General features: G+C 45.0%; 1 protein-coding gene across 4 annotated transcripts; it reads left to right on the plus strand.

Moving 5' to 3' along the window:
• Positions 1 to 43139: 43139 nt before the first annotated feature.
• Positions 43140 to 102441, plus strand: ZBTB5 (zinc finger and BTB domain containing 5). Of its 4 annotated transcripts, none has more exons than XM_068271304.1 (3): positions 43140 to 43339; positions 94233 to 94320; positions 100038 to 102441. In XM_068271304.1, exons 1-3 carry the CDS (start codon positions 43231 to 43233, stop codon positions 102073 to 102075), a joined length of 2235 nt encoding a protein of 744 aa, XP_068127405.1. In that variant the 5' UTR covers positions 43140 to 43230; the 3' UTR covers positions 102076 to 102441. The 4 variants fall into 4 exon arrangements, with proteins under 4 accessions (XP_068127405.1, XP_068127408.1, XP_068127406.1 ...); XM_068271307.1 differs by having other exon boundaries at positions 43252 to 43436; XM_068271305.1 differs by lacking the exon at positions 94233 to 94320 and having other exon boundaries at positions 43252 to 43436.
• The last annotated feature ends 3958 nt before the right edge of the window (positions 102442 to 106399 follow it).

The following is a 106399-nucleotide window of genomic DNA, read 5'->3' on the forward strand; positions in this document are numbered from 1 at the left end:
ATGTATGAAAAAGGGGCTCAAGGTAATTTGGGCACCCAATTTCGCCTAGAAGAAGATATTCTACATTTTTAAAATGTAAATTAACATAGTAGAGTACCAGTAAATAATACCAATATTTTACTACAACTACTATTAACACACAGAACCCTCCGTTAACAATGCCTAAGATTAACTGCCCCCAGTTGTCTGAACTGCCCCCCCCCCCCCAGTATGCTCCTGGTGACATGGGTACATTTGTGCTTGGCACACGCCCATGCATTTGCAGAATAAGCCAACCCATCAGAGGTCAGTGATCCTTCAGCGGCTGCAAGCAGACCCAGGAGAAGACCAGAGCTGCAGCGAGGGACACAAGTGACATCTAAGGGCTGGAAGAAGTCCCAAGTAAGTAAAGCTAGTTTTTATCCATTGCCTCAGATATCCTTTAAAAACACCTCCAGTGATCTGTTGCCTGCGCATACACCGCACACAGTTTTCCGATAGATTTCAGCATCAAATGTATCGGAAATCGGCCTAGTGCCACCACCTCCTGTCTGACCACCCCCAAGTCTAAAAATGTCCCCCCGATGCCTGTTCTACCTAAAATCTCACCTGTCCACCAGCACAATTCCTGGCCTCCTCCACCCTGTTTTCCGTCATTGTGATAGCCTACCACATGGCCTTTACCACATAGCACCAGATGGCCTTTACCACATAGCACCATTTGTAATAAACTGGCTTTTATTCATGACATGTTTATCTCCAACACTCTCACCTTTCTGGGGCTCACTGAGACATGGCTAACTCCATCAGACATGGTGTCTCCAGCTGCTCTATCATATGGTGGTCTAAAATTTAGTCATGCCCCTAGACCTGGCCACAAACATGGAGGCGGGGTGGGGATCCTCCTCTCTGAACACTGTTCCTTTAAACCACTCACACCACTGCCCGCACTCTCACTTTCATCCTTTGAAGTTCATGCTGTCCGTCTCTATTCTCCATACCACATCCAGACTGCTGTTATCTACCGCCCGCCCGGTCCAGCCTCTACTTTCATTGATCACTTTTCAGCATGGCTTCTACAGTTCATCTCCACTGATATACCCTCTATCATCATTGGAGATTTTAATATACCCATCGATACTAATTGCCTTACTGCCACCAAACTGCTCTCTCTCACCTCCTCGTTTGACCTCGCCCAATGGTCCTCCACTTCCACCTACAAAGACGACCACACTCTTGACCTTGTCTTTACCCGCCTCTGTTCTATTTCAAGCTTCCATAACACTCCGCTTTCCCTCTCAGACCACAACCTTCTTACCGTCTCAATCAATTCTTCTCTACCGTCAACTCCTCCAACACTACACCATACAGTCACATGCAGGAATTACCGCAACCTGGATCTGAATTCCCTGACAGAGGCCTTGCAACCTCTAAGTACTCTGTCTTCCTACACTGACCCTGAGGCAGCATCCAGTTACTTATTTAGTGTAGCCTCCTCTGCCATGAATTCAGCTGCTCACCACCACCTGCCCCCGCCAAACTAACCAGCAGCCCTGGCTCACTGAACAAATCAAACAGCTGAAAAGGCGCTCCAGGGTGGCAGAAAGGTGCTGGAGAAAGAGTACTGCTGTAGAGGACTTTAATCACTATAAACAAACTATGCAGGAGCTCAGGGATGCCCTCACCTCCGCTAAGCAGTCTCATATAGTTACATAGTTATTTTGGTTGAAAAAAGACATACGTCCATCGAGTTCAACCAGTACAAAGTACAACTCCAGCCCGTCCCCCACATACCCCTGTTGATCCAGAGGAAGGCGAAAAAACCCCCACAAGGCATGGTCCAATTAGCCCCAAAAGGGAAAAATTCCTTCCTGACTCCAGATGGCAATCAGATAAAATCCCTGGATCAACATCATTAGGCATAACCTAGTAATTGTAGCCATGGATGTCTTTCAACGCAAGGAAAGCATCTAAGCCCCCTTTAAATGCAGGTTTAGAGTTTGCCATAACGACTTCCTGTGGCAATGCATTCCACATCTTAATCACTCTTACTGTAAAGAACCCTTTCCTAAATAAATGGCTAAAACGTTTTTCCTCCATGCGCAGCTCATGTCCTCTAGTCCTTTGAGAAGGCCTAGGGACAAAAAGCTCATCCGCCAAGCTATTATATTGCCCTCTGATGTATTTATACATGTTAATTAGATCTCCTCTAAGGCGTCTTTTCTCTAGACTAAATAAACCCAGTTTATCTAACCTTTCTTGGTAAGCGAGACCTTCTATCCCACGTATCAATTTTGTAGCTCGTCTCTGCACCTGCTCTAAAACTGCAATATCTTTTTTGTAATGTGGTGCCCAGAACTGAATTCCATATTCCGGATGTGGCCTTACTAGAGAGTTAAACAGGGGCAATATTATGCTAGCATCTCGAGTTTTTATTTCCCTTTTAATGCATCCCAAAATTTTGTTCGCTTTAGCTGCAGCGGCTTGGCATTGAGTTCGATTATTTAACTTGTTGTCGATGAGTACTCCTAAGTCCTTCTCCAAGTTTGATGTTCCCAACTGTATCCCATTTATTTTGTATGGTGCTAGACCATTGGTACGACCAAAATGCATGACTTTACATTTGTCAACATTGAATTTCATCTGCCATGTATGTGCCCATATAGCCATCCTATCCAGATCCTGTTGCAATATGACACTATCTTCCTGAGAGTTGATGATTGTGCACAATTTTGTATCATCTGCAAAAATAGCAACATTGCTCACTACTGCATCTACTAGGTCATTAATAAATAAATTGAAGAGCACTGGACCCAGTACAGACCCCTGTGGGACCCCACTGCTAACAGTCTCCCATTTTGAGTACGATCCATTGACCACAACTCTTTGTTTTCTGTCCATTAGCCAGTTCCCTATCCATGCACACAAACTCTTCCCCAGTCCTTGCATCCTCAACTTTTGCACCAGACTTCTGTGGGGAACAGTGTTGAAGGCCTTTGCAAAGTCCAAGTATATCACATCTACAGCATTCCCAATATCCATATTAGCATTCACTACCTCATAAAAGCTGAGCATGTTAGTCAAACAGGACCTGTCTTTAGTAAACCCATGTTGATGCTGAGAAATAAGATTATTTTCTACTATGAAGTCATGTATAGTATCTCTTAGTAACCCCTCAAATAGTTTGCATACAACTGATGTTAAGCTTACAGGTCTATAATTTCCTGGATCAGATTTTTTGCCCTTCTTAAATAATGGGAAAACGTGGGCTGTACGCCAATCCACTGGGACTCTGCTAGTTGCAAGAGAGTCACAAAAGATAAGATAAAGGGGCTTAGCTATAACTGAACTTAATTCTCTTAGGACCCGAGGATGCATGCCATCCGGGCCAGGTGCCTTGTAAATTTTTAATTTATTTAGTCTTGCCCTTACTTCTTCCTGCGTTAAGTATTTAATATTACAGTTAGAAGATTGAGACTCTTCTGCCTCTGTAATTTGCAACAGTGCTGTTTCCTTTGTGAAGACAGAAGCAAAGAAAGCATTTAATAACTCTGCCTTACCTTGGTCATCCACCATTGAGTTCCCACCCTCATCCTTTAGGATTCCTATACAGTCAACCTTTCTTTTTTTAGAGTTGATGTACTTGTAAAACTTTTTTGGGTTAGAATTGATATCCCTAGCGATTTGATTTTCAGCTTCGATCTTTGCCAGCCTAATTTCTTTTTTACAATTTTTATTGCACTCCTTATAATTGCTTAGTGCAGCCTCAGTCCCTTCCTGTTTTAGGACCTTATAGGCATTCTTTTTCCTCTTCATTTTATCCCTAACCTTTCTATTCATCCATAGAGGCCTTTTTTTATTCCTAGACATTTTGTTTCCATATGGGATATACATACTACAATATTGATTGAGAATACGTTTAAAAGCTTGCCATTTCCCTTCAGTGTCCTTCCCTTGTAGTACATTATCCCAGTTCACCAAACTTAGTGCCTGCCTAATTTGATTGAACTTTGCTTTTCTAAAATTCATAGTTTTAGTGGTCCCGCTGCCCCGTGGCCTATCAGTCACCAGATCAAATGTTATCATGTTGTGATCACTATTTCCCAAATGTTCTTGAACCTGCACATTTGATACATTATCTGGTCTATTAGAAATGATCAGATCCAGTAACGCATTCCCCCTAGTTGGTTCCGTTACCATTTGAGTCAAGTAATTGTCCTGTAGTGCTGCCAGAAATCTGCTGCTTTTACCAGAATGGGTAGTCTCAATACTCCAGTCAATGTCTGGAAAGTTGAAGTCGCCCATAATTATGACCTCATTTTTACTTGCAGCTTTTTCAGTCTGCTGTAGTAATCGCAGTTCTGGAGCTTCATTAATAAGAGGTGGTCTGTAGCATACCCCAATAAGCAATTGGCAACTTTTATTTCCAGCATGAATATTTACCCAAACGGACTCCACATCTCCGCAATCTTCCTCCATCTCATCGTTGAGGACAGCTGTAAAAGAATTCTTAACAAAGAGACAAACCCCTCCACCTTTTTTCCCTGTTCTATCCCTCCTAAACACATTGTATCCTTTTAAATTAGCTATCCAGTCATGGCTTTCATCCATCCATGTCTCGGTTATTCCCACAATGTCATAGCCTTTGTCATTCAGAATGAACTCTACTTCGTCTATTTTATTTGCAAGGCTCCGAGCATTGGTTACCATGCACTCCTCGCTCATTTCCTCACAGTCCCACAACCCAAAACAATTGTTCAACACCTTTAACTCCCTACTTCGTCCCCCACCTCCTCCCCCTACCACATGTCTGTCAGCTGACGACTTTGCATCATACTTTACAAGCAAGATTGATGCAATACGTAATAGCTTCAACACGCAACCATTTTTACCAGCTCAACCATCACCTATAAATTCCTTCTGTCCGCCAGCACCCTCACTCACTACTAACTGCCTTCCCCCCGCTCCACAAGACCACTCTCCCACTCTAACATCTTTCACCACACTCACTGAACAGTGTCTTTCCTCACTAATCTCCAAAGCGCATCTCACTACCTGTGCCCTGGATCCCATTCCCTCTCATCTAATCCCCCATCGTTCCTCCTCCTTTAATCCCGCTCTAACAACTCTATTCAACCTTTCTATCTCCACTGGCACTTTCCCTTCCTTATTCAAACAAGCTATCATCACACCACTTATCAAAAAACCCTCTCTTGATCCAACTTCTCTATCCAATTACGGTCCTGTCTCACTCCTCCCCCTTGCTTCTAAACTGCTGGAACGTCATATCCATTCAGAATTGTGTGCCTTTCTCTCTACCAACTCCTTACTTGACCCCTTTCAATCTGGATTCCGCACACACCATTCCACTGATACTGTCCTCACGAAAGTTGCTAATGACCTACTGGTAGCTAAATCCAAAGGCCAGTTCTCCATTCTAATACTCCTTGACCTTTCCTCTGCCTTTGACATGGTTTATCATGCTCTGCTTCTGCAGATACTGTTATCTTTAGGAATCAAGGGACAAGCAAATTCCTGGATCTCCTCTTATCTCTCTGGACGTTCTTACACTGTGTCCTTCTCTAACATCAATTCCTCCCCACACCCACTGTCTGTTGGTGTACCTCAAGGCTCTGTTCTTGGGCCACTTCTTTTCTCAATCTACACTTGTGGCCTGGGACAACGAATTAATTCTTTTGGCTTCCAGTATCACCTCTATGCGGATGACACCCAAATCTATCTCTCAGCTCCTGATCTGTCATCACTACTATCTAGAGTCCCCGACTGTCTACGTGCCGTTTCTGCATTCATGTCCTCCCGCTTCCTCAAACTCAACACGCCTAAAGCGGAAATTGTGATTTTTCCACCATCACTGTCTACACCCCCACCAATTGCAACCATAACTGTAGACAACACCCCAATAACCTCAACCACTAAGGCCCGCTGCTTGGGGGTTATACTTGACTCAGAGCTCTCCTTTAAACCTCACATTGCCTCATTAACCACCGCCTGCTATTTCCAGCTCAAAAATATATTTTGTATCCGTCCCTTCCTCACACAAGAGGCCACCAAAATGCTTGTTCATTCCTTAATCATCTCCCGCCTAGACTACTGCAACACCCTGCTCTGTGGTCTACCAAAAAATAGGCTAGCACCTCTCCAATCCCTTCTAAACTCAGCGGCCCGCCTCATTCACCTTCCACACGCTCTTCCGACGCAGCCCCACTGTGCCGTTCTCTCCACTGGTTACCCATTATTTAGAGGATCCAGTTAAAACTCCTGTGGATACAAAATATAGGTAAAAGGCTGCGCATCCCTGACCCAATACTATACAATTGAATGGTTAATCGCTGTGGCGCACACCGCCCCCCCTGGACTAAAATGTACGCCCGCATCCAAACAATGCAATACTGGTCTATGGAGAAATTTTAGCTTCCATCATAGTTTTGCATGCAAAAATATAGATATACTGGACATCTGCACCAACGTTGAGGTAAATCTCCAGAGCAGATGTCCTAACACTAAACTGACCTAAGTTAAAAGCAAATGTCTTTACCCTGGCAGCAGCTACGCTAAAATGTGTAACTTACATTCAATACAGACAGCAGAAAACAAAGCAAGCGCTCACCAATATGGGCCGCATCTGAATGACTCACCACCTCATATGCACCGCTTAAATAGCTCAAATACACACTCAGCAATCAGACAGATGCAAAACATATGCAAAACTAAACTAAATACTTACCATGCAAAACAGGATAGCACAATGGGTGCTGCTAGCCTGGTAGTTACAGAACTGTGGATACAAAATATAGGTAAAAGGCTGCACATCCCTGACCCAATACTATACAATTGAATGGTTAATCGCTGTGGCGCACACCGCTCCCCCTGGACTAAAATGTACGCCCGCATCCAAACAATGCAATACTGGTCTATGGAGAAATTTTAGCTTCCATCATAGTTTTGCATGCAAAAATATAGATATACTGGACATCTGCACCAACGTTGAGGTAAATCTCCAGAGCAGATGTCCTAACACTAAACTGACCTAAGTTAAAAGCAAATGTCTTTACCCTGGCAGCAGCTACGCTAAAATGTGTAACTTACATTCAATACAGACAGCAGAAAACAAAGCAAGCGCTCACCAATATGGGCCGCATCTGAATGACTCACCACCTCATATGCACCGCTTAAATAGCTCAAATACACACTCAGCAATCAGACAGATGCAAAACATATGCAAAACTAAACTAAATACTTACCATGCAAGACAGGATAGCACAATGGGTGCTGCTAGCCTGGTAGTTACAGAACTGTGGATACAAAATATAGGTAAAAGGCTGCGCATCCCTGACCCAATACTATACAATTGAATGGTTAATCGCTGTGGCGCACACCGCCCCCCCTGGACTAAAATGTACGCCCGCATCCAAACAATGCAATACTGGTCTATTGAGAAATTTTAGCTTCCATCATAGTTTTGCATGCAAAAATATAGATATACTGGACATCTGCACCAACGTTGAGGTAAATCTCCAGAGCAGATGTCCTAACACTAAACTGACCTAAGTTAAAAGCAAATGTCTTTATCCTGGCAGCAGCTACGCTAAAATGTGTAACTTACATTCAATACAGACAGCAGAAAACAAAGCAAGCGCTCACCAATATGGGCCACATCTGAATGACTCACCACCTCATATGCACCGCTTAAATAGCTCAAATACACACTCAGCAATCAGACAGATGCAAAACATATGCAAAACTAAACTAAATACTTACCATGCAAAACAGGATAGCACAATGGGCTCTATTCATAAAACCTTACCGCAAGTTTTCCGCTCAAAACAGCGGATTTTCCCGTCCATTTAGCAAAGTGGGCATTCATAAAAGCTGTTCCCGCATGAAAATCTACAATCCCCCAGCAGAGCGAGAAATTTCCGCCTTCTCCAGTGTTTTTCTAGATTAATCTAGAAAAAAGTAACAAAATGGCCATTCATAAAGATTAGAGGAAGCGGTATGTGGACGGGAAATACCGCTTCCTCTGATTTTGCGGATTACATACAAGTGAATGGGACAGACCTCCCAGAGAGAGCAGTGCACGGAGGGACTCTGCCGGCTGAAGTGTTTCCGCATGCCTTCCGACAGCTTACCGCCAGCTTTCAGCGGGAGATCTCCGCTCTTGCATCGCAGCTTTCAAGATTTCTTTGAATGACCACCCAGAAGTGTAAAATACCGCTGCGGTATTTTCCCTCCAGGAGTTTTTTCGCCACATCTTTTTTATGAATAGAGCCCAATGGGTGCTGCTAGCCTGGTAGTTACAGAACTGTGGATACAAAATATAGGTAAAAGGCTGCACATCCCTGACCCAATACTATACAATTGAATAGGTTAATCGCTGTGGCGCACACCGCCCCCCCCTGGACTAAAATGTACGCCCGCATCCAAACAATGCAATACTGGTCTATGGAGAAATTTTAGCTTCCATCATAGTTTTGCATGCAAAAATATAGATATACTGGACATCTGCACCAACGTTGAGGTAAATCTCCAGAGCAGATGTCCTAACACTAAACTGACCTAAGTTAAAAGCAAATGTCTTTACCCTGGCAGCAGCTACGCTAAAATGTGTAACTTACATTTAATACAGACAGCAGAAAACAAAGCAAGCGCTCACCAATATGAGCCGCATCTGAATGACTCACCACCTCATATGCACCGCTTAAATAGCTCAAATACACACTCAGCAATCAGACAGATGCAAAACATATGCAAAACTAAACTAAATACTTACCATGCAAAACAGGATAGCACAATGGGTGCTGCTAGCCTGGTAGTTACAGAACTGTGGATACAAAATATAGGTAAAAGGCTGCGCATCCCTGACCCAATACTATACAATTGAATGGTTAATCGCTGTGGCGCACACCGCCCCCCCCTGGACTAAAATGTACGCCCGCATTCAAACAATGCAATACTGGTCTATGGAGAAATTTTAGCTTCCATCATAGTTTTGCATGCAAAAATATAGATATACTGGACATCTGCACCAACGTTGAGGTAAATCTCCAGAGCAGATGTCCTAACACTAAACTGACCTAAGTTAAAAGCAAATGTCTTTACCCTGGCAGCAGCTACGCTAAAATGTGTAACTTACATTCAATACAGACAGCAGAAAACAAAGCAAGCGCTCACCAATATGGGCCGCATCTGAATGACTCACCACCTCATATGCACCGCTTAAATAGCTCAAATACACACTCAGCAATCAGACAGATGCAAAACATATGCAAAACTAAACTAAATACTTACCATGCAAAACAGGATAGCACAATGGGTGCTGCTAGCCTGGTAGTTACAGAACTGTGGATACAAAATATAGGTAAAAGGCTGCACATCCCTGACCCAATACTATACAATTGAATGGTTAATCGCTGTGGCGCACACCGCTCCCCCTGGACTAAAATGTACGCCCGCATCCAAACAATGCAATACTGGTCTATGGAGAAATTTTAGCTTCCATCATAGTTTTGCATGCAAAAATATAGATATACTGGACATCTGCACCAACGTTGAGGTAAATCTCCAGAGCAGATGTCCTAACACTAAACTGACCTAAGTTAAAAGCAAATGTCTTTATCCTGGCAGCAGCTACGCTAAAATGTGTAACTTACATTCAATACAGACAGCAGAAAACAAAGCAAGCGCTCACCAATATGGGCCGCATCTGAATGACTCACCACCTCATATGCACCGCTTAAATAGCTCAAATACACACTCAGCAATCAGACAGATGCAAAACATATGCAAAACTAAACTAAATACTTACCATGCAAAACAGGATAGCACAATGGGTGCTGCTAGCCTGGTAGTTACAGAACTGTGGATACAAAATATAGGTAAAAGGCTGCGCATCCCTGACCCAATACTATACAATTGAATGGTTAATCGCTGTGGCGCACACCGCCCCCCCCCTGGACTAAAATGTACGCCCGCATCCAAACAATGCAATACTGGTCTATGGAGAAATTTTAGCTTCCATCATAGTTTTGCATGCAAAAATATAGATATACTGGACATCTGCACCATTGTTTGGATGCGGGCGTACATTTTAGTCCAGGGGGAGCGGTGTGCGCCACAGCGATTAACCATTCAATTGTATAGTATTGGGTCAGGGATGTGCAGCCTTTTACCTATATTTTGTATCCACAGTTCTGTAACTACCAGGCTAGCAGCACCCATTGGGCTCTATTCATAAAACCTTACCGCAAGTTTTCCGCTCAAAACAGCGGATTTTCCCGTCCATTTAGCAAAGTGGGCATTCATAAAAGCTGTTCCCGCATGAAAATCTACAATCCCCCAGCAGAGCGAGAAATTTCCGCCTTCTCCAGTGTTTTTCTAGATTTATCTAGAAAAAAGTAACAAAATGGCCATTCATAAAGATTAGAGGAAGCGGTATGTGGACGGGAAATACCGCTTCCTCTGATTTTGCGGATTACATACAAGTGAATGGGACAGACCTCCCAGAGAGAGCAGTGCACGGAGGGACTCTGCCGGCTGAAGTGTTTCCGCATGCCTTCCGACAGCTTACCGCCAGCTTTCAGCGGGAGATCTCCGCTCTTGCATCGCAGCTATTAAGATTTCTTTGAATGACCACCCAGAAGTGTAAAATACCGCTGCGGTATTTTCCCTCCAGGAGTTTTCTCGCAACAACTTTTTTATGAATAGAGCCCTTTGTGCTATCCTGTTTTGCATGGTAAGTATTTAGTTTAGTTTTGCATATGTTTTGCATCTGTCTGATTGCTGAGTGTGTATTTGAGCTATTTAAGCGGTGCATATGAGGTGGTGAGTCATTCAGATGCGGCCCATATTGGTGAGCGCTTGCTTTGTTTTCTGCTGTCTGTATTGAATGTAAGTTACACATTTTAGCGTAGCTGCTGCCAGGGTAAAGACATTTGCTTTTAACTTAGGTCAGTTTAGTGTTAGGACATCTGCTCTGGAGATTTACCTCAACGTTGGTGCAGATGTCCAGTATATCTATATTTTTGCATGCAAAATTATGATGGAAGCTAAAATTTCTCCATAGACCAGTATTGCATTGTTTGGATGCGGGCGTACATTTTAGTCCAGGGGGGCGGTGTGCACCACAGCGATTAACCATTCAATTGTATAGTATTGGGTCAGGGATGCGCAGCCTTTTACCTATATTTTGTATCCACAGTTCTGTAACTACCAGGCTAGCAGCACCCATTGTGCTATCCTGTTTTGCATAGTAAGTATTTAGTTTAGTTTTGCATATGTTTTGCATCTGTCTGATTGCTGAGTGTGTATTTGAGCTATTTAAGCGGTGCATATGAGGTGGTGAGTCATTCAGATGCGGCCCATATTGGTGAGCGCTTGCTTTGTTTTCTGCTGTCTGTATTGAATGAAAGTTACACATTTTAGCGTAGCTGCTGCCAGGGTAAAGACATTTGCTTTTAACTTAGGTCAGTTTAGTGTTAGGACATCTGCTCTGGAGATTTACCTCAACGTTGGTGCAGATGTCCAGTATATCTATATTTTTGCATGCAAAACTATGATGGAAGCTAAAATTTCTCCATAGACCAGTATTGCATTGTTTGGATGCGGGCATACATTTTAGTCCAGGGGGGGCGGTGTGCGCCACAGCGATTAACCATTCAATTGTATAGTATTGGGTCAGGGATGCGCAGCCTTTTACCTATATTTTGTATCCACAGTTCTGTAACTACCAGGCTAGCAGCACCCATTGTGCTATCCTGTCTTGCATGGTAAGTATTTAGTTTAGTTTTGCATATGTTTTGCATCTGTCTGATTGCTGAGTGTGTATTTGAGCTATTTAAGCGGTGCATATGAGGTGGTGAGTCATTCAGATGCGGCCCATATTGGTGAGCGCTTGCTTTGTTTTCTGCTGTCTGTATTGAATGAAAGTTACACATTTTAGCGTAGCTGCTGCCAGGGTAAAGACATTTGCTTTTAACTTAGGTCAGTTTAGTGTTAGGACATCTGCTCTGGAGATTTACCTCAACGTTGGTGCAGATGTCCAGTATATCTATATTTTTGCATGCAAAACTATGATGGAAGCTAAAATTTCTCCATAGACCAGTATTGCATTGTTTGGATGCGGGCATACATTTTAGTCCAGGGGGGGCGGTGTGCGCCACAGCGATTAACCATTCAATTGTATAGTATTGGGTCAGGGATGCGCAGCCTTTTACCTATATTTTGTATCCACAGTTCTGTAACTACCAGGCTAGCAGCACCCATTGTGCTATCCTGTCTTGCATGGTAAGTATTTAGTTTAGTTTTGCATATGTTTTGCATCTGTCTGATTGCTGAGTGTGTATTTGAGCTATTTAAGCGGTGCATATGAGGTGGTGAGTCATTCAGATGCGGCCCATATTGGTGAGCGCTTGCTTTGTTTTCTGCTGTCTGTATTGAATGAAAGTTACACATTTTAGCGTAGCTGCTGCCAGGGTAAAGACATTTGCTTTTAACTTAGGTCAGTTTAGTGTTAGGACATCTGCTCTGGAGATTTACCTCAACGTTGGTGCAGATGTCCAGTATATCTATATTTTTGCATGCAAAACTATGATGGAAGCTAAAATTTCTCCATAGACCAGTATTGCATTGTTTGGATGCGGGCATACATTTTAGTCCAGGGGGGGCGGTGTGCGCCACAGCGATTAACCATTCAATTGTATAGTATTGGGTCAGGGATGCGCAGCCTTTTACCTATATTTTGTATCCACAGTTCTGTAACTACCAGGCTAGCAGCACCCATTGTGCTATCCTGTTTTGCATGGTAAGTATTTAGTTTAGTTTTGCATATGTTTTGCATCTGTCTGATTGCTGAGTGTGTATTTGAGCTATTTAAGCGGTGCATATGAGGTGGTGAGTCATTCAGATGCGGCCCATATTGGTGAGCGCTTGCTTTGTTTTCTGCTGTCAGTTAAAACTCCTGACTCTAACATACAAAGCCCTCCACGAGTTGTCTCCTCCATACATCTCCTCACTAATCTCAAGATATTGTCCCTCCCGCAACCTCCGCTCCTCCCAAGAAATTCTCCTGGCCTCTAAGCTGATCACCTCCTCTCATGCTCGCATCCAAGACTTTACACGAGCATCATCTCTTATCTGGAACTCTCTTCCACAGCCTGTACGTCATGCTCCAAACCTGGACATCTTCAAACGCACTCTTAAAACACACCTTTTCAGACAAGCTTATAACATTCTATAGCCCTTATTTACTTATATGTCACAATGTAATCAGAGGCAAGGTCACTGCCTCATCCATCCTCCATCCCCTTAACTAGTGTGTCCCCCACTACCCATAAGATTGTAAGCTTGCAAGGGCAGGGTCATCCTCCTAATGTTTACTGTTTTTGTAAAAATATTTGTGCTGCTTGGAATTCTACTGTACATTTGTTAGTTGTATCTATGTTCCACTTGTCGTCTTATTGTGCTTTGTAAAGCGCTGCGGAATATGTTGGCGCTATATAAATAATAAAAAAATAATAATAATAATAGATGCTTGTGTGTGAGCCACTCACAATAATCATTGTGTACTAAAGGGAAAGGATGGCTCCGCTCCTTAAAGTAAACATTTAAGTGTAAACAAAGTCAAGAGTCAAAACTCACCTTTTCACTCTGGCCTACTCCCCTTCACAAGTGCTCTAAACCCGCAGCTGAACTCTGGTCCCCTACCTTTCATGTCCCTACCTCTCCCTCTAGATTGTAAGCATTTGGGCAGGGTCCTCCTCCTTTTGTGTCCTCCCTGATCATGCACCTCCATTACTGTGCACCCATGCTATGCATTTGAGTGAACTCAAATTGCCTAATCTCCATGCTCCATCCAGTGACTGACTAAGCATTACCTTGTACTCATACTGTGCTGCCAGATCTGGTTTTTCTTGTATTCCTGTATTGTCATATTGCTGTATGTCACCCCTAAATATTGTTTAAATTAGCTAGCCATGACTGGATAGCTAATTTAAAAGGATACAATGTGTTTAGGAGGGATAGAACAGGGAAAAAAGGTGGAGGGGTTTGTCTCTTTGTTAAGAATTCTTTTACAGCTGTCCTCAACGATGAGATGGAAGAAGATTGCGAAGATGTGGAGTCCGTTTGGGTAAATATTCATGGTGGAAATAAAAGTTGCCAATTGCTTATTGGGGTATGCTACAGACCACCTCATATTAATGAAGCTGCAGAACTGCGATTACTACAGCAGATTGAAAAAGCTGCAAGTAAAAATGAGGTCATAATTATGGGCGACTTCAACTTTCCAGACATTGACTGGGGTATTGAGGCTACCCATTCTGGTAAAAGCAGCAGATTTCTGGCAGCACTACAGGACAATTACTTGACTCAAATGGTAACGGAACCAACTAGGGGGAATGCGTTACTGGATCTGATCATTTCTAATAGACCAGATAATGTATCAAATGTGCAGGTTCAAGAACATTTGGGAAATAGTGATCACAACATGATAACGTTTGATCTGGTGACTGATAGGCCACGGGGCAGCGGGACCACTAAAACTATGAATTTTAGAAAAGCAAAGTTCAATCAAATTAGGCAGGCACTAAGTTCGGTGAACTGGGATAATGTACTACAAGGGAAGGACACTGAAGGGAAATGGCAAGCTTTTAACTTTTTCTCAATCAATATTGTTGTATGTATATCCCATATGGAAACAAAATGTCTAGGAATAAAAAAAAAGGCCTCTATGGATGAATAGAAAGGTTAGGGATAAAATGAAGAGGAAAAGGAATGCCTATAAGGTCCTAAAACAGGAGGGGACTGAGGCTGCACTAAGCAATTATAAGGAGTGCAATAAAAATTGTAAAACAGAAATTAGGCTGGCAAAGATCGAAGCTGAAAATCAAATCGCTAGGGATATCAAATCTAACCCAAAAAAGTTTTACAAGTACATCAACTCTTAAAAAAGAAAGGTTGACTGTATAGAACTCCTAAAGGATGAGGGTGGGAACTCAATGGTGGATGACCAAGGTAAGGCAGAGTTATTAAATGCTTTCTTTGCTTCTGTCTTCACAAAGGAAACAGCACTGTTAACGCAGGAAGAAGTGAAGGCAAGACTAAATAAATTAAAAATAGACAAGGCACCTGGCCCGGATGGCATGCATCCTCGGGTCCTAAGGGAATTAAGTTCAGTTATAGCTAAACCCCTTTATCTTATCTTTTGTGACTCTCTTGCAACTGGCAGAGTCCCAGGGGATTGGCGTACAGCCCACATTTTCCCATTATTTAAGAAGGGCAAAAAGTCAGATCCAGGAAATTATAGACCTGTAAGCTTAACATCAGTTGTATGCAAACTATTTGAGGGGTTACTAAGAGATACTATACATGACTTCATAGTAGAAAATAATCTTATTTCTCAGCATCAACATGGGTTTACTAAAGACAGGTCCTGTTTGACTAACATGCTCAGCTTTTATGAGGTAGTGAATGCTAATATGGATATTGGGAATGCTGTAGATGTGATATACTTGGACTTTGCAAAGGCCTTCGACACTGTTCCCCAAAGAAGTCTGGTGCAAAAGTTGAGGATGCAAGGACTGGGGAAGAGTTTGTGTGCATGGATAGGGAACTGGCTAATGGACAGAAAACAAAGAGTTGTGGTCAATGGATCATACTCAAAATGGGAGACTGTTAGCAGTGGGGTCCCACAGGGGTCTGCACTGGGTCCAGTGCTCTTCAATTTATTTATTAATGACCTAGTAGATGCAGTAGTGAGCAATGTTGCTATTTTTGCAGATGATACAAAATTGTGCAGAATCATCAACTCTCAGGAAAATAGTGTCATATTGCAACAGGATCTGGATAGGATGGCTATATGGGCACATACATGGCAGATGAAATTCAATGTTGACAAATGTAAAGTCATGCATTTTGGTCGTACCAATGGTCTAGCACCATACAAAATAAATGGGATACAGTTGGGGACATCAAACTTGGAGAAGGACTTAGGAGTACTCATCGACAAAAAAGTTAAATAATCGAACTCAATGCCAAGCCGCTGCAGCTAAAGCGAACAAAATTTTGGGATGCATTAAAAGGGAAATAAAAACTCGAGATGCTAGCATAATATTGCCCCTGTTTAACTCTCTAGTAAGGCCACATCTGGAATATGGAATTCAGTTCTGGGCACCACATTACAAAAAAGATATTGCAGTTTTAGAGCAGGTGCAGAGACGAGCAACAAAATTGATACGTGGTATAAGGGAGAGACAGACTGGCACCAGATGTGGGTGGGTGGGTGCTGGGTTCACCGGATTGCGTACTCCATAATCAACGTGCTCTCCAGAGCATACACTTGAGCAATTGACAATGAAGAGAAAATGGAGGCACAGTTGAAAAAATAGAAATACTTTTTAATCCACGGTGTGCTGACACGCGGGGTACAGTGGGGGTGAGGGGATGCCTGACAGCTGTTTCGCTAAAAAAGCTTCCTCAGAGGCAAAGATGCCTCTGAGGAAGCTTTTTTAGCGAAACAGCTGTCAGGCATCCCCTCACCCCCACTGTACCACGCGTGTCAGCACACCGTGGATTAAAAGGTATTTCTATTTTTTCAACTGTGCCTCCATTTTCTCTTCATTGTCAAAAAATTGATACGTGGGATGGAAGGTCTCGCTTACCAAGAAAGGTTAGATAAACTGGGTTTATTTAGTCTAGAGAAAAGACGCCTTAGAGGAGATCTAATTAACATGTATAAATACATCAGAGGGCAATATAATAGCTTGGTGGATGAGCTTTTTGTCCCTAGGCCTTCTCAAAGGACTAGAGGACATGATCTGCGCATGGAGGAAAAACGTTTTAGCCATTTATTTAGGAAAGGGTTCTTTACAGTAAGAGTGATTAAGATGTGGAATGCATTGCCACAGGAAGTCGTTATGGCAAACTCTATACCTGCATTTAAAGGGGGCTTAGATGCTTTCCTTGCGTTGAAAGACATCCATGGCTACAATTACTAGGTTATGCCTAATGATGTTGATCCAGGGATTTTATCTGATTGCCATCTGGAGTCGGGAAGGAATTTTTCCCTTTTGGGGCTAATTGGACCATGCCTTGTGGGGTTTTTTTCGCCTTCCTCTGGATCAACAGGGATATGTGAGGGAGCAGGCGGGTGTTGTACTTTGTACTGGTTGAACTCGATGGACGTATGTCTTTTTTTAACCAAAATAACTATGTAACTATGTAACTAAACTAATGTCCAGCGCTGCGTAATATGTTGGCGCTTTTTAAATACAATAATTAAATAAATAAATAAGAGATAGACAATTGTATCTATCATCCTACTTCAAAAAAAATTACTTTGAGATATCCCACAGTTTTATGTTATGTTTAAAAAACTTAGAAAGCATTTTATTGTTTTGTCTGAGCTCAATGAAACCTTCTGTCCCTGTGTCTCAGAGTGCTCAAATATTTGTACTACAGCCTACACCTTTTATTTATCCTCTCCTGGCAGAGAACTGGGTATTATTTTACAGCTGTAATTCCTTATCAGTGAAGGACACTATAGTCTGACTGGGTCCTGACTAGAGAAAAACTGCCAGTGTGTACCTCTGTGTGCTCCCAATACAGTTTGATTGCTGAGCCATTTGTGTGCTGTCTCCAATTTTGGTTGCATAGTTGAATAACGCAAAAAAAGCATCACAGCATATTTATTTGTCTGCTTGGCACTGTACATGTCACTTAAAGCGGAACTGAAGATGCAATAAAAACAAACACTTTCACTTACCTGGGGCTTCCCCTACCCCCTGCAGCCGTCCTCTCCCATGCCGGTCCTCTATGATTCTCCGTTCTTTCGCCAGGGTGCAGTTTTGTTATCACCGACTCGTAAGTAGACAGCAACTGCGCCCGCACACCCTTGGGCCACACATATCCTTCTTCGTGTTCCCGTCTGCTGCAGGATGGTAATGTGAAGAAGGATTTGAGCGGCCCGGGTGTGCAGGCGCAGTTGGCGTCGACTACAAGTCAGCAGTAATGAAACTGCACCGCGGCGGGAGAGTGGAGGATCATAGAAGACCGACGCGGGACAGGACAGCTGCAGGGGGCTTGGGGAAGCCCCAGGTAAGTGAAACTGTTTTTTATCGCATCTTCAGTTCCGCTTTAAGCTTCCCTTTAAGGCTCCAGAGACATCCGGTCCTAAAAAGGTTAATGTGGAAGATATTTTACTTTATTAAATATGAAAGCCGCAGTGTACCTATGTGCAGTCAGCAAAAGTCATTTTTATTATTATCATATTGTATTTATATAGCACTGATATCTTCTGCAGTGCTTTACAGCATTCATAGTCTTCACACTGAAAGTACATACACATGCTCAGTAGTAGGGGTTAATTGTTTTTTGGGGTTAAATGTATGTTTATGAATTTTTTTACTTCAGTAAATTATATAAGCATTCAAAAACTGTATATTTTGTATGATTAGGTCATCTTTTGTATTATAGTGAATTTGTTTGGAAATCAGAAACAAATAAGTGTTTTATTACACAAACAAAAACAGGATACTTGATGCTTGGGCATGTTTTTTTTTTGTATGTATATGTGCACGGTGATGGATTTAGGAAGGAAATCGTTAAATTTATGGTGGGAGAAGAAAATGCTATATTTGTTATGTGAAGGGAGAGGGGGCAAATGGTTATACTTGTTATTGAGGCTAGGGAAGAAATAGCTATACTTATGATGAAAAGAAAATGTGTCTGAATGGGTTTCCTCCAGGCACTCCAGTTTCCTCCCACATCTCCAAAACATACAGATAAGTTAATTGGCTTCCCCCTAAATTGGTCCTAGACTACAATACATACACTACACAATACATACATAGACAAATGACTATGGTAGGGATTAGAGTGTGAGCCCATCTGAGGGACAATTAAATGACAATACAATATACTCTGTACAGCTCTGCGAAAGATGTCAACGCTATATAAATACTAAATAATAACAATTATACGGTTCTACAATGTTATGGACTGCTGCCCTAAGGATCAAGTCCTGATTCCTGCAGCCGACAGAAATCGTACGTGTGTATGCACCTTTACCAAGTGAACTACAGTACTTCAGCTGGGTGCAGTGAGAAGCATGCCTTCTCCATTAGAGATGGCTCGAACCTCGATTTTCGGTTTGCGGAAAAGTTCGGTTTGCGCGAACTTTCGCGAACCACAATAGACTTCAATGGGGATGCGAACTTTGAAAACTACAAACATTTATGCTGGCCACAAAAGTGATTGAAAAGATGTTTCAAGGGGTTTAACACCTGAGTTTTTGCATGGCGGAGTGGGATACACGCCAAAAGTCCCGGGGAAAAATCTGGATTTGACGCAAAGCAGCGTTTTAAGGGCAGAAATCACATTGAATGCTAAATTGCAGGCCTAAAATGCTTTAAAACATCTTGCATGTGTATACATCAATCAGGGAGTGTAATTAGAGTACTGCTTCACACTAACACACCAAACTCACTGTGTAACGCACCGCAAACACCTGTTTGTGTAGTGACGGCTGTGCTGGACTGGTGCGCACCATGGCCAGAGTGCAGGCAATATCGGTTTTCAAGCCCATATGGTCGCTGGGCTGAGGTAGCTCAATGACAGAACAACAGTGACTGTCCAGCTGATCGAATTTGATCTGTCCACAATGAAGCAATGAACTTATTATCTTGGGTGTGCCCCCCCCCCCCCGAGACACTCATATAGCCGGCGGTCATTGCTTCATTGTGATACGCAAGCCCCTTCACCGCGGCAAGGTAACGATCACGAAGGGGAATTGACACATGTACATGCCTTTTGTTTTGTTGTTGCAGCTGCAGTGCAGCCAGAAAAATTAGGCAGGCATGTACATGCACCAGGAACATTATAATAGCGGCCGCTGCTAGCTGCGGCCTTAAAAATTCAGGAATCCGCCTGGAGTCCTGGACCCTGTTGGTGGTGGCGGAGAAGGCAGTCAAGCGGCCTGCAGGCAGAGATGCTGTGTGGGGACCGACTTAGTCTTGGGGCAGGCAGTCACACGGCGTGCAGGCAGAGATGCTGTGTGTGGGTACTGACTTAGTCTTCGGGCAGACCTGACCGTGCTTTGCAGACCACGCGGTCAGATGGACCCTTGACCCAACGCTGTGTGCCAGAGATGACACCACTTGCCTTTCAACATCACGGTACAGTTTGGGTATCACCTTTTTTGAGAAATAGTTGCGGCCTGGTATCTCCCACTGCAGTGTGTGGCTTTGCTTTTGTGTGCTGCTTTTCCTCAGGTGGTCATCCCATTGCAGTTTGTGCTTTGTCATCATGTGCCTTCGTAAGGAAGTTGTCCCTACGCGGGTCTTGGTCTTTCCACGGCTCAATTTTTGGTGGCAGAGTACAGATGGCATTGCTCTCATCTGAGGCAGACACACAAAAAAATTTCCACACCGCTGAGCCCTGGGGTGATGGCACTTTGGTGGTGGCAGCCGACTGAGTGTTAAGTGAGGTACCAGAATCAGAGCAGGAGGAGGAAGATATGTCACGCTTCCGTGCGGAAGCTGAGGAAGATGAGGTGTTCTGTGTTAAATAGTCAACTACGTCCTGACAATCTTGGGGGTTGATGGCACGCGCCCAGGGCAGCCATCGGGGGGGACAACTGCCACTGCAGTGAGGGGCCCAGGGCTTCTATACTGGGGCACCACCTATATCTGGCTACCTATACTGGGGCACCACCTATACTTGGCTACCTATACTGGGCCACCACCTATACCTGACTACCTATACTGGGGCTGGAACCACCTATACCTAGCTACCTATACTGGGGCACCACCTATACCTGGCTACCTATACTGGGCTGGGGCACCACTTATACTTGGCTACCTTTACTGAAGGCTCCACCTGTACCTGGCTACCTATACTGGGGCACCACCTATACTGGGGGCACCTGTACCTGGCTAACCTATACTGGTGCACCACCCATACCAGGCTACCTATACTGGGGGCAACTATGCCAGGCTACCTATAACGGGGCACCACCTATAGTTGAATACCTATACTGGGGCACCTGTATCTTGCTGGCCTATACTGGGGCACCAGCTATACCAGGCTACCTATACTGGGGGCATCTACACCGGGATACCTATACTGGGGCACCACCTATAGCTGGCTACTTATACTGGGGGAACCTATACCTGGCTACCTATACTGGGTGCACCTATGCCTGGATATCTATACTGGGGGCACCTATACTTGGCTAGGGCAGGGGGACGAGCTGAGACAGAAGGGGACAAGAGGTAACACAGGGGGATAAAAGAGGTACAGAGGGAACAGAGGCGGACAAAAGGGAGAATTTTTGCTCCACCCACAACATGCCATGGTCACGACCACTTTTTGCCGCATCGCGCTGTGCATGCCGCTTTCTTCAGTGTCGGAGCCATGCACATTTTTCGCCACAGCGCACTTTGCACAAGGACATGGGGGTGGGTGGCTAGTGGCGGGCGCAGCAACCAGTGGGTGGGCCCAGGGAGGGGGGCCCAGGCCTGATGATGTGTGAGGGGCCCCAAAATTTCTGATGGTGGCCCTGCACGAGCCTTCTGAACATTGTACTTTGGTCCAGGGCCGCACGAAATCACGACAGCACGACCTCGAACAGACCTGCCGGGTGGCCTGCCTCTGCCTGTTTTGCCCATATTGGGGGGGATGAAGTGAAAGGTATGGGGCGGGTCAAACTCACATATAGTTCGCGGTTCACCGCGAACGCGAACCACCGAAGTTTGCGCGAATACATTTGCGTGCAAACCGTTGGGGGCCATCTCTACTCTCCATATCAGGTATTTCATATACTTCTATTGAATCTTGATGAGATTAAAATCAGAGTTAATAGAAGGCTACCTCAGAACAGTCCAGTCTTGTTCTTAATTATTCTTGAGTAATTTTACGCAGGTCTGTTTCTAGGATGGCTTGTTCTTGGGGCACTTTCTAGTGGTGACAGTGTGCTTTGGTGGTTCCCTGTGTCAATGCCCTCTCAATGCGTCAATGCCCTCTCTTGTGTGGGCAGCATGGCCACTTTAAAGAGGCACTGTATCGACAAATAGTAGAATGTACTACATTATATGTATGTAAGTGGATGTGGTAAGAAGGGGCTGACACAGGTAGCCTTGCTTTAACAGGAACTGAATAGGCCAGAATCAGTCCAGGTTTAAGTTGTGTGATTGGGGTCATTAGCCTGTTGGAAGGAGCTTTTTTTTACAGAGGGCAGTTTGTTCTTGAAGGCACCTCCATGTTTCATTGTAGGGATAGTGTTTTTTCTTTGAGAGTTTTTTCTTTTTCATTTGTAAACTTTTTAGAGCTGATGTGATTTGCCAAAAAGCTCATGCCTTGCTACAGTTATGCAAAGGACATTTTCTCAGAAGAATTGTAGATTTTGTGGATTGTTGGTATGCATGTTAGAAAATTCCAATCTGGAGCCCTCCTTGATCTTCTTCCATTGATGCCACTATCCCTCGAAAAACGATAGATGGCACAAACATGGACCTTGATCTTGGAGTGCATCTTTTATCTCTTCAGATGTCCCTGGCTTTTTTTCTTCCATTCTCACTATCCTTCTGCCCATTCAAGGCTTAGTTTTCTTATGGTGGTCTTGTGTAGAGAAACTGACAAGAGTCCCATGCACATAAACATTTAATTTAACAGTTATTTGCAACTGTGGTCACAGAGACACAAACCTGCTTCCATAGTCTTTTAACCTGCTCAGAGCAGGTCAGAATCAGTCCTGGTTTGAGCCCGGATCCCGCTGGGTTCACCCGCCACACAGCTGCTACTTGCCAGCTCTCCACCGCTACACTATTTAGGGTGCCCTGGCAAAGCATCTTTGAGTGTTCCGTCAGGGCTCCCCGTTAGTCCAGGGTTTCAACCAATGAGAATCCTCCCTCAGGAGGATTTTTATTAATCCACTAAACTGACCAAGTCCTTGGGAGCTAATGGTGGAGTTTAGGGTCCCCTCCCAGGTAAATAGATATGAAGGGTCACCTTTTGGCACCATCACTCCAAGCCTGCTTGAGCAGAACTAAAGCTGCCACTTTCCTCTGCTTCTGACATCTAATACAGAACACTGGAGCCCAGGAAAAATAATCTTCATAGCTCCAGCTGGTGCTCCCCATTAGTCCAGTAGGTGGATCAATGAGAATCCTCTTAGGGATTAGGGGGATTTTCATTGGCCTACTTGGTGGACAAAAAGGACTCTGGCAGGAGCTATGAAGATGCTTTTGCTGGGGATCCAGTGTTCTTCCCCAGATATCAAAAGCAGAGGGGAATGGCAGCGGTGGTCCCAGCGGTTTGGCTTAAGCTGGCGTGGAGTGACAATGGCAGGATGTAGTGGCGGCAACAGGTGAAAGTGGCGGATCTCCCAGAGGAGCAAGGCAGCTGAGCACCATAGCACAAAACCTTGTTTTCCATTGCCCAGTAGCCATGAGCAATGCTCAGGGGAATAGCTACTAGAGTGTGGCTGTTATGATCGCTTCTGCAGCGTTTACTGCTGACTGCAGTGGTATTGCAAACCAAGCAGTTCTAATGTCATTACATGCATTTGCTTGCATAGTTTGGTTTGCACTTAAACTAGTTGCTGATTCCATCTGCAGTCGCTCTGAAGTTAATGACAGTTTAATATGCTTTTGTGTAAACAAACATTGTCTGCTGCAATGGAGGGGCAATCCCTTTCCTGCAGGCTGCATATCATTGTCTGCCTTTTCCTGCTATCAGTCTGTGATTAATTACCATTCACTTGTGTGGGAATCTGCAGGTCTGCTCCCATTGGATGACCTCAGTATAAAGAACTGCTTCCTGCAATGCCTCATGGGCTACCATAGTCTCAGATTCTATCTGTTAAGGCCCATACACACGTCGGATTTGCGCGAACGACGGGTCGTTTGAACGTTCCGTCGTTCGCACGTTTCCGCATGAAATCCGGCGTGTGTACAGACTATCGTTCGGGAGATAAGACTGGTTACCAGCGATCCGCCCGGCGGATCGTTGGTAACCAGTCTTATCTCCCGAACGATAGTCTGTACACACGCCGGATTTCATGCGGAAACGTGCGAACGACGGAACGTTCAAACGACCCGTCGTTCGCGCAAATCCGACGTGTGTATGGGCCTTTACTCTGCTCGTGCCCCACCTCGTTCCTGGTCCGTGTGGACTGCGCTGACTCCTGCGAAGGGGTCAGTGAGTCCTCCTAGTTCTGCTCTTGTTCTAGAAGTTGTTACTTGCTTGTCTTGTGTCATATATTGGTTCATCGCCAATATATACGCATTTTGTTATTTTCCTTGAATTCGTGTTACGTTGATACATCAGTGTCGCTGATATATACGTACACAAACTGTTTATATCCTGTGTTCCGTTAGTCAGCGTTCCAGCACGCTGAGCTAGTTATCCTGTTCCTGGTCCTGTTTGCGGATTGCGTTCATCTCTGCGAAGAGATAGCGAATCCTTCTGAGTCCTGTTCCCTGTATTACTCCAGTCTTAGTCAGAGTTCCTGCTTATGTCATATATCGGTTCATTGCCGATATATACATATGTTAGTCAGACGTTACAAATAGTTTCATTGATAGCTGTAATTGTAATACGCTAGGAAATCATACTTATTGTATATTTATTTGTGTTACGTTCATCTATCTTGATCCTGCTATTTCCTGACTATCCTGTCCTGTCTTTGTGAGGCACTCCATTGCTGCAAACGCATTGGCTGCCTCATTCCAGTCTGTTTTATTGTGGACGCTTGCTGTCACTAAGTAGTGGCTAGTTAAGCAAGCGTTCATTCTGTCTACCTGTCCTGATCTCCTCAGTCCTGGTTTATGCGCTCAGCGCTACTTTGCGCTGAGACGTTATTACGAAAGTGTTGTTTGTGGCTGTTCGGATCTGCACCGGCTCTGTGCACCACAATCTCCTATTGGAGTCAGTCCTCTCCTCCACTAAACTGGGGATATCCTGATTCCTTGTGCTAGTGTGTGTACCTCCTTCACGTCAGCTTATGTGTTGCATGCTGACTGTGGAGAATACACCTCCAAGCTTAACATTATGGTAGCCCCATTACCAATCCCTATTGTGGGGGGAATTTCCAGAAATTATGACACTGTTTGTCAGGGGTCCTGCTCCTTTAAAAAATTTGAAAAGCTTGGTCCTGAAGTTACAGACAAATTTATATCAGAATTGGTTAAAGTTCTGGCCAATCCCGACTTTCGGGCTTCTGCAATTTCTACCTGGTCTGATTGGATCATTTGTGCTCTTTTTAAGGGCAAACTTTTTGATTGGGCAATCGATGTCTTAGATCACACTCAGTTTAGACAAAGTCCTTTGCAATTTATAGCTTTTGTAATTCACAATTGGTTGCGCATAGATCCATTGCCTTTTCCTCTTAATGAACTCCTGGCAGCAGGCCAATCAGCTGCTCCTTCAATTGCTTGCAAGAATGAGCAGCAAGCAGAAAGTGTTACTGATAATTTTCCTGCAGCTTTGAATAAATCACCAAAAACAGCAAGGTCAAAGGCAAAACGCAAACGTTCTAAGAAACGTGTCCAATCTGCAGAATCGTTATCTTTAGCGACTGCGCATCAGACCTGCAATGAGATTCTGCCATTAACAGATAATGAAATGCAATTGTCTTTCAGGGGAGTTAAATGGACTTATGAAACTACTAATGAACTTTCATCACTGGCTAGGGAAAATAAAGATTTTTGTTTAAAAGAATTATCTGAGTATGATTATGAGGATATATTACAGAGTATTGAACAAATCAATCTATTCGTGCAGCAAGAAAAATTTGCATACACTACAGTCCAACACTTGCTACAGGTATTGGAGATCCTTAGGAATAAGAAATCTGCCAATCGCCTGCTAAATAATCCAATGTATGTTTCTGCCAAAACCACATTTGCAAACTGTGATCTGCCTGTTAAGTATGCTTGGAATCCTCCATTTGAGAAAGGAGAGATGGAAGCTCTGGTCAATGAATGGAAGAATGATTCAAGTTCATTTTGTCAATTTTACAGTGCAAAAAGTGAATTAGTATTGAATGCATGCATTAAGTCTGCCTATAACCTAATAAAAACTGGTGTGTGTGGGTATGACCTTGTGGCTCCATTGATCGATGTGTGGAAAATGATTTTGGACGATTTTTATGCGATTCAATCAGTTGATACCAGGGAAGACACACTGTCAATTGGAGACTGTCCCACTTCTCCAGTTACTGAGTCCCTGCCATGTCTTGTGAATGTTCCTGTAACTCCACCCTGTACCATGGATAACTCAGTGTTACTTCCCAGTAAAACAGAAGCCACTGATACTTTCTTAACTTTGCCCTGCACAAATTTCTCAGCAGAGAATCCAGAGGTCCTGCTGACTTCTGAGTCTAGCCTAGCTAGTACTCATGAGTCTTTGTTCAGTGAAACAGACATTAGAAAATCTTTGCCTGCCTCTGCAAACACTTCTGTAGAATTTACCTGTGTTAATAAAGTTCAACTCCTGTCTGATCCAGCAGATGCCAATAGATGCACTACATTAGTTTCTGAGTCCCAGCAATCCTGTCTAGAAACCTCAGAACCCCAGCATCTGAATTTTCCAATTTTACAATTGAATAGTGCTTCAGATGCACAAACTTTGTGTCTTGATCTTCCTGTCTCTACACCTCGCTCTAGTTTCGTGAATAGCTCAGAGCATCTGCTATGTGAACCTGAAATCGTAGAATTATTACCTTGTTCAGAAAATGTTCCAGTAAATTTGCCCTGTACCATGAATTGTGCAGTAGATCTCTCCAATGAAACTCAGGTCACAGAATCATTATGCTGTCCAGCAGGTGCTTCCATGGTTTTGCCCTGCAATATGGACTGTTCAGTGATCCTGTCCAGTGAAGCTGTGGTCGCAGAGTCTTATGCTTCACCCAGTACTTTGGATACTTCAAACCCTCTAGCAGAGGAGTCTGAGGCACTGCTTACCTCAGTTGGTGTTGCAGTAATATTCACTTGTCTAGCAGCTGTTTTGGAATTACAGTCTGCTCTAATAAAACTTGATGAATTTCTGCCCAGCAAAGCAGAAGCCATTGAAATATTGTCCTCGTCAGCAAGTGTGTTAGATACCTTGCCCTGTACACAGTCTGATTTAACCAATATTGTTGAGTCCCTCTCCAGTGTTGTAACAGCCGAGGAACTCCAGCCCTGTCCTCTGAATGTTTCAGAAGTCTTGCCCTGTAACATGGATAATTCTGACTCGCTGGAAAAAATAGTAGAAATCTCAGAATTTCAGTCCGGGTTAATGAGTGTTTCTGAAACCCAGCCCTGTATCCTGGAAAATTCTGGTTTTCTGCCCGGTGTGGCAGTAGTTCCAGAGTCCCCTTCCTGTCCAGTGAGTTTCTCAGTTTTGCCTAGTTCAGTGGGGATTGCTGCAATATTTACTTGTTTTGCAGCCCTTCATGAGCTCCAATCCAGTGTATTTGATGAGTCTCTGTCTAGTCCAGAAGAAGCTATGTGAACCCTGTCTAGTTCAGTGCATACATCAGAAGATTTGCCCTGTCTTGTAAATGCCCCTGAACATGATTTGTTAATAACCCTGCTGGAATCAGCGACATCTAAGTCTGATCCTGCAGTTTTTAGTGAGAATCCAGTAACTGTGAAGTCTAGTCATGATGAATTTTTTTTGCCCAGTTCTGGTTTCGGTCCTGTCTTGACTGACTTTGAGGTTCGCAGTTCCTTGACATGCCCAGAGGTTTCTCTTGTGCCGGTGTGCCCAGATGTGCTTCGTATGCCAGAGTGCCCAGATGTGTCTGTGTTAGCATGCTCACGTGCTTCCCTAGTGGAGACATGTTCTGATGTTGCCGGTTGGCCTGCATGCCCGGAGATGGTTCTGGTCCCTAAAAGCCCTGATCTTGATGTTTGTCCTTGTGACCCTGACTCTGGAGTTGCCCTGGGTTCCATAGGGGTTCTTGATAGTTCTCCATGTGAGCCTAAGGGGCGTTCTGACCTGTGGGGATCTCTTTGGAGCTTCCAAGTGTTCTGGGAGATCTCTGAGGAAACTTGTCCTGGTACCTTGGACTGGTTCAACAGTGGGTTTTGTGTTGGTAAGGACAGTTCCGGTGGGCATTGCAAAGGCTCTGGCGTTTTTGGACAGTCCTTGGAAGGCGGTGGGTATCGCTCAGAGAGTTTCTTGGGGTTGTTTTCTGAAAGTCGTGGTTCTGATGGGTGTCACACTGAGGCTTGTAGTGCTGACGGGCATGGTTCGGTAGGTTCTGGTTTCAATTGGTCTAGTTTTGGTGAGACTGATTCGGGAATTTGGTTTTGTCGGGCTGATCCGACCTTCATGAATTTTCAGTCAGATCAGTTTGCTGGATTTCCCACTTCTGATTTTTTGGTTTGGGTGGTTCAGGAGAAATATGTCAGTTTTTATAGGCGTCCAGAGGCCGCGTTTAAGGGAGGGGGTACTGTTATGATCGCTTCTGCAGCGTTTACTGCTGACTGCAGTGGTATTGCAAACCAAGCAGTTCTAATGTCATTACATGCATTTGCTTGCATAGTTTGGTTTGCACTTAAACTAGTTGCTGATTCCATCTGCAGTCGCTCTGAAGTTAATGACAGTTTAATATGCTTTTGTGTAAACAAACATTGTCTGCTGCAATGGAGGGGCAATCCCTTTCCTGCAGGCTGCATATCATTGTCTGCCTTTTCCTGCTATCAGTCTGTGATTAATTACCATTCACTTGTGTGGGAATCTGCAGGTCTGCTCCCATTGGATGACCTCAGTATAAAGAACTGCTTCCTGCAATGCCTCATGGGCTACCATAGTCTCAGATTCTATCTGTTACTCTGCTCGTGCCCCACCTCGTTCCTGGTCCGTGTGGACTGCGCTGACTCCTGCGAAGGGGTCAGCGAGTCCTCCTAGTTCTGCTCTTGTTCTAGAAGTTGTTACTTGCTTGTCTTGTGTCATATATTGGTTCATCGCCAATATATACGCATTTTGTTATTTTCCTTGAATTCGTGTTACGTTGATACATCAGTGTCGCTGATATATACGTACACGAACTGTTTATATCCTGTGTTCCGTTAGTCAGCGTTCCAGCACGCTGAGCTAGTTATCCTGTTCCTGGTCCTGTTTGCGGATTGCGTTCATCTCTGCGAAGAGATAGCGAATCCTTCTGAGTCCTGTTCCCTGTATTACTCCAGTCTTAGTCAGAGTTCCTGCTTATGTCATATATCGGTTCATTGCCGATATATACATATGTTAGTCAGACGTTACAAATAGTTTCATTGATAGCTGTAATTGTAATACGCTAGGAAATCATACTTATTGTATATTTATCTGTGTTACGTTCATCTATCTTGATCCTGCTATTTCCTGACTATCCTGTCCTGTCTTTGTGAGGCACGCCATTGCTGCAAACGCATTGGCTGCCTCATTCCAGTCTGTTTTATTGTGGACGCTTGCTGTCACTAAGTAGTGGCTAGTTAAGCAAGCGTTCATTCTGTCTACCTGTCCTGATCTCCTCAGTCCTGGTTTATGCGCTCAGCGCTACTTTGCGCTGAGACGTTATTACGAAAGTGTTGTTTGTGGCTGTTCGGATCTGCACCGGCTCTGTGCACCACAATCTCCTATTGGAGTCAGTCCTCTCCTCCACTAAACTGGGGATATCCTGATTCCTTGTGCTAGTGTGTGTACCTCCTTCACGTCAGCTTATGTGTTGCATGCTGACTGTGGAGAATACACCTCCAAGCTTAACAGTGGCTATTCCAGCTCGGGCAATGCTCAAGTGAATTAAATTGCTGGTAAATCCTGAGTGATGTCAGAGGATATGAAGTTTGCACGCTGCAAGCTTTTTTCACCTCAAATTGCATATGGCCCTTTCTCTTTTCATATTTGCTTTGCTCTGCTCAGTGATGTATCAATGGCATGCAGGTAGACATGGGAAAGTTGCTTTTCATGTAATCATTTTTCAGGAGGTTTAAAGCACTTTTTCAATAAGCTGTAAGGGGACCAACAAATATGTTCACTTGCATATTTTTTCATGATATAACCCAGTAAATATGTGGTATTTTGGTGGACTGTTATACTGCACTGACATGATTGTTCTTGAACTGGGGGATAGGGGTTGAGCATTTTTAATGTACAGTACTCGCTATTAGGGCACAACAGCATTTGCATGGTTTTACTTATAATTTTCTATTTTGGTCATAGTTACCACTGATGTAAGCTCTATGCTGCCATTTAACCCCTTTGGAGACCTGGACATGATATTCACGCCCTGACTCACTGTCAGTATTGCAGCAAGGATGTATCACGTCCTTGAAGGCAACACATAGCTAATCATGATCGTGTGCATCCGACAGCTCCATAGGTAGCACTCATTGGTACATGTGTTCCCTGAGCCAATCTGTGCATGCTTTTTGTGAATGATCACTGTTACAGCTAGTAACAGTGATCATTCTCTACTAACCACAATTGGATGGGAAATTAACATCCTCTTTTCTTATATCTATCTATACAGATTCACCGCTGCTGTGTACAGCTGCACACATGTATGGTCCTGTGTGGGCCCTTGTGCATTGAAAAGCATTTTGTGTGCAACAGCCTTAAAGCAATAAAGCAAGCCTGGGGGAAGGGTTACTTACCTCGGTAGACAAAAAAGTCTCTTGATGATCCAGAGGCTTCTCTGATATGCCTCCTCCGCACCATTGCTCGCCGGGACCCTCTTCTTTGTAGCTGGGCTCCCATCTGTGATTGAGCATGGTCGTACTGTGCAGGCATAAGTATAGCCTGTAAACCAAAAAAGAAAAAAGGGTTGTGTGCTCAGACCAGGTATCACCTGACTTATATACTGACTTCTTCATGTCTATTGACTAATTAAAATTGCTTAGCATTTGCAAGTTGCAATGCCAGAATATGCAGGATATAAAACGACCTCACTGCTATATCCTGCAGGAGTTAGTTAAAATACTTTGCATCTCAACATTTCTTGGAGGGCTTGTCTGCAACTCTCTCCCCCTCGCCCTCAATATTTGTGTGTTCGCTCCCAGGACATGCATTTTGCCAGGCCCAGATTTACATCACAGGAGCCTACAGGCACAGATGTCCTGGCAAACTAGGCTTTGTTCTCCATGAACCTACAAACCCCTACTGAGCCGCACTGCAAGTGTGCTGGCTGGTCCAGCTGTCACTTCTCCCTTAGGGCTCATTCACATCTGAAAGTAGCAAAATGGTAGAGCTTAGTGCTACTGTTTTGCACAGGTGATTTTACCCTGATTAGCACAGTAAAATCACTTTACAGTCCTGTGATTCCCGATGATCGCGATCAGTGCTTTTATAAGCACTGTACCGTGATCACTCCAGAATCGCAGCAAACTGCTGCATGCAACACGTTATGCGATTGCCATTAATCGCGAAACACCGGCAATCACAGCAGTGAGATCACTGCCATTAGGTTTTTATTGCACTAGCGCTAGTGCTTGGGCGAGTAGCAGGAATCCCCTGCTAATCGCCCTAGTGAGAACGGTCCCTGACTTCCCTTGCCTGCCTTGTAGCTACAAGGTGGCCTTAGCATTAGATAGCCAGAGGTACTTTGAAATGCAAAGTATTTTGCGTGGGCCAACTCCTGCAGGATACAGCAGTGAGGTAGTTTTAGATCCTGCGTATTCTGGCAAGCAGATGCAATATGCAAAGATGTGAGGCAGCCAGTTTATATGTCAGGTGACGCCTGGTGTGAGCACACACCTCTATTCTTTTTGTAGTTTGCAGTAGGTATAACCTGTGCCTGTACAGTAGCACTAAACTGTGCACGAGTGGCTTTATGCTACTGCGCCTGAGCTGTAGAATACATTTTTATGTGTCTTACATATTCAAAATTATGATCAAACTTATTTCAGGAAAACTACCTTTCAAAATACCTATCTTTGAATTTCCTGGATTTTCCTTTTTCATAATGGCTTTTGTCTGATGTCTAAATTCTTCTGGTGTCCTTCAAAGAAAGTATGGCACTAAAATACTTTGTGCAAAAAATTGGCCTGAAGAAAGCCAAATGCACACTTCAGGGTTAATGGCCTGTGAAATGCCCAGCTAACTATTCAATGAAACATATTTAGTAACATTTTTTCCATGAAAAGTAGTAGAATAGATTTTAGGCCTGAAACCCACTATGAGAGCTTTTCTAAGCGCTTTGTGGTTTGAAAAGCTCTAGCTAATGTAATGCTATGGGTGTGATCCCACTCGAGTGATGTGATTTTATAAAAATCCCCCATAGCACTGCATTAGCAAGAGTTTTTTCAAATCACTAGCACTTAGAAAATGCTGCTAGCGGGTTTGAGCCCTTAGGCCTGGAACCCACTGAAATCCGCAAACGCAACCGCTAGCGTTTTGTCTGAGCGGTTTGCAAGCGGATTCATGCACGTTTTCGGTCGCGTTTTGCAACAGTGTATTTTTTTGCTCAGCGGTTGTGTAGCGTTTTGCGTTTTTATCCTGATTGGTCCTGTGAATTATTTTTAATTTTGTAACAATACAACAACAATTTGAGCACAATAAGAATATAATGCAAAAAATCCATGTTCATGGACCAACAAAGTACTAGAAAGCAAAACAGAAGTCCATATTGAACCAAAATATACAAAGAATCAGCGCAACTCCAAGCAAGATCAATAATAAGCTTTATTTAAGGAATACTAATAAAAGCAATTAAAAAAAACATACAGAGCCCAACACTCTGCGTACAGCAGACGAAACAATGAATTGTGATACAAATCTATAACATGCATCATGGGAAATGTTCACATCATAAATATGTCCAGGGGACCACAGTGGGCTACCTTAAAATATTGTATCCATAATGCATGGCAGCTCGTGGGAAATACCCTATCTAATAGATCCACTTACCCCCAAAAATGCCACCATCTGCTGAGCGAGGCTGGGCTCAAAAAGCTGTCTAACGCGTGTCGGACTTCCGTCCTTCGTCGGAGCTCCGACGAACATTTCCCATGATGCATGTTATAGATTTGTATCACAATTCATTGTTTCGTCTGCTGTACGCAGAGTGTTGGGCTCTGTATGTTTTTTTAATTGCTTTTATTAGTATTCCTTAAATAAAACTTATTATTGATCTTGCTTGGAGTTGCGCTGATTCTTTGTATATTTTGGTTCAATATGGACTTATTTTTAATTTTGTTACAGTGTGCTGAACCGCAAAACGCTAGCAAAACCGCTCAGTTTAGGTTTTGCTGAGCGTTTCTGCTAGCGTTTCAATACTTTACATTGAAGCGCTAACGCTCCCAAAATGCTGCAGGTCCTGAGTTTGCGTTTCTGGGAAACGCAAACGCTCCTGTGGAAGTTGCCCCATCCATTAACATCAGCTGAGCGTTTTGGCAAAACGCTAGCGTATCGCAGCGCTGCCAAAATGCTCAAAAAAACGCTCTTGTGGGTTCCAGCCCTTAGGGTGTTTTAGGGTTGAAGCCTGTGTCATGTAAATTCTTTTTCATAGTAGTTCTGGGTCACTTTGAGCTGCTTGGGAATTCTGTTTTAATGACAAACTGAATCAAAAGTAATGCAATTATTGTTTTCATATACTCTGTACCAAAATAAAACACCAAAGAACCAGAGTGAGGGCCATTGCACACCAAAAACCTCTACCAGATCCGCAAAACGCTAGAAGTTTTTGAAGCAGATTTTCAAAGCGATTCTAGGCATGTTTAGAGAGGTTTCCTAAACATGCCTAGTATTTTTGGGAGCGTTTTTGTGTAGCAGATTTCATATATTGTTACAGTAAAGCTGTTACTGAACAGCTACTGTAACAAAAACGCCTGGAAAACCGCTGTGATCTAGCATTTTTCAGAGTGATTTAAATGTTTCCTATACTTTACATTGAGGCAGAAACGCATCTGAAAACCGCAAAAATGCTGCAGGAGCCACGTTTGCAGTTTGCTAAAAACCTCAAACCGCTGGTGTGCACCAGCCCATTGAGATACATTAGCCAAGCGTTTTCACAGGCGGCAGCAGTTTTGAAAACGCTACCAAAAATGCTTGGTGTGCACCAGCCCTGACAGAATTTAGAATAGAATACATACATTTTTATCTTATTTATCTTATTTTTATAAATATGTGTGTCATAAGGGGTACACTACTGTTATTTTAGCAAACAAGAGCTTGCAATTATTCATTGTGTACAATAAGAAAGCACAAAACAAAAAAATACACCTTTATTTCCAGATAAAATATTGTCGCCATAAATTGCACTGGGAACATAATTTAAATGTTGTGACAACCAAGACAAATAGACAAATAAAATGTGTGGGTTTTATCTCCAGTAGCACTGTTTATTTTAAACTATAATGGATGAAAATGGAGAAATTGTGTATTTTTCATTTTTTCCTTATTCTTCCCTTAAAACAGCATAGAAAATAAAGTAATTTCTTTAAAAAAAATATATCAACCACAAAAAGCGTAATTTGTCCCTACAAAAACAAATAGGTGTGATAAGTAGTGATAAAGTTAATGGTGAATGAATGGGAGCAGGGTTGAAATGAGAAAATTGCTCTGTTCCATTAAGTGAAAACAACCTGCTGTCTGCAGTGATTAAACATTCCTGAAGCGACATTGAAGATTCAATGTTAGTACTTACTCAGTAGTGGGAAGCCTCTGGATAGTCTAGAGCAGGCCTGGGCAAACTATGGCCCTTGGGCCAGATTTGACCGACGGCCGCTATGAAGCTGGCCAGGCGATAGAGGGCAGGATTCCACTCCTATCCCCTTCTCCCTCCCACAGTCCATTAAAAAATATGTGCATCGCACGTATAATAATCAACGTGCCAATTTGTACTCTCGAGCACCAATCTCCATGGCAATGGTGTTGTCATGTAACCTGCCATCAGTACGTACCAGTGTGTCACATGACACTGCCATCGCCATGGATATCGCCACTGGAAAGTGTGATTGGGTGAGTTACCATCCAATTTCTCCCAGTGCATGCATTTTCCAGAATAAGGAGGGACAGGAAGGAAGGAGACAGACACTGTAGCTGTGGGCCACATTCTAGAGAAATGAAGCCTGCAACCAGAAAAGTTTGCCCACACCTGGTTTAGAGGCTTCCCAGATTCTCTCAGAGACCACCGGTACAGCACTGGGACCCTCTAAACCTAGTTGAATATGTTTTTCAAGGCTGCGCTCCTGCTGTGGACAAGTGCATCAAACTGAGCAAATGTGGCTAAGGTTAATGCATGCCCAGTAGAATTAAGTTCTCATGCACGGAGGAAAAAAGCTGTGCAAGAGTGTTTTTTCTCTAATGGGCAGGTCTTACTAGTTGGGACATCCTCATCCTTAGCCAGAAGAAGAAGAAAGTCCTGTGAAGGTGTAGTGGGCTTAAAAAGGAGCCTGGAAACCTCTGGATCATTCAGAGACTTCCAACTACAGGCAGGTATCAATTTTTACTCCCCCACCCCATCACATGTTTGCTTTAAGTGCAAAGTAGCATAAAGGACTTAATTCCCAGGAAATTATATAAAGAAATCCCATTCACTGAAGTGAATATTACATCAGAGATATAATCTCATATCATCCGCACTGCTGACACCTCTAGCTTTGCAGCTGATGCATAGCACTCTACCCACAGACAAACCTTCTGCTCCAGACAAGTCCCTCTACAGGAAGTATGGGCTTTCTCAACCAACATTCCATCAACAAAATGATCAAAGATTTATGGAGAGAGCCTCTATTTTTATAGAGAGTATAGTTAGATTAAATGAGTCTGATGGTGCTTCCTGTTAGAGCAGAGTGTTCTGTACATGCATATAGGCACCCAGTATAACAAGTTAGAACTCTTTATTGAAGAAAAACATGCACAGATATATCATGCACAGCCATCAGGAAATGCAGCTTACTTAGGACAAAGAGAATTCAGAGTAAATACAGGAAATAACAATCCCATAAAAAATGATCACCTTTTACACACAGTGACATCTTGTGGTTGTTTTACTATACTGCAGTTTAAGGTTATATTGTTCTCTAACATTTCCCTGGTGTTGTAAAATTGCCATGTGCTGCCTGTGCCTAATTATAGAATGAAAGTGGAGAAGAAGGAAGCAGTAGCAGTATTAAGGCGCTTGAGTTAGTATAGTTAAAACAGAAATAACATGAGAGCTATGACTATGATGCAACCATTCTGGAAAGGTTTTTACTGTAGAGTAACCTCAGAAGCCTTCAGTTTCACAAAAGGCTAAACAGCTTCCAGATCTCACTGTGGTAGATATAAACACTTCAGATGGCAACACACAATACAAAACAATTATCTAATTTTCCAACAGTTCGATAAAAATAAGCTGTTGTATAGAAAAATTGAAAATCTGTTGTATATGAAAATCTGTTGTATAGAAAAAAAAGCTTTTTTTATTTGTTTTAGATATCTGATCAAATTTTTTTTTCCTAAAATTGTTGATGAGGAGTGGTGGATTTTTCAGATCAATCTTTATGAAAATTGAATGGTGTAAAGTAGATTGAAAAAAATTGCTTTGTGTTCAATCTTCGTATTTGGGGAACATGTGTGGTGCATGTGTCAGATTTTTCAAATGTTACAATCAATCAGAAAAATTGTTCTGAAATTCTTGAAAAAAAATAATATATATATATAAAAATTGTATGGTGTGTGGTCACCTATTGGCCCCTTTTACACTTACCGCGTCACGTCGTGGTGTTCTACCTCGTTGCAGCTTTTCACAATGACCATTAAAGTCTATGAGACATGCCACGCTGTTTGTGGTGCGATAGGATGTGACAGAAGTGCTCCGGGTGCAGAAGTAACACACAAGCTGCAGTGAATTACCCTGCGACTCCCGAGAGTGCAAAAGAAGTAACGTTATTTTTTTTTCTTCAATCGCACCATGTGTATACCGCGTGGTGCGACTTTACCGCTGCGGTGCAACTGTTCTGAATCACACCGCTGCTGCAGAGCAATAGTATAAAAGGAACCTTAAAGGTGTTGAGACTGATCTTACGGTTTCATCTTTTTAATAAAAGACTGTTTGGAACATTGCACAAACTGAGGTTTATTTTGTTCCTTTGCATGCACTGCAGCTGTCCATCTGGTTGTTCTTCAGCTGGACAATGCTTTTATAATTTGCTTGTTTCTTTTCTGTATTGCTGCAACAATCTCCGCTCTCAATCTCCCTTTCCAATGATCAATGGCATGCCACCTGCTCCCTTAAATGGTTGTCTGATTGATGAGGTTGCACTGAGCAGCATCACTGAGCGGCAGGCTGTTGAAAGAGTGGCCATAACAAGAGATGCTCTTGCATAGGGCAGCCTGGGTGGCAATAAAGAACAAAATATTATAGGTGTGTAAACGGAGACCTGACAAATTTATCAGTATCAGTGCATTCTGTACCTTCATTCCCTGTCACCAGTGTCAGCATGTTCTCAGTTCATTTTAGTGGTTGCTGTCCCCATCCTATCAGATAGGTTTATTCACACACAAATGGAGTTATTCTCTTCTTGCACAGACACAGCTTCATTTGTATATCACTGTGGTCAGCCGTGAGCTTTTTGCTCATCACAGATAATTTTAGGTTTTTTTAAGTGTTTGCTGCTCACTGGTAAAATTGGCAGATGCATGATATATATGTGTTCCCTTTGTATAAAGGATAGAAATTCCAATATACCATACACCCAGTGAAGGTTCTTATTGCAAGAAATGTCTGTTTTTGTGTGACATGGCTTAGTGTACAGATCGGTGCAAATATGGAGACATTGGCCTCAATTCATAAAGCATTACCACATGCGGTAATGCTGAAAACAGCAGACTTTCCCGAGCACTTAGCAATGTGTCAATTCATAAAGGCTGTTACCTCATGAAAAGCTACCATTACTGACCAGGGAGATAAATTACCGACTTGGCTGTAGTTACCTCCAACACATGTCAATAAATTGTCAGCAAATGTCTATTCATAAAGCCTTCAACAAGCGGTAAGCCTGACTATAGTTACCGACACCTCTGGTGAGGTCTTAATAAGTTACCGACACCTCTGGTGAGGTGTTAACAATGCAAAGTGCAGGAAGCCGTCATCTGTGCAGAGAGCCGGCCCGTCTGTGTGAGTAATTTGTGCAGGGAAAGTCTGTGTGAGTCATCTGTACAGAGAGCAGTCTGTGTGAGTCTTCTGTGCAGGGCAAAAGAGAGATATTGCCACAATGCTCTACCGCTCAATGGGCTGCGGTAATTTACCGACCTTCAAAGGCAGCTGGGAAAATCTTTATGAATTAGCACACAGACCGGGAAAATACTGAGTGCGGTATTTTCCCTCGCAGATTTTTTTTCTCGCACTGCTTTTTATGGATCGAGGCCATTGTCACGGGTGAATGGGCAGAGCATAATACAAAATACTACTGTATTTTGATCAATAATATCCTCCATTTTAACCTGAGGCTAGGTTCACAGCAATAGGTTGCATAATGCACGTGTTAACTGTAATGGAGCATAGACATTGTGAACTGTAATGGAGCATAGACATAGGCCTCGATTCATAAAGCATTTCCGCATGAGGAAATGCTGAAAACGGCTCACTTTACCGACCACACAGCCAAATCTGTATTCATAAAGGCTTTTTCCGCATGAAAAGCCGACATCCACGAGCAGAGTGATAAATCACCGCCTTGCGCGGTGATTATCACAGCAAAAGTAACAAATGTCAATTCATAAAGATTAGAGGTAGCGGTATGCGGACGGGTATTACCGCTACCTCTGATGTGGCGAGAAGCGTGCGGAATCCGTTGCAGTGAATGGGACAGACCTCCCAAGCAGCTGCAGAGAGAACACCGCACGGAGGGATTCCGCCTGCTTCTCCTGTTTCCGCATGTCTCCCGACAGCCTAACGCCTGCCTACAGCGGAGTATCTCCGCACGCCTGTCACAACTAGCTAAATTTTTATGAATTACCACCCTGAAGGTGGAAATACCGACAGCGGTGTTTCCCCGCTCGACTTTCCCCGCTCGCAGGCACTTTTATGAATCGAGGCCATTGTGAACTGTAATGGAGCATAGACATTGTGAACGGCAATGGAGCATAGACTTTAATACAAAGCCTGCATAAAGTGAGTATATAACACGATCAGTTACAACGTAGTACTGTGAACAGGTCCACAGAATTGCAAGGGCAGTGAGTTGGCATACAGAATTATTGTGCAACACAACTGAGCAATCGCAAAACGCTAGCGATTAGCACTAGCATTTTGCGGCAGCGATATTTTCACATTCATCGCAAATTTTTCACTGTACTTTTCGCGAAGTTTGAGCAATCGTAATTCCAGTTTCTTTAACATTGCAATCGCAATCGTTCAAATATTGTGAAAAATCGCTGCTTACACAGCGATTGCATTTACCGCAAATCGCGAATTGCTGTTGATCGTTGCAGTGAGATCACTGCCATATACTTTTAATTACACTGGCACTTTAGCGATCGCCAGCATTTCAGCGATTAGCAGTAAACAGCTAATCGCCCCAGTGTAAATGGGCCCTTAGTGTTTTTTATCTGTGTCTGTGCTAGAGTTCTGCAAAGATGGAGACCTAATACGTGTAGCAACCTACCAACACTGGTAACGTACTGGGGCGTCCTACAAACATAAGGACACAAAGTCCAACACTTTGATCCCCTTCGGTACCATGCTGCATTGCTTAATATCATTATTACACTGGTGTACATATAATGGGGTGGAGCTACAGCACATGACCTGGCACCAAGACAGGTAACTACATCCTACGCTGTGCCTGCCGCTCTGCATATGAGGAGGAGGTTGCCTAATACAGGGGGCACAACTGGCTAAACTGGGAAGTGGTGCTACCTAAGGCAGGGCACACCCGGCTATACTGGGGAGAGGCGGAGCCCTTAAAATGTAGTGTACCGCCATTGCTAATAAAATATGAACGCAAGTTCCTGCCTGTGGAGTGCCTCCTTCTATACTTATCTGGGGAGGGGTGCTACCTAATACAGGGCACACCCAGCTGTACTGGGGAAGGGTGCTACCTAATACATGGGCACATCTGGCTATACTGGTTAGGGGCCTGCCTAATACAGGGTAAATCTTGGCTATGCTGGGGAGGGTGCTGCAGCAAAAAATGGGCATGGCCATGACATGATGTGGGTGGGGCTAAATATTAGCAAAATACAGGTAGTCCCCAGTTAACATATGAGATAGGGTACAGGTGGTGCCCTCAGTATAGGTAGCGAGCTATAGATGTTGCAGTATAAGTAGCCAGGTACATGTGGTGCCCTCATTATAGGTAGTGAGCTATAGGTGCAGTATAGGTAGCCAGATACAGGTGGTGCCCTCAGTATAGGTAGTGAGCTATAGGTGTTGTAGTATAGGTAGCCAGGTACATGTGGTGCCCTCAGTATAGGTAGCGAGCTATAGGTGTTGCAGTATAGGTAGCCAGGTACATGTGGTGCTCTCAGTATAGGTAGTGAGCTATAGGTGCAGTATAGGTAGCCAGGTACATGTGGTGCTCTCAGTATAGGTAGCAAGCTATACGTGTTTCAGTATAGGTAGCCAGGTACATGTAGTGCCCTCAGTATAGGTAGTGAGCTATAGGTGTTGTAGTATAGGTAGCCAGGTACATGTGGTGCCCTCAGTATAGGTAGCGAGCTATAGGTGTTGCAGTATAGGTAGCCAGGTACATGTGGTGCCCTCAGTATAGGTAGTGAGCTATAGGTGCAGTATAGGTTGCCAGGTACAGGAGGGGCCCTTGGTATAGGTAGCAAGCTATAGGTGTTGCAGTATAGGTAGCCAGATATATGTGGTGCTCTCAGTGTAGGTAGAGAGCTACAGGTGCTGCAGTATATAGGTTGCCAAGTGGCGCCCCAGTATATGTAAGAGTGACTTACATAATCCCGTTCCAACGTGGACTCCTCTCGCTGGGCTCTCCTGCTCTCCCCGTGCTCTTCTCCTCTTGCCGTATCCTATGGCAATGGTTACCTCCGGCGGCACCTCTGATGTCATGAGAGGTGCTGCCGGGTAACCGTGGAGATAGGATGCATTCCCCAGCGGTGGCGATAGGAGAGGGCCCGTAAACAAGAGACGAGCGCATTGGGAGGAGTCCGCACAGGAACGGGGTTACGTGAGTAACTGGGGACTCCCGGGCCCGCACAGGGCAGGTCAGCGGGCGGCCGCCAGCAGCAGAGTGAGGACCCCCCTTACAGTAAGGCCCCAAGCAGGGGAGTCCCTAATACAGGGGCACATCTGCTATACTGGGTGGGGGCTGCCTAATACAAGGGGCACATCTGGCTATACTGGGCAGGGTGCTACCTAATACAGGGGCACATCTGCTATACTGGATGGGGGGCTACCTAATACAGGGGACACATCTGTCTTTACTGGTGAGGGGGCTACCTAATACCATCTTCTATCCATCCTGCAGCTCCCTTCAGCTTTCTGCTGTCCATGCACAGCTCCTGGCATGTCAACTGACCCAATGCAGGTCAGGTGACACTCCAGGAGCAGCACAGAGGACTCTAGAAACCTGCTAGGAGCTGCGAGAAGGGTAGAAGATGGCGCCTGGAGGCTCAGCATTTTCTGCTTTTTGGCAAGCACATGATACTAGGGACATTTCTGTATGGATATATAGTTGTCATTTTTAAATCAGTAATCAGCCTGTAATAGCAGCAGAGTAAGGGCCAGTGCACACCAAAAAGCGCTGGCGTCATTGCAAACGCTCAGCGCTTTTTGAAGTGATTTTTCAAGGTGGTTCTAGGCATGTGCCTAGCAATTTTCTATTAATACCTAGTGATTTTTGGAGCGTTTTTGTTTACCTTTTTTTTTTCTAGACAAAGTACAACTGCTAGTGTACTGGTTATGTCACAAAAACGCTTGGAAAATCGCTCTGATCTAGCGCTTTTCCACTTTCCTACACTTAACATTGAGGCTGAATCACCTCAGAAATCAGCAGAAATGCTGTAGGATCCGTGTTTGGGGAAAAATCACATTGCTCTAGTGTGATCCAAGCGCTTTTTAATGCGCTAGTGTTTTTAAAAGCACTCTTGGTGTGCACCAGCCCTTAGTGTTGGAGGCGTGGTAAAGGGTAACTTGCCTGGGGCACCAAATAGGCCAGAAACGACCCCTAGAATAAAAATTACCTGGATGTCAGGTTAGAAATAACTATAGAAAAGCTTAGTGGATATACCCAGGGCCGGGCCAAGGCATAGGCTGGAGAGGCTCCAGCCTCAGGGCGCAGTGTAGGAGGGGACACAGAATTCATTCAGCTGTCATTCCTAATTGTGTCTGAAGCAGAAAGGAATAATAAAAGGGGATACATGGCAGTGACTGCAAGCCAGATAACTAGAGATTAAGGTGTTGGGGAGGTTGTGGGCCCTGTGGCGCCTCTTAGTCTAATAGCAATCTGTGTGTGATGACTGGGGTGGTAGGGATGGAGGGGTGCACTTTGGTGTCTCAGCCTTGTGTGCTGGAGGACCTTGTCCCGGCTCTGGATATACCTGTAAGCAATATGAGACTTTACTGCTCTTAGTGCATAACATTGAGTCATTTAGGTGTATTAATGTACTTTTTGTTTTCACCTCAAGTGTAATTTAAAGAAGCGTTCATTGAAGCTGTTTCCACGCTCCAATTTCCCTAGAACCTGCTTTGCTACATATTACAGCAGCAATAGTGGCATACAAAAGTAAGTAGTCCATTGTCTCCTGATAAAATGGGCCCTGTTGGGGACTAATCTACTTGTAAATCCTCTGCAGTGTGTGCAGATCAATACACTCACTGCCTGCATACTCGATCGAACGCCTCTCGGCTATATTTGCACCGAGCTCTACTAGTATCACTACCACAGCATGTTGAATTAGCCTCAGTGACTGGGGCGGGGCGGGAAGACAAAGAGGCGGGGCCTGCCTGTCACTACAATTCCTGCATTGATCCGATTCCGAGAGGGGCGTGCAAGTGAGTGACGTTCTGTCGCGGGCAGGTGCGACGCGGACGCGCGCATCAACTGGAAGGGATAAGTGAACCAAAATTCCATGTCAGACAGTTACAGTGTATCTGGCACCAACTGGTTAATAAACATGCTGTATAGTGATAAAGCCAGAGCATTACGGCCAATAACAGAGAAGCCCAGCAAACTACCGCACTTCAGCGCTGGCAGCAGCAGGGCGCGCACTAGCTCGCAGTTGTAGTGGTGAAGGGGGAGGAGGCGACAGACGCGTCTGGAGCTCCTGTGTCTGACTATTCCCCGCCCCTTCTGTCTGTTGTCCCCTCACCCGCCCCCCATGGTCTGCTCGTCACGTCCGGTAGCCGGAGGAGGAGGCCAACAGTACCAGCACCCGGGGGAGCCGTCAGACACAAAGAGGCCGCTGTGTGACCGAGGCCTGGGGCCAGGTGAGGGGAGACGCGCCTGGGTGCCCAAGTGACAGAATTTGCCTCCCCCCTCCGTGCGTTTACATCCCGTGTTGTGTCACAACACACATATGTACATGTATGTAAAGCATGCTTTTCTGTCTATCTCCTGTGCAGCCCATCATACTCCCCGACGTGAATATCTGTGCGATCCTTATCGCCTACTAGCTTGGGCAGACAACACTGGCAAATCAGGTCACCCTCCGATCTCGTATTCTCCCTAGGATGCTGGCATGTGTATCACGTGGGGTGAATTGTAGTAAATTCTTGTCATCTTTGTACACTTTGGTCACAGTGTATGTTTACAGAACGGCCAACAGTCAATGCATATATAGCAGATATTGGTTCTGGTAAGGTGGTTCTTGTTGATACTTGGAAGATATAGTGATACTACATGTTTTGCTTTCATTTGAGTTTTGACTAGCTGTCACTAAAGTAATGTGTTGTTGTAGTTGAATATCTGTATACTTGTTTGTTTCATTTCTACTTGGGAAATATCTATTTATTTGCTAGCAATGTTCACTCTTGAATATAGGACAAGGGCTGCAATCTATAGGAAACATGTCATCTAAGTTTTCGAATCTGATGAAAAGTGAAATATGGCAACTTTTAGACGTTTTTTTTCTAATTCAGCTTTCCTGTTATTTTCTGTCAACTGGAATTAGAGAAGGCTGAAATGGATCTTTGCAAAAACTTAGCAGATTCATGAGTAGATGATTAATTCTACTTTCAAGAGAACCCGAGGTGTGTTTAAAGAATGTTATCTGCATACAGAGGCTGGATCTGCCTATACAGCCCAGCCTCTGTTGCTATCCCAAACCCCACTAAGGTCCCCCTGCACTCTGCAATCCCTCATAAATCACAGCCGTGCTGTGCGGGCTGTTTACATCTGTAGTGTCAGTCTCAGCGGCTCCCCCGCCTCCTGCATAGCTCCGGTCCCTGCCCCCGTCCCTTCCCTCCAATTAACAGGGAGGGAAGGGATGCAGGCGGGGACTGGAGTTCTGCAGTAGGCGGGGAGAGCAGCAGACTGACACTATAGAGATAAACACAGCCAGCTCTGACAAGCTGTTTGTCAGCAGCATGGCTGTGATTTATGAGGGATTACAGAGTGCAGGGGGACCTTAGGGGGGTTTGGGATAGCAACAGAGGCTGGGCTGTATAGGCAGATCCAGCCTCTGTATGCAGATAATATTCTTCAAACCCACCTCGGGTTCTCTTTCACACTGATGCACTGTGTAGAATGATACAATCGCAAAGCAAATGTAATTATATTGCAATAGTACATACATACAATGTTCAACGCTGGGTCCCCGGTTCAAATCCCGGCCAGGTCAACATCTGCAAAAAGCTTGTATGTTCTCCCTGTGTCTCCATGGGTTTCCTTCGGGCACTCGGGTTTCCTCACACATGCCAAAAAACATACAGATTAGTTAATTGCCTTACCCCTAAATTGGCCCTAGACTACAATACACACACTGCATGATACATACATACATAGACCTATCACTATGGTAGGGATTAGATTGTGCGCCCTTCTGAGGGACAGTTAAGTGAAAAGACAATACAGGCAATACTGTGCAGCACTACGTAAGATGTCGGCACTATATAAATACTAAATAATAATACATATCAGCGCATTAGCAGTGCATTAGAATCCATCAGAATGACGCAAGGCATGCTATGTGGTACAGGATAACATGCATGTTTACAAGTTGCAGTGATGCATATTTGCAGTGTTCTCTCCAGGCTCTTTTAGCCGGGGGTTCCACCTGGTTAATTTTGGTGAGCATCCGGCTGTCATCGGCTCACCTCCTTGTCCTCCTCTAATGCTGTAAGTAAAGTTGCACTGGCCCTGCATTCCCCTGTCAGTCCTCACCTAGCTACTTTTTCATGCCACCCAGCTGAAAAACATTTCTGGGGAGAGCACTGTATTAGCATGCACTCACGTACTGAATGCGTCTCACAGCATGCACAACACCCAATAGGGCTTTTCCCCTTCACTGTTTTAATAGGATGTGCATGCTAATGCCCCAATGTGTAACTACGCTAATAAATAAGTGCCTCACTAAGCAGTCATTTGATCCCGAATCTTATTTAGCAGTTTATAAGGATCTGGTTCAACCCCAGTAATTGAAGATTATAAAAAAGCCAATTTTTAAGATAACATATGTCTACTTGTATAGGTTATTTCAAAAAAACATACATTGCCTTTGAATGAACTATTTGGGCCTGGTTCACAAAGCGGTGATAACTCAGTTATCATGCCTAAAAGACTTTAGGCGTGATAACCTTTGCACCGCTGAGTTAGCACCGCTTTGTGCTCTTTATCGTGCGCAAGTCTCATTTTATCACGCCTAAACTGAGTTTAGGCGTGATAAAGGGCTTTTCACAGGCGTGCAAACACTTTGTACCGCTTTGTGAATCAGGCCCTTTATGTGTAACACTCAGTAGCGTAGCTTAGGAGCTCTGGGCTCCATTGCAAGTTTTACATTGCGCCCCCTTATGCGCTGTGTACATAAACGTTGATATGGAACCCCGAAACCTACCAAGGACACCCATGGTGTCAGAGGGCTCTATTCACAATGCATTACCACATTCGGTAATACTGAAAACAGCTGATTTCACCAATCACCTTCCCAAGTTACAATTCACTAAACCTATCACAGAAAATCACAGTTCCTGACTAGTGAGGTAAATTACCGACTTGTGTGGTAATTGCCTTGGGAAATGTCAATTCACAAAGATTTCCGCATGGCATTTACTGGCTAAAAGTGTTCGGTAATTTTCTCCAGCTCACAGCAGCCGATAACTGGCTCTCCCCATGCTGTCTCTGTAAGGTAGATTTGACAGACAGCCTTTGGGGAGAGCCAGGCAGCCAATAGGGAGAGCCACAAAGCCTGCTTCTCACTGTGATTGGATGAGACAGGGATGCTGGTGGGTCTTACACTGTATCAATGCAGAAGGGCTGACAATTTTGCAAGCATCCCTGCATCCCTTAGATGTGCATACTGTATTTGTATTTTAGCACACAGAAGAGCTCCCCCTGGTGGCTGCAGCACATCTAAAGGGATGACAGTATGCACAGGACAGAAAGCCTCTGAGTCTCACACAGAGCTGCCTGCCTGCTGCCCTGCTAGAAGGCTGGTAAGTGACACTGACCAGGGCTTAGTGAATTGAGGCATGTTTGTTCAGTAAATTACCAAACTTCTGCCTCAAGGGGGAAAACTTTAGTGAATTTGGAAAAAAAAAAAGTGTAAAATACTGCATGAGGTATTTTACTGTCCAAAATGCTTTTACCGAACTGCTTATTGTGAATAGAGCCCAGAGAGGTGTAAGCAGAGAAGAACAGTGTATTAATGGTTGAAACTAATCAAAACACATATAGGGGTAATTATTACTAGTTTAGCACCAATAAAGATCTAATAAAGCGGTTGAAGGAGGGCCACTACTGGCCCCTCTGGTCTGCTATTGCTATGCCATTGGTAACACTGTATTGTATGTGTTGGAATTGTTACATTGTAACACTGCATCCCCTATTGCTACACCACTGTAAAGGTGGCCACACACCATACAATTTTTTAAATATCTGTTCAATTTAAGAATTGCAATCAATTTTTCTGACGGATTGTAACATTTAAAAAATATGACCAATGTACCACACACGTAGGTTCAATTTTTTACCCAGTTATGACAAAAATGATTGGAAACTCTGACAAAATTGCTAGGGTGTGTATATTAATAAATTGACACTCTAACACACACCATACAATCTTTAGAAAGATTGAACAAAAATATCTGGCATTCCGGATCGATAAAAATCGAAGAAAACGGGAAATCCGATCGGATTTTTCACTCGAATGAAAAAAAAGCTTTCACTTTTTTTGGGAGATCCGATCGTTTTTATCGAATTGCCGTAAAATCGGATCATTTTATTGTATCGTGTGTGGCCACCTTTACACTGTATTATATGTGTTGGAATAGTAACATTGTTGGCAACTGCTTGCTAAGAATGCTTCTTTGTTGAAAATAGTATAGAATTTTCTTGTTCTGAATCTGACAAGGTCATGACACTTTTTTTTTTTTTTTACTGTATACAAAAGTAGAAAAAATGTTGACTGTCCACTTTAATACCTGATAGGGGCTGGGCCCCACTAGCAGCTATGTTTGTGATTTGGAAATCACTTGGGATTTCTGAATTGTGAAGTACTGTGATTTTCATCATGATTTCTGGAGCTACTAAGGAACACCCCCATAGGGTTCCACTATTGCAGTGCTATTCCTGCGATTGGGAAGTACTGTTGTTGGGCCCCAGGCCTGAGGCACTTCCTTGGGTGAGCCATTTGTAGTATTCAGATTACATCATAAATATACAGTATGTAGTAAATACTGTAAAAGTATACATGATCTACTTTTCTTCCAAAACTTTGATTTTTGTTAAAGCAGATCTAGCAAAAGCCTGGGATGAGAAGTATGGGATTTATAATGGGGCCAATCAGAATTATCATTATTGTTTAGTATTTATATAGTGCCGACATCTTCTGCAGCACTGTACAAAGTATATTGTCTTGTCACTTAACTGTCTTCAGAGGGGCTCACAATCTAATCACTACCATAATCATATGTCTATGTATGTATTTTGTAGTGTATGTATGTATCATAGTCTAGGGCCAATTTTTAGGGGGAGCCAATTCACTTATCTGTATGTTTTTGGAATGTGGGAGGAAACCGGAGTGCCCGGAGGAAATCCACACAGACACGGGGAGAACATACAAACTCCTTGCAGATGTTGCCCTGGCTGGGATTCAAACCAGGGATCCAGCTAACCACTAGAGTGCTATCCACTATGCCACCGTGCTGCCCATGGCCCAGTTGGGAAGTCTGTTATTTCATTGGCCACAATTCAAGCTGCATGCAAGATGGGAGTGTCTGATGGAGATGGGAGTAATGAGAATCTCTAGAGGGCAGAAAACCATATTTGCATATACATTTGCATGCAAGCTGGAATTATGTGCATCTCCTTGAGGATCTCCACTATCCTACCTGGTACCCTGATTGCTGGCAGGTCCATCAATGTTCTTCCCTCCACTTAGCATTAATGTGGTCATAAACATATGGATTTATGGCAGACCAGGTAATCTCTTCTTGATGTCAGCAGTGTTCCCTCCAGCCCATTTTGTCAGTTACTTCACCCAGCTGTCACAATGCAGCTTCCAGTCTGTCAGCAGTCTGAGATGGTCTGCTAAGCTGTGACCACACTACAGGGGGCTCATTACAGCTAGAACACACTGATGACTAGCCTGAGAGATTTGGGGGTGCTGGCAATGTGTTGCAACATTGGAAGCTTGAAGCATACTTTGAGTATAGCTAGCAAAGTGTGGAGAGCACATGAGAGATTAACTGCACGAATGGTGGCTCTGGAACTTTGCCTCAAACATATAGCATATGGCACTCTCCACTTGGCCACACCTACTACTATGACCATTAAATTACTGCATTCCCCCATGCAACTAAATACATTTCATCTATCCTTTACTTTGTCTATCACGTTGTTACACTGGAAGCTAGAATTCTGATCTAATATTGATTTCACCACTAGCTTCATACTGCTTGATGCAGTACAAAGCTGCCTTGCTGCCGATAGTGCTCCACTTCATGTGCATGTGGCACCTGCTGGTTGAGAGCAGGAGTGTTTCTGATCCATGTTCAGTTGAAAATTCATTGAATGCACTAGGTTATTTGATTAGATTGGATGGAATCATTGAATCTATGGTCTACTTATGTAAAGGTTTCTATCAGTGTATAGCCAGCTGTGAATGGAGAGTTGTCTAGATTTAGAGGCTTCAGTATAATTTCTGTAGCCATTGGTTGACACCAGCATAGCACAGGGACATAAAGGGATCTTCAAGCATTCATACTGGCGTGGAACAAGTGTGTGCACCCTGTGCTCCACCCTGATAGCTCATTTTTGTATAGATGTTTAATTATGATTGGCCAATCACCGACCAATTTTACCTCCTCCATATATTATGAGGGTCAACAGATAGGGACTACAATGAGCAGATTGTCAGTAAAGCCTCATACTATATAGAGGTGGTAAAATTGGCCAACCATAACTGAAAGTGTGTACCAGGCTTTAGTGCTTGAGTTGGTATTGATACTCTATCTCCTCTGTCAGGACCACAGGCGAAAGTTGTGCATCTCTATGCTGTGTATCTCAATGCTCTGCTTTACACATAAATGTCACATACTGCTTGACTTTTTTTTTTTTGGAGTAGCCGAGGATTGTTACTTTCGCGCTTAAATAGAAAAAAAAAAGAAAAAGTAAATTGTGTTAATTTGTTTCCTTTTGGCACCATTGCTTTTATATTGGTGAATGGGAGTACTGGGGTTTATTCTTATATGTACGGTATGTGTAGTGCTTGGCTTTAAGTCCTGCTTTTTGTGCACTGCAGTGCTTCTGTTATCACTAGTTCCTGTACAAGTTGATGTAGCATCAGGTTTGCATTCCTTTTCATATTCGTCTATAACTGCTTTTTGGTAGTGGGTTTGTGAATCTGCTCACTATTAGATAATTTGGCTTATGAATTTCCCTTTGTAGAAAGCTTTAAACATAGCTACTGATCAATAATGTACATATATTGCATTATTGATTCCGAGCCTACAAGGAGGCATAAGAGGATAGCAGAGACTCCCCCACCCCCATTTCTAACATACCGTAATTTCTCCTTATCCCAGTTCCTACCTACAATGTGTTCCCTAGGAGCTCAGCAATCTATTTTAGGTTTCAGATACTGAGCCCTGGAAGTCTAATAAGTTAAGTATGCATATATTAGTGATCCAGTATTGAATGAATGACTGCTGTCAATGTGTTTGATCTCTCTAACGTGTGTGTACGTGGAAGTGCGTTCCTGCTTCTGACTGGTATGAGAATGGCTGGTATAGCGCTCATCTAAATAATTGATGTGTTGGAAGATCCATTTTTTTCTTCTGGATAATAATTTACAGTAAAATCCATTTGTAGTAAACTTCAAGAGACTTGGCCAAGTAGTTAAGCACATCAGATGTTTACTACCGTATATCAGAATTCAGCATACCTTGTATATCTATACAGGTGCATGGCCGGAACCAAGCGGCTGAGTTTACTGTAGCCAGAGGTTTACTATGAGATTGTACTGTAGTAGCAACAATTTTTAAATTTAGTCGCAACAAGTTACAGATTCTCATATTGAGTTCTAAAGCACATTTTTTCTATTGCTCATAGCAACCCATACATATGAAGGATTGCCGATATAATAATACTGTATTTCACTGCGGATAGGCAGACTTTTTGACACCCACATTTTGTGTGTAAAGTGGGGGTTGGCCTCTCCATGAGGGATATACAGTGGTTTGCAAAAGTATTCGGCCCCTTTGAAGGTTTCCACATTTTGTCATATTACTGCCACAAACATGAATCAATTTTATTGAAATTCCACGTGAAAGACCAGTACAAAGTGGTGTACACGTGAGAAGTGCAACGAAAAACATACATGATTCCAAACATTAAAAAAAAAAAATTACTGCAAAGTGGTGTGTGCGTAATTATTCAGCCCCCTGACTCAATACTTTGTAGAACCACCTTTTGCTGCAATTACAGCTTCCAGTCTTTTAGGGTGTTTCTCAGCTTTGCACATCTAGAGATTGAAATCCTTGCCCATTCTTCTTTGCAAAACAGCTCCAGCTCAGTCAGATTAGATGGACAGCGTTTGTGAACAGCAGTTTTCAGATCTTGCCACAGATTCACGATTGGATTTAGATCTGAATTTTGACTGGGCAATTCTAACACATGGATATGTTTTGTTTTAAACCATTCCATTGTTGCCCTGGCTTTATGTTTAGGGTCATTTTCCTGCTGGAAGGTGAACATCCACCCCAGTCTCAAGTCTTTTGCAGTCTCCAAGAGGTTTTCTTCCAAGTTTGCCCTGTATTTGGCTCCATCCATCTTCCCATCAACTCTGACCAGCTTCCCTGTCCCTGCTGAAGAGATGCACCCCCCTGAGCATGATGCTGCCACCACCATATTTGACAGTGGGGATGGTGTATTCAGAGTGATGTGCAGTGTTAGTTTTCCGACCACACATAGCGTTTTGCATTTTGGCCAAAAAGTTCCATTTTGGTCTCATCTGACCAGCGCACCTTATTCCACATGTTTGCAATTTGCAACAAGCCATGTGGGGAACACAGCAAATGGGACTTCTTATGCTTTTCTGTTAACAATGGCTTTCTTCGTGCCACTCTTCCATAAAGGCCAACTGTGTGCAGTGCACGACTAATAGTTGTCCTATGGACAGATTTCCCCACCTGAGCTGTAGATCTCTGCAGCTCGTCCAGAGTCACCATGGGCCTCTTGACTGCATTTCTGATCAGCGCTCTCCTTGTTCGGCCTGTGAGTTTAGGTGGACAGCCTTGTCTTGGTAGGTTTAAAGTTGTGCCATACTCCTTCCATTTCTGAATGATCGCTTGAACAGTGCTCCGTGGGATGTTTAAGGCTTTGGAAATCTTTTTGTAGCCTAAGCCTGCTTTTACATTTCTCAATAACTTTATCCCTGTCTGGTGTGTTCTTTGGAGTTCATGGTGTTATTGCTCCCAATACTCTTAGTCCACCTCTGAGGCCGTCACAGAGCAGCTGTATTTGTACTGACATTAGATTGCACAAAGGCAGTGTTCTCCCCAGGCTCTTTTAGCCGGGTGCTCCACCCGGCTAGATTTTGTAACCACCCGGCTGTCATCGGCTCACCTCCTCACCTATTCCTATGCTGTAAGCACAGTTGCCCTGCATTTTCAACTCGCCCCACCCGGCTACTTTTTCATGCCACCCGGCTACTATTTCATGCCACCCGGCTGGAAAAAAATTCTGGGGAGAACACTGCAAAGGTGTACTCTAGTTAGTCATTAGCACTCATCAGGCAATGTCTATGTGCAACTGACTGCACTCAGACCAAAGGGGGCTGAATAATTACGCACATCCCACTTTGCAGTTATTTATTTGTAAAAAAAAAATGTCTGGAATCATGTATGATTTTCGTTCCACTTCTCACGTGTACACCACTTTGTATTGGTCTTTCACGTGGAATTTCAATAGAATTGATTCATGTTTGTGGCAGTAATATGACAAAATGTGGAAAACTTCAAGAGGGCCGAATACTTTTGCAAACCACTGTACCGCGGGTGATTTGTGCAGAGGCCCCCATATACAGAGTATGCTGTGGAACATGCTTTGGCAGGTATAGGTACTTGTCCTCATTTTGGTTTGCATTCTCTAGTGCAGTGTTTCCCAACCGCTGTGTGCCGCGGGATGTTGCCTGGTGTGCCGTGCGGGGATCCCCAACCTGTGGTCTGCGGGACGCAGGACTGTCCTCCCGCCCGTCCCCGCGGCTGCCGCTTTTATTACCTTAGCAGTGGCCGCTATCCCCTCTCCAGCGCATGTATTTATTCAAGCAGTGTATCTCCCGGCTGCTCTGTGTGTGATGCGCAGGAAGCAGGGCTCGGTTACCATAGTAACGGCGATGCATATCGCCGTTACAGGAAGCCGCTGCCCTGCTTCCTGCGCATCACACACAGCAGCCGGGAGATATGCTGCTTGAATAAATACACGCGTCGGAGAGGGGAGAGCGGCCGCTGTTAAGGTAATAACAGCGGCGGGGACGGGCGGGGGGCACCACCTACCCATACTGGCTATCCTGGGGCACTATACTAGCTATCTTGGGGCACTATACTGGGGCGCTATACTGAGGCACTATTCTGGCTATACTGGGGCACTATACTGGCTATCCTGGGGCACTATACTGGCTATCCTGGGGCACTATACTGGCTATCCTGGGGCACTATACTGGCTATCCTGGGGCACTATACTGGCTATCCTGGGGCACTATACTGGCTATCCTGGGGCACTATACTGGCTATCCTGGGGCACTATACTGGCTATCCTGGGGCACTATACTGGCTATCCTGGGGCACTATACTGGGGCACTAAACTGGCTATACTGGGGCACTAAACTGGCTATACTGGGGCACTAAACTGGCTATACTGGGGCACTATACTGGCTATACTGGGGCACTATACTGGCTATACTGGGGCGCTATACTGGGGCACTATACTGGCTATACTGGGGCACTATACTGGCTATACTGGGGCACTATACTGGCTATACTGGGGCACTATACTGGCTATACTGGGGCACTATACTGGCTATACTGGGGCACTATACTGGCTATACTGGGGCACTATACTAGGGCTGCACGGTTTTTCGGTTCAAAACCGAAACCGCGGTTCGAGGCAAGACGATCTGCTGATCGTCAGTGCCTTCGGTTTTTCGGTCCGCTGTCTAACTTGCTTCTGGCCCCGCTGTGCGCTGATTGGCCATAAGCAGTGAATATGCATAAGTGTTAATGAGCGGGCGGGGGGGGCGGATCCACTCAAGCGAGCGGCAGGCACATGCAGCATTACTAATCACTGGCTAGCGATGGAATGACGGCAGCGGTAGGCGGAGCTGTATGCTCTGTACAGCTCCGCCTACCGCTGCCATCATTCCATCGCTAGCCAGTGATTAGTAATGCTGTATGTGCCCGGCCGCTCTCTCGAGTGGATCCGCCCCCCGCTCATTAACACTTATGCATATTCACTGCTTCTGGCCAATCCGCGCACAGCGGGGCCAGAAGCAGTGATCCTCAACACTAGCGGCTTAACTAACAACATTAAGCTCGACTGAGATTTTCAGCTTGTGCTGCAAGGAGGGCACGTCTGAGTCAAGCGCAGATAGTACCAGACTGGTACTAGCGCTTGACTCAGACGTGCCCTCCTTGCAGCACAAGCTGAAAATCTCAGTCGAGCTTAATGTTGTTAGTTAAGCCGCTAGTGTTGAGGATCACTGCTTCTGGCCCCGCTGTGCGCGGATTGGCCATAAGCAGTGAATATGCATAAGTGTTAATGAGCGGGCGGGGGGGGCGGATCCACTCAAGCGAGCGGCAGGCACATGCAGCATTACTAATCACTGGCTAGCGATGGAATGACGGCAGCGGTAGGCGGAGCTGTATGCTCTGTACAGCTCCGCCTACCGCTGCCGTCATTCCATCGCTAGCCAGTGATTAGTAATGCTGCATGTGCCCGCCGCTCGCTCGAGTGGATCCGCCCCCCCCGCCCGCTCATTAACACTTATGCATATTCACTGCTTCTGGCCAATCAGCGCACCAGCGGGGCCAGAAGCAAGTTACAGACAGCGGACCGGGCATTGCAGACCGTGAACAACCCCCCCCCCCTCAAGTGCAAAAAGCAGGATTTGAAAAAAATCGGGGGAAAATCGAAATTGCGATTTCTGAGAGAAAAATCGCAATTTCGATTTTCCCCTAAAATCGTGCAGCCCTACTATACTAGCTATACTGGGGCACTATACTAGCTATACTGGGGCACTATACTAGCTATACTGGGGCACTATACTAGCTATACTGGGGCACTATACTAGCTATACTGGGGCACTATACTAGCTATACTGGGGCACTATACTAGCTATACTGGGGCACTATACTAGCTATACTGGGGCACTATACTGGCCATACTGGGGCACTATACTGGCTATACTGGGGCACTATACTGGCTATACTGGGGCACTATACTAGCTATACTGAGGCAACTAAACTCCCTATACCAGGGCAACTATGCTAGCTATGCAGCCGCACCCCAGCCCCCTCCCCCCCCCCCCATAGCCTGCTGCGCACGGCACTGTCCACTAGGTCGCGCAAACACCCGCCCCCCCCTTCCCCGACCCCGTTCCCCCCCGCCCCCCCCCCCCCCCAGCGCCCGCCTTTCCCCGGAGAAAAATTTGGTCAGAAAGTGTTTCCTGGGTCGGAAAAGGTTGGGAACCACTGCTCTAGTGTACCTGGCAGCTTTCCGAGCTGGCCACTAGTCTTATTACAGTAAGCCTGGAGCTCTAGTGACCAGTTCAGAAGCTGCACGGGACACTAGAGGATGCAAGCCGGAGTGGGGACAAGTAGCAATACATTCTAAAGCATGCTCGGCAGGGCACTTTGCACTCGCTGGAATGCTTAGCCATGCGTATATACGGTATTTCACGCTTTGTTTTCTTTGCAATCATCTAGTGATTAACTGAGCGCGCCCAGCCGGGCTGCAGCTCTCCTAAGCTGCTCCAGATTTGTCTCAGATTTTTACACCTTTAAACCTATTTGTGCTGAAACTGGACCCAAAATACAGAGGAATCCCACCCACCGCGATTAAGGCTACAACTACAACCAACCAGAACAATCGGATTACTTTGGATGGCAGAGATTTAAACTGGATTGAAATCCTCCATGAAGCCTACCATTCCTTAACACACCAAGCCTTCTAACAGCTGACCTGAAACAAGACCTTCAACCTCTCTGTGATTGCCCTCGCTCCACCCTGTGAGTAAAGGTAGCCATACACTGCTCCATTTGCCATCAGCGACCAACAGATAGATGCCTCTCTGATCGAATCTGATCAGAGAGGGATCGTATGGCTACCTTTACTGCAAACAGATTTCAGCATGAAACCGTTAACAATCTGTGGTGGTGGTGGTGGTGCTGCCGCCGCTCCCCCCCCACCGCATACACTACCTGCTCCGCCGGCGCGACTCCCCAGGTCTCCACTGTCTTCTCCGTTCTGGTCTGGTCTCCGGGTCCGGCATGCTTCACTTCTTCTTGTCAGGGGGAAGTTTAAACAGTAGAGCGCCCTCTACTGTTTTAACTTCCGGGACAGGACGAAGTGAAGCATGCCGGAGACCAGACCAGAGCGGAGAAGACAGCGGAGACCTGGGGAGTTGCGCCGGCGGAGCAGGTAATGTATTGCAGCTGTATTGCGTCGGTCGTCGGGCACTCAAACACCGCTAGCGACGTGCTCCCTACCCGCAGGCGATCGACGGTAATTTCCCGCACGGAGCAATCAACGGGATCGAAATTTAGCGTGTAATGTGAACGATGTGACAGCAGATTCGATCCCAGTGATCGAATCTGCTGTCGATCGGCGGGGAATCGGCCTAGTGTATGGCCAGCTTAATCCTTTATCCATTATCTAAGGCATATGCACCAAGTGACTATTTTCTACATTTATTTTATCACTTATCATCTAACTGTAAAACAAGGAACTTTATAAATCTATGATCCAACTCTGTGTGGGAAGAATGCATTTTGCACAGATCCCCTTTGATCTCAGCATGATTCCAGAAGTAAAAGCTATCTAACCAAGTCTATTGTCTCTAATGTCAACATACAAATACTCCTCAAAGGATCTTCTCTCTGCCTGCCCTCCCAAGAAACAATTACATATTAACACCTCACTAGCTCTCCTCTTAAAATCCTTTGGGATACTCAGGAAAAGCAGAAGGGGGCGGAGAGGCAGTGGGTCCAAAAACAAACACCAGGGAAGCAACACCAGGCAAAGGGTAACAAGTTTGACAGTGAAGTCTAAAAAACATAGCTGTCCCTAGGAAAGCTCCATCACAGCCACATTCTGCAATGCCAGATCGATAAATAATAAGACTGCAACTATACATGACCTAATAGAGCTCTCTGAGTTGACCTTTTTGACGGAGACCTGGCTTGGGAAACATGCAGGCCCAACTCTTGAAGCAACCGTGCCGACCAATTATTCAGTCTTGCACTGTGAGAGACAAGACCGCAAGGGGGGGAGGGGTAGGCCTGAACGATTTTAGGAAAAAATTGAATTGAGCGATTTCTGTCTGAAATTGCGATTTCGATTCAATTCATGATTTCCTTCAAATCAAGCTTTGTTCCCCCTCGTTGCCCGTTTGTTCCCCCTCTGTCCCCCTGTCTCTCTTTATGCCCCCTTTGCCTCTTTATGCCTCCTCTGGGTCTCTCTTTCCCCCTTTGTGTCTCTGTGCCCACTTTGTTTCTTTCTGTCTTTCTCTGTGTCTCTCTCTGTGCCCCCTGTCTCTTTTTGTGCTCCCTCTGTCTCCTGTGTCTCTCTCTGTGCCCGCTCTGTGTCTCTCTGTGCCTCTTCTGTCCCCCAAGCTGCATCAGTTCTGGACATAGCTTCCAGCACGAGTCCAGCGATGCCCGTCTATCTACTTCGACTCCTGCAGGCTCTAATGCATGGCATACTTCTTGTATGTCATGTGACATACAGGAACCCGGAGTTTTGCCAAGCACAAGAGCCAGCAGACGGCGATAGAGGACAGACAGCGTTTCAACTTGTGCGGAAAGTATGTCCAACACTGCAGGCCTCACACGCCAGGACTTTGGGGAAGTTCAAAGCCACTTCTTCAAACTTCCCCTATGGGTAAATGACGTGATTGCGATAATTTCCGCTTTGACGATTCCGAAATTGTGATCTTGGTGATCGCGATTTCGATTTAAATTCGATTTATCTTTCAGGCCTAGGAGGGGTGGGGGGGGGCTGCCATAGCTTCAGATCCTCTCTGAACATAAGGTCCTTGGCCATAGTCCCCACTGAATCCTTTGAATGGCTGGCAGACCAACTCTCAGCAGAGATAAACATCAACATATTGCTCATATACCGCCCACCTGGTAAACGTCTAGCAGTGGTGCTCAAATACCCCTTTTCAAAATTCGAGTTTGGTCGAATTCGAATAGTAAATTATTCGAGGTCAGTCGAATATTCGAGTCGAATAAATTTTACTATTCGATTCGACCTCGGACTTCGAGCTCACTATTCGAGTCGGTATTCGAGCTCATTATTCGAGCTGACTATTCGAATTGGCCTTAAATAGCTTCCTACACTTGTTTTGAGGGTGAATGATGCAAGAAACATCTTTTTTTCCAAGTAACAACAGCAAGTGATTATGTGGGGATGTTCCTTTAAAAAAAAAAAAGGTGAAAAGAGAAGTTGTGTCCAGAATTTTGTTCAGTACTGTATATACTTCTTCTTCTTCTTTATCTTCTATATCTTCTTCTTCTATATCTTCTTCTTCTAGATCTTCTTCTATATCTTCTTCTTCTTCTTCTTTTATATTGTCTTCTTCTTCTTCATCTTCTTCATCATCATCTTCTTCTTCTTCATCTTCTTTTTCTTCATCTTCTTCATCTTCTTCTTCTTCTTCATCTTCTTCTTCATCTTCTTCATCATCTTCTTCTTCTTCTCCTTCTTCTTCTTCTCCTTCTTCTTCTTCATCTTCATCTTCTTCATCTTCTTCTATATCGTCTTCTTCTTCACTTATTTCTCTTTTCAATTTTTTTTTTTAAAGAAATGCAGCTATTTTTGAGCGTAACAAATAGCTGGTGGCGCACGCATGTTGGAAGCGCCATTGTATGTGCTCCCTGGCAGTGGAAACACACAGACAGCAGGAGGTAAATTCAGCAGCAGGAGGAGGAGGATGAGTGTGTGGCAGCAGGCAGTCAATGAGGCAGGCAGCGTGACATAATAGCCCTGGTACCTAGCGGTGATACCAGGGCTGTAAATAAACACAGCAGGCAGGAGGTCCCAGACAGCGGTCGTGCAGCCCACATCGTGTCCAATACACAACTGGGACAACACAGTTTTCAACCCGGGCACCTCAGAAAAATTAAACCTTTTTTTTTGTAATGGTTTTGTAGTTTTGGTTTTACAACCAATTACACAGATATAGCTATTTTTTGACGTAATAGCTGGTGGCAGAGTGGCAGCAGAAGGTAAATCTGTGTACCCTGGCGTTGGGAAACACAGACAGACAGCAGCAGCAGGAGGAATGGAGGAGTAATTATGTGAGCAGCTATTGTTTGACGTAATAGCTGGTGGCAGAGTGGCAGCAGAAGCTAATTCTGTGTACCCTGGCAGTGGGAAACACAGACCGACAGCAGCAGCAGCAGGAGGAATGGAGGAGTAATGTGAGCAGCTATTGTTTGACGTAATAGCTGGTGGCAGTGTGGCAGCAGAATGTAATTCTGTGTACCCTGGCAGTGGGAAACACAGACAGACAGCAGCAGCAGGAGGAATGGAGGAGTAGTGTGAGTGTGGCAGCAGGCAGGCAGCGTGACATAATAGCCCTGGTACCTAGCGGTGATACCAGGCCGTAAATGAACACAACAGGAGGTCCCAGACAGCGGTCGTGCAGCCCACATCGTGTCCAATACACAACTGGGACAACACAGTTTTCAACCCGGGCACCTCAGAAAAATTAAACCTTTTTTTTAATGGTTTTTTGGTTTTGTTTGTAAAACAAATTACACAGATATATAGCTATTGTTTGACGTAATAGCTGGTGGCAGAGTGGCAGCAGAAGGTAAATCTGTGTACCCTGGCAGTGGGAAACACAGACAGACAGCAGAAGGGCAGTACACAGCAGCCCACTGTAGGTGTAAAATGTGTGGCTGCAGGCGACGTAATAGTCAAAGTGAACCAGGCTGGCTTAGTGAGCAGGAGCCAGGAGGTGGTAAAGGGTGGCAAGGCACATTAACGATGGTTCTTAGCCAGTTCATGTCCCCCTCTCGCCGACAACAGGGGCCAGGAACTCGCCTTCCACCCACGCCTGGTTCATCTTGAGAAACGTCAGTCTGTCCACAGACTTGTGAGACAGACGTGAGCGTTTCTCGGTGACCACACCACCAGCTGCACTGAAGCAGCGCTCGAACAGCACGCTGGAAGGGGGGCAGGACAGCACTTCCAGGGCGTACTGCGCCAGCTCGCTCCAGATCTCCAGGCGCTTGACCCAATACTCCATGGGATCAACAGGGGCATCGCTGTCAAGCCCGCTGTAGGACCCCATGTAGTCAGCCACCATGCGGGTCAGGCGCTGGCTGTGACCGGAGGAGGATGCTGCTGCATGCACCTCCTCTCTAGTCACTGCTGCCGGAGCCTCTACAGTCCTGTAGAGCTCGTGGCTGAGAGACAGCAGGTCTGTGGGGCGCTTGCTGCTGGATGCAGGCACCTGCTGCTGCCTCTGTGCTGGCTGCTGGACAGTGGGGGTGGAAGGCTGGGGGAAGGCTTCCTCCAAGCGCTCAACAAGGGCCTGCTGCAAGCTCCTTATTTGTTGCGCTGGGTCTCCTCCTGCAGGCGGCAGGAACTGGCTCAACTTCCCCTTGAGGCGTGGGTCCAACATCATGCTGATCCAGATGTCCTCCCTCTGCTTCATCTGGATCACCCTGGGGTCCCTGCGCAGGCACGTCAGCATGTGCGCTGCCATTGGGAAGAGGCGGGCCATGTCTGCTGGCACATCGACGGCAGTGCTGCTGTCCTCATCCTCCTCCTCTGCCTCGTCAGCCTCATCCTCTCTCCACCCCCGCACCAACTCAGCTGCACTGTGCTGCTCCCCCTCATCAGCAGCAAGGTCAGGGACCTCCACCAAGTCCTCCTCCTCCTCCCCCTCAGAGGTGGACTGTGCAGCTGCTTGCCGCTCCTGCTGGTCCAAGGCTGCCGCTCCCTGTTCCAGCAAAGCATCGAGGGCCCTGTTCAGCAGACAAACCAGGGGCACCCACTCGCAGACCATAGCATGGTCCCTGCTCACCATGTTAGTGGCCTGCAGAAAGGGAGCCAGCACTAAGCACACCTGCTGCATGTGCCTCCAGTCATCATCGGGGACGATGGACGGGATGTTGCTGGTCTTGTCCCTTCTCTGAGCGGCGGAAACAGTGGCCAGGGCAAGGTACTGGTTGACAGCGTGCTTCTGTTCAACCAGACGCTCCAACATCGCCAGGGTGGAGTTCCAGCGAGTCGGAACGTCAAGGATCAGCCGATGGCGTGGCAGATCCAGCTCCTTTTGCACGTCTTCCAGGCTCGCACAGGCTGCAGCCGAGCGCCGGAAGTGACGCACAACGTTCCTTGCCGTTTCCAGCAGTTCGCCCATCCCCTGGTAGGTGCGCAAGAACTTCTGCACCACCAGGTTCAGCACGTGGGCAAGACAGGGGATGTGGGTCAGGTTTCCCCTGTCTATTGCGGTAACCAGATTGGCCCCATTGTCGGCCACCACCTCTCCGACTCTGAGGCCTCTGGGGGTCAGCCAAATCCTCTCCTGCTCCTAGAGTTTGGCCAACACATGGGTTGCCGTCAGCTTGGTCTTCCCAAGGCTGACCAAGTGCAGCAGCGCTTGGCAGTGGCGGGCTTTCATGCTGCTGCTGAGGCGGGGGGTTTGGCCAGGTGTGCCGGAGGATGGCAGAGGATCGGAGGAACCTGCTGCAGTTCCCCTGACCCTGCGGGGTGGCACCACCCACTGTGTTGCTGCTGCTGCTGTGCCCGCTGCTGCTCTCCCATCCTCACCCCCTTCCACCAAGCTGACCCAGTGGACAGTGAAGGACAGGTAGCGGCCTGTCCCGAAGCGGCTGCTCCAGGAGTCCATGGTGACGTGGACCCTTTCACCAACCGCGTGCTCCAGCCCTCGCTCCACATTGGCCATCACAAAGCGGTGCAGTGCAGGAATGGCCTTGCGGGCAAAGAAGTGTCTGCTGGGGAGCTGCCAGTCTGGGGCTGCGCAAGCAAGCAGCGCACGAATGTCGCTCCCCTCCTGCACGAGCGTGTACGGCAGGAGTTGGGAGCACATGGCCCGTGCCAGCAAGCCGTTCAGCTGCCGCACGCGACGGCTGCTGGGAGGCAGAGCCCTAACCACCCCCTGGAAGGACTCGCTCAAAAGGCTCTGGCGTGGCCTTTTGCTGGCACGGGAATCAGCAGACACAGCGGAGGAGGCCACTGAGGACTGGCTGCCAGAACAGGCCTCAGTGTCGGCGGCAGGAATTGCAGAGGGGGGAGGAGCAGTGCGTTTCCGCACTCCTGCTGGAGGAGCAGGAGGGCGGGTGGCTGCTGTTGCTGCTGCTGCTGCAGCTGAAGGCTGTGCAGTGATGGGTGTGGTGCCACTGCCAGCACCAGATGCCTTCAGCCTCTGGAACTCCTCATGCTGGTGGAAATGTTTCGCAGCAAGGTGGTTGATGAGCGAGCTGGTGCTGAACTTTAAGGGGTCTGCACCTCTGCTCAACTTCCGCTGACAGTGGTTGCAAGTGGCGTACTTGCTGTACACAGTGGGCATGGTGAAAAATCGCCAGATTGGTGACAGAAACATCCCCCTACGGCATGGAAGCGCTGCTGCCGCCTGTCTCCCTGTGGTGGTTGGGGGGGGGGGGGCTTGGGTGCGGCTGGTGGTGGTACTGGCAGATGCTGCTGCTGCTGCTGAGCCTGAGACACCAGCAGGCTGTGGGACCTGCCTACTGCTGCCAATGCTTGCAATGATGCGCCTCCTTGCAAGGCCCACAAGCGCATCCTCCTCCTCCTCCTCAGAGCTGCTGAGGACGACATCCCCTGGAGGTGGTGGCACCCAGTCTCTGTCTGTCACCGGGTCATCATCATCATCATCATCCTCCCCCTCCTGAAACATGTCCTGCTGGGATGATGACCCCCCAAACTCCTCTCCTGATGCATGGATGGGCTGCTTGACTGTCGCCACAGTCTTGCTGTCCAATCCCTCATCCCCCAAAGTGCCCATCAGCATCTCCTCCTCCAAATCGCCAACAACAGCAGACAATACCCTGATGGTGCCTGGGGTAAAAATACTGCTGAGTGACAGGTCGCCAACTTGTGACGGTGAACTGGCCTCCTCCCCAGACCCTGCTGGGCGGCTGCGGCGAACAGGGGTGGTGGTGGTGAGGGTGGAGGCCTCGGATGCAGAGCTGATGGCGGGCTGCTCATCCTCCGTCATGAGTTGCACCACAGTGTCTGCATGCTTTTCCTCAATGGGACGTTTCCGATCCGGCTGGAGGAAAATCGGAGCAGGTGCTACACGCTGCTGCTGCTGCTGTGTCTCTGCAGCGTGAGTTGCAGATGCTCCTGCTGGGCGGCGCCCAAGGCGTCCACGGCCAGTGGCTATGGGAGGAATGTTAGCCACTGACGCTGCTGCTGCGGAACTGTGCATGGTGGCGCGGCCGCGGCCTGCCACAATGCTGCTCTCTCTCCTCCTGATTCCCTTGCTGCCCTTCCCCTTGCCCAAACCGCGCTGGCTGCCACTTCCAGACATCTTCGATGTTTTGGGCGTAAAGACAAAATTTTTTTAAAAGGGTGGGTTAAAAGTGGGGTACTTTAATGGAGTGGGTTGGTGGGTGAGGTGACTGAGTGAGTGTCCCTAGTACAGTAAGTAAGTAGTAACAGTCAGGAAGTACAACTAGAAGTTACAATAATCAGTAGTAATCACAAGGAAATTTAGTGTGTGTACACTACAGACAGTGAGTGCACACACACACGCAGGAGCTAGCCTATGAACAGTGACTGAGTGTCCTAGTACAGTAAGAGTAAGTAGTAACAGTAAGTACAACTAATTACAATAATCAATCAGTAATCAGAAGGAAATAGAGTGTGTGTGTACACTACAGTACACAGACAGTGAGTGAGTGCACACACGCAGGAGCTAGTAGCCTATGAACAGTGACTGAGTGTCCTAGACTCCTATTACAGTAAGAGTAAGTAGTAACAGTAAGTACAACTAATTACAATAATCAATCAGTAATCAGAAGGAAATAGAGTGTGTGTGTACAAGACAGTGAGTGCACACACGCAGGAGCTAGTAGCCTTAGCCTTAGCCTATGAACAGTGACAGTGAGTGTCCTAGTACAGTATAACTACAATACTAAATACAGAATCAATCAGTAGTAAAGGACAGCAGAAATACTGGTATAGATGAGAGAAATATACTAACAGAGGACAGGAGAGAACAGCTGCCCACACAGGCAGGCCCTGAGGCCTAAAGCTGTAAGCTTGCCTGCAGCAGCTGTCTCTGTCTATGTAACACAAAAGCTACTAACTAAAATACAATGTCTATCTAACTAACAACAATATAGGTGTGTATAGGAGGTGTATGTGAGCAAAAACACTAGGTAAATGACCACAATAGAGCTCTTGCTAAGCCAAAGCACAAAGGAGCAACTCTCTCTCTATGCAAGTCTCAGGCAAGGACGGAGAAACCTAACATGGCGGCCGCTATTTATAGGGTAGGGGCTGGCCAGGGTCCCCCTCTGTGATTGGCTGCCGTCAGAGGGCCTGGGAGCCCTCTGATTGGCTCTAAGGACATCAATCTGGGCTATGACGCTATTCGAGCTCGGTACCCGAGCTCGAATAGCGCCGTTTGCTCGAATAGCTCGAATAGTGAATGGGCTATTCGCGTTTACTCGAATAGCCCATTCGAATAGCTGCAGCTATTCGGAGCTCGAATACCGAGCTCGAATAGCTGAAAAAGAGCTTGAATATTCGAGCTACTCGAATATTCGAGCTCTGCTGAGCACCACTAACGTCTAGCATTTCTTAGAGGAAATATGTGAACTCTTATCCTGCCTAACAGTGGAACACCCTAGATGGATCATCCTGGGAGATTGTAATGCATGGGTGGATGATCACGACTCACACCTAGGAAGTGAACTACTTCTCATAATGAGTGAACTGGGTTTCTCTCAGGCTGTCAACCTCCCCACCCACAAGAAAGGGCACACCCTGGATCTTATATTTCATTCCGGACTTTTAAAATCACACACGGAAATAAACCCAGTGGTATGGTCAGACCACCACACCATCCACTTCTCTGACAGCACCAGCGATAAAACACAGAGGGAAAGAACTCATAAAATACCGTTCTTTGAAAGATGTGTCACCCCAGCACGTTCAGAACATCCTCAACTTCGACACATTAACCAATTATTGCGCAGACCCAGACTCCATGGTCCTGATGTACAACCATGCAGTGTCATCTGCCTATGACGCCCTTGCTCCAGTTCACATTAAACGGTCTACACCACTTCACCATGCACAGTGGTTTGACAGCTCACTAAAGGACCTAAAGAAAGAAGTGCGCAGACTAGAAAGGAAGTGGCGAAAATCTCAGAATTCAAAAGATTAACACATCCTTGTCTCTCACCTGGAAAGCTACCAAAATGCGATCACCAAGAAAAAATCCTCCTACCTATCACAGGAGATCGCAAAGGCCGCCAACAGGCCAGCCCAACTATTCCTCACAGTTGATAGACTCTGTAACCCATCCTGTCTAAACCCTACTATAACTCCCTCAAAGGAGCTATGTGAGAAATTTGCTTGCTACTTTGCTGACAAAGTATTCTCTATTCGGTCTCTCATTCAGTCCACAGCACCTAAGACTTATTCGACTCCTGGAAATAGTTGCAAGAACAACCTAACACCCTGGACTGACTTCAAAAGTATTAGTGAGGAAGAGATCTCGGACATCCTCCGTCGCCTCCACCAGAAAACCTGCGACCTGGACCAACTAAACATATGCTGAAATGCCCTGACCTGCTTGATCCAGCATTTCACAAAATAGTAAATTGCTCTCTGCAAGCAGGGAGGTTTCCTACCTCTCTAAAGAAGGAATCATCAAGCCCCTTCTTAAAAAACCGTCCATGCAATGAGCAGCTACAGACCTGTCTCCAACCTCCCCTTCTTAGGTAAAGTTATTGAAAAGGCTGTCTATCTGCAACTTGAAACCAGGCTGTCAGTAAACATCCTGGACCCTCTACAATCTGGCTTTAAGAAACACCACAGCTGTGAAACAGCTCTCATCCAAGTCTGCAACGATCTGCTCATGGCAAGGGACAGAGAGGAATGCTCCATCCTAATCCTGTTGGATCGCTCAGCGGCTTTTGATACAGTTGACCATGAAATCCTGCTTAACCTCCCTGGCGGTTTATTTATTTTGCCAGGGAGGCTGCAACGTGGTTTTTTTTTTAATAAAAAAAAAAATATTTCATGCAGCCAACTGAAAGTTGGCTGCATGAAAGCCCACAAGAGGGCGCTCCTGTTGCGTTCTTTCGATCGCCTCCGGCAATCGAAAGTAACAAGATAGGCCGCAATGAGCGGCCTATCTTGTTTCGCTTTTGTCGTCGCCATGGCGACGAGCGGAGTGACGTCATGGACGTCGGTCGACGTCCTGACGTCAGAGCCGCCCGATCCAGCCTCTAGCGCCGGCCGGAACTGTTTGTTCCGGCTGCGCTGGGCTCGGGCGGCTGGGGGGACCCTCTTTCGCCGCTGCACGTGGCGGATCGGAGCGGCGGCGATCGGGCAGCACACGCGGCTGGCAAAGTGCCAGCTGCGTGTGCTGCTTTTTTCAGAATTGAAATCGGCCCAGCAGGGCCTGAGCGGCGACCTCCGGCGGCATACCCCGAGCTCAGCTCGGGATTACCTCCAAGGAGGTTAAAGGAGAACTGTAGTGAGAGGTATATGGAGGCTGCCATATTGATTTCCTTTTGAACAATACCAGTTGCCTGGCAGTCCGCTGCCTCTAATACTTTTAGCCATAGCCCCTGAACAAGCATGCAGCAGATCAGGTGTTTCTGACATTTTGTCAGATCTGACAAGATTAGCTGCATGCATGTTTCTGGTGTGATTCACACTACTGCAGGCAAATGGCTCAGCAGGGCTGCCAGGCAACTGGTATTGCTTAAAAGTAAATCAATATGGCAGCCTCCATATACCTCTCACTACAGTTCTCCTTTAACAGACTGCAGGAGTACTGTGGCATCAGTGGATCAGTCCTCCAGTGGTTCAGATCATTCCTGACTGACAGAACACAGAGATTATCCCTAGGACCTATCATTTCCAAACCTGCACCTCTACTATTCGGAGTGCCACAAGGATCAATCCTATCCCCTGCTGTTTGCAATCTACATGTTGCCACTCGGTACACTTATCCAACAACATGGCCTGATGTACCACTGCTACGCCGATGACACACAGCTATACCTGTCCTCCAAACCTGGTGCAACAGACCCTACTCCAAAAATAAATTCTTGCTTAGCTGAGCTACAGGCATGGATGAATAACTGGTTGAAACTGAATGCTGACAAAACTGAGGTCCTTTTTGTCCAAAGCCAGCGCTCGCCATCAAAACAGCTCTATACTAAAGCAACACCATTCAGGATTGGGAATTCAGACATAAACCGCTCCAACCGTGTGCGCAGCCTTGGCGTACTAATCGATGGGGAATTGAGTTTCAGAAACCAAATTTCATCTGTAGTTAAATCTTCCTACTTTCATCTGAAGAACATTGAAAAGATTAAACATCCGATTCCCCCAGAGGATCTTCCAACCCTAGTTCACGCCTTCATCACATCACGGCTGGACTACTGCAATGCCCTTTATGATGGCCTCCCCAAAAAGGACCTGCGTCGCCTGCAATTAGTGCAGAATGCTGCTGCCAGATTGCTAACAAACCAGCCTCGCCACTGTCACATTACACCGATCCTTTGCTCACTGCACTGGCTACCAGTAGAATGGAGAATACTCTTCAAGATTGGACTGCTGACATTCAAATCCCTGCACAATCTGGGCCCTGGATACATGATGGACTTGCTGAAGCTGCACCACACCTCTCACAACCTCAGCTCAGCAAGTTCTATAAACTTGGTCACTCCCAGAGTGCAGCTCAAAAAATCTGGAGACAGAGCCTTCTGTCATGCTGCCCCTACTCTTTGGAACTCCCTGCCACACCCAGTAAAGACAGCACCATCCCTGGAGCTATTCAAATCCAGACTGAAAAGCCACCTGTTTAGCCTGGCATTTTTGGACTTATAAAATTCTTCCTCTGTACCACGATGGTCTGAGCCATGCTTATGCGCTTTGAGTCCTACGGGAGAAAAGTGCTTTACAAATGTTGTTTGTTGTTGTAGTGTCATAGACCTCTCCCACCACCTCATAGACTGCAACTCATCAGTTGGGTAGACTCATACAGCTGCATAGATCTTAAAATGTTTCGAACCGTGCCACAACGCTAGATACCTAGCCAAACGATGCACAACCTAGCCCCAGGTTCTTTTAGCCGGGTGCTCAACCCGGCTAGTTTTGGTGAGCACCCGGCTCACCTCCTCCTATTCTGTAAGCAGAGTTGCACACAAAAGCACAAGCCCTACATTCTGATCTTGCTCCACTCGGCTACTTTTTTCATGCCACCCGGCTGGAAAAAAATTCTGGGGAGAACACTGCAATGTATTCCTGTTCACCAGACTATGGAGGAGATGCAGTACAGGATTGTGACAAACAGACAGTCTACAATAGAATGCATTGATATAACCAAGTATTTGCAGCCTCGTCCATACCCAACAGGTTTAATCACAAAAACATTCCTTGAGGCATTTGTAATGAAACCAGTAGAGCACAGACCCTTACCACCCTTCCCTATGCCCCATTGCCTTGTTGCAGACTGGTGTATGAGATAAAAGGAAATCCAGCAATCTTTGAAGTCTTCTCTAGGCTTCAAAAAAATCATGTTTAGTTAAGGTGCCCATACATCTAGTGATATATGGCCGATCGACTACGAGACAGATCTCTCTCTGATCAAATCTCGATAGAATTCAGCATGAAATCTATCCAGAATTGGCCTAGCAATGCTGCCTTTCTGGCTGGTTTACACCTCCCCCAGTGATGTTACATGTGCCTGGTGCCACACGGGGTGACGGCCGGGAGTTGTGACAGGTGAGGATCTGCAATACACATGGTCACCGTAGGTGTACCGCCAGTTCATACTATGACGATCCATTTTAAGATCGTTTTGGCAAACAAGCTACTGAAAGCCACAAAAGTATATCCTCAAATGTTGTTGTAGATGTAGATATGAATCGGCATCTTCATGACTGTCTGAAAGCATACATGAACTGATATTTGACTAGGGTTGCAACGGTATGAAATTCCACGGTATGATAACCGTAAAAAAAAATACCACGGTATGACGGTATTACGGTATACGGTATTAAACAATTATTTGGACCTGGGCCCCACCATCTTACATTAAATAACGTGCCCCCACCCGCCAGTAATAGGTGGCTGCAGCATAGGTATCCAGGGATAGGTGTAGCCAGTGGTAGGTAGCCACAGCACAGGTAGCCAGGGATAGGTGTAGCCAGTGGTAGGTGGCTACAGCATAGGTAGCCAGTGGTAGGTGGCCACAGCACAGGTAGCCAGGGATAGGTGTAGCCAGTGGTAGGTGGCCACAGCATAGGTAGCCAGTGGTAGGTGGCCGCAGCATAGGTATCCAGGGATAGGTGTAGCCAGTGGTAGGTGGCCGCAGCATAGGGATACGTGTAGCTAGAATTAGGTGGAGAGCCAGAGGGAGGGAGAGGGGAGTCGGGACAAATGCTCACTTGTCAGCAGCAGCAGTCCTAAGTGCTTCATTCACTTAGAGTGCAGAGACGCTGGGCGGGAACGAGCGTCATTGATGACGCCAGCACAGGACTATTCAGGAGAAGTGCTCTGCATAGGGCGCCGCTGGTGGGAGCCTGGGAGGAAGTCTCTGCGTTCCAGCAGCCGCGTCCTCACTGGACGCGCGTCATATCCGGCGCCTGAGAGCCGACTCGCTGAGTGGTGACGGGCGGCAAATGCGGAAGCGGAAAAAACGGTATTTTGACAATGTGCATGGTATGATAACCATGCACATTGAAACCGTGATATATCGCGATACCGTTATATCGCGACAACCCTATATTTGACATGAGATAAATATGGTACAGTATAGTACTAGTCCACTAATAACTTGTCTGAGGTCCCTTTCTCTTTTTTTTTTTATTTATTTTTTGCATTACAAGGGTTAATAAACTAGCGCCTTTATCCATGTACATGATGCAATGAAACAGCAGTCAAATTCAGCCCAGGCTGCCCTGAAAAGTAAACATAAAACATCTCTGTTTGGCTGAGGAAATACTGCTGATAAGAAGACAGGGCTGCACAGTTAAATCAGCTCTTATCCACTTGAGGACCACAGTCTTTTCGCCCCTTAACCTTCCTGGCGGTAACACCAAACATAGTTCGGGGTAAGCCGCGCAGGAGGTTTTCTCAGGCTCTGCTGGGCCGATTTGCGTAATTTTTATTTTTTTTGCCGATCGCCCCCGCACCGATTCACCGCTATCTGCGTTGCTGCAGAGCCCCCCACCCCCAGATCCCTGCGCTGCCTGGCCTATCAGTGCCAGGCAGCGCTGAGGGGTGGATCGGGACTCCCTTAGACGTCACGACGTCTTTTGAACGGGATTTCCTGATCGCTGGAGGCGATCGAAGAGGGTAGGGGGATGCCGCTGCACAGCGGCTATCATGTAGCAAGCCCTAGGCTCGCTACATTTTTAAAAAAACAAAAAAGAAATAAAAAAACCGGCTGCGCTGCCCCCTGGCGGTTTTTAATAGACCGCCAGGAGGGTTAAGGACCAGAGCCTTTTTTTTCCCATTCAGACCACTGCAGCTTTCACGGTTTATTGCTCGGTCATACAGCCTACCACCTAAATTAATTTTACCGCCTTTTCTTGTCACTAATACAGCTTTCTTTTGGTGCTATTTAATTGCTGCTGCGAGTTTTAGTTTTTATTATTTTCATCAAAAAAGACATGAATTTTGACAAAAAAATTTTTTTTTTTTACTTTCTTTGCTGACACTTTTCAAATAAAGTAAAATTTCTGTATACATTTTTCTCCAAATTGTGCTACATGTCTTTGATTTAAAAAAAATCCATTCAGTGTATATTGGTTTGGTAAAAGTTATAGCGTTCACAAACTATGGTGCCAAAAGTGAATTTTCCCATTTTGAAGCAGCTCTGACTTTTCTGAGCACCTGTCATGTTTCATGAGGTGGTAAAATTCCAGGATAGTATAAATACCCCCCTAAATGACCCCATTTTGGAAAGAAGACATCCCAAAGTATTCACTGAGAGGCATGGTGAGTTCATAGAAGATTTTATTTTTTGTCACAAGTTAGCGGAAAATGACACTTTGTGACAAAAAAAAAAAAGTTTCCATTTCTTCTAACTTGCAACAAAAAAAAATGAAATCTGCCACGGACTCACTATGCTCCTCTCTGAATGCCTTGAAGTGTCTACTTTCCAAAATGGGGTCGTTTGTGGGGTGTGTTTACTGTCCTGGCATTTTTGGGGGTGCCTAATTGTAAGCACCCCTGTAAAGCCTAAAGGTGCTCATTGGACTTTGGGCCCCTTAGCGCAGTTAGGCTGCAAAAAAGTGCCACACATGTGGTATTGCCGTACTCAAGAGAAGTAGTATAATGTGTTTTGGGGTGTATTTTTACACATACCCATGCTGGGTGGGAGAAATATCTCTGTAAATGACAATTTTTTGATTACACACAATTGTCTATTTACAGAGATATTTCTCCCACTCAGCATGGGTATGTGTAAAAATACACCCCAAAACACATTATACTACTTCTCCTGAGCACGGCGATACCACATGTGTGGCACTTTTTGCACCCTAAGTGCGCTAAGGGGCCCAAAGTCCAATGAGTACCTTTAGGATTTCACAGGTCATTTTGCGACATTTGGGTTCAAGACTACTCCTCACGGTTTAGGGCCCCTAAAATGCCAGGGCAGTATAGGAACCCCACAAATCACCCCATTTTAGAAAGAAAACACCCCAAGGTATTCCGTTAGGAGTATGGTGAGTTCATAGAAGATTTTCTTTTTTGTCACAAGTTAGCGGAAATGGATTTTAATTTTTTTTTTCTTTTCACAAAGTGTCATTTTCCGCGAACTTGTGACAAAAATAAAATCTTCTATGAACTCACCATACTCCTAACGGAATACCTTGGGGTGTCTTCTTTCTAAAATGGGGTCATTTGTGGGGTTCCTATACTGCCCTGGCATTTTAGGGGCCCTAAACCGTGAGGAGTAATCTTGAACCCAAATGTCTCCAAATGACCTGTGAAATCCTAAAGGTACTCATTGGATTTTGGGCCCCTTAGCGCAGTTAGACTGCAAAAATGTGCCACACATGTGGTACTGCCGTGCTCAGAAGAAGTAGTATAATGTGTTTTGTGGTGTATTTTTACATATATCCATTCTGGGTGGGAGAAATATCTCTGTAAATGACAAATTTTTTGATTTTTTTTTTTTTTACACACAATTGTCCATTTACAGAGAGATTTCTCCCACCCAGCATGGGTATGTGTAAAAATACACCCCAAAACACATTATACTACTTCTCCTGAGTACGGCGATACGCTAAGGGGCCCAACGTCCTATTCACAGGTCATTTTGAGGCATTTGTTTTCTAGACTACTCCTCACGGTTTAGGGCCCCTAAAATGCCAGGGCAGTATAGGAACCCCACAAGTGACCCCATTTTATAAAGAAGACACCCCAAGGTATTCCGTTAGGTGTATGGTGAGTTCATAGAAGGTTTTATTTTTTGTCACAAGTTAGTGAAAAATGACACTTTGTAAAAAAACAATAAAAATCAATTTCCGCTAACTTTTGACAAAAAATAAAATCTTCTATGAACTCGTCATACACCTAACAGAATACCTTGGGGTGTCTTTTTTTCTAAATTGGGGTCACTTGTGGGGTTCCTATACTGCCCTGGCATTTTACGGGCCCAAAACCATGAGTAGTCTGGAAACCAAATGTCTCAAAATGACTGTTCAGGGGTATAAGTATCCAGGGCTGTGGAGTCGTGGAGTCGGAGTCGTGGACTCGGGCAATTTTGGGTGCCTGAAGTCGGAGTCGGGAAAAAATGCACCGACTCCGACTCCTAATGAATTTGTAACTGTAATTAAAATAGAAAATATGATCAAATGTTCTATTTCTCAGATAAGTCATTAAAAATAATGTATATACACAGTATATATACAGTAATAGCTGTGCTTAGTCCACAAAAATGAAATAAACCAATCAAAATTAGTTACTTGTGCTGCTTCAATAAAGCAGTCACCGTATTTTTAAGGTACATATCTGATTGTGACTATATATGATGTGTACACAGGAATCTCTTATATATACTAAATAACATCTATGCTGTAAGAATAAAGCCTGATGTGTAGCTGTGTCACTAATAGAGATGGTCAATGAGATGGAAATAATTCTGCATTGATGCTGATTTATGCAAATGTATGCACTCCCTTTGCTTATGAAATCAAATCATTTGATATGTTGTTAAAATTTGGTTTGGTGACTACAAATTAAAGGGTACCTGAGACGGATGAAAAGTAAAGTTTTATACATACCTGGGGCTTCCTCCAGCCCCCTTCAGGCTAATCAGTCCCTCGCTGTCCTCCACCACCCGGATCTTCTGCTATGAGTCCTGGTAATTCAGCCAGTCAGCGCTGTCCGGCCGCATGCCGCTCCCACAGCCAGGAACATTCTGCACCTGCGCAATAGTGCTGCACAGGTGTAGTATGCTCCTGGCGGCGGAGTGTGTGCATGCGCTATACGCCCGACTGGCTCAAGTACCTGGACTCATAGCAGAAGATCCAGGTGGTGGAGGAGGACAGCGAGGGACTGATTATCCTGAAGGCGGCTGGAGGAATCCCCAGGTATGTTTAAACTTTAATTTCATCTGTCTCAGGTTTACTTTGTTACACAGTAGTACTATACTCTACATATGCACTCCCCACAGAGCTGCAGGGAATCCACTGAGAATGCTGTGCACATTGAACACAGAGGTGTTGTCTGTTTACAATCTCCTCATCCCCTGCAGAGTACCTGCACATCATTCTTACATGTACCCACACTTACATTGCCTAGGTCCTGATAGATGTTCTTTGTTCCGGTTTGTACCTTTTACAAGTACTCTTACCAAGGACTAGTTTTAGTCTAAAGGGAATAAATATAGTAGTCTACATATCCTCCTCACTTCAGTTGTCTTGTAAAATTCCTAAGCGTTGGCAGTTAAGAGAAGAATTTCATGTTACATACTTTTAATCAAAAAAATTGTAATATGCAAATTAGAGGAGTCGGAGTCGGAGTCGGTGGAATCCTAAACTGAGGAGTCGGAGTCGGTGGATTTTTGGACCGACTCCACAGCCCTGTAAGTATCTGCAAATTTTGATGACAGGTGGTCTATGAGGGGGCGAATTTTGTGGAACCGGTCATAAGCAGGGTGGCCTCTTAATTGACAGGTTGTATTGGGCCTGATCTGATGGATGGGAGTGCTAGGGGGGTGACAGGAGGTGATTGATGGGTGTCTCAGGGGGTGGTTAGAGGGGAAAATAGATGCAATCAATGCACTGGGGAGGTGATCAGAAGGGGGTCTGAGGGGGATCTGAGGGTTTGGCCAAGTGATCAGGAGCCCACACGGGGCAAATTGGGGCCTGATCTGATGGGTAGGTGTGCTAGGGGGGTGACAGGAGGTGATTGATGGGTGTCTCAAGGTGTGATTAGAGAGGGGGAATACATGCAAGCAATGCACTGGCGAGGTGATTAGGGCTGGGGTCTGAGGGCGTTCTGAGGGTGTGGGCGGGTGATTGGGTGCCCTAGGGGCAGATAGGGGTCTAATCTGATGGGTAGCAGTGACAGGGGGTGATTGATGGGTGATCAGTGGGTGATTAGATGGCAGAACAGATGTAAACAATGCACTTTGGAGGTGATCTGAGGGTAGGTCTGGGGCAATCTGATGGTGTGGGAGGGTGATCAGATGCCCGTAAGAGGCAGGTTAGGGTCTGATCTGATAAGTGGCAGTGACAGGTGGTGAATGATGGGTGATTGACAGGTGATTACAGGGTATAATAGATGTATACAGTACACGGGGGGGGAGGTCTGGGGGGGTCTGAGGTCGTTCTGAGCGTGTGGGCGGGTGATTGGGTGCCTGCAAAGGGCAGTTTAGGGTCTAATCTGATGGGTAACAGTGACAGGTGGTGATAGGGTGTAATTGATAGGTAATTAGCGGGTGTTTAGAGGAGAGAACAGATGTAAACAATGCACTTGGGAGGTGATTTGACGTCGGATCTGCGGGCGATCTGATGGTGTGGGTGGGTGATCAGATTGCCCGCAAGGGGCAGGCTAGGGGCTGATTGATGGGTGGCAATGACAGGGGGTGATTGATGGGTGATTGACAGGTGATCAGTGGGTTATTACAGGGGGGATAGAGGCATACAGTACACAGGGGGGGGGGGGGGGTCTGGGGAGAATCTGAGGGGTGGGGGGGGTGATCAGGAGCAAGCAGGGGGCAGTTTAGGGCATACATTTTTTTTTTTTAGCGTTGACAGATAGTGACAGGGAGTGATTGATGGGTGATTAGGGGGTGATTGGGTGCACACAGTGGTCTGGGGGGTGGGCGGGGGGGGGGGGGGGTCTGAGGGATGCTGTGGGCGATCAGAGGGAAGGGGGGGGGATCAGTGTGCTTGGGTGCAGACTAGGGTGGCAGCAGCCTGCCCTGGTGGTCCCTCGGACACTGGGACCACTAGGGCAGGAGGCAGCCTGTATAATAGGCTTTGTATACATTACAAAGCCTATTATACACTTTGTCAGAGGCGATCGGGCAGCTAGTAACCCGCCGGCGCTTCCTAACGGCCGTCGGGTTACAGCGTGAGGGGGCGGAGCCTGTCGGCGGTGGCTGATCGCATCACAAATGACGCGATCGCCGCATAACCACGCCCGCCGCCTCCTCCACCGATGGGCGTATTGCGGTCGTTTAGGCCCAGCCTTTGCCGCCGCCCATCGGCTGGGGAGGTCCTCAAGTGGTTAAACTGAAAATAGAAATCTGAAACTCAAGGAATGTGCTATTTATCATTCATACTGCAAATACAATTATTTCATAAGTTTACTTTCAGTTCAGGTTTGCGTTAAAAACTCTTCTCTAGGATGATTAATAAAGCTTTAATTTAGAGTGGGTTCACACTCTTTTATGTAGAAAACGCACGTTTTCTCACACACAATTTTTCATACATTATGTGTGTTTGTCTACATTAACCACTTAAAGAGGAGCTGTTAGGTATAAGGTCTCAGAGAAAATAAACACATATATCAGTAGCTAAAGATTGGCTGTACTTACATTACATATGCATTTCACTGTCCACGTTTGGATTTCACAGAATTTGTATATAGTATATGCAGAGATAGATGCTCCTGACAGCTCATGGCAGGCTCCATGTTTTTCTGTCAAATGTGTCGTCCTGTCCTGCCTGCTTCCTGATCACAGAAAAGCTCGTACTTGAACAACACAGTGTGCAGTGAATATTAATGAGCCATGTGGCTAGGAACAATAGCTGACTCCTGCAGTGTACTCTGCCCGGACATTTATCAGTGCTACGCGCTGGACTGATTACAAGCTGCTGTAACGTCTCATTAGCAGCCGAGGGGAGGGCCCCAGAATGCTTTGCAGTATAGTATGCGGCTTGCGTCCTCTTGGGTTTTAACAGCCTTGCTGATAAGCACACATCAAAGGTAACTGAGATTTTTATCTTCACTAATGGCTTTTGGGCTTCCTTCTAAACTGTTTAACACAGGAGAATAGAGGTTTAAATTAGCTTCTGCAGCCTGACAGTTACTCTTTAAAGAGAGTCTGAAGCGAGAATAAATCTCGCTTCAGACCTCATAGATAGCAGGGGCATGTGTGCCCCTGCTAAAACGCCGCTATCCCGCGGCTTAACGGGGGTCCCTTCACCCCCAAATCCCCTCCGTGCAGCCGGGGAGCGCTTCCGCATTGGGGCAGGGCTAACCGCCGCAGCCCTGCCTCATGCGCGTCTATCAGGCGCGTACCTCCGCCTCTCCCCCGCCCCTCTGTCTTCCTTCACTGAGAGGGGCGGGGGAGAGGCGGCGATGCGCGTCTGATAGACGCGACTAGAGGCAGGGCTGCAGCCGTTAGCCCTGCCTCCAGGAAGATAAAATGTTACGACTAAGTCTATGACCAAGTTTTGCGGGGGTGGGTTTGGGGGTGAAGGGACCCCCGGATAGCGGCGTTTTAGCAGGCACACATGCCCCTGCTAACTATGAGCTCTGAAGCGAGATTTATTCTCGCTTCAGAGTCTCTTTCAAGGAATACTATCGATACCCAAGTGTTCTAAAATGACAGTGTACAAATAATGTCTAAGTAGCTGTGTAAACATTTTCCTACTTTTCATGTTAAATATCAGAGGCAAAAGCTGTAATTTATTGAGGGTAGGATTTAGCAATATTGGGACAAATCAATTGCAGAAGGGGTGTCTGCTTCAATGCACAGCCAGAGTTGCATATCGGACTACAGAAAGCAAATATCAGACATATCAAACTCTGAAAGCAAAAACAATATGAAAAAGCTGTGACAATTAGTTACATTTCCTCTGCTCTCTTCAGACACTTCAGTCAGAAACAGAGCTCCCAACAGCTGCAGCTCCTGTGTCCTGTCTCTCTCTGTCACACACAGAGCTACACATAGAGTTAACTGATCAAGTGTGAGGGGAATGTCCCCTCTCCTCATGGCTCAGTCAGCCATCAGTTTTGGCGTCAGTAAACTTTGAATGTATTTTGCTAACAGTAAACAAAGAAGTTGCCACTAAAATGTATACACCAGTACTTAGCAGCACTTCCCAAACAATTCCTGTGTCAATTGAAAAAAATATGTGAATCGATAGTATTCCTTTAACCACTAAGGGGGTTTTCACCTTATGGACCAGAACAATTTTCACATTTCAGCACTCCTCCCATTTCTTAGCCAATAAGTTTATTGCTACTTATCACATCGAAATTATCTATACATTGTTTTTTCTTGCCACCAATTAGGCTTTCTTTGGGTGGTACTTACTGCTAAGAGTTTTTATTTTATATGCATTATAGAGGGAAAAGTAAGTAAAAATTTAAAAAGTAAGTAAAAATTCAAAAAAATACATTATTTTCCAATTTTATACCCCCTATAGTTTAAAACCCACCCATTTTATTTGCCCATTTGTTCCAGTTATCAAGACATTGAAATTATGTCCCTAGTACAGTGTATGGTGACAATATATTATTTGGCAATAAAGGTGTATTTTTTTCATTTTGTGTGTTTGATTCTCTCATTATACTTAATAATTACAATACCAAATTTGCAAAATATCAATAGTATACCCTTATAACATACGTTAGGGAGGTAGCTTTTTCTGTTAAATCAACTTTTATTGAAATGTAGTGGCAAGAAAAAACACGATGCAAGTTGTGCAACATACACAACCCGCATCCTAGACAAATGAAATAATTATAAACAGCACTTTACAGGTACAGAACAGAGTTTCGATAAAGTCTTCCCCGAATCTTCGAAAGGCGTAAGTACGCCTTGTGGGGGTTACGGGAGCACAGTCATTTAGTGTCCTACCCACACAAGGACCATGGGAGCTTACACCTTGTTCAAAGTTGACAGAGTATTAATAGCAGGATTTAAAGTCCAGAGTCAGTTGGGGGAAAGTACCTGTGGATAAAAAGTGTTAAGTGCAGTTGAGCACAGAAGCAATAATGAAATATAGACAAACAAGCAAGAGTCGGAATAAAACAGTTGGTATTGGCTCACTCGTCATATGTTAATTATGCAAAATACCTAGGATTTGGTAAGATTAATAATAACCAAATGTTCAGAACAGAACATATAACATAAAACCTAAAACATAAAACAGGTCCATTGATCGCATTGTCTAGATGGGCAGATTTTTGGGTAACGATCAGTTTGAATTAAGGTCTCAACCTTTAGTAGCCAAGATTCATGTGTATAAATTGAGGATGATCTAGGGTCATGTATTTAGAGGAGGGGATCCCATTGTGGTACGGGTTCTAGATTATTGCAAAAATCTATTAACCCTTCGCACTCTCGCATGCAAATGTTCAAACAAATGCATTCACAGATTCACTCATCCAGGCACAACTGTTATCCCTACAGCTGAGTTAAAAGCCGGGGTTTTAGTTCACAGAAGAATGCATTCTTATGCTTAGTCACCTATACTGCGCAGAAGTACCCAGGTAAACGTAGGTGTCCTAACTCTGTTTTCTAGCCACACCCCCTTCAGCACCTCCCTTTCCTTAAAAATTTATTTAATGTCCTAACTAGAGGCGATGTGCCTGGATATATGTATTTTTTTTTTTAGGTTCTAGATTATTGACTGGGAAGTGAGAATGGGGGTGTGTTTATTAACCCTTGGAATTCTTGGGAGTCTCTAAACTCTATCCAGGATGCCCAGTCTTCAGTAAAGGAGTCTACTGTGTTGTCGTCAGAGGCCATCAGTTCCTCCATATGCATTATATCATTCACTGATACCGCCCAATGCAAAATATTTGGTGCATGAGAAGATTTCCAAGATCTAGCTATCGCGGTTCTGGCAGCAGTCAATGCATGTCTCAAAAAGGACTTTTTGAGTCGAGAGATAGAGCCTGGAAGAATAGTAAGTAGTGCAGTCTCAGGTGTGATGCTATACCGTAGGTGAAGCTTGTGATTTTCTGGTAGCAAGTAGAAATGGCGTGCCAAAAGGGTTGGGTGTCTTTACAGCCCCACCAGATGTGTTCTTGTGTTCCAGGAGCGGATCTACATCTCCAACATATGTTAGACATATTAGGGTATATCTTAGCTAATGTCGATGGACATAGATACCAATTTGACATGAGTTTGTAATTGCGTTCCTGTAGCCACGAGGAGGTAGAAAGTTTATGATTTACTGTAAAGGCTTTGGACCATTGTGTGGGAGAAAAATTCTGACCTAATGCAGTTTCCCATGCAGAGCAAAATGAGGGTTTTCCTCCATTGAGGGAGTTATTAAGTAGGCAGTATAGTTGGAACACCAGATGAGGTGGTTTATGGGCCTTTATACAGAGTTCCTCAAATGGAGTTAAGGACCTGGCGTAGTCCCCTCTGGATCTGATCTCCTTTATATCTGCGTAACCAGTTGCCTCCGGAGAATGTGGAGCACTCCGGGACAACAGGGGCAAAATGGGGTGGAGGGAATACCTGTCTCAGTTGAGTCCAGTTTTCCCGTTTCCAGGAGAGAAATTGCACACCCTCAACTCCAGGGGGAAAAAGCTTATTGTCGAATATGGGTGTTAGGGGGCCTAAGTATGAAGATATTTTGCCCTTACCTAAGAGTTTGTCCCATATGACCAGTGCCTGACGCAATAAGTAAGAAAAGGAGGAGCTTCTGACCTTGTAAGATGGAGGAAGCCACGGAGCCCCCTTTCCCTTAATGTCCGAAAAGGAGTCATCATGATATGTTTCTGGGTATGTGGGATCAGCATACATTGATTCTATAATTTTGGATAGGATCCCTGCCCTGTGATATATCCAAAAGTCTGGGACACCCAAACACCCATTATTCTTGTCCTTAGTTAAAGTGGATAACTTTATTCTAGGATGACAACTTTTCCAGATGAACTTGAGGGATATGGATTTTAGCTCCTTAAAAAAAGAGGGGTGGATTTCTATGGGAACGGTTTGGAACAGATATAGGGCCCTTGGAAGGACAGCCATTTTCAGAAGATTGATAAGACCAAACCAGGATAGGGGAAGAGACTCCCATTTATGTATGTCGTTTTTAATCCGCGAGAGAAGAGGTGAGTAATTGAGAGCAAATAATCTGGAAAGGTCTGATGGGATTTGGATTCCCAGATAGGTTAGCGAGCTAGTTTGCCATTTAAAGGGAAATGTATCCCTGATAATTCCGAAATCCCTGCTGCGTATAGAAATGTTTAGGCCTTCCGTCTTGTTTATGTTAAGTTTAAAGTTGCTCATAGTCTCATATTTATCGCACTCCTGGAGAATTTGCGGTATTGAAGATAGAGGATTGGTGATGTACAGTAGCAAATTATCTGCGTAGAGGGATAGTTTGTGGTTGGTCGTAGTAGTATTAATCCCTGTGATAAGAGGGTTGTTGCGTAGGGCTATGGCTAAATATTCCATTACTAGAGCATGTAGGAGGGGGAAAAGGGGGCACCCCTGCCTAGTTCCATTGTGTATAGTAAACCTATCAGAAAGTAGGCCGTTTACTCGCACACGTGCGGAGGGTTTATCATATAAGGCCATCATTTTGGATATGATATTGGGGCCTAGGCCTATTTGTAGAAGAGATCAGCGTAAAAAGGTCCAATCAACCCTATCAAATGCCTTTTTGGCGTCACATGATAGAATACATAGAGGGATCTTTTTTAATTTAGCATAGTGAATAAGGTTGATTGTCCTGTTCACGTTTATTTTAGCTTCTCTGTGGGGTATGAAGCCCACTTGATCACCATGTATCAGTGTGGGCATGAAAGATTGTAAGCTTACTGCCAGTACTTTAGAGAAAGCCTTAATGTCCACATTTATCAACGAAATAGGCCTATAGTTTTCACATTTATTGGGGTCATTCCCTTTCTTATGGAGTACTGAAATGTGGGCCTCGAGGGATTGGGATGGAAAAGAACATGATGGAGAGATGGCATTACATACTTTTGTAAAATAGGGGGAAAGTACATTTAAGGATTTTTTAAAGAATCTAACTGTAAAACAGTCTGGGCCAGGACATTTGCCGTTTGGCATAGATTTTATGGCATGAACAAGTTTTTCATCTGTAAGGGGTGTGTCTAAGGTGTCAGTAGCTTCTTGTGGTATTTGAGGAATAGCTGTAGTATTGATGTATTCTTGGACCCTAAATACCATTTCCTGCGATGAAATGAAATTCCCACTATTTTGTATATTGTAAAGTTCTGCGTAAAAGTCTTTGAACGAGGAGGCTATGTCCATGGGGCTATGAGCAACCTGGCCTGATTTATTTTGAACCGATATGATATGGTTTCTGGGGTGTAGTTGCTTTGTTAGTAAGCTGCCTCTTTTATTTCCAAATTTAAAGTGAGATTTTTTTAATCTGTCCCTCATATTAAGATATTTCTGTTCGATTATGCTTTTCAATTAATTTATGATGGTGCTTAACCTAACGTAGAGACCCTTCTCTAGAGATTTTTTGTGAGCTTCCTCCATCTTCCGGAGTTCTTCCATTAATTTTAGAATATGGGCTCCCCTTTCCCTTTTCAATCTGGCTCAGTGTTTTATGTAAACTCCTCCGAGTACGCACTTGAGAGCTTCCCATTGAATGGGTAAATTGGTGGAGTCAGAGGCGTGGTCACATAAAAAGGAGCTAATGGTGTGGGATATCTCACTTGTGCATTGAGCATCATTAAGTAAATTATCATTCAGTTTCCACGACCAGGGTCTACGAATAAGATTAGGCCATTGGCATGAGAAAGATCGGAGAATGATCCGACCACAGTGCTGAGTCTATAGTGGCTGTGGGATTCTGATCCAGAAGGGACTGGGATACCAGAAAGAAGTCAATACGTGAGTATGGCTGTCTTGGGTGGGAATAATGTGTGTAGTTCTTGGTCGAGGGATTTAGGATCCGCCAGATGTCTACTAGGCGGTATTTATTGAATAGCTGCCTAATTTTATTGAGGGAAGGCCTGGAGAGGGAGCTTTTTCCTGATGAGGAGTCCTCATGTGGGCGGAGTGTTAGATTGAAATCCCCTCCCACTATCCATGTGCCAGAAGCAAAACCCCCTAGGATCCCGAAAACTCTATGTGCCCACCGAATCTGCCCCTGATTTGGTAGATATAAATTGGCAATTGTAAACTCATGCCCAAAAAGTGAGACTTTAGCAAAGATGTACCTTCCCTCTTTGTCAATCTTGGAGTCTAAGACATTAATCGCAAGCGATTTATGAAAGGCGATTGAAACCCCTTTGGTTTTGCCTACTGGATTTGGACTATGAATCCAGGTGGGATAGTATTTATTTTTGAAAGCTGGGATGGAGGAGGCCTTGAAGTGGGTCTCCTGGAGAAAAATAATATCCGCCTTAGCTTTATGAAGGCCATAGAGGATTTTGGAGCGTTTTTCCGTGATATTAATCCCCTGTACATTAAGGGAGACACACTTCAAGGACCCCATTGTGGTTTCTGGGGAAAAATGTTACTTTTGATTATTGATACATTTTGTGATGAACCTGTGACTAGGTTGAGGCGAGACCAGCAAAATAACTGCATTAGGACCAATGGACAATATAAGCAGGGTAGTATATAACCCAGAATAGCGTGTAAGACACACTGTGTAAGCCTAAAACAGGCTCTACTGGGGGGGGGGGGGGGGGGGACACTTTATCTTTATCCAATGCGGATAAGAAAGCATATATGAACAATGGAAAACACAGATACCATAGCTTAAGAGCGACGGTCTATGGTGAATTAACAGATACACTTAGTGATCATATTGGCATATAACAAGATTGTCAACCTCAAATAATGTAGGGTGGTGATTAGTTTGTGCAAGGAGCAGTGCACCAAACTCCTGTAAAACATTCAGTGGCTTATGGCAAGAGATGGGAGTAGTAGTGAGGCAGAAAATAAGGGGTGAAAAAATGTAGGTACTTAGAGGGGATAAGGGCTGGGGGGGGGGGGGGAGGAAAGGGAGTAGGAAGCAGGGAGGGGGAGTGAGAGAGAGTAGGGATAGGTGAAGAAGCAGTAGATGCATTATTTGGAACACATACGGTAATACTATATAACTGGTGCCTATGTTATATTAATGCATCGTTATGAGCTGCCATCAGCTTAATTTGAAGATACATAGATTAAACTTATATCAGTTGGGGTGTTAAAAGCCCCAATTTGTGCCTCACTCATTTGTGATAACATTATCTTGTCATCTGGAAAGCAAAGGTGTTTCTTCAGGTGTTAGCCCTGTCATGGCAGCTGGAATGAGAGACCTGGGAGCCCTGAGACAATCTAGAGGCCTGCGATCCTTTACGCTTTCTCTTTTTTGGAACCATGCTTTGCCATTTGGTGTTAGGAGGAGACACCGGCAGGGGAGTCTTAAAGGGCCAGTCCGGGAGAGAGACTTGAAAGAGCTTGAAAGTGCCTAGAAGATTGGTCAGGTCTCCGAGCTGTTTAAAAGTGGCAGATTTCCCATTTCTGCAAGCAGTTAGCTGAAATGGGTAGCCCAGTTTATGTCATTGTCTTTGAGAACCTGAGTCAGGGGTTTCAGAGCCTTTCGCAGCTCAAGGGTTTTTCTGGAGAGATCCGGGAGAAGCATGATTGCTGTGTCGTTAAACATGATGGTATCTTGCTCTCTTGCTGCTGTCATAATTTAATCCTTTACTTTGAAAAAATGTATTCTGCAAATGATGTCATAAGGCCTGTTGGGGTCTGAGTTTATAGGGCCTAAGGAGCGGTGAGCCCGGTCAATTTCAATCTTTTCTTCTTTCCTGAGTAACTGCGGGAATATTTTTTGCATGGCGGGTTCGATGTCAGTGGATGCGACTGTTTCTGGGATGCCACGCACCCTAATGTTGTTGCGACGATTACGGTTTTCTATATCGTCCATCTGCATGATGTGTTCGACATTTAAGGACGCCTGCATCGTTATGGCGGTCTGGTATTGATCGAGCCTTTCTTTGATGTTATCTATCTCTCCCTCTAAATCCTCTACCCTGTGCCCAATCTGATTGATGTCCGCTTGAAGCTTCTCTGTTTCTTGTTTGTATGTATCCTCCAGCCGAGAGACATATATTTTTCCAAGTCTTGGAGTGTGGGAGGGAACGTAGATAATGTTTAAGATCCCAATCCTCCTCATGGGTGCTTCTGCTGTATGACTGCTTTGTGCGGCCTTGTGAGGAGCTCCCTTTGTGTGGTGTTACTGGGGTATGGATCTCCCGGTCTGAAGCACTAGAGGATCTTCCCCTGGCCTCCGGACTTTCAGTGCGGAACACTCTAGGTACTGATCCGCTTAGCTCTACATCACTGTGTACCCTTCCCCTTGCGTTAGACTTACTGTTGTTGTGCGAGTCTGAAGGAGAGAAGCGTCTCCGGCGGTTTTCCGTTCCAGTGTCACTATCACTGCTCGGTGTTTTTTTTTTTTGCTGGTGCTGGTTCTCTTGTCTGCTTTGTGGGCACTGCGGGGAGGAGAGGGAAATCTGCGGGATTTTCTCGGACGAGTCTTGTCCTTCTTAGCGGTCGGCAGTTCCACGCTGCATCCTCTCGTGCCTGGCGCCATCTTGGGGCCTTCAGTGCAGGCCGATCTGGATCCCGTTTTCGCGAAATATGCCCGGATTCCTCAGCACTTGAGAGCTTGGGGGTTGTCACTGAGTCTGCCTCGATTCCTCTGCCACATCAATTGCTGGCGGGTGCTGCACTGCTCCGGATTGATGAGGAAAATTAGACGGTCGTCTCAGGAGCTCAGAGTCTCTGCTGCGCACTCGGCCATGGCTAGCCACGCCCCCCCAGGGAGTTAGCTTTTTATATATGTAACAATTTATGTATTCTTTTTGAAATACCATCCTTTTTTTAACAAGTTATTTGTTCTGGTAGCTGTGGGAGTGAGGCAGGGACAGGAAGGGGTTAATAATTTTTATTTGTGTAGGGTTTTTTTTTTTTTTTGCGTTGCATCGCCACCTGGTGTTGGAAGAGGGTTGATGGAAGAGACTTCCATCACCCCTCTTCGACCACCGGGTGGTGCTGATGGTATTCTGGATCCTGATCACCTCTATTGTGGTTGGAAACGAGATGTCAGGGTTACATCGCCGCCACGGTGGAGGAGAGAAGCCAATCCAGCCGCCCGGAGAGGTAAGTATAAAACCTCCCTGCGCCCTGCTCTGTATGCCCTGCCTATCCTGCCAGGCTGGGGAAGTCGCACTTCCCCAGCAGCATGAAGAATTTGGCCCCTGCAGCCAAATAAAGTTTTACTTCATTTGGCTGCTAAAAGGTTGAAAAAAGCAAATGGTTTGGAATATTATGCAGCAAATTCTAAGGTTCTTTTTACCACATAAGGAAAAACGCATTTAGGTGTGAAAGGGCCCACTGACTCAAGCCTCTTTTAGATGTGAGGCTGAACTGTGCGCTAGCCAAGCAGTTCGGCGTCCCGTCTGCTGCCCATCAGTGCAGTTCAGTTGCAATTTAAAACAACTGAATTGCAGCAATTGTTACACCACATGTGCCAAACGCTGACAAGTGGTGGGGTGTTACCCAGCCGCAGAGGACTGCGACACGTTGAGTCTAAGCATGGCTACAGCTGTACTCAGATCTGACTGTATGGGAGGGCCCCCTGCCTCGCGCCAGTACTGAGCGCTAACAATCGCCCGTCCGCTGTAGTAGAGCAGCTGACCGCCTATTAGTTGCCCAACTGAAAGAGGCCACAAAAGTACACATGAAAGTCAAGTGTGAACCCAGCTTTATTAAAGTTATTGAAATATAATTTATGGTTGCTATGGGTAACCACCTTTTTGGCACCAGCACTCTAACAACTGCGCTTAGTAACTTGACATTCTCACAGTCTGGCAGATACCTTATGCGAACAGCAAACGTTCAAGCATTTAAGAAATGTTTATTTGGCAAACTCAGGAATACATGTGCACATACTGTACATCTTAAGCAATCTTCGTTATCTCAGCAAAGCAAGAATATGTGGATCATTCCATGGCCTTTCATTGCATTCATAAGTCAATCCTATTAACTGACTAAGGGCAGCCATACACTGGTCGATTGCCACCAGTTCGACCAACAGATAGTTCCCTTTCTGATCGAATTTGATCAGAGAGCGATCTAATGGCTCCCTATTACTGCACACAGATTTTGAATCGATTCACAACCTGTGGAGCTGCCGCTACCCAACAACCCCCCACATCCTCCCCCCCTCCCCCCGTGTGTTCCCCCGGCCTGCAGCAATACATTACCTGTCCACCGGTGCTAGTCCCCGGTCCATGCTGTCACTTTCTCTGGCTGGCCCATCTCCTCATCACTACCTGTCCCGTCCTGTGATGAACAGTAGTACAAACAGTAGAGGGCGCTCTAATGTTTGAACTTCGGCTTGTCACAGTAGGAGACAGGAAGTGCAGAGGAGACAGGCAAGCCGGAGAAAGTGTCAGCACGGACGGAAAGGTAGTGTATTGCTGCCGCTATGCTGCGTCGGTTGTCGCCGTAACGATCGCCGCTAACGACACACTCCCGACCCACCTCCTAATGAGCAAAGTTTCCTGCTGGGACGGATCGACTGAATCGATCGATTTTGGATGAAAATTGATCGGTCAACGTTTACCTTATCAATTTATATATGGCGCTTCCTTCCGGATTACTACGGTGTGGATTGGATTGTGTTCTGTTCCTGCTGAATTTGTTTATATTATGATCAGCACAAAATGCCAAGACTGTGAGATAAAGGCATGTTTGACCTTTCCTACCCAGTAAGATGTACTGCTAAAACTCAGAGCGGTTTCTTAAAGGAGAACTCTGTATTTTGTCTCTGACTACACCATAGTTCTCTACAGTAATTAGGGAATTCTATATTGCAAGCATATGATCCATAAAATCACTTCTTACAAAAGTATTTTTGTCATTCTCGCATTGTAGCCAAGGCCAATATGAGAATGTGGTGTAAGGATTTCAGAACTTGATATGTTGTATGGTCTGATAAGTTAAGTCTTAAAGGACACCTGTGTTTAGAGTAATATTGAGGTTGACATTACTTCCTTTTAAGCCAGGGCTGTGGAGTCTGTACAAAAATCATTCAACTCCTCAGCTTATGAAATCACCGACTCCAATATCAACTCCAGGTACCCAAAATGGCTCCAACTCCTCCACTCCGACTCCTTAGTCTAATACTTACCAGGGCTGTGGATTTGGTACAAAAATCATTAGACTCCTCAGTTTATGAAACCTCCGACTCCAGGCACCCAAAATTACTCCGACTCCACAGCCCTGTTTTAAGCAATGCAGATTGCTTGGCTAACCTTAACCATAGACCCTGAACAAACATGCCGATCAGGTGTTTTTGACTGAAGTTAGAGTGGATTAAGCCGCATGCTTGTTTCAGGTGCAATCTAGACATTACTGCAGCCAAAGAGATCAACAGGACTGCCAGGCAACTGGTGATGTTGAAAAAGGAAATACAGTGGAGGAAATAATTATTTGACCCCTCACTGATTTTGTAAGTTTGTCCAATGACAAAGAAATGACGTCTCAGAACAGTATCATTTCAATGGTAGGTTTATTTTAACAGTGGCAGATAGCACATCAAAAGGAAAATCGAAAAAATAACCTTAAATAAAAGATAGCAACTGATTTGCATTTCATTGAGTGAAATAAGTTTTTGAACCCTATCTAGGCCTGAACGATTTTAGGAAAAGATTGAAATGCACGATTTCTGTCAGAAATTGCGATCTCGATTCGATTCACGATTTTTTTTCAAAATCAAGCTTTAGCATGCACCTCATCCAGACTTCCTCTGTGCAAAGGAGGCGGGCAGAGCTGTGATAAATCCTAAGCCCAAACTCAAATAGACAGGGGGCCAAAATTAAAAAAAAAAAGAGGCCAAGTCGAGGGGGTGGGAAGTTATCATGATCTGTCCCTTGATTCTCCATGCGGCACGTATTACTATGTAGGGGGGGGGGGGGGGGGGATTAAAAGTAAAGTCACAGTGGTAGTGGGGACAGTTAATGTTAGGCATGGGATAGGTAGCATAAAGATAAGCTGGGGGGGTTGCACTGATACACATGCACACACTTAATTCTCCATCTCCCACTCAGCACTTACTGATACACACTTCTCCATCTTGCAGCACTCACTGATACACACGCACACACATGTACACTTTACACACACACACGCACACACATGTACACTTTACACATACACACGCACACACATGTACACTTTACACACACACACACGCACACACATATATACACACATACACGTACACACACACTGTATACACACAAACACGTACACACACACCGTATACACACACACACACACACACACACACACATACACACGTACACTATATACACACACACACGCACACACATATATACACACATACACGTACACACACACACACACACACACACACACACCTTGCAGCACTCACTGATACACACAGATGATAGTACACATTGATATGCACACAAACACACTTCTCCTGCACTCACTGATACACAGACAGTCACACATTTCAGTCTTGCTTACACAATCTCCCCCACGCTGTGCAGATCCACATGCTCTCTTCTCCTGTACTTCAGCAATGACAACTTCTGGAAGGGGGAGGGAGGGAATTCGTTCTCTGCTCCCTGCTTGCATGGGAACTGCCTGAATAAGGGGGGGAGGGAAAATCGGACCAGAGATAAGCTAAATAGCCGTCATCTCTCCCGGTGGTCTGCAGAGCTGCCGATTAACAATCAGCGGAGGAAATTAGTGTTTGCCACCTAAGCGTCAGCGAGAGCGAGAGCCTGAGACTGCCGCTGGGCTGATGACGTAGGAGGAAGAGGAGGAGAGGGAAGTAGGCAGAAGGAAAGATAAGCTGCCGCGGGGAGTGAAAGACGCTGCTATTTTACACTGAGCTGCGCACAGCGGGAGGGCAAAGGTCCAGCAGAATATCGTAAAAAATCGACACTGTGGCGATCACGGAATCGTCATTTCTGTGATCGCGATTTCGATATTAAAACGATAAATCGTTCAGGCCTACCTCTAACAATAAAAGACTTAATACTTAGTGGAAAAACCCTTGTTTGCAAGCACAGAGGTCAAACGTTTCTTGTAATTGATGACCAAGTTTGCACACATTTTAGGAGGAATGTTGGTCCACTCCTCTTTGCAGATCATCTCTAAATCCCTAAAGTTTCGAGGCTGTCTCTGTGCAACTCTGAGCTTGAGCTCCCTCCATAGGTTTTCTATTGGATTAAGGTCCGGAGAGTGACTAGGCCACTCCATGACCTTAATGTGCTTCTTCTTGAGCCACTCCTTTGTTGCCTTTGCTGTATGTTTTGGGTCATTGTCGTGCTGGAACACCCATCCAAGAGACCCATTTTCAGCTTCCTGGCAGAGGGAAGGAGGTTGTCGTTCAGGATTTCACAATACATGGCTCCGTCCATTTTCCCGTTAATGCGATTAAGTTGTCCTGTGCCCTTAGCAGAAAAACACCCCCAAAGCAAAATGTTTCCAATCCCATGCTTGACGGTGGGGACAGTGTTTTGGGGGTCATAGGCAGCATTTTTCTTCCTCCAAACACAGCGAGTTGAGTTAATGCCAAAGAGCTCTATTTTGGTCTCATCAGACCACAGCACCTTCTCCCAGTCACTCACAGAATCATTCAGGTGTTCGTTGGCAAACTTCAGACGGGCCTGCACATGTGCCTTCTTGAGCAGGGGGACCTTGCGAGCCCTGCAGGATTTTAATCCATTGCGGTGTAATGTGTTTCCAATGGTTTTCTTGGTGACTGTGGTCCCTGCTAATTTGAGGTCATTTACTAACTCCTCCCGTGTAGTTCTAGGATGCTTTTTCACCTTTCTCAGAACCATTGACACCCCACGAGGTGAGATCTTGCGCGGAGCCCCAGAGCGAGGTCGATTGATGGTCATTTTGTGCTCCTTCCATTTTCGAACAATCGCACTAACAGTTGTCACCTTCTCTCCCAGCTTCTTGTTAATGGTTTTGTAGCCCATTACAGCCTGTGCAGGTCTACAATTTTGTCTCTGACATCCTTGGACAGCTCTTTGGTCTTTCCCATGTTGGAGAGTTTGATTGATTGATTCTGTGGACAGGTGTCTTTTATACAGGTGACTAGTTAAGACAGGTGTCCTTAATGAGGCTGACTAATTGAGTAGAAGTGTCTAACCACTCTGTGGGAGCCAGAACTCTTAATGGTTGTTAGGGGTTCAAAAACGTACTTCACTCAATGAAATGCAAATCAGTTGCTATCTTTTATTTAAGGTTATTTTTTCGATTTTCCTTTTGATGTGCTATCTGCCACTGTTAAAATAAACCTACCATTGAAATGATACTGTTCTGAGACTTTTCATTTCTTTGTCATTGGACAAACTTACAAAATCAGTGAGGGGTCAAATAATTATTTCCTCCACTGTAAATATGACAGCCACCATATCCCTCTCAGTTTAGGTGACCTTTAAACTGCTTGTCCAAATTGAATTTGATCAGATAGTGGCCACGACACTATGGGTCAGTGATTCACCACTATTCCCTCATACAGAGGTTCTTCAACATGTCCAATCAGACTTTCAATAAACAGTGTAAAATCGTTTTGCAAGTGAATCGATCAGATATGTTGGGGCAAGATATTACTGGCAGATTCAATCAGTGATTGAATAGGTCACAGATGGAATAGATAAACTGATGTATATATGGCCACAGCTAAACTCTGTCCTGTTCATCCAGACACATTTTATTTTGAAGAAAGCCAAAGCATTATTTCTAGTGTGTTCCTGTGTGTTACTAATTGTTAAACGTTGATAAATCCGTAATAGGTATAGGTCAGGGCTATCCAACTCCAGTCCTCAAGGGCCATAGCCATGCAGTGTTCAGGATGGACTGAGACATGTATTCTGCTTGATGGACCGCAACTTTCCTGTTTCGGTCCCATCAAATGTATTTGAGCTGTACCAAAAATGTGTGAGGACTAGGCCTGAACAATTTTAGGATAAAATTGAATTGAGCAATTCTCTGTCTGAAATCTTGATTTCGATTTGATTCATGTTATCCTTCAAAATTAAGCTTTGTTTCCCCTCTGTGCCTCTCTTTGTGCACCCTTTGTCTCTCTCTGTGTCCCCTCTGGGTCTCCCTTTGTGCCCCTTTTGTCTCTCTCTCTCTCTGTGCCCCCTTTGGGTCTCTCTCTTGGCCCTTTTGTCTCTCTGTGCCCTCTCTGTCACCCAAGCTGCAGCAGTGCTCGACATACCTTCCAGCACGTGTCCAGCATCTATCCACTTTTTCTACTGCATGCTCTACTGCACAACATACTTCCTGTATGGCATTTGACATACAGGAACAAGGAAGTATTCTGTGCACAAGATGGCGATAGAGGACAGACAGCGTGCGGAAGGTATGTCCAACACTGCCGATGCTGCAGGCCGCACGCGCCAAAATTTGGGGGTAGTTTGAAACCGCTTCTTCAAACGTCCCCACGTGGTGATTAAGTCATCGTGGAAATCGGCGCTTTGACGATTCTGAATTGGTTTAAATTCGATTTATCGTTCAGGCCTAGTGAGGACCTCCGCCATTGAGGATGGAGTTTGACAGCCCTGGTATAGGCTGCTGACTTTGTGCCATTAGATCCAGTGTTTGCTTTGCAGGGCTGCATTCTGGCCAAGTGAACAAGGCTATTTTACTGCACAAGGTGCAAGTACTGGTCTTCATATTTCAAATGGCAGAAAAATAATGTCTCCTGGAGCACACCCAATCAGAATCTGCTATTGATTTTTGTGACCTCCGCAATAAACAATAACTCTACTGAACGTTGATGGGAAATTTCTAATGCACAAAGTGTGCAGTGGTGTTCTATTACTCAAGTAACTGGAGGTTTTCTCTCTGAAGCATGACAGCATCACAAGAAGTATTTGGGCTGTACTGCAGGCAAATTATAGCTCTAACTTTTATCTGGTCCTCTATAATTCCCTCTTAAAAAGGCTGTATTTCTGGCAGATTCACTAAACACTGTATTCCTTTTATGTGGTAAAACATTTTCTTGCAGAACTTCACAGATCACACTAAAGGTGGCCACACACCATACAATTATTCAAATATCTGTTCAATTTAGGAATTGCAATAAACATTTCTGACTGATTGTAACATTTCAAAAATATGACCAATGTACCACACACGTATGGTTAATTTTTCCCCAATTATAATAAAAATGATTGGAAACTCTGACAAAATTGCGAGGGTATGTATATTAATAAATTGACAATCCAACAACAATCTTTAGAAAGATTGAAGAAAAATATCTGGCATTCCAGATCGATTAAAATCAAACAGGAAATCCGATCGGATTTTTCAGTCGAATGGAAAAAAAAGCTTTCAATTTTTTTTCCCGAGACACGTGTTCAATTATTCCCCAGTTATGAAAAAAAATGATTGAAAACTCTGAGAAAATTGCTTGGGTGTATATATTAATAAATTGATAAGTCCTGTTTTTATTTTTATTGAATAAAAACTGGAAATCCGATCAGATTTCTTGCTCGAATTTAAAAAAAAAAAATTTAGATTTTTGGGAAAATCCGATCATTTTTATCGAATTGCTGTAAAATTGGATCATTTTATTGTATCGTGTGTGGCCACCTTTACAAAGAGCAGAGTATAATATTACAGAGGGCATACATGTCAATTGCCAAGAAGTACAACACAGTAATAGCAATTAAAGCTAATCTCTAGCAATAAAATAGCAGATACTTACCTATGGAGTGGGAAGTCTTTGGATCCTAGAGCCTCCCCTGTCCTCTCTCGGTGTCCTCATTCCCCCGCTGACCCCTGGGGAAGTTACGCCACCTCCGGGAGCACTCTGGTCCCCGAGAGCTCCTAAAGACGGGCAGCTCTGTACTGCGCATGTGCAAGTGCACACTCAGGCATGTGCAGTACGGAACCACCTGTCTTCAGAAGCATTCGGGGACACAAGTGCTTGAATCCTTTTGGGGGGGGGGGGTTCCCAAAGACCTATTCGACCAACTGACAACAGGGATGACAGTGCTGGTACAAGGGCACCGAGAGGGAACAGGGAAGGTTAAATAGGGTCCAGAGGCGTACATCGCATCTCAGTGCTGGGCAAGTTGGGGCAGAGCGAGCCAAATGACTGCTCTACCTGCTGCAGCTAAACTCAGAGATGGTGTTTAAATACTATTCCCCCTCTGAGTTGTCGCAACTCGGAGGGAAATGTAATTCGGGGTCTGACAACCGCCGAAGCCCCGATTTACCGTTACGCAGGGCAAGCAGCATAGCATTGCTGCTATGACGGCGCCCAGCTTCAGGGCTCATCGCTGCACCCCCAAAATGAACTGCTTCGGATCCAGAGCCTTTCCTCTCCATAGAGAAGTATCAGAATTTTTTTTTCCGCCTCACTTCAGTTTTACTTTTACCAGCGACTCTGAGAAAAACATTTTGTCTCTTTGTGCAAATCTCCGTAATATATTGTAATTTCACTCAACAGTGCTGGCCAAACGTTTTAATTGTAATTGTTCAATAGTACTTTGCGTTGCATTTAATGATTGCTGCTATATAAAATCAAACTCACAAGAACAATATATAGTAGTAATTGTGATCATTTTTATTCCACTGAAGGGTTGGAAAGTTTGATTTGCAATGAATCAAACTAATTATCTTAAAACGGATAGTTTTTAAATTCTTTTGTGATCCTTTCTTATTAATGGTTGAAGAAGACTGTATTCAAATCTATACATTTGTGGATAGCATTAGTTACTTCACAGCCATGCTTACGTTGTGGTATTTTTTTTCCATCATAGCGTGTAGTACACAAAAAAAGTATGATCCACAAGAAGAGGAAGAGAAAAAGAAAGGGGAACCATCCTTAGAAGAGATCAGCGCCAAGTGGTAAGACTGCAAGAAAAGCAGTCTTAAATAATAACTGTACTCACAAATTTAAGTCAAAAGTATAAATGGGTCGGCACCACCAAGTAGTAATTATAGCTCTTTTATTCCAGCAGTACTGCTGGAATAAAAGAGCTATAATTACTACTTGGTGGTGCCGACCCATTTATACTTTTGACTGTGGTGATCCCAAGAGATACTGGGACGGGGTCGAGGCACACCTCCTCTTGCCAAGGTGCTCCTCGCTTCACTTCTTTGCTCACAAATTTAAGTACAGTACTGTTGTCTATCTCCCCCTCAGAATGCACCTTAAATTAAGTGCACTGTTTATACTGTTCTTTACACTTCCTGAACAGTGCAGGGCAGACTAGTGCACCATGGCATGGCTAGCCCTATAATGAACGGTGATGTTGTTGGAGCAAGGGGGGGGGGGGGGGGGAACGTCGGTGCTAGGGTTATTGGCAATTCAGGAATCACGCCAGGTGTTCGGCCCCCTGGCTTAATCCCCTGTATAACAGTATCGCTATATGGGGGCATCAGTTGTGAAAATAAAGCTGTGCCATGAAGTCTAGAAATGTAAGAAGGTGATGACCAGCAGCACTCTTCTGTAAAGAGCACTTCGGGACAGATGAATAGTTTATTTTAGTAAGTACAATTATTCCTATTCGAGTTGAAGTTTCCAGCAGAGTCGTTCAGTTTAATTGTATCAGTTTGCCCAGCTTTTCAACTTCAGCCAGTCTTATCGATAGAAAACCCTGACTGGGTACAGTATGAAATTTTTCAGTGGCCAGTAACCTGTGAAATTCAATTGGAAACCAAAAAACAACTGTTAGAAAAAATACAAAACAATAGAAACGTAAAATAAGCTGTCTGCATAAGAATACACATCCTTAGGTCTCAGACACACTATAAGCGCTTTTCTGAGTGATTTTTGGCCATCAGAGCTTTCTGAGAGCTTTTTTAAAAATGCTTCCATTGACTTACATTAACCTCCTTGCCGGTTATCCTGAGCTCAGCTTGGGGTAACATGCGCAGGATTTCTCAGGCCCTGCTGGGCCGATTTGCATAATTTTTTTTTCATTGCACGCAGCTAGCACTTTGCTAGCTGCGTGCATATTCCGATTGCCGCCGACTCGCCGCTACCCGCTGCGCCGCCCCCCCTCCAGACCCCTTGCGCAGCCTGGCCAATCAGTGCCATGCAGCGCTGAGGGGTGGTTCGGGATTCCCTCTGACGTCCCGACGTCCATGACGTTGGTGAAGTCATCCCGCCCCGTCGCCATGGCGACCGGGGAAGCCAAGCATGAAATCCCGTTCTGAACGGGATTTCCAGCTTACTCTGATCGCCGGAGGCGATCGGAGTGGGTGGGGCGATGCCGCTGCTCAGCGGCTATCATGTAGCGAGCCCTGGGCTTGCTACATGATTTAAAAAAAAATAAAATAAAAAAAAGTGCTGTGCTGCCCCCTTGCCGCGGGAATTGGACCGGCAAGGGGGTTAACCACTTTCCCCACCACTACAGTATATCTACGTCCTCTGTGACTTCATCTAAGCCACGAGGACGTAGATATACATCTTGTAGTTGAACCAGTGCTGTGCAGGATCGGACTTATTCCTGTGCACACCTACCACTATCTCCTGCAGCACTAATTGGTGAAAAGGAATATATGTTCCCTGAACCAATAAGATTGATTTTTGCCATTAAAAATATTTTTATTTTCTCAGCTCATAGTGAAAAATACACACTGTAGCATTATTTCAGAATCAAATATCTTCACCATAAATTTTGACAGGAACGTAATCTAAGTTTTGTGATAAAACATAGAAACAGCCAAACAAAATGTGTTTTTTTTAATCTAAAGTAGTGCTTTTTATTTTTAAACCGGAATTGGTAAAACTGAGAAATGTTTTTTTCAAAAAAAAATTTCCTCCTTTCACCCTCCACCCCCCATTAAAATGCATAGAAAACAGAATTGATTGAGTGAAAAATGCCACCATACAATGAAGCCTAAGTTTGTCGTGAAAACTATATATTTCATTTAGGTGTCATAAGTAGGAATAAAGTTATTGCAGAATAAATAGGGATACAGATAAAATGTAAAAACTGCTCTATTCCATAAGTGGGAAACAATGTCTGGATGCGAAGTGGTTAAAATCTCTGTAAAATTGCGATCACGGTAAAATTGTGCGATTTTAATGTAAGTCAATAGGAGCATTTTTTAAAAAGCTCTCAGAAAGCTCTGATGGCTAAAAAGCACTTATAGTGTGCCTGAGCCCTAAAAGTAATACCGTATATACTCGCAAGCAAGCCGACCCGCATATAAGCTGACCCCCCAACTTTTTCCTGAAAAACCAGGAAAAAATGATTGACCCCCATATAAGCCGGGGGTAGGAAATGCTGGCCGCGTGAACCCCCCCCCCCCCCCCCAGTGTGTCCCAGTATAGTTAGTATAGTGGCCAGTATGGGTAGGTAGTGCCCAGTATAGCTAGTATAGTGCCCAGTATAGTGCCCAGTATAGCTAGTATAGTGCTCGGTATAGGTAGTATAGTGCCAGGTATAGCTAGTATAGTGCCCAAGTATAGCTGGTATAGTGCTCAGTATAGCTAGTATAGTGCTCAGTATAGATAGTATAGTGCCCGGTATAGCTAGTATAGTGCTCAGTATAGGTAGTATAGTGCCAGGTATAGCTAGTATAGTGCTCAGTATACGGTAGCTAGTATAGTGCTCAGTATAGGTAGTATAGTGCCAGGTATAGCTAGTTTAGTGCCCAAGTATAGCTAGTATAGTGCCCCCCGCCTCACCCAACTCCCCCCCGCGGTCGCCGCTGCTATTAGCTTACTGTGCGGCTTCCTCTATTCCCCTCTCCGTCTCCCGGGCATGTAAATATTTCACAGCAGCTCGCTCCACGGCGGCTGCTGTGTGATGACAGGAAGCTGTAGGCAGAGCGGTTTCCTGTAACGGCGAAACCGCTCTGCCTTCAGCTTCCTGTCATCACACAGCAGCCGCCGTGGAGCGAGCTGCTGTGAACTATTTACATGCCCGGAAGACGGAGAGGGGAATAGAGAAAGCCGCACAGTAAGCTAATAGCAGCGGCGGGGCGGGGGGGGGAGGCGGCCTTCCACCAACAACGAGACTCGCAAGCAAGCCGACCCCCCAACTTTTGGCCCACTTTTGGGGGGTCAAAAGTTCGGCTTGCTTGCGAGTATATACGGTACTTTGTTGAAGTACCTTTTGAAGTAATTACAGCTTTCAGTCTTCTTGGGTAGGAGTCTATCAGTATGATACAACTTGACTTGGCAATATTTTTCCTGCCTTCCATGTGAGGGCGATTTAAATCTGTCAGTCCTGCTGATCTTTCTGGTCAGTTGGGTCTAAGGCCCAGTGCACACCAAAACCGCTAGCAGATCCACAAAAAGCTAGCGGTTTTGGGTGCGGAGTGCAGATATTTAAGGCAGTGCACACCGAGCGGATTTGTATGCGATCCGCCGGCCGCATCCGCCTGAACATCCGCGTGGCTATTGTATTTCAATGGGCTGGTGCACACCGGTGGTTTGAGGGTTTTAGCAAACTGCAGACGTGCAGCAGGAGGCACGTTTGCGGTTTGCTAAAAACCTCAAACCACCGGTGTGCACCAGCCCATTCAATTACATTAGCCACGCAGATGTTCAGGCCGATGCGGCCGGCGGATCTGCCCGGTGTGCACTGGGCCTATATCACACACCTGAAACTAGCATGTAGCTAATCCAGTCACACTTCAGTCAGAGCACCTGATCTGCATGCTTGTTGTGGGTCAGGACAGCCATGCAATGTGCATTATTTAAAAGAAAATAAACATGTCAGCCTCCATATACCTCTCACCTGAGGTTCCCTTTAAGGTGGCCATACATAACCATTAGATAGAGAGGGATCTATTGCCAGCCCAAATTGTCCTGCTGCCATCCCCCAAATGTATATTCCTTGGTGGGCTACACCGTGTGGGAGTTTGTCAGTTATTGCATTAACGCCATTACCACTGCGCACCCAATCGAGCCTTGCAACTGACGTTTTCAGTCATTCCCGGATGATCCATTTCAGGCTGGAAATCGAGGAAAAGATCGATTAGGTGGCCGTGTTGCAGTACAAATTCTCTTTCAATCTGTTACATTATCAGATTCAAAAGGTCGATCGAGCCATGTATTGGAATAATATATGGTCACACTTATGGTGGCCATACATGGTACAATTTTTTTATACAATCTTACCATTTCTATGTAGTATAAGAGTAAATTAAGTGAATATACTGAAAGGATAAATTTAGGCAGTTACTTTATATTACATAGAAATGGTAAGATTGTATGAAAAAAATGGTACCATGTATGGCCGCCATTACTCTAAGAAGTTCTCCGGCATCTATTGATCTTTCTTTAGATTGTGTTCCATGTTGTCACATTTCGCTGACCAGCCAAGTAGCTGCAACCAGAGGGGACAAAATAATACCAAGCACATTTGGCCTGTGGAAAAGGTATTCTGCTTGATACAGTTACATTTAGTTATCATCCAGACTACTAATCGAAATGACCAGATTAACATTCTTGAAATTCTTTTGCAGATGTAACTATTCAGAAAATAGTCTCCATATATTAAATGTTTGATATAAGAAAGGACTCTGAGCAGAGCCAGTGCCTTTATAAGGTCAAACTGGGCAATTGCTCAGAGTCCCAAGCTCCCTAGTAGCCCACAAGTCGGAGACTAGAAATCACAAGATCAGCTAGCCCGGACTTGGGTTTTCACTGGCTGACTGGCTAGTGTTTTCACTGGCATTTTACATCAACTCCTGTAGAGGTCTGATTGCTAGTCAGCATGACCAAGTTAGAAATGCCAGCTTCAAGTTTGTGATGTGAACTGGCGTTACTGAGAAGAACTGATGTCCCTACCCTGTTCATAAACGGATGTCTGAAACATAAGCCACCAGAAATCCACCATAGGAATGAAGTAATATAGGAAATATGGTTGAAAAATGCAATGTTTTATTTGGTTGATGTAAATATTAGTTTTAAGACTTCACTTTTACAAAGTTTTACAAGTTTTGAGATTTTGAATGAGTTTATAACGTCTTGCATTGTACATAATTGCCAAGTGCATGTTTGTATTGTGCTGCATCCATATTGATTTTTTTTTTAAGGAGACAGAGTCTGTATCAGTCATCTCCTCCTCTGTAACAGTGATAGGTGCTGAAATACCAGCACCAATCATAGAGCCAATAGGATCATAGAGGAATGCAAGAGTGATATGGTTTAAGGAGTGACTGCTGCACACACAAAAAAAAAGTTGTACAGGCATGTTGTTAGCCTACAGATTAGTGATGCATTCTGTTGCTATGGGGGGGGGGGGGACAATGGTGAGGCACACAATACAACTGGAGGGGTTAAGAGGAAAACCATGCCCCTGGCGGATATAATCCGGCACATCAGTTCTCTTGGCAATACACTGGGCACCGTACATACACTAGATTTGTGGTAAAGACATCTATTGTGTGTAGAAGGCTTAATGTAGCTGTAGTTGTCCAGTACAAGCTAATTAGATACTGGAAGAAATTAACCTTTTTACAGCAGTAAACAGCAGGTATATAAGTTGATTAAGTATGAAGGTTGGAAATATGCCAACCAGTTTTGGATTTTTTTTTTCTCTGTATACCGAAGTTACTGCTTTTGCCTATTATACTGATTTTGCTGTCTTTATTTTTAGGACCATGGATTTTCCCGGACACTTTGAGCAGACCTTTCAACAGTTGAATTACCAGCGACTCCAAGGCCAGCTGTGTGACTGTGTCATAGTTGTTGGCAGTCGACATTTTAAAGCTCACCGTTCTGTGCTGGCAGCATGCAGTACTCACTTTCGAGCTCTGTTTACTGTGGCAGAAGGAGACCAAAGTATGAACATGATTCAGCTGGATAGTGAAGTGGTAACATCCGAAGCATTTGCTGCCCTTATTGATATGATGTATACATCCACTCTTATGCTTGGAGAGAGTAATGTGATGGATGTGTTGCTAGCAGCATCCCACCTTCACTTGAATTCTGTAGTGAAAGCATGTAAGCACTACCTCACTACAAGGACACTGCCTATGTCTTCCCCCAATGACAGAGCCCAAGAGCAGAGTGCCCGTATGCAGAGATCTTTCATGCTTCAGCAACTCGGATTAAGTATTGTGAGTTCTGCCTTGAATTCAAGTCAGAACAGTGAAGAACAGTCACAACAGCAACAGACCTCAATGACTTCCTCTGTGCGAAACAACATGGTGGAGCAAAGGGCTACATTTCCAATTAGACGACTGCACAAAAGAAAGCAGTCTTCTGAAGAGAGGGCTAGGCAGCGCATGAGAGCTTCTATTGACGAGTGTCTCATTACTGATGTTACCAATGAGAGTGTACAATCCATGGGCAATTCTAGGGAAGAATATTTCTCCCCCGATTCAATGAAAATGATGGACGCTACAAAATCGGACTCAGTTCCAGACCACCAGGAGGATAACACACTCATGTTTGACCAGTCATTCAGTAACCAAGAGGACACACAAGTGCCTAGCCAGTCTGACAACACTGGAGAAAATATGATCACTATGACAGGTCAGTCAACCACAGTTGAAACAAGTTATAGCCAAGACTCTGGTTGTGATAAAAGTGTCTATCCCTCTGAGACTCATGACCTCACGGTAGACGAGAAAGATCACATGAGGGTAATTGTAAAATCTGAGCCCTTGAGTTCCCCTGAACCTCAGGATGAGGTAAGTGACGTCACATCACAAGCAGAGGGAAGTGAGCCTGTTGAAGTAGAAGGTGCAGCAAGCACAGAGAAAATTGAACTGAGCCCAGAAAGCAGTGATCGGAGTTTTTCTGACCCTCAGTCAAGCACGGACAGAGTGGGGGATATCCATATTTTAGATGTGACTCCCGGCTTAGAGCACAAATCCTCATTTAGCATTTCTAATTTTTTAAACAAAAACAGAAATGGAAGCCTCAGCTTAAGTCAGAACAGTGATGACAACATTCCAAACACAACCAGTGACTGCAGAATAGATGGAGAAGTGTCCTACTTGGTTAGTCCTGAAGCAGGACCTAGTGGTCATTCTTCTAACATGATGTCTCACTTGGATAATCCTTTTAACGATGGCCCAGATTCCCATTTTGCTCGTCCTATGCAGGATGTTATGAGTATGCCTTGTGTTCAATCCTCTAATTATCGTGGAAATGACCCATTTGGAATGGATTATCCTAGGTCGGGGTTAGGGCTTCATTCTATGTCGAGATCAATTATGGGAAATACGAGGGGTCGAGCTTTTAACTTTCCAAATTACCGTCGCATTGCCCCCAAAATGCCAATTGTAACATCTGTAAGGAGCACGCAACTACAAGACAACTCCTCTAATTCCCAAATGATGATGAATGGAGGAAACTCCTCATATGAAAATGGCAACACATCTCAGCAAGGTCCACCTCAGTTGACAAGGGCATCTGCAGATGTACTGTCAAAGTGCAAAAAAGCCCTCTCTGAGCATAATGTGCTGGTGGTAGAGGGTGCACGAAAATATGCCTGTAAAATATGCTGCAAGACTTTCCTGACATTGACAGACTGTAAAAAGCACATACGAGTGCATACAGGTGAAAAACCATATGCCTGCCTGAAATGTGGAAAACGGTTTAGCCAATCCAGTCACTTATATAAGCATTCCAAAACTACTTGCCTTAGGTGGCAAAACAGCAACATTCCTGCAACATTGCTTTAACTTTATCACTGCCTCACCAAGACCAGTTACCATCATTCTGTGTGATGTAGCAACATTTACTTGTACTTAAAGTAGGACCCGAGTGTATTGTGAATGAACAGGCAAATGACTTGAATATATCGTATGGTCTTGAGGACAGACATATCTCTTTATCTAATATCTAACCTCTCTCTGTTTTGAGGTGCAAGTACTTCATTTGTTTATGTATGTTTATGTAAAATGATAAGTCGTTACTAACAAGAAGAGTTTTAACCAGGCATTTCTGTACAATTGTGTAAACATTTTAATGCAAATAATTGCATTTTTATCCATTTTTTGGTAAGTATCGTTTCCTTCCTTAAAGTAAATTATTGAACACTGTTCAAGCTTTTCAATTAAAAAAAAGGGTATTTAAAACTTGCCAATAAATGATCTACAGTGCCAGTGTTTTGATTACTGTTGTGCAGTGCAGCGTGTTCCTTTTCTGCTGATTGCAAAAAAATTACTATCACTACAGTATGGCTAGAGGTGAAAGTCCTACCTACTCCACTAGCTACCCTGTTTTTTAGAGTTCCCAAACCTACCATGAAGTTTAGTGGGCTTGTTCTCCTATATTGTATTAATTTTTGCAAAGAAGGTAGCAAAAGAAATTAATATGCTATCAACAGTAGGCAGCTTTTAGAAATTGTCATGTGTCCATTGTAATTTTGTTTAGAAAATAGGTACGGTAAGCATCTTAAAGTCCAACTGAACCCAGCACAGAGTAAAGCAAATTTATTAAGGCTCGGTTCCCACTTTCTGCAAAAACATACCTGTTCCATACGATTTACAGTTCTGAGCAATACTATTGTTAAAAATGTGGTCCACTTGCACTTGTGGGGGGAAAAAAGGTTTGTTTTGCTGGGTTCCGCCAAAAGGAATGCAGAGTCCTGACCTGCCCCATTTTTCAGAAGTTGTGTTGCCCATAGCCACCTATGGTGCTAATGTATCTGCCCCAGATGTACCAATAAAGTAGAGGAAACTGAACTGTCCACTCCATGCCAAAAGATTCCATCGTGGAAAAAAAAAAACCTATTGGTGGTCACTAATGATCCAAACTTTATGTCCAGTCTTAACAAATCTATGTAATAGAGGGGTAAACTGAATGAATATATTGAATCAATAGTTCAAGCAGTCTCTTAGCATTGGAAAGATTGGACAAAAAACGATTGGCTCAGTAGTGGTCACCATAACAGAAATCAGGTAAAGTGAATATAAACATTGTAGATAGTATTTCATGGCCAAATGGGATTTCAAAATTCTACAGTAATTCTCATCCTGTCTGGACTCATGTGGCATTCACAGTAGAAAGAATATGGATTCTGGACTATCTGTGTTTCCCCGAAAATAAGACTCAGTGCCCTCAATTCATGGAGCATTAACAAACGTTTATCAAACGTTTGATAATTTACCTCATGGGTAAAATCTCATTTTAAATTCACTAAGGTGTTATATATTTATCGAATGTTTTACCGATAAAACGTTCAACAAATATATAACACCTTAGTGAATTCAAAATGAAATTTTACCCATGAGGTAAATTATCAAACGTTTGATAAAGTGTTTGATAAACATTTGATAATTTTTGCTCCGAAACATGTGAATGGGCTTATTCTCAGGGGATGTCTTATATTATTATCAGGAATGGAAGTGTCTCTCAGCAGAACATTTCCTGTTCCTTTGCACTGTGCTGTTCCTGGATTTGAAGATATGCTACTGTACTGATCAGGCACCTGCCCTGTCAACCCTGCACACAGCCATTAACCTTGCTGTGTGCTGGGATGACAGGACCGGTGCCCAATCTGCACTGCTGTGTCACCGCTTGCTGGCCGTTTCTTCCTCCTCTAACTTCTGCTAGGGTTTATTTTTGGGGGAGGGCTTATATTTCAAGCATGCTCAAAATTCCAGCTAGGGCTTATTTTCAGAAAACGAGGCTACATATCCTGCACCCCAGTAGAGAAGTTGGTGAGCATTGACATAGCACCTACATGTGTCCTGTGTTCACTGCCTGATGTTTCTAGTTAGAACTTGTGTGGATCTAGAATATGCACTTGCAGTAATTTTTTACTGTCTCGCAGTACAGGTTAGGAAGTTAATAGAAGTGGGGAACATATTATGCATATCTTGGTTATTAAAGTTCATAGTGCACCCACCTCAGAATCTTGAGTTTTACATTTCACCTGGCTGCCCACCTAATCAGTATATAACATATACATAAGAGATAGTTGAAACTTTGTGTCCATCATGGTAGACTCTACTGGAAAATGTCCCCCCAAAAATTAAGTAACACTTTTTAATCAAGAGTATGGCATCAAGTCAGTGAAACAATAAGATGACCAACAAAGCAGGAATGGTTTAACATGTGAAGGCCACTGACATTTTTTCCTCATATTTTCTGTTTTCACAAGTTTTGCATTTGGCTATGATCAGTGTAACTTCTGGTGGCATGAAGCAATACCTGGAGCCCTCAGCACAAGTAATCTAACTCTTCCTGGATGGCATTTTAACCACTTCCCGACCGCCTAACGCACAGGGGCGGCCGGGAAGTGGAGCCCTGAAGGACCGGCTCACCCACAGAGGCGGCGGTCCTTCTAAGGGCATGGGCGGAGCGATCGCGTCATCCGTGACGCGATCCTCCGCCGGCTACTGTCACCGCTCGCCCGCCGCAACATCCCGCCGGCTATACGGAAGCGCCGACGGGATGTTAACCCTGCGATCGCCGCATACAAAGGGTATAATACACTTTGTAATGTTTACAAAGTGTATTATACAGGCTGCCTCCTGCCCTGGTGATCCCAGTGTCCGAGGGACCACCAGGGCAGGCTGCAGCCACCCTAGTCTGCACCCAAGCACACTGATTTCTCCCCCCCCCCCCTGCCCCAGATCGCCCACAGCACCCATCAGACCTCCCCCCCTGCCCACCCCCCAGACCCCTGTTTGCACCTAATCACCCATCAATCACTCCCTGTCACCGCTATTTTTTTTTTAATCCCCCCCCCCTGTTTACTGTATGCATCTATCCCCCTGATCACCTGTCAATCACCCCCTGTCACTGCCACCCATCAATCAGCCCCTAACCTGCCCCTTGCGGGCAATCTGATCACACCCCCCACACCAATAGATCGCCCGCAGATCCGACATCAGATCACCTCCCAAATCCATTGTTTACATCTATTCTCTCCTCTACACACCCACTAATTAACCATCAATCACCCCCTATCACCACCTGTCACTGTTACCTATCAGATCACACCCTAATCTGCCCCTTGCGGGCACCCAATCGCCCGCCTACACGCTCAGATTACCCTCAGACCCCCCCTTATCAATTCGCCAGTGCAATATTTACATCTGTTCTCCCCTGTAATAACCCACTGATTACCTGTCAATCACCTATCAATCACCCATCAATCACCCCCTGTCACTGCCACCCATCAATCACCCCCTGTCACTGCCACCCATCAATCACCCCCTGTCACTGCCACCCATCAATCACCCGCTGTCACTGCCACCCATCAATCAGCCCCTAACCTGCCCCTTGCGGGCAAACTGATCACCCACCCACACCAATAGATCGCCCACAGATCCGACATCAGATCACCACCCAAGCGCAGTGTTTCCATCTATTCTCTACCCTAAACACCCACTAATTACCCATCAATCACCCCCTGTCACTGCTACCTATCAGATTATACCCCTATCTGCCCCTAGGGCACTCAATCACCCGCCCACACCCTCAGAATGCCCTCAGACCCCAGCCCTGATCACCTCGCCAGTGCATTGCTTGCATCTATTCCCCCCTCTAATCACACCTTGACACCCATCAATCACCTCCTGTCACCCCCAGCACACCTACCCATCAGATCAGGCCCCAATTTGCCCCGTGTGGGCTCCGATCACTCGGCCAAACCCTCAGATCCCCCTCAGACCCCCTTCCGATCACCTCCCCAGTGCATTGATTGCATCTATTTTCCCCTCTAACCACCCCCTGAGACACCCATCAATCACCTCCTGTCACCCCCCTAGCACTCCTATCCATCAGATCAGGCCCAATACAACCTGTCATCTAAAAGGCCACCCTGCTTATGACCGGTTCCACAAAATTCGCCCCCTCATAGACCACCTGTCATCAAAATTTGCAGATGCTTATACCCCTGAACAGTCATTTTGAGACATTTGGTTTCCAGACTACTCACGGTTTTGGGCCTGTAAAATGCCAGGGTGGTATAGGAACCCCACAAGTGACCCCATTTTAGAAAAAAAGACACCCCAAGGTATTCTGTTAGGTGTATGACGAGTTCATATAAGA

This window comes from Hyperolius riggenbachi, chromosome 1, assembly GCF_040937935.1.
Source record: "Hyperolius riggenbachi isolate aHypRig1 chromosome 1, aHypRig1.pri, whole genome shotgun sequence".
NCBI lineage: Eukaryota > Metazoa > Chordata > Amphibia > Anura > Hyperoliidae > Hyperolius > Hyperolius riggenbachi.

Excerpts from the sequence above, each read along its gene's own strand:
- ZBTB5 (XM_068271304.1), top strand. The coding sequence starts at position 43,231 with ATGGTCTGCTCGTCACGTCCGGTAGCCGGAGGAGGAGGCCAACAGTAC. Across the intron at positions 43,340-94,232 it reads TGACCGAGGCCTGGGGCCAG|CGTGTAGTACACAAAAAAAG; the intron begins GTGAGGGGAGAC and ends TTTCCATCATAG. Across the intron at positions 94,321-100,037 it reads GAAGAGATCAGCGCCAAGTG|GACCATGGATTTTCCCGGAC; the intron begins GTAAGACTGCAA and ends CTTTATTTTTAG.